Source organism: Cryptomeria japonica, chromosome 1 (assembly GCF_030272615.1).
Source record: "Cryptomeria japonica chromosome 1, Sugi_1.0, whole genome shotgun sequence".
NCBI classification, from domain to species: domain Eukaryota; kingdom Viridiplantae; phylum Streptophyta; class Pinopsida; order Cupressales; family Cupressaceae; genus Cryptomeria; species Cryptomeria japonica.
The window spans coordinates 677248632-677392810 of record NC_081405.1 but is presented as its reverse complement, the minus strand read 5'-3'; the positions used below and the strand labels follow the sequence as shown (position 1 = coordinate 677392810).

At 36.6% G+C, this 144179-nt stretch overlaps 1 protein-coding gene across 8 annotated transcripts; it reads left to right on the top strand.

Annotated features, from left to right (window-relative positions):
• Positions 1-45503: 45503 nt before the first annotated feature.
• LOC131030333 (3-hydroxyisobutyryl-CoA hydrolase-like protein 5) lies at positions 45504-121519 on the top strand. 8 transcript variants are annotated; one of them, XM_057961079.2, is made up of 16 exons: positions 45504-45992; positions 46383-46467; positions 72041-72124; positions 72222-72290; positions 72398-72458; positions 73311-73384; positions 73690-73773; positions 114048-114132; positions 114341-114426; positions 114774-114895; positions 115057-115117; positions 119314-119412; positions 120418-120519; positions 120628-120669; positions 120840-120949; positions 121230-121519. In XM_057961079.2, the coding sequence occupies exons 2-16, from the start codon at positions 46420-46422 to the stop codon at positions 121270-121272; spliced, it is 1170 nt and encodes a 389-aa protein (XP_057817062.1). In that variant the 5' UTR covers positions 45504-45992; positions 46383-46419; the 3' UTR covers positions 121273-121519. The 8 variants fall into 8 exon arrangements, with proteins under 8 accessions (XP_057817062.1, XP_057817057.1, XP_057817058.1 ...); XM_057961074.2 differs by having other exon boundaries at positions 72038-72124; XM_057961075.2 differs by lacking the exon at positions 45504-45992 and adding an exon at positions 46052-46202 and having other exon boundaries at positions 72038-72124.
• Positions 121520-144179: the final 22660 nt, after the last annotated feature.

The following is a 144179-nucleotide window of genomic DNA, read 5'->3' as shown; positions in this document are numbered from 1 at the left end:
ACTATTTATAGTAAGTTTCCATTTGAGCACGAAATGGTACAAAATTCTCCTGGAAGCTTCTGGTTGGCTAGATAAGCATTCTAGTAAAGTTACGTCGCAGGATCACAACTAGTTTTGAAGATATTAAATTTTTTCATTTTGGAGGGGTCCAATGAAAGGTTTAAATTTGATTTTGAGGACTTTAGAGACCTCGAAATACCCTGAAAAGTGGGTATAAATAGAATAGCAATTCTATGAGGCAATAGAGCACTTTGCGAGCTATCTGGCACTTCAAACAGTTTGTCAATAGGACACACAGTTCTCAAGTTATGGCCTTTGAAAGTTTGTACTCCTGAAATAGGAAATATAAAATACATCAGACACATAAATGAGCTGTAAAAAGGGAGGGACACGTCATAGGGCATCTAGAAGGGAGATAAGGTCGACTACACCTTATTAGGTGATTTTAGCCCATGTTTTTGTAATACCATTTGACGGTTTCTTGTATTGTATCTTCCGGAAAGAATGTTGCTTTATTCTTTCTCTGGATCCTCTGGCAACTCCATACCGGGCGGGGGTGAGTAATGAGCTTCAACTCCATGATATTGTTATTGCCCATAGAATAGTAGGGCATCCGGCCAATCTTAATTGACTATATATGAGGTGCATGAGATAGAGGTTGTGTGTAAGAGTTTTATAGCTATTGAGTTATGTTTGAATCTCTAATTAGTGGTACTCCTGCAAAGAGCTTGCTCTGCAAGTATATTGTAATATGTTTTGATTACGGAATAATATATTGGGTGGATTTTGGTTTGTGGGGGTTTTCTCCGGAAAGGGTTTTCCCCACGTAAATCACTATGTTATGGTTTGAATGTTATTATATCTATTGCTATTTTTTGTAATTGTTGTAACGATCTGTAGAAAATTTTGCATTGCCCTCCTCTCAAGGTTAGTGTAGGAAGTTGTTTCGCTACTTAACTTCCTTACAAGTGGTATCAAATCTTGATCACCTTTGGTTTCAGTTGTGGGTTGTTGGGTTTTTTGAACTGATCCATATTTGAGTGGGACCTTTTGTAGAAGACACTTTTTGATCTTGTTGCAGGAATTTTCAGATGGCAAGTTCGTCAGGGAAAATAGAGGTGGAGAAATTTAATGGAACGAATTTTGAGATGTGGAAGCTAAATATCTGGTAATAGATCAAGATCTATGGGATGTTGTTGATGCGAATATCCAAAGGCCCTTATATCCTACCGCGACAGCTTAGTATGATGTTATGGACCGAAAAGCCAAGGGTCTAATCAGACTGTGTCCGACAGACTCTGTTCTGATCAATGTCCATGAAGAAAACACTGCAAAGAAGCTATGGACTAAGCTTGGTGAAATGTATCAAGCGAAATATTTAATAAATCAGATTTTCTTGAGGAAGAAATTACATTCCTTGAAGATGGAAGAGGGTGGATGAATTGCAGACCACCTGGAAACATTCAATATGTTTGTGGCTCAATTAGTATCTATCGATGTTAAGATGAACGAAGAGCGGAAATGCCAGATCTTGCTTTGTTCTTTCCCTGATTCATGGGATTCTCTTATTATGGCGATCGATAGTAATTTTGTTGTTTTGAAGTCTGAAGATGTGGTGGGTGCACTACTTGGTGAAGAGATGCGGAGGAAGGTATCCCATAGTTCAAATGAAGCCCTAACTGTTCATGGAAGACCTAAGGAGAAAGGCAAGAAGAATGAGAAGCATGATAAGTCCAAATTGAGAGGGAGATCAAAATATCCTGGAAAGTCCAAAGTCATTTGCTGGAATTGTGGTAAACTAAGTCACATTTGTAAGGACTGCAAAGACTAAAAGAAGAAGAAAAAGAAGAAGATTGATTCTGATTTTGAGTCCAAGAAGGAAGATGGTGTTGCATTTTTTACAGTTTTGGTGACTCGTGCAGGTAATGATGTTTCGTTAATTGATTCAGGTGCATCTTTTCATATGACTACAAATCAAGATTGGTTTTATGAATATGAAGAATTTAATGGAGGTAAGGTGTACTTGGGTGATGATTCACATTTAGAGATTGTTGGTCAAGGTAAAGTTAGAATCAAGTTTTCTGATGGTAGAATAAAAATGATTAATGGTGTGTTGCATATCCCTGGTTTAAAATAAAATCTGTTATCTATGAGAAAATTGATAGATGCGGGTGTGTAGCCAGTTTTTTCTGAAGCAGGATGTAAGATGATTAAGGGTGCTATGGTAATTTCTAGAGGTGTCAGGTTCGACACTTTTTATAAGCTAGACGCATACATTGTTGAGTCTAATAGCACTTTTGTAAAAAGTAAATCTATGAAAGACTTGAGGGTTTCGCCTTTAGTAGATGGAAATGGCTTTTGGGTACCTAAGGGTTCTCTTTGTTTCGAAGCAAAGTTACATGCGAAGAAGACTATGTTATGGCACCAGAGGCTTGGCCACATTGGAAAAAAGGGTCTAAGGACCTTGAAAAATAAAAACCTTGACGAAGATTTGAATGATTTTAATCTTGACTTTGATTTTTATGAGCATTGCATTTATGACAAATAAAACCGCGTCCAGTTTTACTCGAGTTCTCATAAAACTTATGGTGTTTTGGATCTTATTCACTCTGATGTGTTTGGTCCTGCAAATGTTCCTTCGATTGGAAAATCCACATATTATGTTTCATTTATCGATGATTTTAGTAGAAGGACATGGGTATATTTTCTAAAGAGTAAATCTGAAATTTTTTAGTCGATTTAAAGAATTTAAAGTAATGGTTGAGTTGCAGATTGGAAAGAAAATTAAAAGTTTGAGGACTAATAATAGCAGTGAATTTTGCTCGAATGATTTTGATAGATTCTGTAAAGACTGTGCCATTAAGAAATATAAGACAACTTCATATTCTCCATAGCAAAATGGAGTTGCAAAAAGAATGAATGGGACACTGATGGAGAAGGCTAGGAGTATGTTGAGTGGTGCTAGTCTAGAATAAAAAATTTGGGTTGAAGTTGTTGTCACTGCTTGGTACCTAATTAACAGGTCTCCTACATCAACCCTTGTTGATAAAATGCTTATGAAAGCATGATCGAGTCACAAGACTTCATTGAGACATCTTAGAGTTTTTGGTTGCGAGGAATATGCACATGTGCCAAAGGAGAAGTGAACAAAGCTGGAGAACAAGGCTGTGAAATGTATCTTCATCGAGTACAATTATGGTGTGAAAGGATACAAGCTTTGGGACTTTGTTGCACAAAAGGTAATTCATAGAAGAAGTGCTATTTTTAGAGAAATTAAGTCTCCTTCTATTACATTGCATCTAGAATAGACTAAAAGGGAAGATGTGATTCTATTTCCTTCTACACCTAAAAGAGTTGAATCGAGACCCCTAGATAGGCAAGAAGTTTAGGAGAGCTCGTCTAACTCTAAATCTTCAAAAGAGGAGGAAGAACCTCCAACTCAGCTTGTTTGAAGGTCTACAGGACATAGACAACCACCTAAAAGGTATTCACCTGATGATTGGAGATGTATTTTTGCTTTGAAATATACTAACGTGGATGAACCAAAATCTGTAGAAGAGACATTAGGTATGAATGATGCAGAATCCTGGAAGATTGCTATGGAACAAGAAATGACAACTTTGAAAAAGAATGATACATGGGATCTTGTACCATTGCTTGAAGGACGAAAACCTCTTAGTTATAAATGGGTGTTCAAGAAAAAGATTGGTTAGATGGAAGCATTGAGAAGTATAAAGAAAGGTTGGTTGCAAAAGGCTACTCTCAAGTTGAGGGAGTTGATTATGGTTAGATATTTTCTCCTGTTGCAAAAATGACATCTATTAGATTTTTGTTTTCTATTGATGTTGCTTATGATTTTGAGGTTGAGAAAATGGATGTGAATTAAAACTACTTTCCTTCATGGTGATTTGGAGGAGGATATTTATATGACACAGCTGGAGCACTATGTGGTGAAAGGTAAAAGTAATTTGGTCTGTAAATTAAAGAAATCCCTGTATGGCCTCAAACAGAGTCTTAGGATGTGGTACCAAAATTTTGATACATATGTGTTGAGTTTGGGATTTGATCGTTCTAAATCAGATCACTATGTTTATTATAAATCTAATGGTGATTATTTCCTGTACATTGCATTGTATGTTATTCATTGGTAAAGGGAAAGGTATGATTTCAAAACTAAAGTCTTAGCTTGCTACTAAATTTGAAATGAAAGATCTTGATGCAGTGAAACATATTCTTGGGATGGAAATTAGAAGAGATAGAGTGAACAAAAAGCTATGGCTAGGCCAGAGTAGGTATGTGAATTTAGTGTTACAGAGGTTCAACATACATGATTGTAGACCATTGTGTGCTCCTTTTATAGTTGGAACGAAATTATATGTTGTCGATTGTCCTATATCCCCATCAGAGATGGAAGACATGAGCATAGTGCCTTACCAAAGTGCATTTGGAAGTTGGATGTATGCTATGGTTTGTACTAGACTAGACATTGCCCAAGCAATGTGAGTTTTGTCCAGATATATGTCTAATCCTGGTAGAGTTGATTAGGATATAGTCAAAAGAGTCTTCAGATATTTGGAAAGTACCTCAGATTATTCTTTGTGTTATCATGGTAATTCAGTTGGAGACATGATTTCCCTTGATATTCATGGTTATGTGGATTCAGACTAGGCAGGTGACATTGATAACAGAAGATCCACCAGTGCTTATGTGTTTACTTTATTTGGTGGTGTGATTAGTTGGATGAGTAAGCAACAGGTTGTGGTTGCTTTGTCCACTACTGAAGCAAAGTATATGGCAGCTACTCATGCTTGTAAAGAGGCCATTTGGCTAGACTATGTTCAGACATTGGTATAAAACAAGGAGTCGTGATAGTTTATTGTGACAGTCAGAGTGTGATTTGTCGAGCTAAGAACCCGACATTTCATGCTCGTACCAAGCAAATTGATGTTCAGTATCATTTTGTTAGAAATATGGTCGAAGATGGCAGGGCGAAGTTGGTTAAGGTAGAAAATTTGATGAATGTTGCAAATTCTTTAACTAAGGTTGTGAGCACAAAGAAGTTCAGATGGTGCTCAGAGTCTATGGGCCTCATGGCCCCTAGCAATTGATTCACTGTGTTGATACTCCCTTTGCTCTTGCAAGGTGTTCAATAAGTGGGAGATTTGTTGGGAAAATGGTGTCTCAACCTTGCATTTACATGAGGTTATTATTTATAGTAAGTTTTCATTTGAGCATGAAAATGGTGCAAAATTCTCCCCGAAGCTTCTGGCTGGCTAGATAAGCATTCTGGTAAAGTTACGTCATAAGATCATAGCTAGTTTTAAATTTTTATTTATTTTTTTTCCATTTTGGAGGGGTCCAATGAAAGGTTTAAATTTGATTTTGAGGACTTTAGAGGCCCCAAAACGCCCTTAAAAGTGGGTGTAAATGGCATAGCATTTTATGACACAATAGAGCAGTTGACAAGCTTTCTAGCACTTCAAACAATTCGTCAATAGGACACAGTTCTCAGGTTATGGCCTCTAGAGTTCGTACTCCTGAAATAGGAAATATAAAATACATCGAACACATAAATGAGTTGTAAAAAGGGAGGGACACGTCATAGGGCATCTAGAAGGGAGATAAGGTCGACACACCTTATTAGGTGGTTTTAGCCCATGGTTTTGTAATACCGTTTGATGGTTTCTTGTATTGTATCTCCTATATATGAGGTGCGTGCGATAGAGGTTGTCTATAAGAGTCTTATAGCTATTGAGTTACCTCTGAATCTGTGATTAGTGGTACTCCTGCAAAGAGCTTGCTTTGCAAGTATATTGTAATTTGTTTTGATTGCGGAATAATATTGGGTGACTTTTGGAGTGTGGGGTTTTTCTCCCAACAAGGTTTTCCCCACGTAAATCATTGTGTTATGGTTTGAATGTTATTATATCTATTTCTGTTTTCTGTAACTGTTGTAATGATCTATAAAATATTTTGCATTACCCTCCTCTCAAGGTTAGTGTAGGAAGTTGTTCCGTTACTTGACTTGCTTACAGGTTGTACATGGAGGTGGAAACATTAAAGTGGGTGTTTGACTATGGAAAACCTCTAAGCATGGCCACCCCAACATTTTGTCATTGGTAATATGTTTGTAGGTTTAGTAGGGAAGAACATGACATATTTTGGAAACTTTTTTGGTAGACGTTTTGTAAGTATTCCTTCACCTTCTTTGTATTTTTATTAGTCTATTTTTTTCGTTGTTATTCTATACCTTCATCTTTTATAACATTTAAATCCTAGAACAAGAGTTTTGGTTATCCTATTCTTTTTAGTATAGACTTTTATACCTCGTCCATATAGGACATTTGTGTGTTGTGTTGTCATCTGACCCATGTGCACGTCTTGTATAGTGAGCATACAGAGTTTACTGGATGGTCTTGGTGACTAGTACTTTTAGATTCTAAAATACTTTTATCTTTCAAAATTGAATAGTTTTTTACACTTCATCATCTTAGTGAGATAATTTAGAGGTTATGGAACCCCGAAGGTTTACCTAGAGTGGAGAGAAGGATACTGATTCCTCGTCGAGTTTAACCATCCTTTGCAATGGTTTAGTTTTCCTCCTCTAATTATTATAATTGATCTTTTCAAAACTTCTTGATAACCTTCCAATTCCTTTTAATAGTAGACTCATTTTCTTTGGGGTCTTCCCCTTCCTCTTTCTACTTTCTTTTCCTCTTTTTTTAACAACATCCACATTGGCGTATTCAGTAGCACCTCAATTACTCTCTCTAAACTATACCTTGTTATCATTTTCATCCTTCTTTGATGCCTTTCTTCTTTCTCAATCATTTGTCTCTATCTTCTCTCTTCTTTGTTTTGATTGCTCATTCCTCCTTTTCTTTCAAGGCCAATTTCTCTTTGATCTCTCTTTAATTCCTCTTATCTCCTTTGGCCATGGGTCTATTTTATTTTGGATTGCATTACTCCTTTATTATTCCCCATGGTTGTTATTTTGTAATTTCCTTAATAGTCACTTCTCTTCATTGGTCTCTCTACACCTCTTCCCCTTTTGTATTTCCCATCCCCTTGGCACCTAACCCCCTCTCATAAGGTTGACATCGAGACGACAAAATTATAATTTATCATATATCCTTAATCATCTCTTTTCCTTCCCTATCATATATAAGATTTTGAATTTTTTTTTTTTTCATGTAAACCTTGATAAAACCTAACCAAGGTCCCAACAATAGAATTAGTGTTAGTAAGAAATTTGAGGGATATAGAGTAGAGTTTTGTACCTGAAGAATTTTTTGTGTTGTAGTCTTCTTACCCTAGACTCAATCCTAATAAGGCAACAAGGGATTGTATTCAGACCAAATATTAGTTGTAAATCCAAATAAGAATATCATGCACACATAATATGATGCAAGAGCATCCAGGGTGTAAGAGCAATCTTGCACCACCCAAAACAAAATATTGAATATTTCTTTTCTTTTGTGGTTTTTCTTTAGTTTTCTTGGATCCCATTATGATGGCTACAATATATAAGACGTATAGAAGCTTAAAATAGCATAAAAATGGTCACACACTATTTTCAAGCCTTTGGCTCTTTTTTGGTCATATGGACATGAAAATTTGTCCCAATGAGCAAAATTGAAAAATAAGATGATTGGTGAAAGAATCATCTCAATATCTTGAACAGTTTGAAAGATATCAAAGTTTTCATCCCAAGCAAAGTCTCCAATGAAGCTTAAAATTCAAAATTGAAAACCTTAGAGGCCTAAAAAAGGTTTGAAACCAATTTGTCATTGTGGATTTCTTCGTGAACTTTCCAACGATATGTTATAATAGCGAATTGGACACCTGAGTCAAAAGTTGTGCCACCAAAACTCAAGCTTCAATGAAATTCCACCTAGACAAGAAAAAATGAACCGATTGACCATTGGGTGCCAAAAGAGGAAAAGTTACACTTTCCAAAACATTCTAAGGCAATTATAGGTGCTATATTAAGGGGTGAACAAGGATTACATAAGACAGTTCTAGTAGTGCAGATTGTGGCTCTGGCTTGTAGATTATTGTAATGAGAATGCACATGTGGTTGTAGCATATTATTTTCTGAATGTTGTAATTTCATTTCATTGAAATAAAAGAAAGAATGTGTTTCTTTCTTGCATTTTCTAGTTATTTCTCTATTGTTGTTCTATGGATGAGTTTATTAAGGGGAGCACCCCTCATCATAATAGATCAAGGCTCAAAAGTATTTATATTTGTTATATTCATTTGGCATCCATTACATATCCTTATAAATTCTTATATTCATATATCATCGTTATCTTCACTATTCTATGTTCCCACTTATTCACCTTGTTATATTTACTTTGATGTTAGTGAATGGATCTTAAAACATACTTATGTTTATAATATGAGAGATGGCCTCTAGTTAATATACCTAGATTACATTCTATACTCTGAATCTCTATTCCAAGGACTTCTTGTGGTGAGATATGACAACTTCTCCATTTGTCTCTACATCCTATTTTACTACCAATAACTTTGATTATATCTTACCTTTAAAGGTGGAAATTCCATCTTTGTGAATTCCCCTTAAAAGACTTATTATTTGATGATACTTACCATGAAGAATGTATGTACATTAGCCTAAATTGCTCGATGATAGACATCTAAATACTCTCAAGTGCCTTCAAGAATATACATATTTTTTTATCTCATTAATACAATCAAAATATTCTCTCAATCTTTCAAGGAAGATGATTTGATTCTCTACGAGAATCAACACAATATAAAAGCACCTCTAGATGCTAAAGGGAAATTTAGTCTTAACTAGTTGGGTCCTTATATTGTCACCTTTGTTTATGGTTCTAGAGCTTATGGCCTATCTATAATGGATGGTAAGCCCGTTTAGGAAGCCATAAACACTATCCATCTTTATCATTTTTATCCATAATTGTTTTATATGTCTTCATATAAAAATGAATCCTCCAAGGATTAATATTTTTTATCTTGTGTCATACAATAAAAAACACAAATTATGTTTGTTATGATGTACATGTGCATTGTATATTCAATATTAATATATTATTTGCATTCACAAAACACAATACATTCAATATTATCCATTTTCAAATCATTTCTAAATACTTCTCACTTTCATTAAATTGAATTGTATAGTGCATTCCATTTATTCAAAAAATAAATCTTCAAATATTTTGTGGCATTATAGGTTGTTTGCTTAAATGAATCAATGTTTATCATTTATTAGTGTTTATGATGAAAAAGAGATGGACATATCTAGCTATCAATTCAACTATAACTAAACCCTCTTTCATTAAGCATTGGAATACGAACCATAAATATGTGTTTATGCTTGAATAAATCTCACTGAAAGAGGGTCAAGCTACCCCTGGACTCTATTCTTTTGCTGCATTAAATATTGCTTGATTAATGTATGTGTGAAATAATTGGGTCTTAAAACATGCACAAGTGAACATTCAAACAAATAAATCAGAGCTCAAAATGCTTTGTCACTATTACTAGGTTCCCTAGTCCTAACTAGTGCTTGGTGAAAGTGGCTATCAAATGTATCCTCAAGAGCTCCTAAACTACCTTCCCTCTGAATTTTAGACTAAACTGGGAGGTCATTGGAACTAGGCACCCTTGACTAGAACTTTTTCGATGAAAAATCTAGGAACCTTTGTCTTTCTTTGCACTGTACTCTCGTGTCTACAATCCAAGTTGGAACCTGTATATGAATTTGCAAACACACAAAAGAGAAGGAAAATGTTGTTGTGGCTATATAGCTCCCACTTTGGTGATATTCACCTACATGGATAACCAAGTTGGCTTTGAAACAAAAGTGTGTGCTTTGAACCTTAAGTGTGTCTATGATTGTGATGAGCAAACAAGGGCATAAAACATAAACAAGATCCCTACACAAGTGTCCCTACACAAGTGTCCCTACACAAGTGTGTTGGAGTAAAACCCCGAATGAGACATTAAAAGGTGACACATATATCAACTCAAGAGTACATGAATCACTTAAATGAATATAGATCAATAAAACAACTTAGATCCAAAGCTAAAATGTAAAAATGCAAGGATAATAGGAAATCATACCAAACCCTAAGGGAGAGGTACAAGCAAATCGTCAATTCGTGATTCCATACCATCCTACCATGATGAAGAAATGTTGATGAAGATTTGATGTTGTTGATTATTCCTTAAATTTGGAAACTTGTAGACTCACTTTTGATAGTAATTTCACACCATAAGGATATCATACGTGATAGATAGTAGATATCATAAATGAGAAAAGTAACTTGCATATATATGAGTTACAAACTTTAATTTGATAAAAGACCAACTTACAACAATTATTTCACAAATCGAGACCAGATTCTGTAATGTTAAGGCCAACACATTAATCTACCAAAATTTCAACCACAAAGTGTCAATCATTGTTTAGTTTTGACCAACGACTTGGCAAAATAGGTCTTGCTTTTGTGTGAAGCAAGATTTTAGGGCCCTAATATTGGATGTTGAAATGTCTTTCATATTAACAACAAATAAGTGAGGATAAAGTGTGTTGAAATTTTAAAATAGGATAGGATCCATTCGCTTGAGTTGAAGGTTAAATTCAAGGTTGGAAATGGTCCTAAAATTCTTAGGGGAATGAAAAACTAAAGCAAATGCTAGAAGAGTGTGAAATTGGACTCTTAATCAAAGGAGTACAATCTATGACACTATAATTAATTAATTTGTTTCATTTAATTCTAGCACTATTAGTTAAAATCATTTAGTATTATATAATTAAATATCATTTTTATATTAATAGTTAATCAATTGTTATAGTACAATTATTTTATTTGTTATCTATTCTTTAGTTAGATCATCATAACATTAATTAACAAAAAAATATTCTTGATTATTTTATTAGATAATGCTTGTATTTATTTGAGCATTTGTGTCACAACACATACATATAAACATCAAAACATGTGTATAATAATCATGACAATTTCTCACATATATAAAAATATATAATGTTTGATATATGCAAATTTCATCACAAAGCTATAATAAAATATGGTGCATCTACATCAAAACAATACCATAATATAATAATTTTCATTATGGAGCAAGTGTTTCAGACTCCTCGAGTAGTGCAGATTCATTTGACTAGGGTGTTGGTTGTCTGATTGAGGCTATCAATCAAGAGAGTGTCCTAGACATACTTTCAATGCAATTCACATACCCCTGAGCTCATCCCTCATTCCAGATATCTCTTCTTTGAGTGTGGTCTCTCATTCTCTCATCACCACCACCTCATCCATTAGTTGGCATCCTCTCAAATTAGCTACATAAATAGGAGCAATAATCTTTGCTCTTTGGAGGTCCCCTTGGAGTTGCTCACCATGGATTTAAAGAGTGTCATGTGCTCTCTCGATACTCTTAAACTCTTGTCATTGCTTGGTCTCACTGCCCTGTGAGTGCTATGACATCAACTAATATTTTATCTCTCTTTAATAAGTAATTGAATCTCTATTGCTCACTAGTCTTAATCACACATAAGACTCCTCATATACCCTCTAACTTGCATAGTGGGCTAAAAAATCTCTAGGTGTTAGCCAACAATTTGATATGATCTATAACAACATCAAATTATACCCTCTAATTGTATGGGAGGGACCATCTCAACTATGAATCAAATAATAAAGTTGATCCACTTTTGCATGAGTACTACAAAAATAAAAATAGTCTATATTAATAACTCATCATAAATCAACAAATAAACTTGTATTATTGGAAAATTCATCATAAACGGGATAATTAGAATAAGGGAAATCACGAAAACCCAACTAATTAACTGAATTCCACAATGGCAATGAAATAGAAAGGAAATCAACAAAACATAAGATAACTAATCTAAAACTCCCTTTTGTCGACTTGATTCATGGCTTCCATTTCTCTTCTACTTCTCATGGTATGATGGCTCTTAGCATCACGCTAGTAACTTGCAATGTAAAACAAGAATTCAAAGTTCATGATTATTCGTGATCATTCAAAATAAGATATGGATGCTCAATTTATAGATTTTGGGAGGAGATTGATTGAGAGGTGGAACTGAAGTGAGCCAAAAAGCTTATTGATAGTTGAACTAAATTGATTGAGAGATAAACTCATTTGATTGATGAGTTAAGTGAATAGATTGATCAGATGACTAGATAGATTGATTAGTTAACTAAGTTGACTGATGAGTTAACTAATTTGATTGCCCTGTTAGAAAAAGATAATTTGGAGTTAGAAAAGGTGATTGAGGAGTTGATTAAGTTAACTGGCGAGATGATTGAATTGATTGCCCAATCAGGGTTTTGACATGTGTTGTAGGAAATTTGATTTGAAATTGTATTTGATTTGGATTTTCGAAAACATGAAATGAAATGTACATCTATTGAAATTGGATGGAATTAGAATTTGGGGATTTTGAATTCGAAAAGAATAAATTAGATAATTAAATATCTTAAAGAAATCATTTAATTATTAGAAATTAAATTTAATCAAATTAGAAAGATTATTCAATTAAAGGTATTAATTTGCAATTAATTAAATACTAAGAAAGGGGAGATCAAATGATTAAATTAATTAAGATAGAAATAGAATAATCAGTAACGATGAAAATGTGATGATTAAATTACTTTAGTAGAATAAAATTAGATTAACTAAATAATTACAGAATTATTTAATTAGTAAAGAGGAATAATTAGTGTGTTAGTGATGAGACATTTTTAGGTGTCTACATTTGCCCTCTTTGAGACAATGTTGGAACAACATTGTTTTAAAAAAAATGGAAGATTTTTCTACCCCAATGTGCCCCAACGATAGCTGGGTGTAATTATGTCCCTTGAAAAATTGGTCGAAAATTTATGATAGTGAAACCAAATTAATGATATCATGCCGATGAGTTATAGTTTTCAATTCACGAATTTTCAAATCCATTTGACTGACGTACAATTTCTTTGAAGTTTATGAGGTCCATGACTATTATGGAGGGGGGAAAACCCCTAATTTTGGCCTACAAATATAAAATCCATGCCTCATTGAGTACATAGCATTTAGAGCACTTTTTGAGCTTTTTGCAAGCATTATGAGCGTATGGCAGGCATTGGAGCATGACAACACTTATCTGAGCAAGTCCAATATTATTATCATCTAGCCAACACAAGAGGCATGGTGATTATCTCCAAAATTTTGATCGATTTTTGCCTGATTTTAAATTTTTTTCCAATTTTGTCAGAACTCTCAAAATTTTCCTTTTCGCATGCATAGTTTGAAATTTTTGCATTAGTTGTAAATATTTCAAGAGAGTAATGCTTGTGTCGCATTTGTTATCTTGTCCGCATAGGAGTTAAGTTTGTCACATAAGACTGGAAATTTGCACATACATTCATAGATTGTCACAAAAAGTGTTATGTATTATGCATTTGTTATTTCAATTTTGCATGAGATTTTGTTGTTTCGCATTAGACTTATCTTTTTCGCATTCATTCAGCAATGCAAAATTTCATTGTTTTAGTTCCAAATTAATGTCGATATTGGTCATTTTGATTAATGCTCTAATTTGTTTGTCATGTAGGAGATTCTCGGTGTCCTAGGCACTTGATAGAATAAGCCCAATGGACTTGCATTGCAGACTCAGTTACTTCCCGAGGACATTTCTTTAATTCATCACGTTGGTTTATTCCATGGTTTGCATTTGATGTTACGACCAATATGCATCTAATCACTGCATTAGTTGAGAGGTGGCATTCAGAGATGTGCAATTTTTATTTGCCAACCATGGTGGCTTCTATCACTTCGAAGGACGTATTGAGGATTATTCACATTCCCATCCATGGGGAGAGAGTTGTGTACAATCATAGGGTAGGGGCTATAGCACTCTGCGAGGTATTTGAGTGTGGATATTAGAACTTGGGCATGGTTTGAGACTATGAGATTAACTAGGATTACTTCAATGTAGATTATGATGATCTCATGATAGTATTATGAAGTATCATAGTAGAACCTTTGGTTCCAGACAGTCGATGCCATGGATCTCCTATAGGATGGGGTCGAGTTCTAACAGGTAAGATTGTGGATCGATGAGTTTATGCATGGGGTCCGTGTGTATTAGCCATGTTATATTATCATATGCATGCAATGGTATACTTGAGGTACAGATCTATTAGTTGCGACATCATGCTTCTACAAGTTTGGGCTTGGGATCATATTGCCATTTTTTGTCCTATTATTCATGTTCAGTTACAAGTCAAGGAGCCTTTTGCATATAGATATATAGGTGTGGTCAGACATAGGGGTATAGGTAATACCCTATATTGGCAGCATGCTATTGATATGATACAACATTTTATTTGGAGGCCATGCATAGATTGCCCTAGTTGGGCAGATGATGCACAACATCTTCTATTTTATAGACAACAGAGATCTCTTATTGGTAGGACAGTTCTTACTCAACAAATTATAGGTGTTCATCTCCCAGACTAGGTTTTGAGACAATTTGGTGAGGTCCAAGGTGTGTCGGATGTGATTGCATGTTTTGCTTAGCTTGCTTGAGAGGTCTCAAATTGGGGGGCTTGTATAGAGGTGCATTTTGCTTTTGTAGATTTTGATTTATTGAGGCCAGTGCAGTGGGGTTGGGGTGTCGGGTAGTAGATCATGGTACTACACCATAATATGATGCATGGTGGGAGAGACATCGACCTATTCCTTTGATTGATCCTATAGTGCCCATTACACCACAGATGGGAAAATGACCTAGACAACATAGAGGAGGGGATGGAGATGGAGATGGTGCAGTGTTAGCCATTGCTACAACTAGAGAGGGAGGGGAGGGTGGAGAGGATATTGAGGTAGATACCAGTGAAGACACTGAATCAGCAGGTGATGATGATAATTCCTCATTAGAATCTTTGAGTCAAGAGGGCGGTGAGGATAGCATAGATGATATTGACATGCCCTAGTTGGAGGATATGCCTGTCGGACAAGATATTGCTTAGGGAAAGGATACACAGGTAACGAGAGCCCAGATCAAGAGTTTACATGATGCCTTGGTCACAGAGCAACAATGCATGAGGGATGATTAGTCTCCATTCTGCTAGTAGCAGGAGGATTGGATACAAGAGTAAGATACACTAATGGTCGAGCATGATAGTTTATGGGTAGCTTAAGGCTTAGCTATAGCAGAGCGGGATCTCTTTCGTAGTGAGTGAGATGATGTTGTTCATCGAGCTCAATTAGTTCGAGATGCATATGATCAATATATTGCTCCTGATACTAACACACACTCACATGACGATAGGCTTTTCCATGTTGTATAAGAGGCTATGTATTGGTGCCAACATTACGATTTGGTCATTCCTGAGGGTTAGAGAGTACACAATTATCGCACTTGTAGGTCTGGGAGTAGGTCTAGCTGGCCTACAACTCGATATATGAGCAATGGGGGTGTGATGGGACCACCTCATCCACCAACAAGTCATCATGGGGTAGAACTGAGTGGATAGGCACCTGGATAGGCTCTCGATAGGGGGAGAGTGGTGCATGAGCACCCAAAGACACAAAGGAAGACACAAATGAAGTCTAAAAGAGCCTAATATCACCCATGAGGTGAAAATGATCATCTATAATAGGTTGATAGTTTTGTGAGTCAATAAGACCCAATTGATGTAAGGCATTGTCATGGTTGCATTTTATAAGCCACCATGGATAAATGACCATGTGGTTCAGTAGGAGTCTAGGCATGAGCTAGGAAAATAAATATTGGTCTTAGAAACATCAAACAAATCCTTGGAGTCACCAAATTCAAAAAGTGCAAGTTGACAACTTTTGTTGTCATTGTAAAATGTTGTAAAAAGGGATAACTAATCCTCCAATGGTTCCAACGTTTGAAAAGTGGTTGAAAATCATTAGGGAGGATATATTATGCCCACTTGGATTGATTCCAAGTTTTTGTTGGCATAGTTGTTGGAGTTGATGAAATTTGATGATGTTTTGGAGTTTAGAGCAATACAATATACTTGGAGTTTTATGAAATTTTGCATTTTTGTTGTTCATTTATGATCAGTACGAATTGGTGGATGCCTGAAACCAATTGGATGAGTTAGTTAAGTCTCTTACCTTTCATTTGAATCAAGTTTGATATCTTGTAACAATCGGGTTGTAGGGATCCATCCAAATCTAACCAGACTGGTCACAAACCCTGTCGATAGCTAAGGTTTCACTATAAAGATGGCCTTAATCTAACATTTTCACTAGAGGACAAAAAAACCTGTGGTAAAAATGTTAGAAGGGACATTGTATCATAAGATTTTGGTGTTGGTTTGCAGGGAGGCTCCAAGCTCGAAGAGATTGAATTGACCCTAGGCGGGCATCTCTATGTGACAGCCTGAACTTTAGAAGTGGAAAACACTTACAGAAGAAAAAGAAGATGGGATGAAGTCTTCTAACCTTGGATTTGGTGGTTTGACACCTTACCCCACCTTGAAAAATTGTTGTTTTAGTTGGGGGAATAATAAAGGGGTACTTGCTTTGTAAATTAGGCGTAATTGGCTTAATTAGGTTTGGAAGGACAATAAGGGTACAAACCTTTCAACTCATGGTTACAGTCTAAGCCTTTGGGGAATTGTGTAACTAGATAAAGGGTATGTGAATATACCTTTAGTTTGTCTTGTCCTTTGGAATTTTTTTAAGTTGTGCTTGGAGAACTCAACCGATAGGGCTACTAGACAATAGGATAGTTGTGAGACAAGTATTCCCTAACACATCTAATAGCCAGATCTTATGGGTGTTTTGTGTTTGTTGGACCACCAATAGACAAAATCCAATAGGTTTCTATCCCACCAGTACCGGAAGATTATCTGCCATTCACATAAGGGTAGAGTGTTTTCATCATACCAGTATTGGAAGATACTAAACCAGTATGGATCTAGTCACACACATTGTTGTGTGAGTTGAGTATTTGGTAGGTGTGTTGTTCACACCTTGAATAAACAAAATAACTTATTTTGGACATAGTAGTTGTAGGTGAGAGAAGGTTTTCACGTAGTTTGTTGTCTGGCTCTACATCAGAGAGTCTATTGACACATTTAGTTAGACATGTTATTGAGCCTTTGGGCCTTTTATGATATTATATTCTGACACGTTATTTTTTAGATCTATATGAGATATGTAGTTTTGATGGCTTTCTATATGCATGCTTATGTATTTTCGTATACGATTCTATGATGCATATGATTATGATGAGGATGATGCAGTTTAGTCTATGATGTTCTATATGCCTTCCATGATGCATTTTATAATGATGTGATGCTATCTTATTGATGCACTCTCTAAACATTGTTTATGATATGATGATGATGCAATTATAATGATATGATCTATGATTATGCTTATAATGGTATCTTTAAAAATGATCTAATGAGTAATGAACTTAAGATGTGTTAATTATGAGACTAAATAACTGTCACATAATGCAAATATGATAATGAAACCAACCTAATGCAACTAAGATTATGAATGCAACCTAATGCAACTATTTTAATGAATGCAACCTTATGATGCTTTTAATTTTTTTTCAATGTGTTTGAACATCTTTTTACCTTTTGCCCCAATTCTTTCAGAAGAATTATTAGTAAGTTAAAGATAGAAATGGTTGATGGGAAATGATTTTGAGATAGATATAAGAGAGAAATTATAATTTGAATTAAATATTGGAAATGATAGATCGACAAATTCTTGTGCCTTTATTTTTAGCGCAACATATTCATCATTGAGCCTTGTTATGTTTCAATGGAGTTTGGTACACCAATGTATAAGGAACCAAGGTGTAAATGATATCCTATTGCATAAATAAGCACATGGAAGACAAGGAGTGAACCCCTCCATTCTGTGTGTAGTGCTAAGGGTTGAGGTATTTAGATAGTCACAAGCATAGTTATCCTTGACTTCATTTTTGCATAGGATACTTGCCTAATGAACGTACCAACACAAACACCCAAAGTACCATTGCCTTGGAACTTCATTGGTTCACACCACAAACAACAAACAAAGAAAAATATCATGAACCATCCTGGATCTTTTAGTCACTCATGGACATCCTTGAGTAGTATAGGAACATGACCTATTTCCAATTGATAAAAGATAAAGACTGATTAGGACCAAAAATCCAGCAGCCATTCTGATATGTGCCTTTACTTTGATTGTTAGATGTGATGGTTGATGTCTAATCTTAGAGATTGAATACCCCTTTTAAGACTGGTCTATTTGATTTCAAGTGTAACCTTCCCTATTTAAGACAAGATGATAATTGATTGATATTGTTGGTTAATACAATTGATATGACAGTTTGATCGGTTTGGTTGCAGATTTTGATTAGTTGGTTTTAGCCTTTATTGACTTCGTGTGAAGCGTTTACTGGATATCTTCTGACGTGTTTGATCTCTGCGAGACGTTTTATTGCAATATTTCATTGTTTGGTTTTTTATTTGTAGTGTTTTTTAGGAGTTTTTTCATGATCTTATGTGAATGTTTTTGATGATTTCTCAATGTTTATGATTATTTCGAGACATTTTGCAAATATTTTTGGATTTTGTTCTTTTTCGATGTTTTTGGTTTTGATTGTTTTTCGATGTTTAGGGTTGTTTAAGGACTTTATCCAATTCTTGGGGTTTTTAGGACTTTTTTATTTTTAGGGTTTTTTTAGGACTTTTTTTATTTTTAGGATTTTTAAAGGCTTGCCCCCAGTTTGCAGTCTCAAGCGATGCAATCAAAAAACTATAACTATTTTTACATATAGATGAGGTATTTGACATCATGATGACTGACACAACATGAATGCTTGTAATGTAAAAAGTAGAATGATCAAAGAAATGCAATCTTTTATTTGAACAAGAACACTCATGTGACTTGGTCATTTTGTTACACATTGATAGCTTTGAGTGTGTAGAACATTTTAGAGAGAACGACCCATTCCATTTTGAGCAACCTTTAGATGACTCAACTTAGAACACCAGGTGATTATGATTTATAAATGGAGACACGAAAAACTCCTCCATTGCCTCTTGAGACTTTTCTATGCAATTGCCTATGTATGTACACTTGAATTTATTCCAACTCTTATGACCATTGACGACCCTTAGAATCTTACGTAACTAGCTACGTGAGTTATCTTGACTCCAAAATCATCCTGGATAGAGCCTCGCTGCCAACAGACATCTATATCCCTGACAAGGTTATCACTGTAATCTCTTGAATATTGCTCCATTTCCAACAGACGTCTATAGTCCAAATGGAGTTACTCGTATGTTTCCATTGCAAAGCTTTTGATATTCAAAGCAGTTATTTGATTGATATTTCTTTTCTTACTCAATATTTTTGCCTTGATCTTTTGATATATTGTTAGGTATCTTTTATTTTGTCCTTGCATTGTATTATAAGTAATGAAACTTACATGGTTGTGATAATTACAACGATGCTGAAGTAGGATTTTAGATTTTTCACTAGTCACGCCATCAACCAGGTATCTACAATGATTTAGAGCAACTTATTAATGTGTGTAAGATATAACAATTGATAGATTTTGGTAACAATGACAACAATGAGGTCTTTACCCAACCAAGGACAAATCCTAATCACAAGTGAATATGTAAGAAATGAGATTCACTTTGACTTTATCAAATGTAAACAAGTGACCAATTAACACAATCATCTTTGTTTTATTGATGCAACTATATGCAAATGCAATGCAATATGAGATATACTCGAAAGAAACTAAATGTTGATGTAATACAAGATGAAATACAACTAAATTTAAACTATCCATCCACTAGACAATACTTTTTGAGGTGCATGTTGTTGATGGGTTCATATAGTGAATCACCCTCCATTGTTGCCAAATGATACGCACCATTTCCAATTATTGTGGTTATCACATAAGGGCCCAACCAGTTAGGTTTGAACTTGCTTGGCCATTCTCGATCTACCAGATTTCTCTTATTTTCATTTAGGACTAAATCTCCTACTTCAAAGAGCCTTACTCTTACTCTCTTATTGTAGCTTCTTCGTGGCCTATTTTGATATCCTTGCAAGTGGTTTAGTGCACTTTATCATTTTTCATCCAACATTTCTAGATCTTGTAGCCTAGCCACTCTGTAATCCTCATCTAATATGATATGTTTCAAGGAAACCCTCAAAGATGGCAATTCTACCTCAATAGACAAAATTTATTATGATCCATAGACCAAAGAGTGTGTAGTAGCACCTATAGCTTTGCAAACACTTATTATGTAATCCCAAAGCACGAGATTGAACTGGAGATTCTAATCTCTTCCAACTTTATTAATAACTTTCTTGAGGATTTTGAGAACGGTCTTATTTGTCGCCTCTACTTGGTTGTTACTCTAAGGATAGTATGGGGTTGCGAAGCGATGTTGGATATGGAATTTATCACATAACTCTTGTACTTCCTATTTCTTAAAAGAATGCCCATTGTTTGTCACTATACACATAGAGACTCCATATCGATAGTGATGTAATTGAGTGTAAACTTTTCTATCTGCTTGTTGGTTGTGTAAGTGAGAGGGATTGCCTCAACCCACTTGGTAAAATACTTTGTGGCTCTCAAAATGAACTTGTGCCCATTAGAGGAAGTAGAATTTATTTCCCCTACTAGGTCAAGTTCCATTTGTGAAAATAGCCATGGTGATGTGATAGGTTGGAGATCTTGAGCAAGTGCAAGAATTGGGTCTCCATATATTTGGCACTATCTGCATTTTTATACATATTTGTACGCATCTTTCTCCATAGTTGGCCAATAGTAACCTGTGCATAAGAGTTTCTTTGCTAGGGCAAGGCAACTAGAATTTGCACCAAAAATTCCATCATGGACTTCTTCCACGGGCAATCGTGCTTCTTCAAAATCCAGACATCGAAGAAGTGTGTCATCTAGACTTTTTCTATACAAGGTATTTGCTATGATGACATGTCTAGATGCTTGACGCATGAGAGTCTTGTGTTGATTGCATGAGAGATTAAGAGATATGTATTTCTCATGAAGATATAGATATATTGCATTATACCACAATGACTCAAGACCAACTATCATGCATACATATTCTAAAGAGGGGATATCATATGTTGGTACCATCAATCTCTCAACCATGAACTCGAACTGCATTACATCACTCGACATGTCAAGGAGAGATCCTATAATTGCCATCACATATGTTACTCTGTTTCGTAATCTAGGGATTTGCTCGAAGATAATATGACTAAAATGTTTTTTGAATTCATCCACCATACTTTTATAAGGCATTAGCTTGTCATCTTTGGTGGTATATTCATCATTAACTTTGTTAACCATGAGTTGTGAATCTCCATAGACATGTAGGTTTGTTATTCTCCATTGTACAACAATGCGAAGTCCTGTGACCAGGGCTTCATATTCAGCCATGTTATTAGTACATGGGAAACTTGTTCTATATGATTTTGGGATTGAATCACCTTGGGGAGTGAGAAAAATAATCTCATCTCCTGCTCTATGGTTGGTATAGGATCCATCAAAATATAACTTCTATCTTATGGAAGCTACCAATGTAAATACTACCTCATTAGGGAAATTTGTGAGCAAGGGATGATTATCTTGTGTAGGTGCTTCTACCAATTGATTGGCTATTATCTGGCCCCTGATGGCTTTGAGATCAACATACTCAATGTCAAATTCACTTAGGATCATGACCCATTTAGCCAGTCGAATTGTTAGCACAACATTTCTAAGGAGGTATTTGAGTGGGTCACATCTTGTAATAAGTTGCACCTTGTGGCTAAGCATGCAATGTTTGAGTTTCTGTGATGCAAAAATTACTACTAAACATGCTCTCTCTGTGGAGGTATAATTGAGCTCATATCCCACCAATGTTATATTGATGTGGTAGATATCCCTTTCTTTGCCTTGGTCATCGTGTTGTGCCAAGAGTGATCCTAAGGATGAGTCAGTTTTTGATATATACAATAAGAATGTCTTGCCTCGTGTTGGAGGCACTAGGACTGGTGTTGACAAAAGATAATCCTATAGTGCTTGAAATGCTTGTTGACATTGGTTTGTCCATTTAAAAGTTACATATTTCTAAAGAAGGTGTTGACATAGTTGGCACTTATCTCCCAATTGTGTTATGAAGCGCATGATGGATTGTAACCTTCCTTGTAGAGACCTCAATTCTTTTAGAGTAGATGGTGGAGGCATTTTCATAATAGCTCTTACTTTAGTGGGGTCTACTTCAATTCCCCTATTTGAGACTATGAAACCCAAGAGTTTTCTAGTTATTACTCCAAATACACACTTTTATGGGTTTAGTTGGACATTGTATTTCTCAAGCCTGTCAAAAATCCTAGCAGACATCAAGGTGGTTATCTCTGGTTGTGGATTTTGCCAACAAATTATCAACATAGTCCTCCATGATATTGTGTATCATGTCATAGAACAAATTTGTCATAGCTCTTTGGTAAGTGGCACCAACATTGTGTAGCCCAAACGACATCACATTCCAGTAGTATGTTCCCCAAGGACAAGTGAATGTTGTTTTATGTTGATCCTTTGGTGCAATTCTAATTTGGTTGTACCCAAAGAAACCATCCATCAGTGATATAATTTTATTCCCTGCAGTTAAATACACTATCATATCAATGTTGAGGACTAGAAAGTCATCTTTTGGGAATGCTTTGTTTACATCTCTAAATTATGCACGTGGATCCAAATGCCCCCAATGGGTTTAGTTACTAGTACCAAATTAGATATCCATTCTGCATAGTCAATTACCTTGATGAAACCACATCTAGCAGCTTTTGTAATTCCACTTTTAGTAGTAGAGCTATTTGTGGATGCATTTTTCAGAGTTTTTTCTTGTATGGTTTTGTTCTTGGAACTAATAGAAAATGATGTAGAATGAGCTCTGGATCTAACCCTCGCATGTCAGCAGATAACCAGGAAAAATTTATCAGTCTTTTCTTAAAGAATTGAATAAATTTCTCTATTTCTTATAGGTTCAAAGATTTTGCTAAGTGGATTTTATGTATGGTTTCAACATCACCGATATTGACCTCTTCTATTTTCTCTACCAGCAGTGCTGACCTTTCATGATCAATTGAAACAAATCTTCTAGTTTGTCTTTGTTTGTGTCTTCGTCTTCTTCAAGGTTTTTTGGGCTAGAGGAGGAGCTTGCCTCTCCAAAATATGTCATTCTATCTAAGTAAATTGAAAAGTCTACCTTGTGGTATCCATATGGAAGTCCCTCATGTGCTCCAATTAATTCTTCTATGACTTCGTCATTATCCAACCAATCCAAGTGTGGTTTTTCATATTGCCCCCAGTCTATCAAATATGGATACATGAGACAAAGGTCATTGTCCTCATCCAAGTGGGTTGTTGCCATTATTGTGCATGTTCTAGTGTCAAAATCACGTCTCCAGGATCTTGGATCTATCTCCTTATCTTCATAAGTAATGTCATCATCAATGGGTGGTTGATGATCATAAGCTCTATCTACTACATATGTACTGCTTCTACGAAGGGATAACCATTCATATTCATGGTAATATGTTTCCATTTCAATATATGTCTCTTCATCTGACTCATATTCATATATCTCTTCAATTTCTTCAATTGTGGAAAGAGAAGTCCCAACAATGTTTATGACAAGTGGGATGTATCCACAACTTGTTGACCCTTGTTCCATCATTTAGGCTATGCCAATTTATTGAATAAGCAATTATGGTCTACGGATGTTTGATTCATTGGCAAGTGCAACACCAATCTCCACTGATATGTTGGGTCTCTCTGTTTCCAATGAGATAACAACCATTTCATGAATAAGGGATTCAGTTCTCATGACACTTGATTCATTGGCAAGCTCTATCTTAGTTTTTGTTGATGCATTTGTTTGAGATGATGGTACAAAAACCATCATTGATAAGATAATTTGATTCAAAGATTATGGATCAATGATTATGCCAATAGAATGTGGTGTTTATAGAGTAGGCATGTTCAATATAACTAAGGTGTGTTGTCTATCCCTTGGTTTTTGTGCCACATTCCTATATCCCAGACCTTGATTTCTTGGGTTCTTTGAAGGTAAAATTAGTTCTACGATCCCTTAACCTTGTGCCCCCAAACTTGTTGTGTCATCATAAGCATGCCTTTGCAACATCTTTAAACCTTTTCCATATTGAGCCAACGGGATTTTGATTTATGAATTTTCTTCCTCATCTCTGTACAACCATTTATTTACATCTTTGTCTAAGGAATCTTCATTTAGGTCTCCCCATCTAATAAAGGAACAAAAAGAGGAATATTATACCACTTCCTTTCCTTTGTTCTGACTTGCAAGATTGGGTAATGGTTTCCCAAAATATCTCAGGGATAGAGATAATTGTCCAACAGACAGTGTGCCCGAATAGGAATATTCACCACATCCCTCTTTGATTTGTACTGGTGGTGTAGTAGGTGTATAAGATGAAGATGCTTGTTTATTTGTAATTGTCATGGATTCCAATTGCGAGGTGAGAGAAGTTGCTTGATTGATAGGGACCTGGTTATCAGTGCTTGCTCTTAAGTAGTTGCAATGCTAAAATGGGTTTGGGTCACCTTGTATTGTGATCTCAATACCGTTATATGGAAACTTTATGCATTGATGAAAAGTTGATGGCACAGCCTGCATTGTATGTATCCATGGGCAACCCAATAACATGTTATATCCCAATTCTTTATCCAACACTTGGAATGTGACATCGGTAGTGACAGGTCCTACTTGCATAGGTAGAGTAATCACCCCTTTTGATGGGCATTCTTCATCGGCGTAGGCTTTAATATTTATCCTTTTTGTTGGATCAATATGAATATGCATATAAACCAATGCTTTAATAAAATTGAGAGTGCATATATGTTCAAACCAACTCCACCATATATCAACACTCTCCTAACTTTTCTCTTATGAACAAAAATGTCCAAATGTAGTGGGTTGTTATGCAAAGCTCTATCTGCTAGGACATCCTGCTTTGTGAAGGTGACATAGGGAGCGACAACTATATTTCCAACCATGGATTAGAAAGTATTTTCATCTATATCTCTAGCGGCAACATATTCCTTAAGAGCTTTATCTAGGATTGCTCTATGATTTAGAGAGATGAGGAGTAACTCAAAGAGTGATATTTGTGCTTGAGTTTTCTTCAATTTGTCCACAACATTGTAGGTCCTCGTTGGTGGTGGAGGATTAGAAGGGACTCCTTGCAGTGTGACTTCTGACTGGTGGGTGATGATTGCACAATCCCAATCCCTTGGGTTGAAAATAATTATAGTCACTATCTCATCACTTGGGGTGAGAGTATTGATTGCATAATCATAGGAAACCTTAGTGTAGTTGGCCTGGTTGTCCTGTGAACCTGAGCTTGAATCTTTTCCTTTTTCATGTTTGACAAATGAGTCTTTGAAAATGGTATGATCTATATTGGTAGATCCTTTATTGTTATCCACAATGATATCTCCTTGATCTATAAGGTCTCGAATCAAGTTCTTGAGTTTATAGTAGCTCTATGTATTATGGCCTTTGGTGTGATGGTAATCACAAAAATCATTATCATTCCACTAGGTAATTGGTTTGAAGGGATCTAGTTTGTATGGCCAAACCTCTGGTAGAGTTATGATATTTGTTTGTATCAGTTTCTTGAGGGTCGACTCAATTAGTTCTCCAAGTGATGTATAATTTCTTCTTGATGTATTAGTGCTTGGAGGTCTAGAACTTCTAGATTGTACTGCATTAGCATTTGTTGAAATTGTATGGTTATCCTGAGATTTTTTTTTGTTTGGCACAAAAGAGTTGACAGGTCCTTGTAGTGAAACTACAGGCTAAATTATGTTTACCACGCGGGCATCTACAACCTCATCACTTGTCACATTTTTATTTTTTGACCAAAATTTTGACTTCTCATTATTTGTATTGTTGGTCGACCCACTTTCCTTGTTGTTCTTCAAAATTCCCTATTCAACAAGACCCTTTTCACACTTTAAGCCTTTCTCTATGATTTGTTTGAATATATTGAGATATTGCATTTGTAGTGGGTATTTGACTTGAGGAATTAAATTTTCTATGAAAATGTCCACGTGTTCAACTTCAGGAATGTGACATGGACATCTACAAGCAAGGGATGTCCAATGTTGTAAGAATGAGGCAAAATATTCCCCATCTCTCTGCCTAGCGGTACATAGATCCATTAGAGTCATGGGGTTGTATGTTTATAAGATAAATTCATGGGGAATAGCTCAGCTAATTCACCCCATGATCTTATCTTTGGTGGTAAATGAGAAAACCATTCCAAGGCCTAACTACCAAGACTCCTAGGGAATAAGCGCATTAAATATGTATCTTCATCAGCTACCTCGATGCAAGTCGTAAAGAATTCCCTAATTTGATCTGTTGGGTCACCTTTTCCTTTGTAATTATTAAATTTTGGCGTTTCAAAATGTGGTGGGAAAGGTGGCATGTACATTGTCTGATCAAACAAATACGGATGAAGATCTTCCATGGTATAACTTTTCTTCTCCTTCCTTGATTGAATATTGGTCATTTATCTTTGAAGATTTTGAACTTTTTGGAGGAGAAAATTTGTTTGAGCTATTGGCACATTTGGTGTGTATGTGTTTCCCACAAAAGGGTTAGTGTTGTTGTATACTGGAGTTTGTTGGAACATTGATTGATTGTGAATTTGTGAGCTATGAGTTCCATAAGGTGCAGTAAAATAAGTAAACTACATGCTGACATTTGGTTGGGTTGCACCAACTGGATTATCGGGTCCTTGACTCGAACTTTGGTTGTTGTAAGTTGATCTCATAGAGACTGACACCGTTGGTTGAGATGTACTAATTGGAATCAAAACGTGGGAAGTACTTATCTGACTTTGAATTGGGATATTTGGAGTGGTTTGTGAAGTAATATTGGCATGTGTTTGGGATGTGATGTTTGTGGTTGAGGATACCATGCCAGATTGTGAACCCTGGTTTGAAGCTATGGTAGCTTGGGTTGATGATGTTTGTATGATTTGAGTTGTTCCTTGAGTAGATCTTGAGGATACAGTTTGTGTTTGAAACAAGTTTGGTACTTTATTCACGTTTTGGTTTAATGTTACCTTGACTGGTAAGATTGTTGTCATATCAAAGTTTGGGGGTAACTAGGCACCATTTCATAATAGCAAGGAGAAATATATATCTCTATCATGATTAAGGAGAGAATTGAGGATAATAAGGACTTGTAGATCTTGTTGCACGACCTCAAGCTCTTATGTTGTCAAATTATGTTGTATTTCCTCTATTGAGGGTATGTTGTTCAAGTTTGTTGGTAAGGTTGTCCCTCCTAGGGGTTTCCCATGTGAATAACGTGGCCAATTCATTGTTCTAGTTGGGTTAAACAAAGGGTCATTGTTTGGATCCATCTTATTTTTAGCCTTTTGCGATCTAGTGACGAGTATGAAGGGCTCTTAGGATGAATTGAAATGCAAGACTTAGGACGAATTATGACACTAAGGATCTAAATGCAAGACTTGAGACTGAGGGTGAAATATGTATGCAAATGAGGATGGACTAAGTATGCAACCTAACTTGACGCTCTATTGAGGATTAGAATGACATTGTTATTGTTGTTGTTGTTGTAGCCTGAGTCTATTGAGCCTCTAATGAATGATTTCTCTTTCAACTTCGGCCTCGATGCGACGTTCATATTTCATCCTCTATGACAAATGTGACTCCCATATACAGGGGAGCATTCCTTCTTGCCCTCCAAGCAAGGTTATTCATATCATCAATGATTTCCTCCTGATCATCATTTGGTCCTAGATCAGGTTGCAGAAATGGGAAGAAACTGTCCCCTGGCAACACCATTTCGACGCATGCTATGAGACTCTTCTAAATGGGGGGTGATTCCTAAAATGAAAATGCAACCACTAAAGCAAAATCAAATGATCAAATTGGTGACACTAGTCAAAAGTAGTGAGGATTACTCTTGACCCAGGTTGAGTTTTGATAGACGATACCCTATACTGGACTAGTGAGTACAGGCACCTAGGCTGATTTGAGGCTGATTGGATAAAAGAGGGTCTTTTGAATTCACCACTTTTTAAGCAAATGTTTTAGACTTTATCTTAAGATAATGCAAGTGTGAGATGAGGACTATGCAACATATAAGACATATGGGTTTGATGACTTCTAAATCACAACTTGGGCTTGATCTTAAGACAATGCAGGTTTGAAATAAGGACTATGAAAATCGAACCCAGGAACCTATGGATTTGGATAGACTTTTGATCGCAAAGACATGAATGAGAGAGTGAAAAGTTTGAGTTTGATAAGTGTTTTTGTTGTGAGAACTTTGTCTGCAATTTTTGTTGTTGACCAGGTTTGTTGTTTTGTGACCTTGTTGAAAATCTTTGTCTTAAGAGATTTGAAAAGCATATAATACAGATTGTTTGCTTGATTCCTTGAAAAAAATAAAACCATTCAATTAAAATTCTTAGGATGGTAAGGACAGTATCTGTAGGATTCCTACTATAGAAATAAATTTGAGCCACACTTATCAAGAGCGGAAAAAATTAGAAGTTTGGCAGCATTGGCTCCTGTCCACGACACACGCTTCTTGGGCATGCCAAACTTCAAATTCCAAGAGACCCAAAGGTCTAAAGAAACTTTCTATCTCTACTTAGGACTATGAGTACATGGGACAGCTTCAGAGGTCTGACCTCTTGCGCTAACAAATATAAGGTTTTTGGCTTGCTAAATAAAGTTCTTAGTAAGGACATTCGTTCAGGTGGCCATACATGTGATGTTATGCTCAAATTAATGAGGCCTCCCAGCCCTTGAGGATTTTGCACACCACTATGGGTACTTGAGGAGACAGATGTCAGTATGATGCATCGACAATCGATACTTTGCAATTTTAATCACAAGCACATTTATTTATAGTGGCTTGGAAGGGCTTATCCTTAGACTCGTTACCACTTTAGGTTGTTCCCTCCTAGAGAGCCAGCGGGGCATCTCAGAAGGCAGGCCCTCTAGAAAAGAAAATTGAGCATCACTAACACTTTTCTCTTGCACTCAAGTCCAAAAAAACCAAGGGAGAGGATAGTGTGTATTAGCAGTAGGTCCACTCACGAGAGCAACTGTGCCAGACACAAAAGACAATGATTGATTTTAAGCACCGATTGAAAAGTGTGAGTTGTCATAGTTTGGCAATACACTAAGATGTTATTTTTATTGCAACACATCAAAATATGAATGACACCCAGATGTCCTTGTTATTGCACCAAATCAAAATGTGAATTGCACCCAGATGTCCTTTTTATTGCACCAAATCAAAATGCGAATTTGCTAAAAAGAAAACAAACACATCCTGCAAGAACACGAATTAGTAGTTTGATTTAAGTCTTTGGCCAATTGAAATGTCTCTATTGTCCTTGTCACATTTTGCAGACAAACCATTACTAGCTCCAAAAAAGAATGAAATCGGAGATTAAACATAGAGACTAAATGAAATCAAATTTATCAGTCTCATGCGACACATAAACTAAACAAATGCAACACAGTAAATGAACACATGTGACATACTATTTGAATGCTTGCAAAATACTATTTGAATGAATGCGAAACACCAACTGAATGTACATGAAATACTGCTTGAATGGATGTGAAACATCAACTGAACGTATGCAAAGCAATTTTTTGTGCAAAAACTGAAAACTAGATCTTGCAAAACAGAGGGTTAATTTGATTCACATATCCACATTAAAATATTTTGTATCATTTTGTATTTATGAATGTAACCTAGGACATGTTTTTGATACTCAAAATACATGATCTACAATTCTAGTTCAATTAGCAATTGTTCTGCTTTCAGGATTTTCTGGTAACGTCTATGTTGTCTTTTGCGTTTAGCTTGCTATCTAGATCTTGCAATCTTGATTTTTACTCTACGTGCCATGGGGTTAGAGACATTGCAAAACTAACATCTATTATACTTAATGAGGTTTCACAAAACAAGAATTTGAAAGGCAACATGATAACTTTGAAAGCCAATTAGATTATCTTGCTGCACCTTTACCTTGGACGAATGCGAAATACTATTTTAATGAATGTGAAACGCCATCTATACTTACACCAAATTCAGTTGATACCGCTGCACAATCCTGGGGACACATGTGAATTTTCATACTACGTATCTGCAAAACAAAGAAAATAAAAAGAAAATCAGCATGTTGTAGGTTCACGTTGGGTTCACTAGATGTATTACAGGAAAATTCATCATAAACGAGATAATTAGAATAAGGAAAATCACAAAAACCCTACTAATAAAACTACATTCCATAATGACAATGAAATAGAAAGGAAATCAATAAAACATAAGATAATTAATCTAAAACCCTCTTTTGTCGATTCGATTCATAGCTTCCATTGCTCTTCTACTTCTCGTGGTATGATGGCTCTAAATATCATGCTACTAACCTGCAATGTGACAAAAGAATTCAAAGTTCATGATTGTTCAAAATGAAATATGGATGCTCACTTTATAGATTTTGGGAGGAGATTGATTGGGAGGTGGAACTAAAGTTAGCGAAAAAGCTGATCGATAGTTGAACTGATTTGATTGAGAGATAAAACCATTTGATTGATGAGTTAAGTGAATAGATTGATTAGATGAGTAGATAGATTGATTAGTTAACTAAGTTTATTGATGAGTTAACTAATTTGATTGCCTAGTTAGAAAAAGTTGATTTGGAGTTAGAAAAGGTGATTGACTCGTTAACTATATTAACTAGTGAGATGACTGAATTGATTGCCCAGTCAAGATTTTGACATGTGTTGTAGGAAATTTGATTTGAAATTGCATTTGATTTGGATTTTATTTAAATTTGAATTTTTGAAAATATGAAATGAAATGCACATTTACTAAAATTGGATGAAATTAGAATTTGGGGATTTTGAATTAGAAAAGAATAAATTAGATAATTAAATAACTTAAAGAAATTATTTAATTATTAGAAATTGAATTTAATTAAATAATAGAGATTATTTAAGTAAAGGTATTAATTCACAATTAATTAAACAATAAGAAAGGGAGATCAAATGATTAAATTGATTAAGATAGAAATATAATAATCAGTAATGATGAAAATGTGGTGATTAAATTAGTTTAGTAGAATAAAATTAGATTACCTAAATAATTAAAGAATTTTTTAATTAATAAAGAGGAATAATTAGTGTGTTAGTGATGAGGCATTTTTAGGTGTCTACAAAACCATCAATTAAACTATATTCTTACTAATGTTATAAATACACATGTATGTAAAGATAAACAACAAAAATATAATATAACATAGGTATCTGATCTACTGGTGTGGATCATGGGCAACAAGCACGCTTCCAAGAGCTCCACTCAAAGTCATAGATGCCATCAAGGTCAATATTACAAAATAGCACCACTCAACTCCCCTATCTCTATTTGACTTAATACGTCAGTTACAATGGGTAGCCACAATAATCATCGCCACACTCAAGGCCTCTCCCCTATCTCTCTCCTTCACTAGGCTTTTGTCCTCATTGCCACTTTGCTCATCATTTGACACTTATATATCAAGATCTATCCCAAGATAATCCTCTATAAAAAATGGGTTCAATCAAGCAGTTTACCACCACCTAATGAAGCCTTATGTAACTTGTACGTCATCCACCTCCAAAACTAGGGAATCATCCTCTCCCTCACTATCCAAGTCACTCAATGTAATGTCAATAGTTATGGGTTGAGGAAAATATCTTGCTCTAACCATATTGTAGTGTGAGTGCACATAAGTTATAGGAACTTATTGCATCTAACCAAACTACCTCGTCACCTATCGATAATAGAATGGTATGATAATATAATCATACCTACCTACAAAAAGTCTATTCCTTTGCATCTCGGTCATCTATCTAACAAAACATGACCATACTTTCATATCTTTATACAATCATTACACAATATTTGTATTATGACCCCTATAAAAACTCTTTCTCTGAAAGAGTAAATCATTGAATCTCTAGTATTGGTGTAGTGGGTAAGCTTGAGCATGAGGCACATTTGAAAAAATCCAGCCTAAGGAATTGGTTCGTCTTGTACAGGTGATCTACTGAAATTATTACATATGTAATAATGCACATGTCATTAAACTAAGGCCGTCATGGTATACAAAGTATTTGAGGTCATAGTGCAGGTATGCAAGTATGCTCTACCCCCATGAGAATACTATCTAATGCTCCTCCATGGCTTGAATGGCGTGAATAAGGCATTTGTGAAGGTGTGGGTTATGTTTGTCTATCACCACCCACATGGTTATGGTAGTAATCAAAATATATCTTACTAAGGGTCAGGTATTAATCGTTAATATAGCCATCATGCATAAATGTGCTTCACAGTGTCATTGGGCACACCTTGTTTGATAGTATAGCACTAACTCTCCTATATTGTGGCCAATGATCACTTCTTGATCATAACCCTCTAACATTAGATCAAAAGCCTCTAGATTTGATAAATATTCTCTAATGTAGTGACTGCCATCTCCTTTATGAAGAGAAAGAATATGGACATATTTGCATCCCATCTCTTAATCAATGCTATCAACATGTTAATGTGGAAGCATAAATGTCTAGTAGATCCCCACATGCTGGAGCAGTGAAATCTCATTATTGATAGAGTTGATAATAACCTTTGAAGAAGTGAAATCAATACTCCTCTTACACACTCTTGCATCATAGGTAGGGGTTGCCAATTATTTAATGAATTTTGCATTGCGCTATAAATTTATCCAACTATAAAACTATATTATAAGTGAAAACTCAAAAAAAAACTTTTACCTAGATGCTAGTGATCGAAATGGATGATGTCTCTTCCTCTAGATTGCAATGCACTTGAACTAGATGCTTGCATATCCCTTGATTGATTGTGTACTTGTTAGACTCTAGTATGACCAACGCATACTAGTGCACATGTGGGGTCCATTGGGGAAAAAAAATATTAAAAGAAACGATAAAAAAAAAAAAATCATCATGTGAGGGATCACTTCCTACTCAACTCCCTATTAGAGATCATCTAGATTAGGTCATCAAAAATCTCATCTACATGACATTTCATTGGAGAATCACTAGAAACTTTATGAAACTACTGAGGTGAATAGTTAAAAGTTGTTTTTTTCATTTTTGACCCTACTCATCAACAAAAACATGAGGGGGCACATATTCACCTTTTTTTAAAAAATTGTTCTTTCTTCGCTACAACATTTCTCTTTGCATTAGCTTCCTCTATTTTTTGGAAACTAATATATTTCATCTGTAGGTTGTGTGAATTTTTATTTTAACAATTAAACCCTATATTTTTTAATGTCTAATATTGTGTAATTTTGTTGGACTTGAATATGGGGCCATCACTAGTGTGCTTAGCAAGATTTTGGGTACTTTATAATATCCTTTTTTGAGGTATCCTTATTTTCATGTTTTATATATTTTACACTTAGTTTATTGTAGGTCACTTTTTAGTGCAATCAACTTCCTTAAGTGGGGGCAAAATGTAGTGTAAAAATTGCATACTTAGATAATTTCATATTATGTTTTGATCTAGAATTAGTTCATGCTTCAATGATAAAAATTTAATATTTATATAAGAAGGATTTTATCTTGCATTCTTAGTTACTAGTTTGCATGCTTAATTTCAAAAAATTCTCGTCAACAAGAGCGTGATGTAGAAACATAGATGCATAACACACTAGCATATAATAGATTTTCAAAATTTTAAAGGAAAATTTATATGTGGCTCATTTACAATGTGTATTGTAATGCTTGACCAAGAAATTAATGCCTCTTCCCTCTCATTTGAGAAAACAAACTCTTCTTTACCATTTTCAATGACTTCAAAATAAGTTTTCAAGACAACTCTCAATTCTTCTTGTTATCACACAAGCTTGCACCCTTCACTGAGTTATTAACTTAGCAACCTTGTGACACATGGAAACACTCTTGGAGTTGTGGGTTGCTCGAAGGTCAGAGTGAATCTCCAGAGAAGGATGGTTCCTGTTATTACTTCACCTAATCTACTGTTTGTTGGGAAAAGGAATAGAAATAATTTGAAAACTAACTTAGAACTACCTAGGAGATGCACCAAAATTGGCATTTCAAACCTCTTCTTTGTTATTTTGAACATACAATCACTCAGTGATTTAGTTGTTCATGTACAACTCGAGATTTAGCATACTCATGTATTATTATTTCATAGAAAGGTTAAGTTTTTAGAGTCTTAAAAAGGAAGGCGAATGAAAAATTCTTCACAAAATAGAAGTTGTTTGAACATTAACATGTACTAAAACATATACAACATATGCCTTTTATGTTCAAAGGTACATGGATAAGACATTTACTTGAGGACTCGTAAAATGAAATCACATAAATAACATCAATTATCAAGTTGTACACAATAGAAGATGTTAATGAAGGGCATAATGCTTAATTTTATTGTCTAGAAGGTGTTGTAGCAACAAATACAAGTCTCAAAACTACTTTGATAGTACAAAAATACATGCTACTTTAGTAGAAAAATAACTAGTTGAGAGTTACAAAACAATATTCTACTGAGAAAGAGCTTCAAAACAAGTACACTTGGCCAAAAAAATTGTGAGAACCCCCTAAAATGAGCCTAAGCCCATTTATTTCACAACCCAACCCATCTATTTCACCACCCAACATTGGAGAGAAAAAGGGTCAAACAATGAGTTTAAATAACATGTGTTTGCTTGACTTGGTAACTGACCCCCACTTGGAATTGGAAAGAGTTATCTTTTTATTTGACAATTGGAAGTGCTCCTAAATTTGTTCTTCAACCTCTTGGATACCAACAACTGCTTCAATGACTTAGTCAAACTACCCTTAGATAACTAGATAAAACTTCAATGTTGTCATGAATGTCTTCAAACTGCTTCAAATCACTCTCTTAACCACCCCCTAAGCCCTCTATGACTACGAGGAAAAGTCATTAACCTCTCCTAACTTCTCTGCTTGATTACTGCAACTCTTTTCCACAAACATAGGGCATGTTGAAAACAAATTTCAAGTGATAAAAAGCCTCCTAGGCATGGGGAAACTTTTATGACAAGGTTTTAAAATGTGTCATACACTTAGTGTTTGGTTTATGCTCATTTGATGGTCAACATTATCGAAAATATCTTAACTTTCCCAACTAGTTCTACTATGATTGTCATTCATAACACTATTACATATTCCCGATCTTATCATTATAGGTTACCTTCATAGTGTTGCAAATCTGATTTTGATGATTATGATTCGTTGTCATTGATGTCAACATAATGGTTGTCATTGATGTCTCTGATATTCTTGGTGTTGGTGATCCAGAATATGTATTTCAATATAGATCACTTGAGTTAATGGTGATCCGAATAATTTTATGTCTATCGGATATGGTGTTGATTGATTGCATTCATATGTATTTTGGTTCAATTCTTATTTTTGGTGTATTGGGCAATAATTTTTGGGTCTAGAATAAGTTCAAAATTCAAGGACGTGTTGCAACTTTGGTATAACATGTGAGTCGTGATTTGAATTTGGAATTTGTAATGGTTGTAATGTGTTGATCTGATTGTTGATGTGCATTGTGGTATGGTCTATTTCTCATTCCTTCCCACCACCAGAATGTTTAGTGTTGACCTATTTTAGATCTTTGTCTTGGCTGGCCTAGAAGGTTATGTTTCCTAGAGATAGTACATATATGAGGATGATTTGGATAAGTTAGTATGAAAATAAGTGACATTGTTATTGAAGATATGCGAGATTGAGAAGGAAGGATCTGATTATTGATGTTGTGCGAAGTATGTTGGTGTTGAGGCATCGATTTCAGTCCAATTTTTGCAGTGTGTATTATAGTGGCGAATTAGCTTTCTTTCTTTCTTTCTTCGTCAGCCAGCCTTTTCTAGGCAGTGAGCCCTCCTACAGTGAGCATTCTGGTAGTGAGCCACCCTTTGTAAAAATCACCTTAACCAATGTCACCTTAATCAATGTTTTATATTGAGAACTAACATTCTTCGTGGTTTTTCCCTTCTTGGGTTTTCCACGTCATATCTAGTGTTCATTGTGTGATACGTTGTATGTTTATGTTTCGTATCATATCAATCTTAATTAAGTTTATTGGTTACTCTAGATGTGCAAAGAGATAGAAGAAATTGATTTAAGTTATCAATCGATTCACCCCCCCTCTTAGGTGCCAAGATATTCAACAATTGGTATTAGATCTTGGTTCCTTCGAGAAGAGCTTAACCACTTGAGGTAGATCCTGATCCGATGGCACATAAACTATCTATTCCTATCTTTAAAGGATCCGACTATAGTTTCTAGAAAGTGAAGATGATAGGCTACCTGATCTCTTTGGGACACAACACTTGGAAAGCAGTGGAAACTAAGTATGTTCAATTGACAAATGGTCTTACCACTCTAGATGAGATTCATGATTATGAAGAGAATGAAAAGGAAAGGTATGCTATCTTTAGTTCTTTTTCAAAGACTGAATTCACAAAGGTTATTTCATTGAATACTACTTATGAGGTTTGGGAAAAGTTGAGAGATATCTACGAAGGAAATGACAGAGTTAAATTATCAAAGAAGGTAATAGCTAAGTGCAAATATGAGTATTTGAAAATAGAAGGAGAAGATATAATGAGCTATTTTCAAAAGGTTGATAGTGTGGTAAATAAAATTAGAGAACTTGGTGGCACCTTGATAGATGAAGACATAATCGAGAAGATTCTAATGTCCCTACCGGAAAGCTACAGTGACAAGATCTTAGCTATTGAAGAAACCTATGATCCGAAGAAGTTCACTAGGGAACCACTTTATGATACTCTGTCAACATTTGAGATAAGGAAGTTTGGAAAAGACAAAGCTAAGACTGAGTCTACCTTTAAATCCTCTGAGGAAGATCCAAAAGATGTAAGTTCAAATGAGAAGGAAACAAACTTTGTAAGGAAATTGAAAGGCACCGACAAGTACAAAGGTATGTTACTCCTTAAATGCTTTAGATGTGGAAAGATTGGTCATATTGCTACTAGGTGTCCAAAAAAAGGTTTAAGAAAAAAATATAGAGAAGGTAAAGGAAAATTTAATAAGAGAGCCTATTATGTCAAATGTTGGTATTTCATATGATGAATCGGATTATGAAGATGGTGATTGTTTATTTTTTGTAGAAAGAGATGTACCTAAGATTGATATTCCTAAGACTGTTGCTACTATTTTACATGCTAGAAGAGATATAAATGAATGGTTGATTGATGTAGATATTCAAATCATATGATTCATGACAAAAGTAAGTTTGTGAAACTTGAAAAGTATGATGGTGGTTTTGTTAGGTTCGGTGATGATCAAAAAGCACAAATTGTGGGAATTGGTTCTATTTCTTTTGATGGAAAACATGATACTAACAATGTTTACTATGTGAAGGGTTTGCATCATAATCTTTTGAGTTTTGGATAGATGTACAAAAATAGTTACAATGTCGTCTTTTAGGATGATGATTGTGAGATCCAAAAGGGATCCGAAATTGTTATTGCAATAGGGAAAAGGAATGGTAGAAACATGTATCTGCTAAAAAGAGCTACGAAACATTGTTTTTTTAATCTCAGATTAATGATAGTTGGCTTTGGAATCATAGGATGTGTCATATAAATTTTGACAACTCAATGAAGATCGACTCATCATGTGCAATGAGAGATCTGCTTAGACTGACCAAACCAAATAACAACATTTGCAGAGAATGTCAAGTTGGAAAGTAGACGGAAGGAACATACAGAGGAAATGAGCACTCGTCCACCAGATTGTTGGATGTAGTGCACACAGACCTATGCGGTCCTACAAAAATAAGAATTATACAAAGTGAGAAGTATTTCATGTTGTTGATTGATGATTATTCTATAATGTCATGGGTTGCATTTCTAAGAGAGAAGTCATAAGCATTAGAGAAATTCAAAATATTCAAGGCTAAAGTTGAAAATGAAGTTGACAAAAAGATTAAGTGCTTGAGGTCTGACAGAGGAGGAGAATTTACTTTTGATGAGTTTAACAAATTTTGTGACAAATATGGTATTAGAAGATAATTATCTGCCCCGAGAACACCTTAGCAACATGGTGTAGTGGAAATAATGAACCAAACAATTCTAGAGGCAGCCAAAACAATGATCAAAGGAGAAGAACTCCTGGAAGTCTATTGGAGATAAGTAATTCATACTTCAGTCTACACTCTTAACAAATTTCTATAGTAGAAAAGAAATGGGAAGACATCTTATGAGCTATGGCATGGTAGAACTCTAACAGTGAAATATTTTATGGTACTTAGAAACAAGTGCTATATCTGAAGAGATGAGGAAACTCTTGGAAAATTCAATAGTCGAGCCGATGAAGACATATTCTTAAGAAACTCTACAAGGAGCAAGGCATATCGGTGTTACAACAAAAGGCTAAACAAGATTGTTGAAAGTGCAAATGTGAAGGTTGATGAAGACATTTCTAAAAAGTCTGACAAATTGGTAGGATATAAGTTTGATGAATTGTCTGATAGAAAAAGGGAAGAGAAAATTAGAGAAGGAGAAGAAGAAAATGAAGCTCAAGAAGCTCCAAAATCTACATCTAAGACCCCAAGATATGCTTAGAAGAATCATTCACTAGATCAAATTATTGGAGATAAGAACAAATGAATCATCACAAGAATCAAAGCAACTCAAGAACAAGTCTTGTTATATTTACTTTTAGTGATTGAACCAAAAATAGTAAAAGAAGCTTTCAATGATTAGAATTGGATAAAGGCAATGAAAGAAGAGTTGGATCAAATTGAGAAGAATTAGACATGGGAATTAGTTAGTAGATTGATAGATAAGAATGTGATTGGAACAAAATGGGTATTTCAAAACAAGCTGGATGAAGATGGAAAGGTTATGAGAAATAAAGCAAGGTTGGTTTGCAAAGGATATACACAAATTGAAGGCATTGATTTCGAGGAGACATATGCCCTAGTTGCTTGGATGGAGGCAATCATAATGTTTCTTGCTTTTGGAGCTAATTAGGATTTTAAGGTTTATTAGATGATGTGAAATCAACATTTTTGAATGGAGAGTTGAAAGAAGTTTACATTGAACAACCAAAAGGATTTAAATTGAAAGATGATCCGAACATTGTTTGCAGATTGAAGAAGGCTCTGTATGGATTGAAATAAGCCCCTAGAGCTTGGTATGGAAGGCTAGATAAGTACATGATTGATCAAGATTTTCAGAAGGGTTCGACTGACAACAATTTATATTCCAAAACCGATTTAGGTAAAATCTTAATTGTTGTAGTGTATGATGATGACATAATTTTTGGAGGAAATGAAGGTATGTGTAGAAAATTTTCTAATGAGATGCAAAAGGAATTTGAGATGTTTATGAGTAGCGAGTTCAATTTCTTTCTTGGTTTGCAAGTAAATCAAAATGATAAAGGAATTTTCATTTCTCAATATAAATAAATTAATGAATTGTTGAAGAAGTTTGAGTTGGAGAACTCCAAACCAGTGTGTACACCTATGACCACTAAATGCAAATTGATAAAAGATGACAAGTCCCCTAAAGTAGATGCAAGTCAGTATAGATCAATGATTGGAGGGCTATTATATTTGACTGCTACCAGATCGGATATCATGTATGCAGTCTGTTTGGTGGCTAGATTTTAGCAAGAACCAAATGAGTCACATGTTGTGGTAGTGAAAAGAATTTTCAGATATCTAAAAGGAACATAATAGTTTGGTTTGTGGTACCCTAGAAATTCAAATTTCACTCTGACAACTTATACTGATGTAAATTGGGCCAAAAGTTTTAATGATAGAAAAAGTACAGGTGGTGGAGCATTCTTTCTTGGCTCCCGATTAGTTGCTTGGTCAAGAAAGAAGTAGGATTATGTCTCTTTATCCACAACTAAAGCAGGGTACATTGAAGCATCTTCACGTTGCACACAGATTCTAGGGATGAAGCAAACTTTGAAGGATATTGGTGTAATATTCAATGAACCTGTCTCTATTATGTGTGATAACACTAGTGCAATAAATATTTCTAATAATCCAGTACAACATTCCAGAGAAAAACACATCCATTTGGTATCACTTTTTAAGGGAAAAAGTGTTGGATAATGAAGTAAAGCTTGAGTATGTACCTATAAAAGAGCAGATTGTAGATATCTTCATGAAGGTATTGTGTAAAAATACTTTTGAGTATCTTTAACATAAGTTAGGGGTATTACCCCTTCCTAGTTTGAACTGATATACATTTGGTTGTGCACTGGTCCAATTGACAACTTGCATATTTTTATCTGGACCGATGCTTGGGTGCTTCCTCATAGGGGGAGTAGGAGTGAGTTTCTTAGGGGGAGTTATGCCCACCTTCGTCCTTGATGTCAAAGGGGGATAGATTTTAAGAGATTCAAATAGTTGGTAAGTTGATGCAGAGTTGTGCAGAGAGTGTCATGTTTTTGTTGTTGATGGATGTTGCCATCAATGACAAAGGGGGAGATTGTTGCAAATGTGATGTTGATGATTATAATTGGTCGTCATTGATGTCAACATAATGGTTGTCATTGATGTCTCTGATATTCCTAGTGTTGGCACGATTCAGAAGATGTGTTTCAGCATGGATTACTTGAGTTGATGGTGATCCGGATAGTTCTATCTATCAAATATGGTGTTGATCGATTGCATTCATGTGTATCTTGGTTCCATTCTTATTTTTGGTGTATGGGTAAATGATTTTGGGGTCTAGATTAAGTCCAAAAATTGAGGATGTGTAGAAACTTTCATATAGCATGCGAGTCATGATTTGAATCCATAATTTGTAATGGTTGTAACGTGTTGATTTGACCATTGATGTTCATTGTGGTATGCTCTACTTCTCATTCCTTCCCACCACCCAAATGTTTAGTGTTGACCTATTTTAGATCTTTGTCTTGGCTGACCTAGAAGATTATGTTTCCCAGAGACAATATATATATGAGGATGATCCAAATAAGTTAGTATGAAAAAGTGCGACATTGTTATTGAAGATTTGCGAGGTTGAGAAGGAAGGATTCGATTATTGATGTTGTGAGAACCCTATTGGTGTTGAGGCATCATTTCCAGTTTGATTTTTGCCGTGTGTATTACAGTGGTGGATTACCTTTCTTTCTTTCTTCAACAATGAGTCTTTTTCTAAGCAGCGAGCCCTTTGTAGTGAGCATTCTGACAGTGAGCCACCCTTTGCAAAAATCACCTCAACTAGTGTCACCTTAACCGATGTTTTATATTGAGAACTAACATTCTCTGTGGTTTTTCCCTTCTTGGGTTTTCCACATCATATCTAGTGTTCATTGTGTGATATGTTGCATGTTTATGCTTCATACTATATATGTCTTAATTAAGTTTATTGGTTACTCCAGATGTGCAAAGGGATAGAAGAAATTGGTGTAAGTTATCAACTAATTCACCCCCCTCTCAGTTGCCTAGATATCCAACACAGAGCATTGTCATTTTGTTCACTTTCCCTATGCACTTATCTTGGACTATTTTCATTGACTAAACAAAAACTAGCTCTAGCATGTTTCTCTTCATTATCATGCACTCTTCTTCAATACTCTGCTCACTATGTAAGGACTGATTCCATTTTATAATCAACAGATTACATGGTGATGCTATTTCCTTTAAGGACTAGGAGAATCGTTCTTCTTGTTAATAGGCTAAACTCTATACATGCTCAACAATGTCTTTTTTTGTTCGTTCTATCTCTAAGCCTTCCAACATATTGTGTTCTACTCTCAGTGAGATATGAATACCAAACCATCAACGTAGTCCATCTTGACCATCATTGTTTCAAATACAATTACATTACTCTATTTTGCATTGTCTAACCTTCCTGTCCATGACAACCCTTCAAACTTTCCTTTATGATAGTCCTCATTTGCACCATCAAGGATAAACTTGTACTTATATTGACACTAATTTCAATGAGCCTATGCTATCCTTGATGTCATTTCACTTAACCATGCTTAGTCTATAAGAACTCTTCACAATTCACTGTAATGTCATATGCCAATGCTCACTTCTTCCCTTCGGTCTCTTTATGGACTCCTATATCCTCAACATACTGTCAACCTAATCAATGATACTAATGTTATCATTGTTAAAGATTTGTGAATCTCCATATTCACTATTATAAGCAACACTCTATCACTTTGACAATATCTTCTCCTTAAAATTTAAAAGTATTATCATGACTGTCTTTCACGGTTTTGAAGCTCTGTCTTTCCTTTCAATAACATATAGAATTGCTGTTTCACCATGATGACATTCTATGAGTGTTATCACCTTATCATTTGTGCTTGTTTATCTTGTCACATTGGACTGTCCACTATTCCACTGCTGTCTCTGTATATTGTAGCTCTTTGTTCTTCTTTCATTCCTTACTATCCTTTAGAGCTGATGACCATGTAATGCCATTGCTCTTTTTATGCTTATTGTCACAACTTTTATGCATATGACTATCTTTTTACTTGCATTCTTGTACAAGAAACATTAATAAACCACCCTTGAAATTCAAGGAGATTAACAATCAATAGGATAAGAGGTATTTGCCTTCATTTCTTTTGAACTCTTATAGTTAATGACTTCAAAATAATACTGCTCCTTTTTACTGTCACGAAAAGTGGTGATTGTCTCCTACATAGTGGTTGTGCCTTTCTTCTCTCCGTTTTTTCCTCCATTATAGTAGATACAAATCTACTCTAGACTATCATAGCCTCAAAGATACTTCAAGGGTGTTGAGGATCTCATTCACTAATGTTTGATTCATTGAAAAAAAACACCACTGATTTGAAAGTGTCTTCTCGACAATGATGACAATGACATCTACTCATATGCCTTATATGTATTGTGCTTCTATTCTCTTTCATTATGTCCATGGATACATCTCACTAAATGGACTGTCTTTCTACGTCTTTTGTTTTCACTTTGATAATCCCTTATGATCATGACTGTACCCTACGACGTTGCTCCTTTCTTGATATCATCACTTTCAATTTGCTACCATTCCCCTAACACATTAGTGTCTTTCAACATCATTGTAACCTTGTTTTCTAGTAACCTTATGGTTTGAGTGTAGATATAGGGCTTAATAAAAATTTATATAAAACCCTCTTACAAAGCTATAAAACCCTTATTATTGTCCATACTTTGTATGGTCAACATAATGACTTCAAACACTTTTTGACACTTTACTAGTCTTTGTTTATAATCTCCTTTTTAGTGATTAGAGTCCCCATACACCCTTGATTGTATTTTGTGATTCAACCACTTGTATCATAATCACATAACCTTTATTTCCATAGTAGAAGATTTAAGTGTTCTTTACAACTTGAAAAATAGTGTTGCACGCCTCAGATGTCTCCTATGTTTCCTTGTGAATGCATGAGAGACCCTCTAATAAGTCCTCATGATAGCCATGTTCATAACAACCCTTTGTTTAGTGTGATAGGCTTATCTCCACCTTGGCCACCGTTGTTATCATTCCTCTACCACCTCTGAGAGAAACCATCCCATCTCAGACCAATGATTAACATGTTCCATAATGCCTCTTACCATATCAGAACTTTTAGTTACCTCATCTTCAATGGAGAGGATTTGAGGAGTAGCAAAGGTCTCTTAACGCATGAATTGTCATGCCCATTTTTTGACATGGACACAACATATATATCACCTAATTTTTTTCTTCTAAAATACTATATTTTACATTAAGATACCATAACATAAGGCATGGGATAAGCTTTCGACCATTAAGTCTCTACTATTGTTCCAAGAACTTAATCAATGACAACCCTTTTAAAATTAGTTTCTAGTAAATGATAACTCAATTCATAAATAAAGTAGTTTAACACTTCTAGTTATAACAACCCCAAAATTTAAAATGACTTCCTTTCATTACAACTGGTATAAATGACATCTTTAATACTACCCTATGCAGGATGAATTATACATAATACCCATTTTGATATAATGGAATCTAATTTTCTTAAATCTACTACACTTAATAATTAACTAATGTCCACATTCGTCATTTAATATTCTATTATCCCAAAGGCATGACCACCAAGTATCTAATTAACACACCTTATTAAGATATTTTTGATGAACATACTTTGAATGAAAACCCTTAGGGAATATTTCAACATAAGGGACTCAATTGTAGATTTCTTAGTTTAGTTATCAATGGTGGGTGAGACAACGTCAAATACACTACCTTTGGAGCATGACACAACAAAAACGAGACAGACTAAATTGGGATGCCAATAGGGTCAACACAAATGTATTAACTAAAATCTCACATGAAGTGAACAAAGGGTGAGTGTATACATAAACAGACAAAAGATGATACAATTTAATAGATATAGATGTAACTCCAACTATCCCCAAATAAGTAGGAGTTATATTCATAGAAGATGCTCTCTACTTTCATTAATAACCTATCTTATCTATTTAAGCAAGCTAAACTAAACATGTAGGAAAATACATAATATCCAAGTAAGGAAAATGAAAAAAACCCGCATCAATAGTAATCACTTGCAAATACTTTCTCAATAGATGTACCTATTATGTATTTACTCTCCAGTACTTGTAAATAGAAAGAATCTACAAAAGAAAATGTTAAATGAGAGTTTGCCTTAATTAAGCTCTTTGTGAGTTTTTCTAAAAAAATATCATATTGTCAAAAAGAAATCAAATGTATGTAAACTAATATATATCAACAACAAATCTAGAACATAAATTATGAAAAAAATTAAAAATCTAAATATCAAAATTTTGTTAATGTTGAGTGGAAAACAAAGTGACAATACTAGAAAAAGATAGAAGATTTAAATTGATATGAAAAGATTTAAATTGATATGAAAAGATGTACTTAGACTAAGAAAGAGAAAACACCAACTAAAAAGTTATATGAACAAGAAGAGGAAGGAACACAGCAAGAAGAGGAAGGAACACAGCTATAAGAAGAAATAAGCAAAAAAAATTCTAAAAACTTCAAGCATTTGATTATCCAAGCTTAAAAGTTCTCTTACAAGAAAATTGAAAGCAAAATGAAAGCAAAAGCATAAGATTGCATTCATATGGACGATGAAATGAAAGGACAAAGGGTATATTTTTTTTTTGGGGTTTTATGACCTTTTCAAGCGACTGCCTAATACAAGAAACTTAGTAGACGAATGATGAATTAATTGACACCAAAATTTGAAAGGCTTCCTTTAAGGGGTGCCTAGGTAGCACACACATCTCACATGGGCATTAATGCTGGGCTACCAAATCTACGTAGAAGATGCATGGGCAATTGGTGGTGGTATTCCAAATCAAGAAGAAAGCATTTGTAGTGGTTGTAGGGTTCACCAACAAGTGCCGGGTAGAAAAGACGATTGAGTTTTAGAAGCCCTAAATGCAGATCTAAAATAGGGATATGTTTTATATTTGGTGTAAAATTGTCCCTCCTTAGGAGTGGTAAGGAGGCGGAACTGAATTTTAAAAACTTCCCTGTTTGTTTTATCGAGGCTATGTAACCAGGAAAGACCGTTTATAGAATATATTCTATTTGGTAAAGAATTGAAGTAATGGTTATTTATTCCTAAGACTTTTTTTCTACCTTCCCTTCGTCACTTAACTGCCTCACCTGCCAAATTCATGTTCCCACCTAACCAAGGACACGATAATGCTGAAAAGTACAAGGACAATGCAAATTAAATACACACCACTGAAATCTGTTCAATGCGAGCCAATTCTGTGTGTCTTCAACAATTGCAGGTGGTCTCCATCTCTTGTTAAATGCTTTCCTTGCAATAAACATTAGTTTATTTTAAATTAAACATTAGTTTCTATTGCAATACCCATTTGTTTATGTTGCTGTTAATCGTTATTATACAGCTTTACTCTTTGGCAATACCCATTAGTCGCGGCTAGGACCAGTTTTTTTTTTTCTGTCCTCCAGCTTCAATTTTGCTGCAATAACTATCAGTATATGTGACTATTTGTATAATTTTTCAGCTTCAATTTTATTGCAATACCCATTAGTCTCCTATACAGTTTATTTATTTCTTGGCTTTTTCAGTTATCATCTTTGTTTGGGTATATGTTATCTGTAATTGGATTTCAGTGATAAGTTGTTGAATAACTTATATGGAAGAACAAATGCAGGTTGGTCTTTGGAATTTGTGTTGTTTGAAAAGCTTACATGGCACCTACAAGTGGAGAAAACACTTCTGATTACGCTAAGGAACAGGTCATATTTCTTTCACCTAGGAGCATAGACATGTACATTACGTTTCCTTTTTGAACTGAAAGCTTATTATGGCTATGAATTATTAATGTATGGACATGCTCTTGGAATTGACAATCAAACACACTGAATAGATAGAATTAGAATAAATAAATCTGCTATGGTAATACACATGAGAAGATGGGTTTGATAACTCGTATTCCCAAGGAAGCTCTCTGTTTAGGGACTAGGATCACGTCTCAGAATCTGAACACAAATTCCCTGGGGATTATGCTTAAATTAATGTAGAGGTGCGGTTATACATATATTTCCATAATTAAGTTCCATCACCTTACTCGTATCTCAGCTCTCTGGATGACTATGACTTAGTTACATGGGGTAGAGAACAGATGTCAACCGAGGGGCCACAAACCCAACTTGAGTAGAATGATCACGCGAATAAATATTTAGTAGCTGTGAGTCGTATAGGATGTTTATCTGGCCATGGAGACTTCCCATGACATCAGGGATGGATTCATTTGCTCACAGGTTCTGTTGGTACATTCTCGTTGTGGGATAACCTTCCAGTTGGATACCACAACTGAAGGACGGGTATGCCTCCTGTTAAAGTTGTGTGGGACTTGCATCCACCTTGCCTGTTGGATTATGCTGCACCTGAAGTTGGATGTGGCATTTTACCAAAGTTTAATACTTAACATGACTCTCATAGACTTCAACCCAGAGCCATGTACTGCATATTTATAATAACTTAAATCCTGATGGTAATTTTCTGCTTTGTGCAAATATACTATCACTTATCAGGTATTGACCTTTCTCCTGGTCGTTGAGTACCTTAAATTAAGATCATCAGCAGGGTCATTACAGATTTTTTGAATCTGTGGGCCTTAGGCATGCTGCATTTTTTTCAAAAAGCTTTGCTGACTCCACTTGTGATCATTCTTTGAAGGCAGGTCAATAATTTGGAGAAAGGGGTATGCATAGAAAGTGGCAGTATCTCTGCATGAAGCAGAATTCATTACCTGGTTTAACATGATAATAAACTAAGCATTATAGACCCCACTGGAAAGCCATGCTAATTTACCACTCACACGCATCTCATTTGATATTGTGTACAGATAAAATTGTTACATCTCAGGGATAGAAGAAGTTTTTCTTGTCATTTGTACTGCATGGCAACTGGATAGGACTCTTTACCGTGACCAGGGACTTGATTCTATCCATAAGGGCAACGACCATCCCAACTCCTTATTTTGGTGTGTTTGGGTCCCTAGATTCTCTTGAAAATTCTAGAGATTAAATCCACTCTCTGGCAAATCCCAAAGCTACAAAGGGCCATTGGCTTACTGATAGAGCATCCAACGCCGCTGATGAGTGCTAGGTTCAAAACTTATCTGGTCCATGTCTTTCAACAGACAGATGATGCAAAAGGGTGAGGGCTCTCAATTTTTTGGAGGTCAGATGCTTGACAATCCACGTGACTGGAAGTCTGGTGCATTCTAGTACACCAATTACCCTATTTAAGGGACAATTTTGTCTCTTTGGGTGAAGATTGAAGCTCATCTTTTGGTACCTCTAAGTTTAAGCTATGCTAGTTATGTATGGCATACTTTTTTGTGTCCTGACATGACTGAAATCCTTCCCTGCTCTTTGATCTAATGAACGCTGATGTACCTTATGGGAAAACTAGCTGGGAAGCTGCAGGGACCACTAGCCTTGTGACTATCAACAGCTGTCTCTTTCTGCATCAACGAATTGTAGTTATATTGTAATTTGGGATGCTAATGCTGGCCATACCTTGCCATGGCATACCAATGTGTTGCAAGTTTTCTTTGGTTTATTTTCAAGGTAAACAATGAACTACGCTTGGTGGAATTAGGTGTAAAGGCAACTGTTGGCTTGATAAGTCAAGGGAACCCTGGACGTGGAAACTATGATGTGTTTTTTTCTAGTGATAAGGCCAAGTCAGCTACAACAATCAAGACAGCACTACCGGTGGAGCTATACATTTTACATATAATATAAATGCCAACATTAACAATGGAGGTTTATCCTATCTTAATCCTGGCATGGGTAGCCTCTTTGAACAGGGTTCTTTAATCGTTTTCCACTGTAGTTTCCTTACATTTTCCTACAAGAGCCAAGTGGGTATGTATAATCTAAAATACTATGTCACAATTACAAGCGACAGCCAAAGAAAGTTCATGCACCACAACTTCCCACTCCATTCATTAATAGTTTTGGATCCCATGAAGAAGGATCAACCCATAACAAATTTACCGCTCACATCCCTAATCACCAACCTAGCCCCTATCTGATCCAGGTAGTCACTGTAAGCCCCATCAAAATTCAATTTGAAAAACCCAGAGAGTGAGGTCCATTTAACTTCCATATGGGCATCTAGTGCAGTCACGGTGGGAGAGTACTCAAAGAGAACAGTCCAGACCGTGCAACAAGAGTTACACAGCAGAAATAACTTAATGTGATGGAGGCAATGCAGAAACAAACTATATTATATCATGAAAATCAGTTACAAACTGCCGGCAACATGCGGGCTCACAAGATTCGGCTCACAGGCCTGAGTACAAAACATGTGTGTTATGCAACATTCGGGCTCAAGCAAGAATGCGAGCCAATTCCGGACCTCCTAACCTCAGGATTATTCTTCTATGTTCTAGTCACTCAATTACATTGATTTATATTATCAAGAATGATCCACGTCAGCCCAAGATGGAACAAATGCCGATGAATAGAATGAAACGTGTAGAACAACAAGGTCGGCCTCCGCCAAAGAGATCCTTCCGGAAAATTCATCGAAATGAAGTGCGGACCTAAGGGAAGGTCACCCACATGCCAAGGAATGTTGGAAACAATCGAACCAAAGCTCCGCAAGCTACGAAAGTGATCCACAAGATCCACCAATAGCCAAATAGGATCAAGTGGTTTTGGTGTTCTAAGCCAGGAAATTATCTTAGACTCCGGAAGCGATAACTTGCCGGAAAAAAGATCCAAACATCCCGCGGACTTAGGATAAGGTAAATGAACATGTCCACACACCAAAATCCAGCTCCGCAAGATCCGGTGAGCAAATGCCAAGAAACTCAGAATGAAATGCTGAAGTTGCAAAATAGAGACAAACTGAAAGAAAATGTTTTTGGTTGATGCAAGATTGTCAAGAACCAGGGATGCTCCTGCATCAGCATCCTTGGTTATGACTTCATTAATGCAGGAAGTTTGTTCTATCTTTAATTACAATGTAGTTTTCCTTTATCTAAAATACTTGACATTTGTTAAATTTAAAATAACCATCAAATAACATGTTTTAGATTTTAAATATAAAAAAATTATTAAGTTAAGATTGCACATGTTCATTTTTAGCCAAAGTATGGAAAAAGAGTAGGGAAAAGAGAAATCATGCCTGTTTTGACAGTTGGAGTAAAACTGCAGTAGGTGGAATTAGGGTTAGAAGGTGATTCTAATTCTTGTTTGTCAGATCTGGATTATGAATTCTTTGTTTTACGATAGTCTGCTTGAGGATGTAGCACACATGACCATGTCTTAATTGGTGTGGTCCTATCCTCTTCCAATCGCTGGTATCTCTTCTAGCACACTAGTGTTTTTCTTTGTGCGGTCACGTCCTTAGCAACTGCTGGAGCTGAACCTACAACTTGCAACTAAGGGGAAAAGGGGTGCCTAAAGATTGTGTTGGAGAGAAGACTCCAATGCGAGGAACACAAACAACGAATTCACCTTCACACAAAGAGAACAATATTTCACCAGAAAGATGACTAACATTGAGATGAATAATTATGTACAAGAGCCTTGCTTAAATAGGCAAGAGTGAGAGAGATGAGAGCATGCAATAATGACATGTGGCTCAATGAGATGCAAAGGTTAGGTAGGGATTAGGTAAAACTCAACCAGCCAACACAAATATTAATGTAACCTAGGAAATAATTATACCTAAGTTAACTTAAACATATGTGTAACAAGCTACTTCTATAGCAAGTGAATAATGCAAATTAACTTAATAAAACTTAACAAAAATAGCTACAACTTTTTTTTTGCAATTCATAAGGAAATGAAATTTTACTTTTCTTCAAGAAAGTAATATCTTCAACTATCCATGAATAATTTCATATGCTTAAAAACAAATTAAGAACTAATCTATCAATAACAACATTATAAAATGGTACAAGAGTAGTTTAGGGATTATTGATTTTAGACTTCATTCTGAATCTCTAAGAATCACAACATTCTGAAAAAGAGGGAAAGTATCATTAGGGTGATTCTCCGTCCAACCATAGACTTGATGGTCCCCCATGTCTCTTCCAGCTGGAAGGGCCCAACCCTTCGCTAGGTATAAATAGATGATAGATCTAATGCCATTTGAGATTGGCCCTACACAAACTCTAGTCACTCACACACCATAGGTAACTCCTAACTAGTATGACCTTTGACTGGGTAGTGTATTTGGACCATGTGAACTGATTGATGCTTGCTTAGCATAGCGTCACCTTTGCCAAAGGTTTTCATGTTTGCAATACGTTTAAACGTATAGTCATTGCTCACCACCCTACTTGGCTAGAATCAATATTGGTGCTAGTTTTACAGACCTTAAGAAGTCCTTCATGCTAACTGCATACTTTCTTAAACCTGAGACTAAGTCAATCTAGAAGCAGACTTTGTTATTATAAGTTCATTGTCATCTACTATTCACAATGAGATACCATTACATTTATTTAATCATTTGCTGTTATATACTACTGGCATCATACTCGTGCACACGAGCTTGCAAACCTGCTCTCTCATGTTCAAAAGTATGTGTCTCCAGTCTAAAACTTCACTGAAGTTATCTTTCCATCTGTATGCTATTCCAAGATTCTCATTAGGATAGAATGCATACTTGTTTGCAACAGCCATAGGAACTTTGTGCCATTTCGTTTTAAGATCTTAGAACTGAATTCTGATTTTTGTTAGTTAAATCTATTCTTCTCTTAAATGAGCCAATTCAGGTATGTTTATTTCTTGGTTCTAACCTTAGTTACACCTTCCCAGGTTTATCTTTTTTTTTTGATTTCTCTGTCTTCCAGTGAGCCACAGTTTTTCATCACAGCATAGAGTTGTTGAAAAATACTGATTGCATTCCATATTTCCTTTCCTTAGGAAATTCTGAGTTTAAAAATGTGTTCAATACAACAATTTGGGAAAAGATTATAATTATTCATGGCAATTTACTTCTTTCTAAATTTCTCTGTAAACTTATTATAGTATTTATTAAGGTATGTTTTCCTAATCGTAGCTTATAGCTAAATATCAAAGTTTTGGTTTTGCTCAGGTAACATCTTATGCAGATAAGAGTAATCAATGTGAGCTTAGAAGCAATTACTGCCTTTGTGTATTGATGCATTTCTTTAAGATGCCATTCAACAAAAAATAATTTCTTTCAATTTTCAAAAGTAAATAATAGAAATAATGATTTGTAACCTGGTAAAAGTATTTGGCCTTCCTAGCCTTGGATGCAATGAATACACTATCCAAACCTTGAGCTTTTTTTTCCTAGCAAGTCTCTATTTCCTTCTGGTGTCTATCTCTTAAGCTTCCTTTCTTGTGAGTATTAAGAAGAGCCAGTTTTATTTTTCATAAGCCATGAATAATAACAAAGCTTTCTTTCTCCGTATATATCTTACGGATTCCAAACTTTCAATATTTCAATTTAAAGCAAACTGTTATATTTATTTCGATGTAATTCCAAGATATCTCATTTCCTAGTATTTCAATCTTTAACATCCGATTCTTTATCCTCATAATGAGTTAAACCAATTCCACAATATTAGGGAGATGATGACTTCCACTTAAATTAATTGTATGCTGCTTGAATTCATGCATCGACTTCATTGCCAGCAGCGCACCACATGAATTTGGTGCTTTAATAAAATGATTACTCATTCACATAGTTATTTGGCCTACGACACTTAGAATAAGTTATATCTTTCATACTTAAACATGATCCACTCGATATATATATATATATATATATATATATATATATTCTCATGTTCTATTTATACATAATCATTTATGTATTGTTTTTCATGGTAAAAAGAATAAATAGAGATTTATAATCATTTATTTGAGTAATTTATAATTATTAAGAAGCTTGAGTCCAAGACAAGAGTTCTATAAAAACCCTAACAACTAGACCAACTATCTAGGGTACTTAGTTTACATCACCACACCCTAAACCCTAACTCAACATAACAAAACTATAACTTATAGGCTTAGGATTTCATATAGCATTAGATCCTTCATCTTCTCGATGAGACTTTCCCTCCCTTCTCAGAGGATAGTGAATTCTCTGCATCCACTAGGTCAAAACAATGTAGTTAGTTTGGAATCTCATCATTAAATCTAACATGTTTAAACATGATTAAATAGCTCATTTAAACTTAAAAGATTTTAAACAAAATCATTCACATACACAGTATGAATCATTGTTCAATAGTATAGAACATCATATATCAGTGATTTAAAACATATCAAAATATTAGGGCACAAGAGGGATGTAACAATATGAGTAAATATTGATTTACTCCAACACCCCCCCTTAAGTGCATCTTAGGGAGAAGATTATAATGCAATATGAGCAAGATGCAAGATGGGTCTCGGCAACTAGGCCATGTTAGATACCCATGTACAATGCAAATAGAAATGTCTCACAAAGTGGAGAAAAGGAGAACCCCACATGGGAGAAAAATCCTCTCCGAAAGAGAGAAAAGAAACAAGATGCATGGATGGATGGAGGACTCAATCATAGATTGTCTAGGGAATCTACCTCAATTAGATGCTTGAGTTGAGTTAATAGGATGCATTTGGGGTGTGTGAAATCTATGTACTTGAAAAGAAATGTTTGCAGCAATGGAGGTGTGTCAAGGGAACTCTAATGGAGGCCTAGTAGGTATACATGTCCATGGAAACCCTAGTTAGTATGTTGGATGCTTGGTTGGGCTTGTGCTCCTTGGGGTCAAGGTTTGTGAGATGGAAGAAACAAGTGCCTGAATGGGGAAGTGATATCTTGAATGTGGAAAATGCTACTGTGTGTGGTCTTGTCTAGTAAGATAGGAATGCAGCTTGCTAGTGTCCAGGATGGGTGAATGACTAAGAATGGGGCATTGAAAGGTGCAAAAGTGACATGGGCTCAGTTTTGGGATGTGAGGGAAAGGTTCAAGAGAAAATTGATGCTATAAATGGTTGGAAATAGTCCTGACTTGTGTTTGTAAAGGAGGGTACTAAATTGGGTGCAAAACAAGGGGGACAAATGCATAGTACACACTTTTTTTCTCTACACTCTCTTCTCCCATTTAATTAAATTTTGACAATTTGCACCCGACTTCTCTTATTAGGATGTAATTCAACCTTTTGTTTCTCCAATATCTAATCAAGACCCTTGTAAAAGAAAAGTGGGTTTCCTTAATCCATTTGATTCGTCGATGGGTATGATTGATGACATTTTTTGTCATTTAGAAAGAGTGAAGTAGTCTTTGGACATCATAATAGCACCCTTCCTTGATCTTCTTAACCCCAAAGCTATTGGAGTGTTGAGTCTTTGTCATGGATTTTCTTTCCTCTTGTATCTGCAATCTGCATACAAATGAAATAAATTTACAACTATCATGGAGAATGATCAATTATAATCCCATTTGTAAATATCCTTTGATGTTCACTACTATTAGGCTTGGTGATTTGGGACTTAAATTAACTCATTTTTCCTACCTGTCCTTCTTTGACCTATGGAAATGTTATCAAAAAAGATTATATGTCAGCAGAAGCTAACATGGCTCTTTGAGTAAATAGAGTAAAAACACTGATCTTGCTTGCCTGGCAATTATGGTAGAGAGCCATCAGCTGAAACTTACGTGGCCTACCAGGAATATGTATTAAAGAACTATCAGCAAATACTTTCTTTCCTCACTGAGCAAACACAACAAAGAGCCTGTTGACGATTTTTCTTGCTACCTTCAATCATAAGAGAAATTATAAAACTTAGACTGTGGGATTGAGAATCTAGACCACACATTCAGCTCTATCTACAGATAGAAGACAAGAAAACACAACATAACAAGGCTTATACGAGCCTTTTTCACTTCGAGCTCCACAAAACTCAGGAGGGTATTCCTTCACATAGCCCTGAAAATCCGATAAAACCTAATTGTGGCAACAAACTAAAAACCTATACAATGTGGATTGTTCTTCGACTTATGGGTAATGGGTGTTTTATATCTCATCAATTTAAGCATCATCCCATTTTATTGAGTATCTTTGAAAACATATAATTTACACATCTCCACTTCTTTATCCTTTGAATACCATGGAGATACTAGAACAGAAATAACTTAAACAGAAAACGAAGAACACAAAGGAAAAGAGACCTGAGAGATGAAAATTGTTTTCGAAGATGCATCAATATCTGTAATAGACCAGCACCTACTTTTTGCCTACAGAGTCAAGCACAGAGGTGCAATAGATTCTTACAAACAATCTCATGCATACCAAGGGATTTCATAGCTGTCAATACCTTATATTAATAGACCCACTTATGTTGTCATGAAACCATACTTACAGATCCATACCAAATATTCAATATTACAGTTATATGTTTAAAGCCGTTTAATTCTCTCCTTGAAAGAAATGCAAGGAACACATAACACAAGATCAGGGAAGCTGAAATGACAAACTCAAAATACCTTATAAATTGAGTTCATATAAAACTAAATATATGACAATGGAGACAGTTTCATGACTCCTAATTTTCACTACAAATTGATATCATCTGCCTATAAGAAAACCCATTACAATCTGAAAGCTATTATCCATAGCTTGAAATCAACATTGCTCTGTTCTATCTTTTCTTGATACAAAATTTTCATAACCCTTAACCCACGGCCATGATATTCCTTTTATAATCTCAAGGAATGCAACAAGCTATTGGCCGTTTACAAGTGGCATTTTTTCATTTGCCATTCATCCACTCCAAAAAGAATATTCCCCTAGTAAAAAACTCATGACGTACACTTTGTCCTCGAGCCAAACTGCCATGCCACGATGGAAAGATACACGAAATTGTTGCTGCAGAAGCCAAAATGCTGTTGGAGAAGCAAACTAACCTTTTGAGCCATGCCACTATCACACACTTGTGGCACTGAGTGTGGAGAGTCTCCATGATGCAGGATTCTCACTGCATCTTCTGGTAGGGGAGAACTTTGAGAGTTGTGATCAGGTAGGCATGCCTGGCTCAAAATTCACACTCTTTGTGTTCTCACCCCACTCTCTCTCCATACCCCAGCCTTCATGAGGGGAAGATGATGGTTGGCGGCCAGAGAGAGACTATTTGCAACAACTTAAGCTTGTAGTTGCACTCAAGCCTTTTGATATCCCTTTGGCTACCTTTGATAATTTTGATACCCCTCTAGATACAAAATAAGCTGTTTGTCTGCTCCATATTAAATCTTCTGCAAATCTTCTGCAACATGATTCTTCTAATATCATTAAACCGCCTTTCCTTAGACAAAAATTCTTCTTCATCCTTTGTGCACTTCATCTTATAACCTCTATAGATAGATGCAATAAAGTTACTCAATTGAAGTGATTTGTATCTGAAGACACACTCATTCCTCAAGATTTGTTGGTGTAAACTATGCATAATATAGCCGCCTCGTTGGTGAATAATGACTAGACGTGATTGATTTGCCATCTTATTTAATTTTCTTCCCTTTCAAATTTCAAAGTGACAACAATCAACTATCAAATCTACATATTATTATAACTATGGTTCATCCAAATACTGCATCAATTCATGTGAGTTGTACTTCTCTACTATTTCCGAATATAGAATGCCTCAAAAGGCATGTTTTCATACTCATATGGGCAACCACAATTTTGACATATGTACATCATTCATCAATTCTCAAATTTCTTGCGCTGACATTCTTGGGCTACTGAAGATTTATTGAGATACTCTTAGATTTTGGCCATAGGGCTAATGATCCTAGCTCATTGTCGATTATTGAAACCCTATGCAATGTTGATAACTCCTCATTGACTGCTAATTACATATTGCCCCGTATATTGTCTTTGAGCTAGCTGATTCATTATCCTTCCATTGTGTCACAAACCCATCAGCTATATCTTCCAACTTTCGAGTATTCACTGAAACCTCCTAGAAATCCTCAACGAGCACCGAGTATCCTCCAACTATTTGCTTTTTACCGGGAACTTGTTGAAGAAAAAATGAGCTCCCAACGAGTGTCGAGTTGACATGTTGGATCCCTTTCATTCGTGGACAAAGCACATATCATCTCTCACTCGAGAACTTGCTTAGGGGAAAGAAAGATCTTCAATGAGTGCCAAGCTACTCCATATGTCACCTTCAATTGCAGCCCCTCGGACGCTCGCCAAGGAAGAAGAAAGCTTTTAGCAAGCTCCGAGTGCATTAACCCCTATATTCTTCGAAAGGACTCGGGACTTGGTAAGAGCCATGAAACAACTCTCCGAGTGCTTGAATTACAAATGCTCGGAACCTTTGCGGCAGATAACACTACTTGGAGCTCAGTGAAATACTTAAAAGGATATCACCAAGTCCCGAGCTACCCTTTGGGATACCACCAAGCTGCCACATCAGACAGAACTCGAAAGCTCGGCAAGGCGTACAAAACATCTCAATGCGTGCAGAGGGCTAAGGCCAACTTAAAAATAACTTGAAGTTCGTGCACTTAAGTTATGTCCCTAGGACACCATGGGGGGGGGGGGAACATTTAGGCTCATAAAATTAAAACAAGAGGAGTGTGATAAACCTGGGACTATTGTGGGTTATAAATACTAGCTAAGAAGAACACACTAGGACATGGGGCCAGTTTCGAATGACAGAAAACCCATTAGAAAATCACTTAAGCTAGAGGTGATCGGGGAAACAAGTTACCGAGCAAAAAGAAAACCTGCCAAAAGGATTCTAAAATGCATTTCAAAGCCAAGGCAAAACAAAAACCATAACCCTAGGATATTTGCAAATACAGTCCTAACAGAGCCATTAGTGAACATTGATGTGGCCTATTAGGTATTGGAGTAGATTTAAAGATTCCAAAATAAAACATTAAATATATAAACTAGAAATTTAGAAATATGCCTAGAGTTATTTTGTCCTTAAAAGCTGAGGACCATGAAATATAAACTGATGATTAAGTCAATAAAATGTCATGATCATATGTTATTCAGAACTAAATGACTTTATATAGGTATTAATATTATTTGTGGATGGCTCACAACCCTTATAACTATAATAATTGCTATCATTACTCTAGATCTTGAAGTAACAAAATTGAAGATCTAGCCTCGTCACACATGGCAAACTTAGTGTCTCATTTTTTTGCAGCCAAGCTTGGACGCTTTGTGGGTGTATGAGATCCTCCTTTTGTAAGGAGAAATGTTTGCCATACATTGTAACTTTATTCTTGTAACAATTGTTTCTCAAGTTTCAACATTGTGACCAAGTTGGGGAATATGCTAAACCTAGCCAAAGCTAAGCAATGCAGACAAGCCAACCTTCCAATAGCTTTGAAAAATTATTCTCTAAACTGTTATCAGGTTGCAACTTAAAGTATCAAGTCTTGATTAGAAATCTTGGAAGTGGAGTAATGGGAAACTAATTATAGCAATGATAATTAAAACTTACATGATAAAGTGAGGTACACTTTGCTGTTGCATAACAGTTGAATGTGTAATAGTGATGCACAAACCTGAAGAATGATGGAAAACGTGCTCCTAATCTGTTTAGAAATCAACTTTTTCTATTAAGCACAAAGTATTGTGGGGTTGTTAGTATTTCATTGTAACGTCCCCTTTTTGGATATACCTAATTTTGCCCAAAAGAATGACAAATCCAAAAAATACAACTTATTTACAAGAGTATTCTTTCACTAAATTACACAATAAAAATTGAATTTAGGAGAATAATCAATTAATCATTAAACAAATGATAATGAAGATTCCTTTTTGTAAACATGCACACTATGGCTTCAATCATATTAGAAACTTGAGGGGAAAACGCCATAGGATGCCGGGAGACTATCCACCACAATTAAGCCCAAGAGTGTCGAATAAGCAACCAACTCAATCCGAACCCTTGGATCACAAGCAACCAACTCAATATTTGTCCACAAGTAACCAACTCAATGGGCCTCCACTTAATGGATAGGACCTTGTTGTCACGTTTTCACACATCGCCCCATTGCAAATGGGGACCCCCACTTTTTGCTTTCTCGGGTTAGCCCTTTTGGTTTTGTTGTTAGTCGTTTTAGTGTCTTAGCCTTTGCATTGAAGGGATTGAGTCAGGTGGATCTCCTCAAGAGGTCAGGTCAATTGAGTGATTAGGGGTTATTTAAATCATTCCTAGGGTGTTTTTTGTGTACTATTCGATCTCACTTCAAGTTGCTAAATCAAACCTTGGTTGAATGCATAATGTCCTCCTAGGTCCCATCCCTTACATCAAGGATAGAGCGAATTTGCCTTAAGAAGTCTGGAATGTCATCCATATATGAATCCTGACGGAGAGACTAACATGTCAAATTTCGCTCCTGACCCTTCCAAAGGGTCCAGAGCGAATTTCCTTATATCTCCCTTCTTGGTCCTAATTTGCCTCATAAACCTTATCCCTATGGCGTGGTTGAGAGAGTATTGATGTGTGAAACAAAGTGAAGTGATGAAAAGTGAAGGATTTGAGCATAATTGCAAATTTTGCTCTTGACCCTTCCAAAGAGTCCAGAGCTAAATCCTCCAAATGACTTATTTCTTCACTAGGGACATCAGATGGTGGACATACATGGCAAGGAAGGGATTCAAAAAAGACAAGTCTAAAGCAAGCTAAGTGAATAAGGATGAGAATTGAGTCTAAAACATCAATTTCGCTCCTGACCCTTCCAAAGGGTCTAGAGCGAAATTTTTCTAAGAACCTGACCCTTCTAAAGGGTCCAGAGTGAAATCCTTAGGAAGACTTTCAATTTCACCTAGTGCACTGAATGAACCTTGTTTTGATAGCAAATTGACTTGATGGTGATGGGAGGAGGTGTAGTAAGTTAAATTCAAGACAAAGAAAGGATGAATGGATGAAGAAATTGGGCCTACGAAGAATTCCGCTCTCGACCCTTCCAAAGGGTCCAAAGCGAAATTTCCTAAAACCTCTATTTTTGCTCATTGTTGAGACTAAGATCTTGGTTCCTATAGTGTAGTTGAGGGAAGATTGATGTATTCTTGCCTTGAGAAGTGATTTGAGGCAAAGAGATGATGAAATTTGAGCTAAAATGCAAATTTCGCTCTTGACCCTTCCAAAGGGTTCAGAGCGAATTTTTCTTTAGGCCTGTACCTTGCCCAAGGTCCAAAGCGAAATCCTTCTTTTAGGCCATTTTGGGGGTCAAATAAGTGATGTCTTCATGAGAGAGCGATCGAAAGGTGAAAATCAATGCAAATTGAAGTGAAAGGAGGAAATTCGCTCCTGACCCTTCCAAAGGGTCCAAAGCGAATCTCATTATAGGGCCTGTCCTTGGAGACGGTCTTGAGCGAAATTCATCTCAATGCCTTCTTGTTGATGATTTAAGGTGAGAAATATCATGTTAGAATGAATATATCATGTATTCTTAATCATCTCTTGTTTGTTTTGTAGGTCAGCAAAATCAAGATGGAGGAAGATCAGGCCAAGACAAGGGCGACCTCTTCAAGTTTCATCATCATCAAGGACACTTCAAATGCATGAGAGAGGACTCAAAGTACTTCCAAGTTGAAGGACTTAAAGTGTTCAAGAAATTGCACGTAATGGACCAAGCTATCCTCAAGGACCTCATTCTATCACATGAAGAAATCACAAGATGGCAGAAAAGAAGAAATTGCTTGACCGTGAAGAAGCTTCATCAAACACATGAGAGTCAAGGAGGTACATCATTCATCGAGTACACCAACGACAAAGGAGGATCAACCAAAGTCAGTGCAAGGGTATGTTGAAGAAGCAGATAGTTTCAAAATAGTTAATCAAAGTTAGCTTCTAAGCATCACCAAATTGAGTATCAAAAGAGATACGAGCAAGTGCCAGACAAGGTGGCATCCCAGTCACTGTTCCTCCAGTTAGATAAGTCCACATCAGCATGTCCAGATTCAATGTACCTGACTCACCAGTGATGGCACAAACTTCGAGGCACCTTCCCCTGCTTCCTATTGGTTCTCAAATTTTGAATGTAATTTTCTCATTGGCTAAGGGAGTTTGTTGTAACAAACCCTAATTAGGGTTTTCATCTTGTAATCCTAGCCATTGATTGTAAATCAATCAGAGCCATCGATTGTAAAGAGCTCCTTATATAAAGCTCTGGCTCTTCATTTGCAAAGGTTAATAGTTGGTTAATAGTCAATAGTGAATAGTTTGTGAATAGGATAGAAGAATAGAAGCTTAGATAGCAATTAGAATAGAGTAGGAGGAGAAGGTAAGAGATTGTTGTCCAAAATTGTAAATAAACCTCATTTTTTCATTCAAGTTATGGTGAAATGTGTTGTTTTTTGCAATATCCATGGTTTCTTGTTGGATCTTCATGTTAGATGGTAAATAATTAGATTGAATGGAGGAATTTGTTGAATGTACTCGTGTGGAATCCACCCAGTCCATACCACTAGCCTCTTGCTGATTGTAAGTGCACCTTGCGTGGTCAAGTGGCATTAAAGAGCTTAATTTCAAATTGCTATACGTCCATTGTTCATACATTAACTTGGATGCTGATCAGTGTTTGATAGAAATGATTTGAACATATCTAAAACGTCCCTTAGAAGATTGCACTGAGCTGGTGTCGAATTGTTTAGTCTGATGGTGAGACCTAGCCCAGTAGGACTCTACCTAGTCGTTCATCTATATTCTTACATTCTAGGTCCTAGAATAGATTCTCTAAACCCTATGCTTTTGATATTTCTTTATCTCCCAATGAGTAGATAGGACTCAAGTTCCAACAAATTAAGCGTTCAGGCAATCAAACGTAAGTCCCCTTGTGATTCCAGCATAATCACATCAAACCGATGAGCTTATCCACACATAGAGACCCTACATATAAGAACCTTGGAGTTATTTCGATTGATCCTTAGGCAAATCTTCAGCATTCGAATAACTTTGTTCAAGAGAGGATAAGATACCTTGGTATTTTATTTTGTGTTTGCATGTGCATAAAAAACACATCAACAGACCCATACTCCTACATCCCTATCGTGTTCCTTGCCTGTTTTCAATAAGATTGTTTTGTTAAATTTGATGAATGATTTTTTTTTTTGATAGGTAATAGGCCGAAGCCGTGATATTTTGAATTATTATTATTATTATTATTATTATGTTTGATTAGATTGACCCATGACCTTCCCCATTATGGAAGGCCAAGAGTCGCAGCTTAGAATTCCACTTTAGATGTCCCTATTGGGAATTGAACTTGGGTCTCCACAATGAGAACCCAGTGTTTTAACCAGTTAAGCTCAACCCCTTGGACTTTTTTTTTAATTTTTAATTTTTTATTTATTTGGTAAATTAATAGTTGGTAGGGCTAGCACCCATTATATTGATCTTTCAAAACATTGTTTACATATTTAGATTTCCATATTGACCCAAAACCAACTTCGGACAAGACAAGAAAGCATATCCAGACCTACATATGTTGATGCTTCAAAATATGCCATCAATATAACAAAAATTGGCAACCTCATAGCAGCTATCACGACATACATTTTAACATTCTATCTTCTACCCTATACACCCATATCTATATATTGACCTTCCTATGGCATATTTCATAGCCATGACACTACTATGATAAAATATTAAAAAACACACATTAACAAACTTTTGCCTTTATGCTTGTATGGCAACTTGGACCACGTTTCAGGCTTGCTTCGTCCTCGCCATCTACCATAGCGTCCTTTGCCTTTTGTCTCTTTTTGGCGCCCTTTGTTGCTTCATCTTCTAAATCCTTTGCCCCATCCTTCTCCGACCTCTGAATCCTCTTGACCTCTACGGCCTTTGCCAGTAGACACTTTGGGCTGCAAGCATCATGGGCTGATCTCCTCGCAATTTCTTCTATGTCCGGACCGTCATCTTCAACCCATTCTTCTCCTTGCACAAAGGGTCCCAATTCTACTTCGCTCGACTCACCTTCGCCCTTTTCTACTTCTTCTAGCATCCCTTCCTCTTGCATATACTCCATTACCCAACCTTCACTCGGGGGTTCCAATATCCTTGTCAGCTGCTGTAGGAAAACAATGCTTTGCTCAATATCATTCCACCTTGCTTCGAGCATTTTTGGCTCCAAAGTTTGCACGTTAGCAAATTTCTTGACTTCCCCTTCTTGGCTTCTCGACATGTTGTAGTTTTGTGGTAGAGGGAAGACCAATTTTTTTTCCACATTATCCAAAGCCAGATCAATCTCCCTAAGAAGTAGTGCTTAAGTATCATTTGGCAAAGCTTTTTAGCTCTGGCCTTGGACACACCCATATACAACACCATAGCCAAAAACATTGTTGTGAGGTACGGTATGCCATGAGAAATTCCCGATCCAACACAATTTTTATAGCATAGGTGACCAGAGGATGACTCATCGTGAGCATGGCCGCCAGTCGCTTGTTTGAAACTCCTCCAATAAACGACATTTGCCTCTTTGTGGACTCTAGCAACAAAGGTGTGTCCATCATAGATTTCGTTTTTCAGGGAAGGTTTTACATAATAGAATGAGTCACACTGTGCCACCAAGGTCTATATCTATTAATTCGCCGCACGTCCTTGTCATTACTCCCCAGACACCTCTAATTAATATTGATGCGGCTGGACATTGCTAAATCTAGCTTTTAGATTTTTCTTTATTCTCCCTAAGAGATTGTAAATTCCAATGTACAACGCATTCAACAAAGCATTGCCACTCCGCCTCCAAATCGAATTGTGCCATCGCTTGAAGGCGTGCGTCAACTGCCCTTTAAGCGTCACTCACACCATCCTTGTTCTAATGCCAAATGTCCTCACACATTCACTCCTACACATGCGATCTCTCCTCACATTTTAATGATTGTAAGATAGAACTCATTTTGGCTGTACTCTCTTTAGCCGTCATTCGAGGTATCCATACGACAAAGCTTGCCCTCCAACAACTCCTGACTTGACTTATTTTTCCTCATGCCTCGACCCCAATATCACCATCGCGTGATTGTTATCTCTCACTAAGTGTCCTTGTCAGGTATGCAAATCCCCTGCCAAGGTGTCATCTCCACCTTCTGCATCAGTTGCCAATTTAGCAAGTCTGTTTGCCTCATTGTTGCCCTCCTTGTAAATGTGTGAAATTCTAAATTCTCCTAATTTCATAACCATCTCCCTAATTGGTCGAAGCCAGTGAGTCAACTTCCAATTGGGTGTGTTGTTCCCCTTTTAGGTAAATCCCTCTAGCATCCAATTCCATCCCCAATTGCAACCCAGACAAGGCTGCCCTAAATTCGGCTATATTATTTGTGGCCTCACCAATATGAATAGATTTCTTTGCAATAATTTTGTCCAAGTATAGCCAAACTTTATCCCCAACTTGAAAAGTATGAGGGACACGATGACAATCCATAAGTTTTTTTTGCTTTTCTTGAGTCTTTTGAAGAATTTGAACTACTTTGGATTGAAGATTCTGCAAATGTTGAATGAAGGCTTGCGCCTTATCTTGCTCTTTATGAATATGCATAGTGGCTAGAGATGGCAAGGATAAGGGCAACTCATACGGAGCCAAAGGCTGAAAACCAAGATATACCTCAAAAGGCGAGTGACCTATAGATGAGTGAATTGCTCGGTTGTATGCATGCTTTATGTGGGTTAGGCTCAAATCCCACTTGACAGGAGAGCTATGGTGATAAATCCTCAAACTTTGTATAAGAGTTCCGTTCACAACTTCAGTCTGACCGTTTGATTGATGATGAAAAGCAGTGGAGAAGTTAAGGGAAACTCCCAAAATTTTCCGCAAAGATTGCTAGAAATGGCCCACAAAACGTGAGTCACGATTAGAAACAATGCTAGTTGGTAAACCAAAAGATCTCCAAACAGAGTCAAAGAAGAGTTGGGCTAAGTCATGTGCAAAACTTGTCTTGCGGCATGGAATGAACTTAGCCATCTTGCTAAATTGATCAACAACCACAAAAACACAATAATGATGACGAACAGTCAATGGAAAGCCACTAATCAAATCCATGGAAATGCTCTCCTAGGGACGAGAAGGAATAGGCAAAGGAATACTCAAGCCCATCTTTCTGTTGGTTGGTTTGGAGTGGCAATAGATTGCATGTCGCTTGAGGAAATGGAGAACATCTCATTGCATATGAGACCAATAGAAGAATCCCTGCAAAGGATGAAGTCTTTTTTGTTTGCCAAAATGACCACCATAAAGAGTAGAGTGTGCCTCCTTGAGAAGTGAAGCTCAATGATCTTGAGGAACACAAAGTTTATCCAACTTGTAGAGTAACCCTTCCTTGATATGGAAATCTTGAAAAGGTGTTAAATTGGAAGTTGAAGGATTCTAAAGACTTGTGTATGTCATGCCAAAATCAGGATTTTGTGCATACTGAGAAGACCATGTCTGAAATCCCAAATGAGAAGTGGACACAACAGTTAAAACATGTGCTGTAGGAGGATGACTTAAACAATCTGCAACATTGTTGGTGCTTCCCTTCTTATATACTTAATGACCAATTGAAACTGTTGTAAATATGAAGCCCACTTCATATGCCTTGCTTCTTCAATTTTATTTTGAGATTGAAGAAATTGTACATGCAAGTGATCAATGTGAACAATAGTTTCTTTCCCCAAAAGATAATGCCTCCAATACTTGATGGCTTGAACCAATGCATATAATTCTTTATCATATGTGGAGTAGTTCCTTCTAGCAGTAGAAACAGTTTCTGAATGATAAGCCACTGGATGATCATTTTGCTTCAAAACAGCTCCAAGTGCATACTGTGAAGCATCTGTCTCAATCTCAAAAGGTTGTGAGAGACCTGGTAGAACAAGAATAGGTGCTGAACATCATTTTTCTTTCAATGTGTTGAAAGCATGAGAGTGAATTTCTATCCACTTGAATGCAACACTGGTCTTTGTCAATTGGTGCAAAGGTGTGGCAATGTCTGAGTAATATAGAATAAACTTGCAGTAGAAGTTGGCAAGACCAAGAAAACTCCTCAATTCAGTGATATTTGGAGTAGGCCACTTGAGAAGAACTTCCACTTTCATAGGATCCACTTGAACACCACGTGCATCAATGATATACCCAAGATAGGAGATGGATGTTTGACCAAAAGAACACTTGGAAAAGTTGGCATACAAACTATTCTGCTAAGAGTGCGAAGAACATGTTCCAAATACTGAAGATGCACTTTCCAAGTTTTAGAAAATATGAGAATATCATCTAAATAGATGATAGCAAATTTGTCCAAATAATCACGAAACACCTCATGTATGAATCGCATGAAAGTGGCAGAAGCATTGGTGAGACCAAATGGCATCACAAGCCACTCAAAAAGTCCCATTTTGGTTTTGAAAGCCATATTCCATGTGTCCTCTGCTTGAACTCTAACTTGGTGATACCCACTTTTCAAATCAATCTTAGAGAAGAATTTTGCACCTTGAAGTTGATCCAAAAGGTCATCAATGTGTGGAAGTGGATATCGATTTTTGATGGTGATCTTATTTAATGCCCAAAAATCAATACAAAGACGCCAAGTTCCATCTTTCTTGAGCACCAATAAAATTGGTGAAGCACAAGGGGATGTACTTGGTTTAATGAAACCTTTAGACAATAAATCTTGAATTTGTCTTTGTATCTCATCACTTTGAAGAATTGATTGTCGATACATTGGGGCATCAGGAAGAGATGCAATAGGGACAAGATCAATAGAGTGATTGATCACTCTTTCTAGGGGAACTGTTTTAGGCTCTTGAAATACATGTGAATATTCTTGCAACAATTTTTCTAGTGTATCATGTGGCCTAGACATAATGGTTTTTGCTTCAAAATTTTCAGATTGTGGCCTTATTAAAATTAATGCAAGTTCTTGTGCCTGATTGACAACTTTTTTGACTTGTCTACAACTAAGTACTAGATTTTTAGTGCTCTTAGTACATTTTATTAGGTACATCTTATTATTTTGTTGCAGTGTGTAGGTGTTATTAAAGGCATCATAATGAGCTTTCCTATCATACTGATAGGGTTTTCCAAGCAACAAACCACAACAATCCATGGTGGTCACATCACAGGGGATCTTATCAATAAACTTGGGACCAAAGGCAAAAGAGACAGTGCAAGTGTGTGTGATCTGTGAGGATGAATTGTTATCCTTCCATCCAAGTGAATATGGATGAGGATGTGGATCCATCGGCAAATGAAGTTTGTCGACAATGGACCTCGCAATCAAATTTTTCTGTGAGCCATTGTCAATGATACAATCCACAAAAAAATTATGCATTAAATGAGCACGAGTGACAAACAAATTGTTATGCCCCTTTGAAGTAGAATGATGGTTCATTAAGGTGACCTTGTTGAGTCTACCTTTCAACTCATCATAATTCCTATCATCACCGAAAACCTCGATGGGAATGTTTTTCCTTGCCTCATCATGAGACTGTACAACTATATTCTTCTTCAACTTAAAGCATTCGGACTTTTCATGTCCCTTCTTTTTAAAATAAGTACAAACCTTAGATTTCTTAGTATCAAAAGGAGATTGGAAAGAAGAGGAAGGAGAAGAACTTTAATATTTGGAAAAACTTGTGGGGGCCAAGAACTCGAAGCTTTTGGAGGACCTGCAGAAAATGAAGGTCGAGAGGCACGAGATTGGGCAGCTAGCTTTTCCTTCGCCAATTGTGCTTGGTTGAATGCAGATTCCAGAGTAGTATATTTCAACTCCCTAAACAAATGTTCTTGTAAGCCGCTCTTGAACTTTAAGATTAGAGCAACAACTGGTTCTTGCACGTGAAGTAGTATTCTTAATCAATTGAACTGGTAGATATAATCTTGCACTGACATTTGTCATCCTTGTCGTAGGCGAAGCCATTTGATGTGCTATTCTTGCTCATAGTTTGAAGGATAGAATGTATCCTTTAAGGCTGTGACAAGTTGATTCCATGTGGTGATAGGGTCTTGAGCATATTGCCGCTTAGTGACCAAAACCTTAGCGACACTAGAGAGCTTCAATTTGGCAAAAGGAACCTTGTCAACATCGGCAGTCTCATTATAGGCGAACCATGTCTCCCTGTCAAGGATCCAAGTTTGGAGCACATTAGGATCTCGGGATCCATCATAGATTTTGACTTCACATTTAGTTGAAGGTTGATGGCTTTCAGGACCAGGAAGCTGCTGAATTGCAATATCATTGACTTTATCAGTCAATGTGGTTATCACATTCACAAGTTTAACAATTCACTCAACCAAATTAGCAGCCATATTATTGCGAGTTAAAGCCAGTGATATGTTTTACACCTCCCAACAAAAAAAATGGACCAACAATGAGGTTCAACACTCTACTAGACTTGGGTTTGACAAAAACAAATCAAGAAATCCTTTAGAGCTTTAAGTGAAACCTCTTTAGAGGGATGCTTGGGACTCCTCCAAACATAATCTGGCAAACTTTGAAATTAAAATTACAAGTAGATCACAATCTACAAATTAATACTCTCCAACAAATTTGAGATATTCATATTTTTTAAATCGGTTGAGAGCACCATGCACAACTTTAATTAAATAAAGAATATAAACTCTTTATTTTTCAAAGAAAAACGATGAAAAAGGAGCAAAACCACGTTTTTGCACCCAAAATCAAGTTAGAGCAGCAATCTTAAAACTGTGATAACTTTCTCGTTTCTTAACGAAATTCAGAACCATAAAATGTTCCAGAAAGCTAAGAACAAGCTCTTATCCACCCAAAAAATCATTTTCAAAATAATTTGTGTAAAAAGCTGTTAATGTAAGAACAACACTGTTTTCAAAGCAAAAAAACACAAAAATATGAAAGTGAAGTGCTAACTTTTTCAAACAAACACCTCCAGTCGCTTTTGGATGGATAATTCTCCTCATATGAATGCAAAAGCTTAAAAAATCTTCTCATTTTGTTGAGAGATTCAAAACTGTTTTTTTTTTTTGATAAAATGGATTTGGATGATAATCTCACACCCAAGGATCAAAGAGTGCTCTGATACCAACTGATATGGAAAAAGGCAAGCTAACCAGCAGTCAGAGATGAAATTTGCAGACAAAATACCAAAGATCTCTGCAAAACAAAATTGACAATAATCTCTGCAAAATAATACACTTTTAAACTTGCATTCCAATGCCCCCCTACGTGAGGAGAAAATACAATTATATAGGCATATAATATGCCATGTTTGGGTGAGTTGGAATATCTTCCAGATCTCACGTGAATAACAAAACAAAAACCAATTAACAAATAAAATAACAAAATACTAACTTATGCTAATCTGCTAACAACTAGGAACTAACATTGACTTTTATATAGGATAAAACGCTAATAAAATACTACAATAGTTTATTCTATAGACCTATGCTAATAACTTTTATATATATATATCCTATGCATACCCTATGAATCGTCATCACCATTGCACCCGCTCTCTCGGATTGAAATGAAGATCAGCCTTCCGAATCCCATTAATGGGGGCAGCTTTGAGCTGTTGAGAGGCTTTCATCAATTCATCATCCCAGCTTGTATAAGTGTTATGTTTCAGTTTCTTGATTCTGGTTGTATTATTTACCGAATCCATGATCATCTCCTCCATTTTCCGACACAAATCTGATGAATAATTATTAGTTCTAACTCCTTGGTGGATTGTCAAGCTAATCAAATAAGTAAATCAATGATTCACATAAGAGATTAGATAATAGACTTAATCATGTTGCATACCAATTATTCTGCTAAATATAATTGGCTGCTTTATTTCTGAATGCAATTTATATCTAAAGGTCTGTGATCTGATTGATGAGCGACTATGTAATGAATGTTAGTTTGATATAATGGTGGATGATGATTGAATAAATGTTGATTTGATAGAGTGATGCTTGATTGCTGAATTGTTTCTTTTCTTGATACCAAAATGGTGATAATTGATGTGGGTTTGATGATTGTTTGCTTGATCTTGCTGATTGATTGTTTGCTTGAGTTCTTGAGGATTTAATGATTGATAGATGAATGAAGTATTTGTTTTGATGGATTCATGAGTGATGATTGATAAGTGATCTTTCAATGCTTGGAATGAATTGTCCATTATACGTTATTGGTGAAAGGGTCACCACCTCTCATAAAATTTGAGTCACCACTTTTCATTGTTGCCTTTGAGAATAATACATTATTCCCCAATTTCATCTCCCTTGGATGTCCTCCTCAAATGAAACCTTCTCGCCTTTATATCTTCCAATGTGAGGGAGATTCAGACCTCTTCATCATGTCTGCCCTTTGCAATGCTCATAACCTTTCGCATTTACCACCCTTCAAAAGAGTTACAACCCTTCATCATTTCTGCCCCTTGAGAGGGAGACAACCTTTTACAATTACCACCCTTCGAAAGAGCCAGAACCCTTCATTGTTTCTACCCTTTGAGAGTCTCAACCTTTCACAACTACCACCCTTCGAAAGAGTCACAACCCTTCATCATTTCTGCCCTTTGAGAGAGTTGCAACCTTCCACAATTACCGCAGAGTACAACTCTTCAACCCTTGTAAGAGTCACAACCTTTCACAATTATCACCTTTTTGAAAGAGTCACAACCCTTGATAATTTTTTCCTTTTGAAGGAGTCACTTCCTTATTCTCTTCCTATTCCTTTCTTCTTCCATTAATCCTTTCTTAATTTCTATGCTTCATTCTTCCTTCGTCCATATCCCCTTTCAAATGAATTCTTCTCCCTTTTATATCTCACGTTTGAGGGAGTCACAACTCTTATTGCATGCCTCCTGACCTTTCATTGAACTTGATTAAGTTTTAATTATATTATATTTATTTATATTTTAATTTTATTTTCACTTATTATTAAATCCTATTTTAGGAAGGGGCCATTAGATTCAAGCAAGTAAAGACTCAATGATGCTGTCCAATCAAATCCTTGATTTATTACATATCAAAGGGAGGACTTAGTTGGAAATGTACATAGGCAAGGACTTTTTGGGCATAAATGAGGCTTAATTCTACTGTTTATTTATTCTTGTCTCTCTTTATCGGGTCCTCCTTTAGGGGATATCTAGATGATCAAAGGAAGTTGCAGAAAATCTTTTGCATGCAATATAATTGTCATTCATTGCTTATTGTGAAGGCAAGATGCAAGGAAAGCTTTCATCAGGACAATTTCATGGGCAGATTAGGAGAGTTGAGGATTTTAAAGCACTATTTGGTTATGCTTGTGAAAGTTAAAACTTTAGTGCTTTCCTAGTGATGTAGATTCTTTCTGCCGGGCTATAGGCATGGATGCCAGTTTTTTTTAGTCTCAATAGAGTGAGATATTCATTTTACAGTGTACTTGTGTTGCTCAGCTGATGCGATTTTCTTGTTCTTTGGTATTATATAAGATGCATTTTCAAAAAATGAAATTGTATTTAAATGTTTCAATGAATTTCTAATTGAGGGAACATTTCCAGTGTTGAAGAAAAGACTTATGGGGAGTTCTTTGTGACTTAGCCCGCTGCATACATGAATTATGGCATTTCACATTCCCATTTGCTTGATTGTACCAAGTCTTTCTGATTTTTTTTATGGTTGCAAGTTGCCCCATTTTCTTTCCACTCTAGAAAATTGTAGAATGGTTCAAGCAATCTTGTATTTGATACTTAATATTTCCTGTTACTTTTTGTTACATGACTAACATGTTCTATTATCACCCTTGATCTATAAGTGTGTTTTGTACTAAGGATATAATCTGAGATGTGTTCTCTGCCATTTGCTTGACCTACATTCAAGAAATCATTTTGGCTGCATTCACTGTTTGCTTACTGAAAATTAGTCAGTTACAAATTTTGTTGGGCAACTGGAAAGTGTGGACCAGCTTGGACCTTGAACCTAGGACCTCCATTGGCATGCTTGGCACTATTCACTAAGCTACTGGCCCCTCAGATTCCATTTTTCTAGAATGTGGCTCAAACAAATGTTACTCCTCGTCAATCCACATCTTGAGCTCAACTAACCAATCTTGATACAATGTTGAAAAGCATGGACTGGTTATAGGATTCCTATTGGCATGCCAGGGCACTCTAGCACTAAACTACCATCTTCTGACAGATTTTGTTTATTCTGGAGTGTTGATGGACCTTCCAACATCAGACATATTAGATCAGTTTGTAATGCATAATTATGTCAAAAGTTGACTCTTATTGTTATATCCAGTGTGGGAAATGTTTTTCAACGTTGAGCTAGAAAATATAGGTTTTTGCACTCTAATACTATTCTTGAATCCTAGCTGATGAGTTTGCTGATTAATTGTCCAAAATGGAAATATTGTATTTTAGCAGGCTGTATTGGATGAAGAGATAGGCCATGTAAGACTTATCACTCTCAATAATCCAAGTAAACTGAACATTATCACTCCGGAAGTGGTAAGATAATCTTCGTTATCTTATTTTTATAGGTAGGAAGAAGGCAAATAAATAGAGTTCCTTCTTGTTTTATTAAATTATTTAATGGGATGATCAGGTAAAGCGATTAGCTGTGCTCTATGAAAAGTGGGAAAAAGCGGATGATGTTGAGATTATAATTATCAAGGTAAAAACACTTCACTCTTCTGTTTTCTACATTGTGTTTTCAAAGGTAAACATGATTTTGCAATTGATATTTCCAAATTTTTGCTGATTTCTGATTGTCTCCTGAAGGGGGTTGGCCGAGCATTTTGTGCTGGAGGAGACTTGAGGATGTTTTATCATGGAAAGGCAGGTGGGTATACAATACTTTGACACTAGCTGTTAGATGCATTTGTTGAATTAGAGATTGTGTTGAAGAGTATCGTTTCACCAAATTCACCTTGGACTTGCACTGGCCTCTGCTGTTGTCAATCATTAGGTATTTAGTTAAGGACACAACATAGGCCTTCCTCTCTGATGGTTCAGTCAAACTACTGGAATGTACATAGGCCTTCCTCTAGGCACACTGAGGTTTGAAGCTTGGTTTGTGTTTCAACACGATGTCTCAATTGCACAACCACTGTCTGCTGGAGACAATGGCTAGAGTTTTGCAAGCGATAAATTATGAGCTTTAATCATAGTTATCAGGTTTGAAAAATTTGATTCGTTTGGAGAGATGAAAGAAATTTGGAAATCTGGAATTTTCAATGAACTATGGTAAAACTTCTATACCAATTAAAAAGTCTGGACCACATTTGACAAATCTGGCTGATCCAAAAAATCTGGACTGAACTAAATTTGAATCAAATCCTGTCATATTTGGTAACTATGGATATAAGTATAACTGATGGACCATCTGGTTAGCTAGTTTCTTATGTATCATATGGTGGCTATTCTAGTTCCTGTTTATGTTTATGCACTAAGAACATCTATGTGATAAATGCATGTAAACAATATGGTCATATGGCAGTCTTTTCTTATTATTCTGTCCCATGACTGTTTTCTAGAAGCTTGGCTTTATGGTTTTAAACTGGGTTATTCTAGCATATTGTGTTGCTCATGTCTTGCTTTTCATTTGTAACTCATAGTGTTTGTTCATGTGTATGAAAGAGAGAGAGGAATAGGGAGAGTAAGTGGGATAATGATTTGTTGAATATTTTTGCAGAGAAACATGTTATTGAGGCTGTTTACAAAATGTATTGGCTCGAATATCACATCCACACATACAAGAAATTACTGGTAAGCACCCAAAATACATCTTTTGAACATCATTTTTATTCATGGGAGAAGAGTAATTAGTTCCTACTGGGATTCTTTCCATGTGATTGTGTTTGAACTTTGTATGCTTTTCTTATCATGTGCACTTAGAAGCTAGAACAATTCATGGTTTCTCTACTGCCTAGTTATCTGAAACTTTACTCAACTTTGCCAATTACCTTCCCTCTTAGCTAATCTCAAAAAAGGAGATGGAACTTATCAATTCTATTAATTTTCACATTTCAGAGTAATTATTTTTTTGATTCAATATTGTTTATTTGTCTTAGGTGGCAATTGTCCATGCAACTGCAATGGGGGGAGGTGCAAGTCTAACAGTTCCATCTACGTTTACAGTTGTCACAGAGAAAACTGTCAGTTTTTTTTGTCCTCAATGCAACTTTTACTTTTAATTTTCTGCGAAAATGAATGCTTTAAGTACACTACCAATATTAAACAGGTTTCATGTAAAGGTGCACAGTCAATTGAATTCTTTGAGATTTGTGGTATGCAGATATAGACATTTTGGAAACAATGACCTCAGTATTTTCATCTCTTTAATTTAGGTTCCAATCTAATGAATTGTATAAAAGGGAAAAATCACAAGATATTATAAACTAATTGTGGCTTGAAAAATAGAATGTAAATTTGTAAGGAATGCAAATAACACTCCAAGCTTGTGCCTGAAACTTTGCAGATGAAAAGATGCATGACTTACTGCATATGTAACCAAAACTTACATAGGAAAGACATAAAACTCTGAAACATCTCAATACATGGCAAAAGTTGCTTGTAGATAATTTACAAAGAATACTTGATACGTTATTCCTGTCATCAAAAAATATGTTAAACACTATTGTATGACTCCCCATGATGTTGAATTGTTTTTTCTTACTTCAAGAAGCCCTCTAAATTGTGACTACATCCACAAGTTGGTCTGTTGTGTAATGTCCCCATATAGGATTTTTTCCTATTTAATCTTGAGATATCAATACTAACTTAAAATGAGAGATGTAATCATATTAATAAATACAATTTTATCAAAAATTGAATACTTCTCATTATAACAGTGAACTTGAAATTCTAAGAGAACGTTAAGGAGATGGGACTTATCTTAATAGTTTTCTTTCTGATTTGTGTAATGCCCTCAAAAGAACACACCCTAGGATTTTCAAATGTTTTTTAGGTTTTTTAGGTTTGGGCCCCCTTCTAGTTGTAGGTTTAGGGTAGAAATTATATTAGCATTTTGTGGTTTTCGTTTTTTACTACATTTAAAATGTTTTTTTTTTTTCATGTCAAGGATGCCCAAAGAGTCATTGGACGATAGAGAGATGTCTGGTCATTACCCTGGCCAGCATTCTTGGGCGCCCCTTATTGGGGCTTGGGCTCTGAGAATAGTGGGAGAGACACTTTGTTAATGGCCCCTTTCAAGGAGACAATTCTTGGGGGTTTGTTGAAATGTTCCCATCTTTTTTGATGAGATCCTTAGGGTTCAAGTCTTTCTAGTTCTTAAGGGTTTTCCTTTATATCTTTTACTGAAACTCTAATCCTTATGAGTTATGGTTCTTTGTGTTGGTTGCTGCTGTATTCTTCTATTTAATGTCGAGTGCTTTCTCAAGTTTGTTCACTTAAGTTTACAGCCTAATTCCTTTGAATATTGTCATACTTAATCCCTAACTTTCCCTTTTTGGTAATTGCTTGCACTTCTTTTATTCTTTATATTATTCAATCATGGCCACATTGCAATTTAATTCCCCACTAGCATTCCATATGTCAATTTCCTTTTGCATCACAAGGGTCCTTCACATCATGGTTTACTTTTGAAGTCTTTTGGTAAAATTGCAAGTTAGCAAGATCATTCCATGTGTCCTTGAGTGTGGAATTATATTCACCAATCCATACAATATTGTGTTGTTCCCACACCGAGTTGATGGATTTTGATTGGCCCATTAATGTTTGTGTTTGTTTCATGAAGTAATTACGAAAGTCTAGTCAACTTGTGACAATTGGCAATATTCCATTGCATCACACAACTCCACATCGTAATTATGAAGGTGCACCCCACTTTCACTCTCTTGATGCACAATGGGTCTATTTGTCCCAAGGCAATGCTAATATGATTTCTAGTTGGCAGCATTCAATTGCATCTCGTAGCTACATCACATAGTTGTTTTGAGTGAGGGCACCAACTTCATGCTTGCAATGCACAATAGATTTGTCTCCTCTAGAGAGAAATGTTAATTTGGTTTCTTGTGTAGCAATATCATATGCAACAACAAATAAATGGCAAATTGCTATTTCATTGCAAAGGCTCTTTGCATTGCAGTTTTGAATGTGGGTCCCACTTTCATCTACATGATGCATAATGGGAATAAAAGCTGAAATGTTACCACATATAGTGGTTTAGTTGTCAATGCATGTGCCAAAATATTGTGATATTATTGGGCCATGCATTAATCACCCCAACAATTGCAATGCTTCCGTTGGTGAAAGTGTACAACATCTCTCTAGTGGTACTGAGTGTAAAAGTGGGAGCAAGCACGTGGTATATCCATTGTGCCATCAGTATTTTGGATTATATTTTCAAAGAAAGCTCATGATGTGTTGTAGGAGCACAATGATTTATAAAATGGAATTCCACGTGTTGAAATGATATAGTCTAAGGTGCATCTAACTTTAAGGTATATTCTCAAAGAAAGCTCATAATGTTTTGAAATGATGAAAGGGGCATCTAACTTTAATCTTAATTTCCACGTGTTGTTTAAAGTGCCAAATGAAATTAGTTACCATTCCAACTCATGGAGGAGGTGTCCAAGATAAGCATTATTCTCATCCATGTCAAAGTTGCAAATTGAGTTACTCATTGTGCCATCATCGTTTGGATAAAGTTTTCTCAACCAAAGCCACAATGTGATGATAGTGAGTGATGCAATCAAAAGATGACAAGTGGATAGGAAGTTTTTAAATGTTTGAACATTAATGAAGGCCGATTATTGAAATTGCAGCAATAATAAACTAGTGCCTTCACTTTCCCACATCTGCGTATGAATGCAACACTTGGCATGAGTAAAAATGCCATTGCAAACAAGAAGAATATGCAACCATGAAAGGAACACATTCTATAAAGGAGAAAAACATCCCAATCCAAGAAATATATTAAACACCCAACAAAAATGGAAAATGGGCCATGTAATCATGAATGTAGTGGTTGAAAGTTGAAACTATAATTTTCAATTTTTCCTTGGCTATTGGTGCAAAAGGTTACCAATTTCGAGTGGTTAATCTTGTTACAAGTGTCACCCATTCGTGGGAACCCTCTAAATTCTTTTCTATATATAAGTTACTGGTTTGTTGGGAAATACCCTTGGGTTTGGGTCCAATCCAGCCCAGATATGGGTCTAGTTTGGATCCAATCTACCTTGAGGGCCACCCAAGCTTACATATTTCGCCTATAGGTTTGTTCGGGACGAACCTGATCCTACCTGCAACAAATTTGGTGGGGACTGATTGGTGCAGGGCACCTAGCACTCTAAGAATGAAATCTTTGATTTCTTTTAAGTTTGTGTGTTAATTTGTGATGTAATAATGGACCAACCATTGAGGACTCAATAGAGCCATGGTTGAGATGTCCAAATTTTGGTTTGAGTCAATTGTGCTCAGGATGTTGTTAGCCTAAGAAGTGAGATGCTCAAGTAGTTCACAGGCAAAATACTCCAGATGAATGTATTCATGTATTAGGAGTCAATTGAGTTATGTTTAGGTCTTCTAGGGTGTTTGAGGACCTTTAAGAGCCTTAGAATGCATTAGAATGAAAAAATTGCATCTTGGAGTAAAAGTTGTCAAAAGTTGCTGAGCAACATTTTGCAATTTCTTGCAAAAGTTGCATTTTTGGTTATAGGCGTTAGGAAGTTGGTTGAACCGATTGAAACAAGTGGATATAAGCCAAATTTCACTTCATTGTACAGGTTGGAGGATTGGAAATGCAAGAGCAAGTTTTTGGTTTGTGAAGCAACCTTGTTTCCATCGGTTTTTGACAGTTTTTGTCTTGTTTTTCTTTGTTTGTATGGTCCAGTACCGACTAGATGATGTAAACTCATTGCATCTTTGAGAGTTCATTGTATTTGCTTTCATTAAGGTTGATTTACAGGTTTGATTGTTCTAGGTTGTAGAGATTTCTTTCATTCTTTGCAACTAGGAGCAAAACCCTTGCAAGTAGGGTTTAAGAGCAAGAAATGGCTCTAACCTAGGCATTCTTTGATGGCAGCTGTTGAAATCACTAAGAATGCTAGGTTAGGGTCGTACATAGCTTAGGAATAGGGTGTGTGATGTTGCAGGTCTAGGAGGAGGAGAAACAATGAAGCCCTAGGCTCACCGTTGGGAGTAGGTGAGTTAGGACAGCAAGAAAAGTGCGATTTGTGAGCACATGGAGATTGGTGCAAGTCCAAGTGGCATATGAATGGAAAGCCCGCAGAGTTCCCTTGAAGGTTCCCAAATTGTTTGGAGCAAGAGATTTGACTGTGAAGAGTTTTAGACCCATCTTGCCAAGTCACGAATAGGCCTAAAACCCTTCAAAATAGTGTAGCATTGGAAACCCCACTTGTACGGATAACCCAGATGCACTTTTCCAGTACTATCTGTAACTTCCAAAAGGGTACTCAAATCCATGATTTATTTCTAGGCTTGTTTGGGATTTTTACAAATTAAACCCCTAAAACCGCCTAGGGAGGGCTAATGCAATTAGGCCTATTTAGGTGCCGGTAGAGACCTAGAAGGGTGAAGAAGTCAAGGCGATGGATTTGTTGAATCTTAAACCTCAAAATACATTGAAGACACCTTGTTGATGCATTGGGAAACCACAGGAAGAGATTGTGTGTTAAGATCCTTGCAGGAGTGGTTGGAGCCCAGGAGAGGAGTGTGTGAGTATGTAATGTCCCTACTATTTAGAGATCATTAACCTGCAAAACAGATTGTTAGAACATAACAAACATATATATATATAGATATAAGTAATCTAAATTGCAATCTAACTTCAATGCTTAATTAACATAATCATAATTTTCATCTAATAAAAAGGATACAGTGCCATACGTAAGTATGTTCTTAGGTGGCCGTGCGGCTCGCCTTCTTGGAACCCCTTGGTCCCAAGCCCTCCAGGAATTCGAAGATGAATTCGAATCCTGTCTTGGGTGTAACCTCTTACACCCAAGCCCTCCAAGGAAGACCCTTGTCTATTCCTTGTCTTGGGTGATGCCTTCATCATCCAAGCCCTCAAAGAGGATCGACCCGACCTTTGAGTCCTGTCTCGGGTATAACCTCTTATACCCAAGCCAGCCAAGGAAGACCCTTGCCTTTTCCTTGTCTTGGGTGATGCCTCGATCCTCCAAGTCCTCAAAAGGAATTGACCAGATCCTTCTCTTCTTGGTTGAGTTTAGTCAACCAAGCCATACATTTGCATAACAGTTTTAGCTCATAAACTATCCCTTGTGTTAACATGAATTCTTAATATATTCTTAAATTAATATATATATCAATATGATTTTCCATCTTTTACATATGCATTACATTTCTTAGAATACCTTTGTATTCATAATCCTTCTTAATATACAAACTTATGTATACAACAATTAACAGATTATATCTTTTACCTATTTTAATGACTAGTGAATATTATACATTAATATATGTATAAATATCCACTAGACTACAATTAACATCACCTATTAATGAACCTTATTCATTATCCATTACTCATTAACTAATATTAATGAACCTTTATAATTAACATCACCTATTAATATTAGTAAGAATGACATTTCATATCCTATGCTTATATTGTTTAATATAAGTGGGAACTCGGTTTCTTACCTCTCTTCCGTGGTCTACTCTTCCTTACCTTTTTCCGCAGCCTGCTCCCTACCTTCTCCCTTCCTTTAAGTCTTACTGCTGCCTCCTTTATAACCCGTGAGGGATTGTGCCCCTCCACGGGCCCCTTCCGCATGAAGGGGTGCGGGGGTAATCGCAGCCTAGGTTGCGGTTACCCACGCACCACTTCATGTGGAGGTAACCCAGCCCCATGCGGGATTATCTTTAACTATGTTTTATATATAATATATTAAATATTATATCTTGCTTCCTTTTTAGTATATTAAATATTAATTATGTTTCATTTTAAATATATTAAATACTATATATTATTTCCTTTTAATATATTAAATATTAATTATATTTCATTTTAAATATATATATATTATTTCTTTTTAAATATAATAAATATTACATAACGTTTATATTACATAACATTTCATTAAATATATTCAATATTACACATCAAAATATATTTAAATATCTTTCCATTTAAATATATATTAATTATTTAAATAACATTTCCTTTAAAACAATTAAATATATTTCCTTTAATTTTCATAGATTACTTAGATTATTATTTTAATTTATTCATTTACAATATCCTTATCCACGCAAGTGATTTTACATCTCGTGATACCGTAGGGGTTATCATAGAGTAACTGAGGTGGCAACCTGTTGACGTGTATTTTATACACAATCATACACAGAATAAAATACCTAAAGGCATCTTATCCTCTCTTGAGAAAATAGTCTCTAACTGCTGAAGATTCGCGTAAAGGATCAGTTAGGTAGACTCCAAGGTTCTTTTAGTGGGGTCTCCACGTGTGGACAAGCTTTTTTAGTGGTATGATGTGATTTGCTGTTTCCTCCAAGGGGTCTTACGCATTCTAAAGCTCGAAGATTTTACTAAACTAAAGGAACTTTCAAAAAAAAAAAAAAAAAGCAAAAGGATAGGGTTTAAGAGGTCTAATCTAGCCTAACCCTATGAATGACTTAGCATGGACGAGATTTGGCAAGACTCAACCAACTTCAATTTTGCCATAAGACAACAACTTAATTGAAATTAGTGTGATCTTCTAAGGTAATATAATGATGTTCAATGCATCAAAGACCAAGGACACTACTACGAAGGTACATATCCAAGACACAATGATAATTGAAGATTAAGGACTCAAAGTGTTCTCCAGTCGACCACGCAAGGCGTTCCTACAATCAGCAAGAAGCTAGTGGTTTGGATTGCGAATCCTACCAAATATCAAATCTCACATTTAGTCTTTCAAATTAACAAACTACTTCGATTGAGCACGATTCAAGTGTATCAAACAACCATGAAGATAACTCAAGAAATTTGCAACAAAACACCATAACTTCAATATTTTATAGATTTCCAAGTCATCATGTACAACAATTGCTTGGAGTTCTCTATTCAAGACTCAATCTTGCTACAAAATAAAATTGCTTCTAGCTTTAATCTCTCTTCTCTATTACATCAACTATATTCTTTTAATGAAATGAAAAATGGGGGTATATATAGCATCCCTAGTTACAATGAAAGGTCCAGATTGAAAGTAAATCAACGGACAAGATCATGACACCTAAACCCTAATTAGGGTTTGTTACAAATGACCTCCTTTTTACTGAACAATATTAAATGCATAGCCAAATATTAAATTCGGCACAAAAACCTAGGAGGTATCAACCAATGAGAAATAATATGTCATGTCATCTGTAACAACCTTTCATCTAGAATCTTATTCCCTTTCCAATTCTCTTTCTTAGCATATGCAATGAATTTTGTCACGATTCCTTCGATTTCTGTGATTGGAATCTCGGGAAGATTCTTGATACTCTCTTCTAAGTGGATGACCTGATCGAATGCATCTAGAAGAGCCGCGTCCCAAGTAGATTCAAGTTCCTTCGTTCTATCAATCAGGAGCATGGTGGCATACATCTGATCATACTGCTCATCTGTAACATCTGCGTCCTTGCAAAAGATGATCTTGATTCTATCCTCAAATTCCTGCATATCCACATCTGTCTCGACCTCGATCCTTCTGCCAAGAATGGTACGAAGTACCTCAAATACTCTGTCCTGGATCGGATTGATCACCTCCTCAACTTGACCACATCTAACACTGATGTCCTCGAAGAGAACACTCTTTATATGGAGTAAGGTTGACCACTGGAATAAACTGTGAGAATCACCTTCCAAGATCCTCTCCTGCGCTAAAATTCTTCTGGATGTATGTCTTATTACTTTCAAGACAGGGATGACAACGTCCTTGGTATGAGCAAATGCAGCTACTGTTGCCATCAATCTGTGGATAATCTCAAGAACTTGGATAGCCTGATGAATGATCTTCGTCATCCTTGTAACAAACTCTATGGCCACTGTATGAGATCTATCCATCCAACTACATGTACGCTGGACCAGGTTCCTGAATCTTTCTGCTTCATTGATCGATTGAAGGGGCAATGCCTGCACTGGTGATCTAACTGGATCCTGACGTCCCAAAGGCTCGTTGATGTGACTGAAATATGTCCTCCATGCACCTCTCTCTCTCTCAAGCTTTCTATTCTTTTCCACTTCTTCTCTAAGCTTGTCCTTCAATGCCTCAAATGTGTCGGTGGCATCCTCTAAAGTCTGCTCTGCTGTGGATGGTCCTAATTCAATAGTCTGTATATCATAATCCTCTGCTAGGATCTCACCCTCGTATTTATCTGCTGCCGGTGTAGCTATCTGCAGTTTTCTAGATCCAGTCTCATCTCGAATCATCTTGGACATCTTTGTAGCCTTCTTCTTCTCTGTTATCACATGTGAACGTCCAACAAGGCTCTCTAAATCAATTGCATTGTCCTCGTCCTCTACTACGATCACCTTAGTCAATCTTTCCTTCAACCAATCTGGGATATTCGATCTTGTCTCTTGAACTTGAATTTCTTTATGTACTATTTCTTCTTGTCTGGGAGGAGATGTTATTTCATTATCTTCTTCTAAATCATAGTCTTGGAGAGATCCATCTGAAGAAACATGCTGTGCCTGTCCTTCCTCCTGCCTGTCATTCTGTACCATCGACTCCATGGACTCTTCCACTCGAATTGTTCTATCCTCTGGTCTGGAAGAAGTACCTGGTGTTTGATCTTTGTTGGCACCTTGCTTTTTCTTGGAAGGCTCTTTCTTTTCTGATCTTTCCTTTCTCTTCGAACCTCTCGGATGGAGATTGCCCTCACTGGCGCATCGAAGGTTACCTTCACCTGAATTCCTAGGATTAGGATTGCCTTCACTCACGCTTGCTCCACCTTCGGCTGGTTTCTCTTCCAAAGTAAAAGACATAGCTATGCCTTGTTCTCTCAACTTCTGATGCTGAACGTCTACCCATCTGCGAGTACAAGACAAAACTGGTGCCATCAAATCATCTAAATCCACGGCCTCGGGCTCATTCCAATCCAACCTTATTGTTTTGCTTTCTCTATCATAGGAAGACTGGATGTGCCTGCCATTGTCCTGAGCTTGGTCGGCCACTCTGTAAATCCTGCATTTCCTGATGAAATCCAAAGGTAATCTAGAATGTATCTTTCGTTTCACTTCAAGATCATCTAGGAGGTTCATCATAAAATCTTCAATTTGGTGCTCATGTTTAAATCTTCTACCGACTGTCTCCTCTAAATGTCCATGTGGATCAAAACTATTTCTCCAAGCAAAAGATGAAAAAGAATACAAGGCTAACTCCTTCTCTGCGTCATCCATGGCTAAGACATTAGGACATACCTCAACTGAATTACCCAAAATAATAGGTACCTGAACTCCATTCTGATGTCTGTGTCTGAATGCCTTCACATACGCTGCCAACTGCCTTGTTACCTCAAGTAACACAATTCTGTCTGTCGGATACCTCGGCAACATGTATGGAGGTAAAGGACATCCATGCACTCTAATGTAAGTGAACTTGGGAAACTGAATGAACCAAGCACCGTACCTCTTGATGAATTCCTGGGCATCCTGAGATAACCTGTTGTGAATCCCTCCTTGCAACGTCCTTGTGATGTTCATCGTGAAGGTATCATTAACTAACTTGTAGTTTTTCCCTGGCGGATGATGCAAGTAGGCATAGGAATCACAAGCTCTGACCTCGCCGGGTCCTCTTCCAATCATTCCTCTGTGAGGTAGTCCTGCGTACTCAACACTCCTGATCAAAGCATAGATGACGTATGAACTCATGTGGAAGGACTTAGTAGCCCTGAGTCTCGTTAACTGTACGTCTAAGTAATGGCTAATTATCCTAGCCCAATGTATCGTACCCTTTCCTTGAACAATCACCTGGATGAAGTAAAACATCCACTTCTCAAAATAGAAGGCATGAGGTGCTCCTGTAACTCTGTTGAGCATAGTAATCAAATCTCTGTACTCCTCCTGGAAATCAATCCTGTGTGGTGTGTTCGGTACCTTGCTTAGACGGGGACGACTCTTGAGTAGCCAGTTCTTATTGATTATGCTTAAGCAAGCATCTGGATCATCATCGTACACTGATCTGGCTCCTTCAATGCTCTTGTATATCATGTCCCTGTGCTCTGGAAGATGGAAAGCTTCACTTATAGCTTCCTCTGAAAGGTACGCCAAAGTGTTTCCCTCATTGGACACAATTGTCCTGGACTGTGGATTGTAGTGACGGGCACACTCGATCATCAACTCGTGGCACTGAATAGCTGGAGGAAAACCGGCCGCCTTAATGATGCCACTCTCTATTATTCTCCGGGCGACAGGTGATGGCTTGCCAATGTAAGGGACCTCTCGAAACTTCTTCGTGCTAAAGTTCCCCAAGTTTGTATCTCCAATGTTGCTCCACTTCGACACGATCTTGGTCTCCACCTCTTCGGTCTTCTGATCTTCTTTCATGAGAGCTGAGCGGCTGGTGGATGCTCCCGCCTTCGGGGTCGCCATACCTACACAACATTTCAATATAAGGACTAGATTTTGCAATGAATAACGTTGATTAGAGAGAGAATTTTTTTTAGGAAACGTCATGATAAGTCTCTAGAGTTATCATTTCCTAAAAAGCAACGATTGAGCTTAGAAATTCAAAAATTCAAAATTCCAAAACTTAAAATATGACGACGAATGAATAAAACAATAAAATCAAATCGCCATACCTCAATAGAGAGCTAACTCTAGAATGCAAAAAGGAAAAGATCGCCTAGGCAAAATTGAGGTATAAATAGTCTTCAATGTTATCTCCTCAAGAAAATCCACTTCGCCACCCTTGGATTAAACGCGATCCTCAATTGCACCTTTGACAATTCGCTCAAATGGACCTTCAAGTTTGCCCAAACAAATCTTCCAAGTCTCGCCCCTTTGACGTGGTCTTCGATCCTTGGCAAATTCGCTCCAATGAAGTCTTCAAATATCGCACCACCCTTTGATAGACTAGCGCCACCTTTGGATTAAATTCGCACCACACATGAAATACTTCGCACTATCTTCGCTTCTCCTTAATTCGCATGAAGGATAAAAATAATGATATGACAATAATAGTTCTCACCCTCCATATATAGCGCTTACATTGCATTCATCCCTTAGGCCGACTTGAGGATATAAAACAATTTTTTAATGATTTTAAATGAAATAACAAGGCCGACCTCCCTTAAATGAGCGCTCCATGCGATTTTTTTATTAATTAATTAATTAATTATTAAATGCCTTACGTTTTTTTAATTTGCAAATTTCGATTCTAATAAAGGCAAAATAATTAATAAATGTTCAACGCCGTATTAAATGCCAAATTAAATAGGATTTTCAATTTTTTATCGATTTTAGCATTTAAGGAAATTCGAATTGTCTATTTGGCGCCAAAATTATGAAAATGAAAGGGACGTACCTCATCGCCCTGGTCCCTTGGAGAGGGACAGGAGCGATCCATGATTTGGTCGTGATTTTTGCATTTTTTTACGTTCAACTCCTTCATCTCCACGTTCAATATCGATCATTTTAATGGGTCCTCCGAATTAGATCATCTTGCATTCATTCATGGGTGCCTTTTGGATGTTTATCGCCCTGGTCCCTTGGAGAGGGACAGGAGCGATCTCCATATTTTCACGTTCACTATGCATCTTCGACCTTTGATCTTTCATCTTAGGGCGAATAACTTCATTGCTTGTTCCTTCTACGCTTGTTCAACTTGTTTGTATGAGGTGTTTGGACGTTTAAAGGGATCATCGCCCTTGTCCCTTGGAGAGGGACAGGAGCGATCCATGTCTTTCTCTCTAATCTTGGCAACTTTTAACTTCAATCTTCGTTGTGATGTCTTCCGAACGCCGTCCCTTGCCTTGCTTATCCTCGCCTTGCCTCGTTTTGAAGGAACATGAGTGCCTTTGATGGGATCGCCTTGGTCCTTGTCCAAAGGACAGGAGCGATGTGAGTCTTTTAGCCTGACTAGCAACGTTTGGACGTTCAAAACTCTTGCATATTATCTTCAAAGAACGCCTTGGACCTTGTATAACCTTGTGAAGTCTTAACTTAGTTTGAACTTGAAGCAAAATAAAGAGTCCAAAGCAAATCGCCCTGGTCCCTTGGAGAGGGACAGGAGCGATATGGTCTCCATGTTCAAAATGATGATCATTTTACGTTCAAAATCTCTATATACCATCTTCAAAAGGCACCATGGACCTTCTAAGACCCTGCAAAATCTTGTCCTTACGTAAAACTTGCATGAAGTGGCCAATATATCCAACATCGCCCTGGTCCCTTCCTGAGGGACAGGAGCGATCTAGGTCTTAGAGTGCAAATCTCTCCATCATAACGACCTTCGAGTGCCTGTGCTTGATGAAGACGCCTTGAAATGTCCTTTGCCACCTTGTCTTGACTTGGATCGGCTTCAAACTTGAGTGAAAAGCAATATATTCACTATATCGCCCTGGTCCCTTGGAGAGGGACAGGAGCGATCCTCCTTTTGTGGCTCTTATCTCACTTTGTCAGGTTCTAAATTTATATTCAACGGACTCGTCATACTCCACTCCATTCGTCCATGCCTTAACATTGCTTGTAACTTAGCCAGAAAATCATTTATACCAAAAATCGCTCTGGTCCCTTCCTGAGGGATAGGAGCGAACTAGGCCTTTTGGGACCCCTGTGGACGTTTTAAAATCTTCAATTTGTATTCAATGAGTTCATCTCATGCTTTCTCTTGCTTTTGAACGTAAACTTGCCTTGGTTTTTGCCTGGATTTTGCCTAATGAAGGACATCGCTCTGGTCCCTTGGAGAGGGACAGGAGCTATAAGGTACTTCGCCCTGGTCCCTTCCTTAGGGACAGGAGCGAACTTTGCATTGTGGACCATTCTCCTCCATTTTTGCATCTCAAATTATATTCATTTGGTAAAGCATCTCCCTTTGAACGTCTTCAAATCATCGAGTCGTCGAAATCTCGCAAGGACAAGGCAAAATTTGATTTGTAGCTCCGGTCCTTCACTGAGGGACAGGAGCGATTTTCCTCCTGGAGGCATTTCTGTGCTCATGAAAATCTTCAATTTATATTCAATGGGAAGATCTCGTTGTTCTCCATCACTTCCAACTCGAAACTTGTCTGGGCCCTGCAGGAATAATGAGATATTTGAAAACGAGCTCCCGTCCTTCATTGAGGGACAGGAGCGATTTTGCTCCTACAGGCCAAAATATCATGATTTTTCACATTTTAACACTTCACAAGGCAAAAACAAATCAATTCCAATGCCCAGGATCAAAAATCAAAAAGGTCAAAAATTTGGTCAAAATATTCAATCGGACAAAAATTCACATTTGGCTCTCAACACTTAGACAAATTTAAGCTCTGCATCAACATTCCAATTGAACATTAGACCATTCTGGCGAATTCATTGCATTCAAAATTTGCATCCTAGAAAAGGAAGCTCCAAAAGCTCTCAAAAACGACTGGATTTTGGCCTGAAAAGACAAAATAAAAACCCTAAGGCTTGACCCTAAATCCAGACAACTAATTGACTAACAAAATCCTAAAAACGAAAGCAAAAACGAACGAAAACAAGCGAAAAGAGGGGGTCCCCATTTGCGATGGGGCGATGTGTGAAATGGTCACAACACAACCTCAAGTGGAGGAGTTGATTGACCTAAAACCATGGTTATACCTAGGAGGCAAGTCAAGAAGGTTCAAACCTTGGAGGTCCCATTAGCATAGCCCCTGCCAAGTGCCATTGAAAGGACTTGAGTAGGTCAAGTCACTCAAGAAGGTGTAACAAACAAATCTCCAAGACTCTCTGCATCACTGATGCCCAAGCAGCAAATTTCATGAGTTATTTATTTATTTTTTGACTTCTAATTTTGACCAAGAAGCCAAATTTGCCCCCCACAACCCTAAAAGGTGGTATCGAAGACATCTTAAAGTCAAAGACAAATCATTTCTCATAATTTGATTGAAAGACAAAAATATTATTCATCATTGCTGAACTTTCATCCTTGCTTGCCATTGCACGAGTAGAGTTGAAGATGGATTGGTGAATATTCCAAACTTGTTAGTTTGCTATTCCTACGCATTTGCAAGAGTTCATTTGCTGCTAAGGATACCATAGAGGAATTTTCTACAAAATAGGTAGGTTTGTTTTCAAGTTTTTTTTTCCTAGACTTTTTTCACAAATTCTCTTGTTTTGTTTTCATTCTTCTATGAATCTGTAACACATGCTTAATTTTTTAAAATGAATTAAGTTGTATATACATATATTTGTTTTCATTTGTTTCGATTCTTTGAATGTGTTGTTTATTACATAGTAGCATTAATCGTTTGGGGAATTAATCGACAAAACAGAAGTATAAGATTTTTTGAAAAAATCGAGAAAAAAAATCGGATTTACAAAAAAACGTAAAAAATTGTAGAAAAACAATAAAATACAACTTTTTATATATATTTAAGGGCATTTCCATAGCATAGAGATATTGTAGGCAAATAAAATAGACACTTCAACACATGACTTATAGAAAATAGATTTTCATTGTTTATATACATATCGCTGATTACATTTTACAAAACATACCATAACATAAATAATATCTAGATGGTGATAGATGTCAAAATGTTGATTACAATATAGTTTGTGACTTTGTACAAAGTCAACCTGTAAACTAAGTACAAATTTCTAAAGAAACAACTGTAGGCAATGACATACTAGAGGGCAGGAGGCCTTGATGACGAAGCTCTCGGGTGAGAGCCTGTCCTAGCTTGTTCAATCTATTCAAGATCCAAGTTGGCCATCCTTATGAGATCAAAATTGTCAGGCTCAAGCGGAGTATCATCATCATCATCATCAACAACGACAACAATCAACTCAGACTTTGGAATCTATCTCATCGAGGTCAATTGGCTCGTCTTCCTCAATAGTTCCTAATTTTGCCCATTTAGAAATTAGTCTTTGCCTTACAAGTGAGAAACACAATGAATAGTGAATACAATTTCAACTACTGCAACTATATAATAATATTCTTACCTTGAGCTTTTTTTAATCTTCAAGCGGAGGTTGTGGTGAACAAATACCAAGTCATTTGTCTGTTCTTGTGCTAGGCGGTTGCGTTTCTTGGAATGTATGTGTTAAAAAACACTCCAATTACACTCACAAGCTGATGAGCTGCATGGTTGGCTCAAAATGCGCATCGCCATCCACCTTAAATTTGGTAATTCGTCTCCAAAACAAGCCCACCATTGAGCTGAATAACACACTATATGGAGATGATATTGTAAGACTAAAAATATCTTAAAATATTAACAAACTCAATGACCATGTTGGCAAAATAAAGAGATTGTTAAAAGTTTATAGAGTCTACCTAGTTGGACTTTCTTTCTGCCTTGCATGGCAGCCCTAGGAGAGAGAAAGCCCTTAGCTTGCTTGTACATTTCCAACTCTAACATAGCTGCATCAAATTTATCCTGGTTTGGAAACATTTTGCCCATGCACTTGAAGAAGCCTTGTTTGATATCAACATCAATATCCATGAATGAAGTCTTGTAGAATAACGATGGATTGAGAAAGTATCCCGCATCATGGAGAGTAGTGTGCATCTATGCATCCCATCTCCTATCAATTATGTCCCAAAACGACATATACCTCTCCTTGTTATTTTCCAGCTTACTCCTTATCACCTCCTTGGCCCTATCCATGGCCTTATACACATATCCCATGGGGGGTTTCTCCCAATCCACTAGTCTCAAGACTTTTACTAGAGGCTCTGAAAATTCTACAATTTGTTCAATTGATTCCCAAAAGCTGGTAGAATACATGTACTTTGCCCCTGCTATGCCATTTGATTGATTTGTGAAGCTAGACTCCATCCACTGAGTTGAAACAAACATTCGCCTCAAATTACTTTTTTGTTCACATAGTTTCTATAATGCAAGAAGTGTGTTGCAAATCTCGTCACCCCTTGTCGAACTAGCTCCTTGCCTCCTGTGAAAGAGCGCATTATAGCTAAAATCCTCGTGTGATTATAAATAAATTTGGTAACCTTGTGAGCCTTTTGCAATGCCTCAACCCATTCAATTTTTCCAATGTCCTCTGGGGTTAGATCAAGGCAATGTGTTGTACATGGTGTAAAAAACACAGAGGGGTATTTATCTGTTGGAAGTCTTCCAGCAATAACATTGTCTGTGATAAATTGAACCACATTTTGTGGCCCTACATCCGTAACTACCATGTCATACATCTCAAACAATGTAGTTGTGGATTTCATTATATTAGATGCATCCACATATTTTAAAAAAATAGTGCCAATCTCACAAGAGACAGGGATGTTAATGAGAGTTTGGTTCCTTCTACTTGTCCAGCCATCTGACATAATGTTGCAACTAGTAATAACCCACTATAATTGATGCTCTTTAACAACATTTTCACCATCATGTGTTGCATCTTCGAGCATACCAACCCACAATGACTCATAAGATGGGGCTTGAAACCCAGGACCTACAGCTGCAATAACATCTACCATAGGTTACCAATATGGATTTCTAGAAGCATGGAATGCCAAACTAGAGTGTTAATTTTAAGATCAGATTTAGGGTAAGCAGATATAAGACAATTTAATCAAATCTGCACAACATATATCCTGGGAAAACCCTCCAACATAAGGGAGAAAACCCCAGCAACAAGTATCTCTTATTATTTATCAAATAGGAATGGCAAGATGCCTCTACAACAATCAATATGAATCGCTTCACTCCTTGAAGCTAGATAAGTGTGAATTGATCTGCACTTGAGGATCCACGATCTTCGCTTGACAATATACAATTTGATATTGATGTTTGAACTGCTGTGTAGTTATGCGATCTACTGTATGAAACTATGAATGCATGAAGTAGAAAGCGAATGTATTGTGAAATATTCGATACCAAAGATGAGGACTTCGACCTCATTATATACCTGATTGTCCTTTCTCATGAGTCAGCTCTCTTCACAAGAGGGATGACTCTTCATAAGGTGGCGACTATCCAAGGCGAAGAGATATGTCCCTTAGTTATGTCGGCCCCATAATAAATAAACCTTGGATGGTGATCAGCCCACATAGCAAATATAAAACATAACGTATTAATATCCTTGAGATGTCTCCCACCGCTAAACACATTAGCCGATAATACGTCAACACTCCCTCTTTAGCTAGGGAGACATCTTCTTAGGTACTCATGTCATGACACTCACAATGACTACACCCACTAGTGATAAGAGTTTATCATGGAGTTACTCAACGTGATATCATCATGGAGTCACTCAACATGATGTCCACCATGGCTACTCCCATGTGGAAAGAAACGTGTACTAGAGTCACTCAACGTGATGTCATCATGGAGTCTCTCAACATGATGTCCACCATGGCTACTCCCAGAGGGTGGATAAACACAAGTACAATGGAATCATCAGGGAGTCTCTCAACGTGATGTTGTCATGGAGTCTCCCAACATGACATCCACCATAGCTACTCCCAGAGGGTGGAAAGAACCACATTTCTGTCTCAGAGATGGACAAGGGCTTTCACCTCAAATTTCTCCATCTTAGAGAAAAATGTATTAACAAGCGCTTTCACCTCAAACTTCTCCGTCTCAGAGAAAAATGCATTAACAAGGGCTTTCACCTCAAATTTCTCCGTCTCAGAGAAAAATGCATTAACTCAAATTTTCATGATGATGTGACTCCCTCTGGAGCTCCACGTACTTGCATCAACCTTCTGACCTCCTCGTCCAAGGTTGCCTCTTGATGTTTTGTCAGACTCCCTTTGAATGTTAATTCCTCCTCTTCGAAGAAATTGATCGTAAAGACAATCTTTATAGGTTCTTCCTCTTCGAGAGATGTCTTCAGCCACTAACTAAGTCCCATGGCAGCAAGCTGTGTCTCCATTTTTTCAGCCTGTGTTTCTTCCTCACAGGATGCATCAAGCTCTTTCTCCATTGAATTCCATCTCTTATCATCCTTGTGCTCCTTGATCAGTCCTAGAAGCGTCTAATAGTTCATAGAATCAACCTATCTCGAAGAGAAACACCAATGCTAGAAGCATACATGATTCACTATTCAAATGTATGAATTAATAGCTACATAAAAGTTCATGAACATTAAGCATGAAATACTTATCTCTTTTAAATCAGAATCTCTTCAAGTGCTGCATTTAAGCGCTTTTGAGGTCTGCACCGGACCCAGCAAACCTTCACGAGATGAATTGAAATGCTCGATATAGTAGAGCCAAGTCCCCGACTATGGCGAATGAGAGTTGACTTTTGTAATCGCGTAATTACTATCACTTCCCTTTGTCCATGGTTCCTCTTAAGATCTCCCTTGTCATCAATGGATTCCAAATCCTCTCCACGTCACCCTGTATACTCCAGCATCCAATATGCAAGAAGCAGTAATACAGAGAATGAAAATATAAGATCAGAATAACTTGACACAATGCCCGTTGAAACACCGGCCTGTTTGACCGACTACTATTCGCCACAATCACGTTCAGGCAACAACACATATATGTAGATACCAACAACATAACAATAACTATATCCATAGAAATCTCAATGAATTGTTCATACACATCCACGGTATTGACACCAATCGAATGAGAAAGAAGATTGATGATATTGACAAATTTTGTTATCATGATATTACAGACACCAAACATTGGATGCCTTCAATAGTCGAGCAAGAGTATCCAATAATGAACGCGAATCTTAATTAGTGATCTGCATAAGCAAGACATCATACGAGAAGGAATGGGTGTTTTGAATTGCCTATAATAATTTTAATCCTCATTATGAGAAAGAAGATTGATGATATTGACAAATTTTGTTATCATGATATTACAGACACCAAACATTGGATGCCTTAAATAGTCGAGCAAGAGTATCCAATAATGAACGCGAATCTTAATTAGTGATCTGCATAAGCAAGACATCATACGAGAAGGAATGGGTGTTTTGAATTGCCTATAATAATTTTAATCCTCCGCAAATGCCTTGACCACACAAAACTCACACGATTCCAATATATAATATCGATCAGCATAAATGGGATGATACTTATTCAAATGCTCCCATAAAAAATGAGTTGGCCAGTATTTAACATTAATCCATATAATGGAATATCTCTGATCACTTGGCCAATATTAAGTGAACTCTTTTATTCGCTTCTGATAAAGAAGGAGACCTCGGTCTCCAATATTCTGAAACTTGATTCTTCATTGCTCTGTTTACAAACAATGTTCAAAGATATATTCAAATGTAATGATTGAGGTTTCGTCCTTCCATGAATGACGCCAAAGAAGATCCGACCTAGATGAAGAGTTGTCTTGACTGCTTGAACATATCTGATAGGATCTTTTCTTTAAACCTGCTTTGATACCATGTTAATTTTAAGATCAGATTTAGGGTAAGCAGATATAAGACAATTTAAACAAATTTGCATAGCATATACCCTGGGAAAACCCTCCAACATGAGGGAGAAAAACCCAGCAACAAGTATCTCTTATTATTTATCAAATAGGAATGGCAAGATGCCTTTACAATAATCAATATGAATCGCTTCACTCCTTGAAGCTAGATAAGTGTGAATTGATCTGCACTTGAGGATCCACGATCTTCCCTTGACAATATATGATCTGATATTGATGTTTGAACTGCTTTGTAGTTATGCGATCTGCTGTATAAAACTATGAATGCATGAAGTAGAAGTCGAATGTATTGATGAAAATTCAATACCAAAGATGAGGAATTCGACCTCATTATATACCCGATTGTCCTTTCTCATGAGTCGGCCCTCTTCACAAGAGGGATGACTCTTCATAAGGTGGCGACTATCCAAGGCGAAGAGATATGTCCCTTAGTTATGTCGTCCCCATAATAAATACAACTTGGATGGTGATCAACCCACATAGCAAATATAAAACATAGTGTATTAATATCTTTGAGATTTCTCCTGCCGCTAAACACATTAGCCAATAATACGTCAACATAGAGGAGTACCAAAAGTTACCAATTGCCTTCTTTGCTTGTTCAGTTACGTTTTTCCCCCATCCTGTACTCTCCAAAGTGGTTTGTGATCCTGGTGTAGTACGAGGTTGGAAGAAAGCATTGATGTTTCCTCCCCGTGTTTGGTCCACATGCTGTATAAGTAGGTGCTCACCCAGATTCCCTGAAACCCTCATCTTCACCATCCTTCTCACCCAAATGGTTCCTCCTGGCATTTGTAGAACTAGAACCTAGTTCGACCCCAATTCTCGCCTTTTTGGCCTTACTTTCAGCAATCCCTTCAAGAGATTGATTTGCCTAATACAAGACATCTGCAGGGCATTCTTTGCAAATCTCAGTATTATTTCCTAATGTCATTTGGAATGATAAATTCCACCACTGACTTCATTTAGACACCAATTGCATTTAACCTTCGTGCTACCATCAATTGATGTGCAATGTGTCCATGCAAAGTCTTTTTGACCTGGCATTGTGATCAAGAAGCAGTTCTGCGAGAACATTACATTCAGTGTTTAAATTTTGAGGGATCTAGAGTTGGGTTTGTGTACAATAATTGTATTTGAATTTCATTGAAATGGGAAATTGGAAGTGTTAATGTAATTGAATATCAAGTTTACAACAACGAAAGATATGGCAGAAAGTAGAAACACAAATCAGAAATTTCAACAATGGAGGGTAATCAAATCCCAAACTGAATTCAAAGAGATATAGCCATACGAAGGCAGAAAATGTTAACAATATAGCAGTAACTCTTTTCTAACTTGCTGACCTATAAGCATCCATATAAAGTGACAAAACTCTCCCAGCCAACAACATATAATCCAAGATGTCCAAAAATCCCTAACTAGCTTCAGAAAACAATACAATTAGATGTCCAATACAAAGCTAACTTCCAAAGGACAGAATCAATGTGGCATGACACATGTCACAGAGCTTGGCCAAGACTAAATCATAATAACTTAATTCAGAGTTCCCACCAACAGATTCAATCATCATGGTTTAGTACAGAGCTTATCCTCAAAGGGCTGAATCACAATAACTCAACTTGAAGCCTATCCCCAAATGAATGAATCATAATGACTCAATACCAATCTTGTGACCAAAGGAATGGAGTGCAGTGAAATTTGAAGAGAACCTTCAGCCTTCACCTAAAGCACTGAATCATAAAGGTTAAAGACACTACCTAGACAAAAATAAATAAATCATGATGACTCAATACACAACTTATCCCACAAAGACTGAATCGTAACAGCACAATGCAAGGCTTAGAGCCTAGCCATGAATGACTGAATCGTAAATGCACAATATAAAGCTTCACCCCAGAACAGCACAGTAGCAAATCATACATCATACAAAGAATATTATAACAGTACTTGTACTGATAAAACAGATCCCATAGTAAAAAATATATTAACATGGTAACAGGTCAACATGGTTAGCAAATGAATTATATGTTGAGGCCGAAATTGCTGTCAGGTCAACTTAGTCAGCAAAACATTAGTTTGAAAATTCATCCTAAACTATGAAAATCAGAGGATGAATTTTCAAATTAATGTTTTGCTGACTAAGTTGACCTGACAGCAATTTTGGCCTCAATACATAATTCATTTGCTGGTGTCATAAACGGTCATAAGTAACGGATCATATCATAATAATCTTTGATAATGCCAATGAGTCTTCCTTAGATCTTTTGTTGACTATGTCAGATATTTCATCTTGTATCTGCTTTTAAACAGTCTTCAGTTATCTACAAGATGAAATCAATTGCTTCTTCTCTCTCAAATAAAATACTTACATAAATTCATGTACTGTTAAATTTTTGTATATTACTGTTAAATATTTAACAGAAAATGAATTTGGTGTATCACAAATAAAATACTGTATTATCTAAAATAAAATGCATTCTATAATATATTACTCTATTTTATTTTAGATAATACAGAAGTTTGATACATCAAATATTATCATGACATATATTACAGAAAATGAATTTAGTCTATCACAAATAAAATATATTATTATAGATAATAGTCTTATCATATATTACAAAAAATGAATTTAGTTTATCACAAATAAAATACTGTATTATCTAAAAAATATATTAGTCTATCATAGGGTAACCCGGTAAATACCTGGCTCCAGCAAAATGCGGCTCTGCTCGGGAAATTTGAGAATTGTAGCTTGCGTCCTGCGTCAGCTCCGATAAATTCGTGAATCCTTGTGTCAGCTCACGAGATCAAGAAGGATGAATATGACTCCTATAACAACTCAGGAGATCAAGAAGGATGGATATAGAATTCCCTACCCATGTCGCACACTTATAATGTTTTTCCATAGACTTTCCTGCCTTTTTTATGCGCTTTTAGGGTTTTTTTGTTAGGGTTTATGTTCTGCCGATTAATCCCGTGATTTTTTCACGTTTTAATCGTGAAAAAATCGTTGAAAATCGGTCGATGATTGTTATAGGTGATTAGAGGGAATTAGTCGCCAACACTACCAATACTTGATTAATTGGGTATAATTGTTTTTTTTTGCCGACTATTGCTTCTATGGTTTATTAAACTTGTTGTCATAGGTATTACAATGGCATCTAGTTCTAGCTCAATGGGCCAACCCTACTGCAAAATAGACCCAAATTCTCCCCTTTGGAAATATGTTGAGATGGTACAACAACTTCTAGGTGGTGAGGTTTATGTTTGGATTTTTTATGGGTGTGATGTTAGACATTCAAGCTCATACAATCGAGTGCAAGGGTGCACCCATTTTAGAATCACAAGTCAAGTCATTGCATATATTTATGAGCAAGAAAACGTAGATCAAGCAACAACTTGTAAATCAAATTGGCCTTTTTAAAGAAAGGATCTCGACAAATGAAGCTCCCTCCACTGCCTTCTAATCTTCAATCTATAGAGAGCCACCCATATTGTTTGCACGTGAAGAACAACTTGTGGCCTTTAAAAATAAGAGATTAAAGGGACTGTTGGAAATGACATTTCAAAATGAGTTTTGAGAGATTCTCGATCAACATATAGTGAGATGTCTCTATGCAAATGGATTGACATTCAATGTTGTTCGCTCACCATATTGGCAACAAATTGTGAAAGCAATTAATGAGGCTCCAAAAGGGTACAAGGGATCAAGTCTTGAGGTAGGTAGCACCTTATGGAAAAGTTGAAGTTTGTAGAGGAGTCATTTATTACTAACAAGTAATTGGTAAAAATATGAATTGTATTTACAAAATGATCAATAGATCATTATAAAGAATTACAACGACGATGTTTCTAAAAAGAAACAGTCGTAAATAGAAACAAACTAATTCAAACTAATTATTTACAAAATATTACATAATTGACCATTAATTAATAATAAATAATATTATTCTAATACCCTCCCTTAATGGTCAATCTGTCAACAACACCAAGTTGCCCCCTAAATTTAGCAAACTTATTTGGACTATGAGACTTGGTGAGAATGTCTGTAGTCTGAGCTGTAGTCGGAACATACTGCAACTGAATTGAGCCGTCTTCAACAAGCTTTCGAATAAAATGACAATGAGTTTCCACATGCTTGGTTCTTTCATGGAAGACGAGATTCTTGGCAAGTTTGAGAACTCCCTGACTATCACAGAACAAGGGAGTCGGACCTGCTTGAGATATTTGCATATCTACAAGCATCCAACAAAGCCAAACTGCCTCACAAGCTGCCTTAACTGCTCCTCGATACTCTGCTTCTGTTTTAGGAGAGAGCTACTGCCTGCTGCTTTTTACGAGTCCATGTGATTGCACTAGATCCCAAACTGAACACATACCCAGATGTTGATTTCTTGTCATCAATCGAACCTGCCCAATCTGAATCTGTGAAACCATTGAGTCTAGGGTCGTGACTCCTAGTGTAAAGAAGTCCATAATTAGAGGTGCCCTTCACATAACACAGCACACACTTTGCTGCTACCCAATGATCAGCCTTGGGGGCTGTCATGAAGCGTGAAATGTAGCTCATTGCAAAACTGAGATCAGGTCTAGTGGAAGTGAGATAGATGAAACTGCCCACTAGTTGCTTGAATGTTGTTGCATCTACAGGAGGAGAATCAAACTTGGCTAACAACTTCAATCTTGTCTCCATAGGCGTGGAAGCAGGCTTACAATCTTGCATTCTAAACCTATCAAGCAAGTTCCTGGCATACTTAGACTGAGAAATAAAAATGCTACCATTAGTTTACCAAACCTCAGCACCTAAACAATAATGGAGAAGCCCCAAATCTATCATATCAAAAGCTTTGCATAGGTCTTGTTTGATTTCTGCGATCAAATGTGCTAACTGCCAGTAATAATCAAGTCATCAACATAGACAACAAGAAAAAAAACATCATCACGAGAGTGTTTGATATACAGATTACTGTCAAAAGGGCTACGTTGAAAACCGTGAGCAACGAAGTACTGATCAATCTTGATGTACCACGCTCGAGGAGCCTGTTTGAGTCTTGTTGATGTGTCTTTTGTACACGACCAAACACAGAATAAAATACCTAAAGGTACCTTATCCTCTCTTGAATAAAGTTCCTGAATGCTGAAGATATCGCAAAAAGGATCAATCGAAGAAAACCTAATTGATTTAGAATCAATGGCTAGGATTACAAGATAGAAACCCTAATTAGGGACAACAAACTTCCTTAGCCAATTAGAAAATTACATTCCAAGGGTGAGGACCAATAAGAAGCCGGGGTAGGTACATCGAAGTTTGTGCCGCCTCTAGTAAATTAGGTGCATTGAATCTGGTCATGCTGAGGTGGACCAATCCGACTCGAGGAGTGATGACTGGGATGCCACCTTGTTTGACACTTGTAACTTGGTTGATGTTCAATTTGATGATGCTAAGAAGCTAACCTTAATTAACTCTTCTAAAACTATCTGCCTCTTCAACGGACCCTTGCTTTGACCTCCTTTGTCTTTGATGTGCTGGATGGATGGTGTACCGTTCCTTGAAATGTTGGCAACGCCTTTCATTGTCATCTTGTGGTTCCTTAGTGTGGCAAAGTAAAGGTTCTGGAGGTAGCTGGTAATTCCTTGAACACCTTGAGTCTTCCCTTTTGCTTGTGGAACGTCCTTGACGATGATGGATTGGAAGTGGTTGTCCTTGATGATGCTGGACTGGAAGAGGTCGTCCTTGATGATGCTGGATTGGTTTCCTCCATTTGCAAAATAAACCAAAAGGTGATTAAGTACATATGACATGTTCATTTCAACAAAGCATTTTCCACCTTAAATCATCAACAAGAAGAAAAATAAAGCTCGCTCAAAATCCTTCCCAGGGACAGGCCCTATAAGAATTTCGCCTTGGACCCTTTGGAAGGGTCAGGAGCGAAATTTGCTATTTTGCCCAATTTAGACCTCTTTTCAACATTATCTCACAGCTAGCTCTCCGCCTGGCCCAAACAAGGTGAAAAATAGGAGTTTCCAAGGATTTTGCCCTGGACCCTTTAGAAGGGTCAGGAGCGATTTCCTTGATTTTGTCTTAATTGCCTCATTTTTTCACTCCAAAATCCTCTTAAAGGTGAACATATGGTAGTTTTAGTTCAACAAAGCCTAGGGATTCAATTCTTTAGCTTCTAACATGGGCAAATTAGGTGATGATGAGAATTTCACTCTGGACCCTTTGGAGGGGTCAGGAGCGAAATTCCTTCTTTAGGTCAAAACTCACCTTTGTTTTATTGACAATCTCTTCTAAGGCAATCTCTAAGGTCCATTCACCTTGATCACTGACTTGGCTCAACACCATCCTGGAGGAAAACATGACATTTTGTGAATTTCGCTCTGGACCCTTTGGAAGGGTCAGGAGCGAAATTCACCTTTTAGGCTTAATTCTCCATCTCCTTCACTTCAACTTATCTTGCAAAGCTTAAATAACCTCACTCCAATCTCAACCACACTCTAGGAATCAAAATCCTGACTTGACACAAGGAGGAAATAGTGGATTTGAAGAATTTCGCTTTGGACCCTTTGGAAGGGTCAAGAGTGAAAATTCACCTTTTGCTTGCTTATCCACACTCAATTCCATTCTCTTCACTTTGTTTTTTCTAGACTCCCTCATTTTGAATCCATTTCTCAACTTGGCAACATGTGCTTGATTCTCAAAAGGCTTAAAAAGGAAAATTCACTCAAAAACCTAGCCAGGGACAGGACCTATCCAGAATTTCACTCTGGACCCTTTGGAAGGGTCAAGAGCGAAATTCATGTTTAAGCTCAAAATTTGCATTTTTGGTGATCAAAAGTCTTTCCAAGGCAATCCAAATGGCTTCTCTCACCCTGGTCTAGGCTTGACTTCACTCAAATTTTGGAGAAAAAGATGGTTTTTTAGGGTTTTCGCTCTGGACCCTTTGGAAGGGTCAAGAGCGAAAATCTTGTTTTAGGCTTCTTCCTCCATCCTTTCAACTTGAATCAACTTCAAAAGGCAAGAAAACACTTCTTCACACTCATCCAAGCTACAAAAACCCAAAGTTTGACTTGTCTTGCAAGGAAAGTAGGTGATTGTAGAATTTTCGCTCTGGACCCTTTGGAAGGGTCAGGAGCGAAAATCTTGGTTTTGCTCAATTCCTTCAAACTCATGGATCACTAGCAACTTGAAGTCATTCCTAAGGACTTCTCTCATCACAATTCACCTTAGTCTGCACTAGGCTTGGCATATGATTGAGAAAAAAGGTGGTTCTAGTGAAATTTCGCCCTGGACCCTTTGGAAGGGTTAGGAGCGAATTTCCATTTCTAGGACAAAACCTCCACCCTTCATCGCTTTCAAACATTCCCAAAGGCAAAAACATGTCCATTCTTCCTTTCAACATGCCTTGAATATTAAAATTTGATCAATCAAGGAAGAAAATGAGGGCTAGGTAGATTTTCGCTCTGGACCCTTTGGAAGTGTCAAGAGCAAAAATCTTGGTTTAGGCTTGATCACTCATCTTTTCAATCCCAATCTTGATTGCAAGGTAAAAATCCATCACTCTTCACCTAAGGAACAAGGTTTGAAGCCCAAGCATGGAAGCAAATGAGGTTAATAAAGAATTTCGCTCTGGACCCTTTGGAAGGGTGAGGAGCGAAATTCATCTTTTAGGCAAAATCTTCATCTTTCAAAGCGTCCAACTACCTCTCAAGGCAAGAACATACCAATTCACCCTCCAACATGCCAACGCCTAGCCAAAACAAGGAAGAAAATAAGAGCTATAAGGATTTTTGCTCTGGACCCTTTGGAAGGGTCAGGGGCGAAAATCTTGATTTATCCAATTCTCTCTCAAACTTGATCAATTTCAAGGTCCTTTCAAACTCTATTCATCATTTTAGGCAAGATAGGTGGTCAAATGGAAGATTTCGCTCTGGACCCTTTGGAAGGGTCAGGAGCGAAATTTCCATTCTAGGTTGATTTTCACCATTTTGTAGTCTTAAACCTCCTCTCCAAGGCAAACATGCATCCAAGTCACCTCAACTATGCCTCAAAAATCCAAAACCTGGCCATATGAAAGAGCAAAATAGAGGAAAAGGTGAATTTCGCTCTGGACCCTTTGGAAGGGTCAGGAGCGAAATTCATGCTTTAGACAAAATCCATACTTTCAAACACCTCAAATTGCTTCCTAAGGCAAGAATATGTCAATTTGCCCTTACCATGCCCAAGGAATCAAGGTTTCCAGTGCAAACAAGGAGAAAAAAGGTGTCTAGGGAGAATTTCGCTCTGGACCCTTTGGAAGGGTCAGGAGCGAAATTCACATTTAGGCTCAAATCTTGATTTCATTTCTCACATTTCTTCATCCAAACAAGTGTTTTGCCCTCAATAATGCCTGGGAATGAGTTAGTTCTAAGTTTGGGTCAAACTAGAATGTCTTATGGAGAATTTTGCTATGGACCCTTTGGAAGGGTCAGGAGCGAAATTTGACATTTTGGTCTCTTCATCAGGATCCATGTATGGAATATAACATTTAAGTATAAGTGACATTTCCTTATACTTTAAGTTATATTCCATATATACTGTCAGGATGTTTGAGAGTGATTTCGGACCTCCAGGAGTTATAATGCAAAATCTAGTTTTTGGAGGATTCTTCAGTTTTCCAAATAGTCAAATTTCAGGATCAGGAAGACATTCCAGACTTAGCCAAATTTCAGGGCATTTGAAGATCAGGATGACATTCCAGACTTCATCACTCACCAACTTGACCTAGCTCAGACTATCAAGGATGATACTCACTCACCAAGCAAGACACAATTCATCAAAGCTAAGCCAAAAGAAGACCTTGAAGGAAACCCTATCATGGAGTATCCACTGACTCACCCTAACTCCAGCAAAGCCTGTTATCCAACAATTCCCTTGACAACACTCAAAATGCAAAGGTTAACAGACAAAACCCTGAAAAACCTAGAATAACAAACCCCAGAAAGCAAAAAGTAGGGGTCCCTATTTATAATGGGGCGATGTGTGAGTACGTCACAACAAGTCCACAGAGTGCTTTCATCTGTCTACATACTTGATGTTCTTTGCTAGCAACCTTGAAACCAAGAGGCTGCGTCATGTAGACTTCGTCCTGCAACTCACCGTTGAGGAAGGCACTCTTAAAATCCATTTGATGGACTTTCCATCCAAACCGAGTTGCAATAGCAAGAAGAAGATGAATGGTACTCATCTTGGTAGGAGGATCAAAAGTCTCCTCTTAATCAATGCCCTCCCACTTTGTGAATCCTCGAGCAACCAATTTGGCCTTGTATTTATCTAAGGTACCATCTGCATGATACTTGACCTTATACTCCCATTTGCAGTGAATGGGCTTCTTCCCTGGAGGAAGATTAGAGAGAACCCAAGTGTTGTTCTTCAGAAGGCTCTAGTATTTTGCGTCCATTGCCTGTTCCCACTCTGGAATCCCTTTTGCCTCTTCATATGTCTGAGGCTCATAAATACTATGAATGTTGGCCATGAGAGCAAAATTGACTGTAGACTGTTGTTTGCTCTTATTTCTAGAAGATCTACCCTCGATGAGCTCATCAGGATGAAGATCACTGATGGTCTTAGCCCACCATTTAGGCCGGAGAGTAGAGAAACCAACATCGAATGCAGGAGTAATAATTGGAATTGGAGGTGGAACAGGATTTGAAACATGATTTGAAACAGGTGGAAGATTAGCATCATCCAGAGGAAATTCAGGTAGTGTATCATCAAATTCAGAATCTGTATCATCCCTCCCATTAGGTGAACCAAATGGAAGATAGAAACCCAAATCAAAAGCCTTCAAAGGTTGATCCCCAGAATTCTGCTCAAACGAGGAAAGCTGAAATGGTCCTCATTCTTCATTAAACACAACATCATGACTGAAGATAAGACGATCAGTGTCTACATCAATCAGCCGGTAATGAACATAAGCTTCTAACCCTTGGATTCCAACTTGGAGCGCTTGTCATCTGGAATCCATACATATGCTAAAGAGCCAAAAAATTTCAGATGACTGATCTCGGGTTTGCGACTAGTCCAAGCTTCCTTGAGAGTCTTCCCCTTAACAACATGAGTGGGAGATCTATTAAGGAGATAGATCCTAGTAAACACGGCTTCTGCCCAATACCTCTTAGGAACATTCCTGTGTTCCAACATAGACCTAGCCATTTCTGTAATGGTGTGGTTGTGACGTTCTACAATGCCATTTTGTTGAGGGGTGAATGGTGTGGTTAACTGATGTTTTATGCCTTGTGTATCACAGAAAGTGGAGAAAGCAGTAGAGTAAAACTCCCCTCCATTATTAGACCTAAGAGTGATAATAGAACAATCAGACTCTTTTTCTACCAAGGCCTTAAATTTCTGAAATACAAGAAATACATCTGATTTCTGTCTAAGAAAGTACACCCACATTTTACGACTGAAATCATCAACAAAAAGCAAGAAATACTTGCACCCAGTAACAAAAGGTGTATTCATTGGACCACATACATCAGCCTGGAGCAACTGTAGTACCTTAGAGGCTTGCCATGAGTCACCATCCTTGAACTGTGTCTTGTGTTGCTTCCCAGCCTGACAAGCTTCACAAACTCGCTAATTCTGAGTTTGAATTTCAGGTAGGCCATGTACTAAATCTTCTCGAACAAGCTGAGCAAGATAGTGAATGTTCAAGTGACCATATCACTAATGCCAAAGATTGCTGATAGAGGATGATTTAGCTGTGAAGGCATGCTCAAGAGAATCACTCGTTTCCACAAGTCTGTATAGACCATGATCCTTGATGCCAACAACTACAGTAGTGCGTGTCGCATGATCAACAATTGAACATTTGTGGGAACTGAAAATCACATCAAGTTGAGGAGAATGCCGCATGATCTAACTCACCGAGAGTAGGTTTAGTTCCATGCTCAGAACATAGTATACATTGAGGAATATAAGATTCCTCCCACCAGACTGTATCTGAATGTTGCCCTTGCCGACAATGGTATACTCTTTACCTCCTCCAAATATGACTGAATCAGTATAGGGAGAAAATTCTATAAACCAATCACGCCTGTGAGTGAAATGCCGAGAAGCACCAGAATCTATATACTAGGCAGAAGACGTCACATGATCTGCAGGTCTTTTAGCCATAAAGGCGTAAAAGGCAAACTCTTTCTGCTCTGTGTGCTCAACGACATTGGCTTTAGGCTGAGACCCCCCCTTGCTCCCGTTGTTCAGAAGCTATCCAATTGCAACAATCCTTGATCATATGGCCATATTTATGACAGTAGTTGCACTGAACCTTCTTCTTCTTCGAACCATCCTGAGACTGGCTAGAGCGCTTCTGCTGAGATGATTGAGATTTGCCTTTATCCTCGTGAAAGGATTTGGCTGCAAAGGCTTGCTCTGGGGGGGACGAAGTGGCACTGCTACCAAATTGTTGTTTCCAATGGTCTTGTTGTAGAAGTTTGTTGCATAACTCTGGAAATTTCAGATCAACATTTGTAGACATAATGTTGAGAGTCTCTATGAAGTGCTCATAGGATTTAGGTAGACTTTTCAAGGTTATGACTACCGTATCCTCTTCCTCCATTTTTCGACCAATAGCTTTGAGCTGATCTCGAATGTCCTTAATCTTCGTGAGATGTTCCTGTAAGGAGATACGTTCATCCATCATGATGGAGAACAACTGGTTCTTCAGGAAGAACGCTCGACTTTTGTCGGATGTCTCATGCAATTCCTTCAGATGCTTCCAGATTTTTGATGCTGACTTGCCAGAGGGAATCTAAGGCAATTGGTCATCTGTGATAGAGAGCTTGAGGAGCATGACGACTTCTCGATTTCGATCATCAAACTTGTCTTGATTTGGTCCAACTGTGGTAGGACGAGACTCTTTTCCCAAAACAAGATCATCAAGGCGACGATATTAAAAAATTGTCAGCATATGTTGCTTCCAGGTGTTATAATTCTTACCATTGAAAGTCTAATTGCCTTCCAACATTAAGTTGGTCAATGATGCCATCTTGCACTCTTCCCAATGCATAGAAAACAAAAATCAAAGAAGAGGCGATAGCATAGAATTCGAGGCACAAATCCCAATGCAAAAAATGAAGGTAGATGCAGGTACAAACTTCAAAAAACAGATGAAGTACGACTGGCATGAATTTTGAGGTAAAATTTCAGGAGACCAAGAAAATTCTAACGAAGACCCAAAAAAATATGGGAAAAACCCACCAAGAATCTGGCCTTAAAATAATTTTTGGCTAAAAACAAAGGGTTTTCTGTAAAACCCTAGCCGTAGGTTGGAATATAGCAAAACCCCGATTTTTTTTTGAAATCATAGTATGCAGAAATCGCGCAAAACACCGTACGAAATCCTCAGAGAAAGTACCGCCAAACAAAAATGCAAAATCGCATCACAGGTCACAGAAATCTATCGCCAAACAAAGGAAAATCACAGAAAAATTTCCTCTGAAAATGCGACCCTCATCTCATAGAAAAAAATCGCGGAAATAAAAACTCACAAATCCGTGAAAAATCACAAATAGCAGACCAAGTAAATCCACTTGTTGCGATTGTAAAAATCGCGCGTGGAGTTGCAAAAATCTGGACGTGATAAACAAAAATCGCGCAGAGTCGGGCGGAAAACAATTTTCTTGAAAAAATGTGACGTGATTTAAAATCACACAAAGTCTGCATGAGGTCGTGGCAAAGAACAAGAAATTCCATTGTGAAAAATTGCGATTTTGAAAGATTTGCAGGGCACAAAAAGATTCATAGGTAACCTAGGTTGCGAACACCACCAAAAAAAATCCTGCCAAAAACTTGCAGAAAGTTATTTTTGAAATTGTGTGCTTTGAAAAAAAAACGTTTTCATAACTTTGAAAAATTTCTCAAAAGAAATCTTTAGAAAACCAAAATTTTCGTAATGCACTCTGATACCATATTTCTAACAAGTAATTGGTAAAAATATGAATTGTATTTACAGAATGATCAATAGATCATTATAAAGAATTACAACAACAATGTTTCTTTTTAGCTAAAAAGAAACAGTCTTAAATAGAAACAAACTAATTATTTACAAAATATTACATAATTGACCATTAATTAATAATAAATAATATTATTCTAATATCATTGAAGTTCATAAGGGATTCGTGGGCTGAAATAGTGGTGTTCATAGTTTTCAATAGATGGAAAGATGTGAAATTTGGCCATTGTTCAATGTTATTGCAATGACCCCTAAAGGGGAAATTTTTTTTGAGAGCAATGGATTGTGAAGGGGAGGTGAAGGATGGTGCATTTATTGCTGACAAGATGTGAAAAATTGGCCATTGTTCAATGTTATTGCAATGACCCCTAAAGGGGAAATTTTTTTGAGAGCAATGGATTGTGAAGGGGAGGTGAAGGATGGTGCATTTATTGCTGACATTCTTTTTCAAGCCATTAAGTAAGTGGGTAGTGCTCTGCAAGGATGCATCCCCCCCCCCCAAAAAAAGCTCATGTTTCCAAGATGTGAGGACTTGGGGGAAATGTTCCCTTGCTGCACCGCCACCTTTGTTGGAACTTTGAGAATGTTATTTGGACATTGGGGACAGTGGGGCATCTTTGAGATATCCGAGGGACTCCTAGGAGTCTACCAACCATTTTAGGAACGCCCAAGCGTCTCTCGTGGTCGGCAAGCCATAAAGTTGTTTAAAAAACATTTAAATCTTTTCTTTAAACCTGAGCCCAACACCAAACCCTAATGGCCATTGCATCCCATGGTTAAATGGTGTTTTGATTGCATATTTTTCTCATTTTCCTTAATTATATGTTTTTGAAGAGGAGTGCACCTTTAAGGAAGGTGAAAATCTTTGCCCATACATTTGCTACAAGATTTGTTGTTCTATTCAGTATTGGAGGATAAGAGAATAATGGAGACAAGATTATCATGGATGTAAAGGTAATCTTTGTTTGTTTTATGTCTTATTTACATTGCATGCTAGTTCTCTATCGAGTTTTGTTGAATTAGTTTGTAGATCTAGGGTTTGGATGGATCACAAGTACTCTTTCAAGGAGAGTGAGAAATCTTTCTAGAAAGCAAGTAGGGTTTGCAATATTGGTAAGGGATTATTAAGCGGAGTCTTGTAATCAAATTACATTTGCAGGTTCAAGTTATTGAGAGGCAATAAAATTCATTGCAAGGCAATGATACACATTGTGAACCACTAGAAACATTTTTGTAAATATAGAGTGGTGGCAAAACTTTGTGACTATAGTTTTGTGAATAGGCACTGATCAATCCATAGGAAATATGAAAATCATTAAATACTTAATTTATTTTGTAAATTATATTGTTCGCACTAGAGCATTAATTGTACAAGGAATATATATGAATGTGCAATATTTTAAGAATCGTTGCTACGTATGCATGACCATTTTATTTGCTAGTCGCTGTGATTAATGCTTACCAATGAGTGTTGATAGGGCTACCCCTTAGGTCCTACAAAGCCTAAAATGCAAGAGAGAATTGTTTGTTCTCTTGTTTGTTAGCCATCCTCCAACAACTTTGAGCATAGAAATTTGCAACTTCTTAGAATTTCATAGAAGCAGGTTGGAGAACCACTAGGGTTCACTGCTACGCACACAAGTAAATATGCTCAAGTGCACAAGCATCTTGTTGAATCCAAATTATAAGTCTTTTTATATCTTTACAAAAGTACCTAAAATGAGTTATATTGTTCAAATAGTATTGAGGTTTTATACCAGTCTATTTATTGCTCATCAGATGGCTACAAAGAAAATACTAAGATATGTTAACAAATCATCAATCTTGGTGTAGACTTGTAAATATTTAAAGATTTTAGTTGGCATGCATCATGGATTGGATTGGACTAGCACTTTGGGTGAGAGGAAGTTTCCCTCAAAATATGCAATCAACCTTGTTACTTGTTTGATTCCACTCTTGTTGTAACGTTTTTACACATCACCCCATTGCAAATGGGGACCCCCCACTTTTTTTTTCTCATAGGTTAGTTCTTTTGCTTAGTCGTCTAGCTTGGTAGTAGTTTTGGTGTCTTTAACCTCTTGCTTGTGAGGGAATGTAATGCCTTTGTTTAGGATGTGATCAAGTCAGGCAGTCTAGCAGCAGTCAGGTCCCCCTCTAGACTAGTTTGGAGTCTTTGCAGCTCCAAGTGCTTAAATGGTAGGTGAGAGTCAAGATAGTCTTTGGGTGATGCTTCACAATGCAACCTCTAGGTCAGGTTAGAGTGAGTCTCAAGTGTGATGAGCAGTCAAGCGGGCAAGTGGATGCCTTCAGGTTAGAACATAGAAGCGAGGAACAATCAAGAAGTGATGATCAAACAAATGAGATGAAGTGCTTGATGAAGATCGATCATGGTCTTGGTGATGTTGAAAGGAAAGAAAGTACCAAGTCAACCTTATGAGCAAGTGGTTCTACACTTGGTGATAGCAATGAAGTGATCAACTTGAAGTGGAAGTAAGGAACTTTTCCTTCACCTCCTTAATTTCATGGCCTTCCTTGCATTTTTCCCTCACCTCCCCAAATCCACGGCCAAGGTAGCATGAATTTCTTCACCCCTTCAAATCCTCGGCCTAGGATGCATTTCTTCTTGACTTTCCAAGATCCACGCCTTTGTGAAAGTCCAATGTTTGAAGAGCTTGAAAGCAATTATGCTATCTCAACTCCTTGTTGAGTGATGATGAAAATGCCTTGATGAATGATGATAAAATGCTTTGAAGTAAATTGAGTGAGGAGATCTTCCTTCACTGCCTCAAATCCACAGCCAAGAAAGAGTTCTTCCCTCACTGCCTCAAATCCACGACCAAGGAGGAGTTCTTCCCTCACTGCCTAAAATCCATGCCTCAAGCACGAAAGATAGCAAGATTGATGTTGGAAGTGGAGATGAGACATTGAACTCGCTCGACCCTTGCTTGGAGCAAATTGAAGGATGATCAACATCATATTGAAGGTTAAGTGAATTGATCAACTAAGTGCTTGAAGTCAGCAAGCTTGAACAACAAGGAAGATTTTATTCCTTTACTCACCCAAATCCACTGCCATCCTCAAGAACTTCTCACCCACCAAAATCCACGGCCATCTTCAAGAACTTCCCTCACTCCCCAAAATCCACGATCATCAGCAAGTACTTCCTTCACTGCCTCAAATCCATGACAGTCATTACAATCTTCCTTCATTTCCTCAAATCCATGGCAGTGAGGTGATTCTTTCCTTTACTTGCTAAAATCCACGGCTGGAAGGTGGAAGACTTACTTGTCCTTCAATTGCAAAGATCCATGACCTCTTGGTGAAGTGCAGCAATTTGGCCATCACTTAGTAGAATCCACGATCAGACTTCAAATGTCAAAGATCTCAGACCTAAAGCCCCAATCAGACCTGAAGTGAGTGAAATCAGACACGAGAGTAGAAGTTAGAACATCATTTCACCCCCATTAGGGATGCATATCAGATTAGTAAGTTTGCAAAATATGTGAAATGAGTAAATATCGGGTATATTTGATGGTATCTTGTCTGTTTTTGTAGGTGACTAAGGGAGAGAGTGAAGGAGCTGGCTGCAAGCAACATCAGGGTAGGGATGCACTTTGAGGGAAAGGCTTCACCAAAGCTCTCTCTACAGCACTTCAGCAAGAGAGAATGCATCTCAAAATCAGGCCACATGAGGACTCAACACCAACTTGAAAGTGGATATGAAAAAGACAACAAGGTGGAAGTGGATTATATTTATCCTTTAAAGAGGAAAGATCTGCCCGTCATCTAAGCATTCTAGAATACAAGAGGTGGTTGCAAGAATCAAGTTATACAAAGAGGATCAAGCATTCACAATGAGGAGGAAGTTGGACAATCTTGAATTTCCTCAAAAAATCCAAGAATTGTTGCCAGTAAAACAAGAGAGTAATCCAAGATGAAGGCTTCAAGTGAAGGGATTCAGGATCAAGGTTAGGTGAAGGTGATCAAATTAAATAAGATGATGCAATTTGGGAATATCTCCCACCATCATCTCATTCATCACGGGCTTGGAAATGTGGAGTATCAAGAGATATTGCCCGAATCACCAACTCTTCTTTGCGATGATCTACAAGATGAGCAAGCTGAGGTGGCGACAACTTACCTTCATCAACCCAATCACATCATTCCAAGTCAACATGTCCAAGTTTAATGTACCTAGTTCATTCAAAGGTGGAGCAAGTGACACATGGCAGTGCTTCGAAGTTTGTGCCATGTATCTAACCTCATCATTCATTATTCAACATTCAAAGAAGGACATGTGTCCTAAAAATGTAATTTTATCATTGGTCAAGCATTAAATATTATGTAATGGGTGTAACAAACCCTAATTAGTGTTTCTATCTTTCAATCTTGGGCATTGATGTGGATTTGATCCAGCGCATTCATTTGTAATGAGCTCTCTACAAAAGGATTGCTCTCCTCATTTGTAAGGTTAATAGTTGATCAATAGAGTTTAGATAGCAAGCAGTTAGTAGTAAGAAATAGAGTAGGAGGAGAAGGCAGAAATTGTTGCCAAGCATGTAAATAAACATACTTTTCATTGAATTTATGGTGAATGGTGGTGTTTCTTTTGCATATTGTATGGTTTCTTGTTGGATACTCATGTTAGATGAAGTCCATTGATTGTGATGGAGTAATATGTGGATGTTGATAATTCCTTTGGTTCATGCTATTTGTGGTTGAATGATTTTCAATTACAATGCATAGTTAGCCTGAACATTAAAATATGCCAAGTTCAATCGTGGATATGTTTATTCTAGTTATGCCAATGTATTGGGTATCTAGGATAGATTAGAAGAACAATATGGGAAAATCTACATTTATCAAGAGGAAGATCAATCATTATCGCCTTTGGCAACAATTTGGTATGATGTATCTCACTTGTTGCTAAGTGACTGTTTGCAATTATATGATATGGAACATTAAGAATAAAGAACAAATATATATAATATGAGTTCTATATTTATAAACGCCTACTAGGGAATATTGCCAATGATTTGCATTGGTAATAATAAGGAATTCAGATTTATACTTAATTTTTTGTGCATTCGTAATACTTGAAAGGCCAATATATTAAACGGTATAGTCCTTGATCTTCCACTAATGCCTTCATGAGGATAGGTTGGTTTGTGTAGGGAGAGGCAGAGTAATTCTTCACAAGATGGGTAAAGTCCCAAGATGGGGTATGGACAGGTGTTCCGGAAACGTTGAGGGAGAAGTTACAAGATGGAGTATGGACCTATGTTCTTGAAACCTTGAGGGCCTGTTTGTAGATTGGTTTCCAAGCACCCTAGCGCAGTAATTCACCTTCCTTTGTTAGGGTTAGGGAAATAATAAGGATAAAGCTTTAATATAATTGGTTATTGATTGTATTATGAAAAATTAGTTTTCTCTAATCTCAAATGCTTAATTTAAGGCATAACAATATTTTATGATATATGTTAATTATTGGTAAACTGGTAGCCTTCAAGTAGGGGACATTACAAATCCTATTTTTGTTCAACTTGAAAGAAGGTATCGATGATAACATTGTCCCACATGCTCCCATTTATGTGAACGAGTCGCCTTTGTGTTTTAATATTTTATGATTTCTAGTTTATTTTTTGTATTGAGGGCTGCTCCACCCTTTTTGATGCAATTTTGTCAGTTTTGGAGCTTGCATAGGCCATTCTAGTTATCTCGTCCTTAATTTGTTATCGCAATGCAGAATATGCCCATTGAAAGGACCCTTTTGGTTGCAATTCTCAAGAGAAATAAAACTTTTTTTTCTCTTGGGAATCGCAACTCTGTATGTGGCAGGTATAGGGCCTTTCTCATTTTAATCAGCACATTTAATTCTGTATGCGGCCATTGATAGGGCCTCTTTTGTACTCCTTTGCATACTACTTTCATTTCTCTTTAGAATTGCAACTCTGTATGTGGCAGCTATAGGGCCTTTCTCATTTTGGTTGGCACATGTAATTCTGTATTCGGCCATTGATAGGGCCTCTTTTGTACTCCTTTGCATACTGTTATATCTATTTCAAAATCTATGCTAAGTATAGCGAAACACTAGAGCTTGAAATCAAAGAAGTAATTGAAAACACAAAAGTGAGAGAGATTGTTTCAATTTTAGTGTTTGATGCATTTTTAGGGTTGCAAAAGGTTGAATGAAGCTAAGAGGTGGTCATTGGGGTGGGTTGTGAAAGCTTGAATGAAGTTGGGAGAAGGTCTTTGAGTCTCACAAAAGGTTTAAGGAATCTAGTAGATGTTGGTGTATGCTTTGAAACTTCAAGGGTTCATTCCTAAATGTGCATAATTTAGAAGATGCCTTACAATTGCATGCTACACTTGTTTGAAGTTGGAATAAGAATTAAAAATGGTTAGCTTTGTTTGGGCAACTACCTCAATTAGTTCCCTAGGAGGGCATGATTCAGCTTTAAAGTATTTGGTAAAATTGGGAGTGTGCGATCCTAGGTGAAGGTGTTTGTGTGTGTGATGGTTGCAACTACAAATCCTAAGAGGTCCTCTAAAACCCTAGTGCATGTAGCCTAATGAGGAGGAGACAAGGGAGGTGAAAATCTATCACTAATATACCAAGAGGGATCTCAAGAAGATGGGTTAAAGGTATTGGTTTACAACTAGGGAGGATGGAGGAATAGATTTCAAAGACTAGGGTTTTGTAGAGTAATGGATGAAAAACCTAATGATGATGTGAGCGAAGGGAAAATTAGAGTGAGGAGGATAATGGAGTCTAGAGGACCTGGAAGATGGTGGGATTTGCAATTGATTGTAGCCATGTAGAAGAGGACCACATTGATTGGATATAAGTGGGCTCGATTGATTGAACTCAAGGGTTACATGAATTTGGTAAAAGATAAATGGGGAGACTTTAGCATATGAGAACGAATTGTGATGGTCATATGGGCCTCCATCATTGATACACTGTGATGATTTGGCTTTTATCATATTTTTATGTTCCCTTTGTTGCCGAGAAGAACTGGACTACATAAAACTTCGTGCACTCTATCAAGAGGAAAATTCTCGGTTCTAGGAGAGCAGAGAAGATTGTGACTTTATATAGTGTCTTGCATATCATGGATTGCAAGATGATTTAGTAGAAGGAAAGCCTAGCAACATGTTGCAATGTAGATCCTGAGGAGCTAATGCAGATTGATGAGGATTAGGTTGGACAAAAAATGTTTATTCAGATTCCAATTGTAAGTGCTAGACAAGGTTAGCAGTTCCAGTGAGGACTGATGAGTATGCCACGACATCTGCAATGGATTATGAGTTAGCATTGTAGTATTGTACTTTGGATCTTGAACTTGATGAATACTGTAAATTTATACTACAGATGCTTGTCATTGATAACTGAATCAATTGGTTGTCAAATTGTCAAACTTTGTATAAACTTAGGTTTCTTTGATTCATATTGTTCACATAACTAAAAAATTGTGACTTCTTTTACCGTTTTTGTAATTAATTTTTCAAAAATATTTTTAAATAATAATTTTATAGTCATGCCTTTGCTATCCTGAAAATCTGAAAAAAAATTCTGTCCTTGAAACCTGTACCCACACCTTGAATCTTGGAGAAACACTGGTGTACAGGAATGGGTGTGTTTGGATCTTCAATACTCATAGTTATGGAAAATATATCCAATAACTTCCATACTCACCTTATCCTGCCGTGAATTTGTAACTAAAACTTGGACATATGATAAGACAGAAATGTCTCTCTTTATGACAAAATTTACATTTACTACTGTTAAAACCTCGATTTATGATACATTTTATTTGTCATCAAACACTAAATTAAGCATTAATCTAACATTAATGGATGCAACAGGTGTTGGCAGCACCTGAGGCTGGCCTGGGATTTCACACTGATGCTAGTCTCTCATACATTCTTTCACATCTTCCAGGACATCTCGGTATGGCTATATTGTTTTGACTAGATATATTTGATTGCGCAATTTTGAAGGTGAACTGTTAAGATATGATACAGACACGTGTTGTATGTAGTTTACTTTCTAGCCTTAACATATAAAGGATGTGAAAAAGTGATGGAATTTATTATTTTGACTATTTTTTTGTCGTGTTATCTTGATTGTTGCTCTGTTTTGGGTAATATAAATGCAGGGGAGTATCTAGCTTTAACAGGAGCACGAGTTGATGGTGCAGATATGCTATCAATTGGTCTTGGCACACATTATGTTCCATCCGAGGTGCTCAATCAATTTGTTAAAATATTCAACACAGAAAAGAGGTGTTTGATAGCCAGATTATTGGAAATCATTAGACTTAAATTTGTTGTTTGAAACGCATGGTCTTTAATGAGCATGGATCATTGTTAAAAGAAAATATCTACTACCGGCAGCCTTAAATTTAAGTTGTTATTAGGGTAGATCAAATCTTGATTTATTAGAGTCTGGTCCAATTTGTTTTCTCCGAAGTAATAATCCTCTTCTGTTCAGTTTGTTTGAAATTCTCTTTCAGTACAATGTGATGTTCAACATTGGAAGCTGTCCATTGTTCATTATGTGATGTTTTTACTTTTATGTTTCTATATTAGAAATTGCCAGAACTGGAGAAGTGTTTGGTCAATTTGAAATCTGGAGATAAAGGCATCGTCAGAGCAGCCATTGAAGAATTTTCAATTGAAGTCCAGCTTGGGGAGAAAAGCATTCTGCATAAGTAAGAAGATATTAAATCTCTTTTTTTAACTTAAAATACATTAAAAAGAAGGATTTTACTTTTGGTATGGGTGCAGAGAACTAATGGAACAGTTCTGTATCTTGTGTTTCATTTTACTTAACAATGACAGATATTTTGACATTAAGAGATATTGCTTGCAGTCGTTTGTTGATTGACAAGTGCTTTTCCAATGATACTGTGGAGGAGATCGTAGAGTCATTAGTAAGACTCTTCTACCCTTCTGTTGTACCAATTTTTAAGTTGTCATGCAACATCAGCTTTCTTATTTTGATTTATTCCGTTTGTATTATTTACAACTGGCTATACTGGTCAATTGTCTTTTGATGTACAAGTATTATTTTTTCTTTAGTCTCATGTTGTGAAATGCATCCTTCAATCCAAAGACTAAAGTGAATGGCAAAAAATGGCAAAATGACAGATGGCATGACAACTATGCAATACGTGTGTTTTCAGAGTGTTTACAATGTGTATTTGAAAATTCTTTGGAGTCTTGGACCATAAATTTTACATATTGAGCTTCAATCTATCAACTTGGATCTCTAGATATTTGAAAAAGAATATCCATTTTTTCTCACATGTTGTCTTAAGTTGTAAATTTAGTAGCTTAAAATCAAACTATCCTTTTTTCAATTTTGTCATTGGAATTCAGATGTTGTTGAACCTCAGTCTATGAACTTTGAAATCTAAATATTTGAAAAAAGGCATCCAATTTAATTGTATATGTAATGTCTCCTAATTAGTTATACTTAAAATTAACCTAAATTTGCCCAAATCTAAATAGGTAATTAAGTTTATGGGAGTACCTTTGTATACTGTTTTCCTGCAACACAAAATTAGAGAACATATATGAAGTAATACCTATAAACTGAAACATATGCTAATGAATTAGATTGAGTGATACAAATTTTTGATGTATTAATTACCATTAGTATTATATTTGTTAGATAAAATCAGATTGTAGGTTAGTTGCCATTCTTTATTATCCAATTTCTTAGTTCACTATGGTAGGTTAGCTGGATAGGGTGTCCAAGAGACCCTCCACCCTAGGCCCCAAGAGCAGATGCTACATCCCTCTTGGCTCCATGTTGCAGGTGTTAAGCATCCATCATGGAGTGGTGTACCCAGTGAGGTGTCCTATTGCCATTCCCCGTCATCACAACCACGTCCTCTCTTAAGCCCAAGAACAGATGCTACACTCCTCTTGGCCCCATGTGGCAGGGTTTAGGCATCCACTACGGAGTGGTGTACTTAAGAGAGGGTCTCTAATATACAATGAACCATTTGTGATATTGTTATTCAATTTATCTCATTATGATAATCAATTATACCTGACATAGTTATCACATTTTATTACAATAGTGCCTTATATTAGATTGTCATTAATGCTTTCCGTTAGTACTACTTTTTATCAGTATTAATCATTTATTATTACAATCATTACATTATTCCTTGTGTTATTAGCATTTCATGAATTTACAGTATTACAATAATTTGTGCAGACTGAATTTGATTGCCTTATGTGTCCTAGGATTCATGTACCAATATGTATATATGTTATGTGTAACAGTATTGTATTTTTAATGCTGTTTGAATGATTGTATGTTATTTGCCTTTTTAACTTTATATCCAATTAATGTTATCAATTTTATTAAAATTATCCACAATGGTTTATATTCAGTAATGTACACACAGAATATTAATATATAGATAAAGTACTGACTGTTATATTTAATACTGATTCAGAATACGTACCTGTCCTGCTCTTACTTTTTCCTTCCTATCTTGCTGGCAGTCTGGATGCTCCTCTATTGTTATTGCTTAGTCGTGTCAATCATTATTGGTTGTTTGTTTAATGATCCTATCACCAATTTAACTAATCATTCTTCTATCTGATTGTTCTTCCTTAAGGCAGTGATACCCTTAAGTGCAATCATTATTGGTTGCTCATAATAAAACGTGAATATATTCAAAATTCCTATAACCAGAATATTGGTGGGGGATACAACAGTATGAACATTATAAGTTTTCGTATTAAACATACATATTAAGCGCATTCCTATGCATACCACCAAGAACAAAGATGTTACTGCCTGTAACTTAATAACAGTTCTGATCTAAACTGATCGATGGTGATGTTACTGGATGCTTTGATTCCTTTCCTTTATATCTTTCAATGCGAGGGAGAGGTTACACCTCTTCATCATGTATGCCCTTTGGCAGGAGACACACTCTTTCACCATTAGCACTCTTTGAAAGAGTGCAACTCTTCATTATTTCTACCCTTTGAAAGGGTCACAACCTTTCACGATCAGATCTGCATTTCTTATTTAAGTCAGTTCTGCACTTCTGATTCCCCAAATTATTCCCTCAAATGAGGCTCTCTTCTCCCTTTTATACTTAATATTTGGGAGACCCGCAACTTATCATTTCATGCCTTTTGTCCATTCATTAACTTAATTAAATTTTTATTTTATTTAGTTATATTCTTTTATATTTTAATTTTAATTTTATTTTTATTCTTTTAAATTTTAATTTTATTATTAATATTTACCATTAAATTTCTATTTCAAAGTGGGGACATTACAGTATATACTGCCTTGAATTGTCAACTTAGTAGCTTAATCTTTAGATACAACTAACTTAAAGAGCTTTCTGTGACTGAATTGTGAATGATGCATCCAAGTCAAACTAACCAGGGAAATGCTGCCTATTCAGGCATCTTGGCTTTGAGTCCTTGAGATTATACTGGTTCTTGAATTGCAGCCTCCATATTGTTAGACACTATAATTGCCAACTCGTTATTATTGATCTGTAGTTGCTATGGCGAATGCTTTCAACTGAATGCAGTGGTTCTATCTTTGAATTATCTTATGAAAGTCTGACTGTCTATCGTGTTAGAATTGAATGTGCCTATTTTGAACTTTTAATGTTGGCGCTCAAAAGCATTGGTTTATGGATGACCAGGAGATGATAATAAGCACTTCAACCTGCTTTATTCTACTGAAATGAATTGATCACTACCTCTAAAAATTTGAAAGTGAGGGTTTTCTTCAAAATGAATGGTTTATGGATGACCATGAGATGATAATAATCACTTCAACCTGCTCTATTCTATTGAAACGAATTGGTTGTTACTTGAAAAATTTGAAAGTGATCTTTTGTTTCAAATACTCAGTTTGTAACAACTAAGATATATCATTTGATTTCACTTGGAAGCCTCATTTGTGCTTTTGCTTGGTCTTGATGTCTTTTGGTTTTTTGAAGTTATTAAACATTTAATTGTTACACTGGTTATGTTTTATATTCATGATAGAAACTTCCATCTGGTCTATTTATTTGATAGGAGAAATGACTTTGGAAGATTTTGTTGCATCAATTAATAGCAACTAACAATGTCGAGAAAGCTATTCGTAGATATCCTTTTCCTAGTGAAACGAGGTTCATTTTTTGAGATTTTGTTGCCAAGTTCCATTTTTTTAAACAAGGATTCAAGAATACGATCTACTATTATCTGCACAAAGAGGTGATGATAAAAGTGATGAATTCATAAAGGCAGCATGAATCAAAGTTCATTTTTTGAGATTTTGTTGCCAAGTTCCATTTTTTTAAACAAGGATTCAAGAATACAATCTACTATTATCTGCACAAAGAGGTGATGATAAAAGTGATGAATTCATAAAGGCAGCATGAATCAAAGTTCATTTTTTGAGATTTTGTTGCCAAGTTCCATTTTTTTAAACAAGGATTCAAGAATACGATCTACTATCATCTGCACAAAGAGGTGATGATAAAAGTGATGAATTCATAAAGGCAGCATGAATCAAAGTTCAGATCCCCACACTGCATTAAGGCAATCCACAACTCAATGGACACACGTGTAATTACTTTTTGAGGACTAGATTGTTCATCCTTAGAACTGCTCTGGGCCCAATGATTCTCCTAGTTATTCTTAACACTTTTTAACTAATATGTGCTATTATCTTGAGCATCTCTAACATTGTCACTTTTTAAAACATTCAAGGCATAGCCTTCCTAAAATTTGCCAAGTTTTGCATGGATGAGTCAGAAAATAGGATATGTTACTTCAAAATCTCCCACTGCATACCTTAAAAAATTGTATTGAAATTGTCGTTCAATAATGTATATCTAAATGCAATTTTGCATGTTGGAATATACAGTCATTTCATTAGTTAAAGTAACAACAAATCTTATGTTAGAAGGTGAAAGATATTTGGAAGGAATAATTATATGATAAATTACTTGTGAAATGCTATCTTATGTGTTTCAATTAATAAATATTGTTTATTTAGTGTTAATCTGTTAGACATTGTCAAAGTAGCGCACTTGTACATGTTATTTATTTCTGACTTAAACGAAGCTTACATGTATTTCATCAGATTGCAGAGGGCAATATAGAGGGAAATGATTGGATCCAAGGAATTATCAAGATTCTGAAAAGATCCTCCCCAACTGGCTTGAAGATGACTTTAAAATCAGTAATCTCTTGCTCTTATCAAAATCACACCTGCTGATCATTTGTATATTTTTCCTTTAATCACTTTCAAAGTTCCAAATTATTCAGAATTATTAGTTATATTTGTGTCACTCTAAGCAAATAGCATAGCTTAAAGCGCATGCCTTACTTATGGGGATGTCTTATGCCAAGTTGATCTCTTCAGCTTTTTATGCTTCAAATATGTGATGACTGCTTTCTTCAAATAGGTTTTTGCCCCACAAACATAAGTTGAATTCATTTCCCGAGTGCTGTCATAACACAAATAGAAAACAAAAGCCATGTGGTATCATAACAAATCACTGCCCATCTGGAAAATGAGTAATAAAATCTCTAGCACAAATATTTGATTATTTTCTCTGTGATTTAAATAGTTCATATGATACCAATTTTAAAAAATAGTAATATCATGGCTTGAAATTGTTTCTTATTTGTTGTATATCATGTATTTAGAAATTAGTTTTTACATCATGCAGTCATCCCCTGTATTTCTTCCCCAATATGCTGTGATAATTAATTTTTTTTAAAAAAAAGAAAAAAGCTCAACAGTATAGTAAATGCGTGTAGTAGAAGCAGAGGTAGTAAAATTATTATTAGCACGCTTCTTTTTGACCATAGCCATCCACTATGTCAGAAATTGGAAGTGTTTACAAACTGTAAAAAGTTTGTAATATCATAGTATCTTATTTATTTTAATTTTTTTTTTTAAAGTGGGTGTAAAAATTATAAAATTTGACTTTATAAATCAAAGCTAATAAGTAATTTTGGTTTTATCATAGAGTTATTATATTTAGTTTTCAATAATTATAAATTATTATTTTTATTTTTTAAAATGAATTTGATTATATCTTAGATTTGTTATATTTAGTTCAAAATTATTATGAATATTTTTTTTTAAATTGCATTTACCATATTTTTTCAGGACTTGGATATTTAGTTTATATGTTCTGAAAGTTTATTATACAAATCTTTGGTAACTGTTCAACAGGTTCGGCAAGCCCGTAATCAAACACTAGGTGAATGCCTTAAGAAAGAGTTCCGATTGACCCTAAACACTTTGAGAGGAGTGATATCCAATGATATGTATGAGGTAAGCTCTGCATGAAGCAATTTAAAACAAATTTCCTATCTCCAAATATTGCTTATTGGAAACGTAATTGACTTTGGCTTCTGTTTGTTTTCCATTATGTGGGTGAAGGGTATCCGAGCTCAAACTATTGATAAAGATTTCTCTCCCAAGGTTTGTGATATAGTTTTCCATTGAATAATTTTGGTATGCAATTCTGACTTTCTCAAAAATGGAGTTGTCTTTAACTGTCTTAGAAGCATCCAATAAACAAATTTAGCTGTGTTCTCATTGTACTTGTATATGCTTTAAATAACTTTCTTGTGTGTTCTCTATTCTGACAGTGGAATCCAACCTCTTTAAGTGAAATCACTGAAGAGAAGCTAGACTTGGTCTTCCAAGCATTTGATGAAGAATTTGAATTACAAATACCCCAAGAGGAGAAAATACCAAGGTTAAATCAAAATCACTTTTTTTTAAATGAATAATGCATAAATTACTAGTTAAAATATAATGTTACACATATTCACACCCTGCAAGTCTGAATGGGGCTACACAACTCCACATGCACTTGCCCATATATAGCAATGATATTATAATAGGGCCAACAGCTTGCTAGATTTGAGCTTGGGGAATTCTAGTTATAAGAACCCTCACTTACTAATAGGCCATAGCTTGGTATACAATTTAATGACATCCGTTGTATCTTATAAACGAGTGTCTTTCTTTTGCAGGTGGGAAGGCAAATTTGAGAGTTCAGGCTACAATGTGCAGTAGTCTCACTTCTTTTAACAGCATTTAAGGTTTACTATATGAAAGATCTATCAAATATTTTGAGGAAGTCTGGAGAAGGAAAATTCTATTCAAAAAATTCATTTCCATGAAAATACCAGATTTTACAAATCAGATTCAGGGAATAACTTTAATGCCTTATGTTTTGTGTTCCAACTCAAGCTGGTCTTTGGATTCACCCTTGAATGTTGTTAATTTTATTTATGTATACCTTCGCCACCTTTTTCTCTTACTTTCCTTTCAATCAGACATTATAATTAGCATCTAAAAAATGAACAAAGAACTAATAATCTACATCTTTTTTTTTCAGCTCTGAACTACTAATGACCCTTTTCGAATTTGTAAGTAATTTGGATGCTTACTCCTTATATGAGATGAACTTTCATTAGAGAAGATTCAGCCATGTTGAAGTTTTATTCCACATGTTTGTATGACTAAAAATGAAGACACGCAGCTCATTGTGCTCATAGATGAAGGACTAACCCCAATTTATAGATAGTAAGAAAGACAGCTAAACAGAGGAAGATGATTAGGCTGACCATATTTTTTTAATAGATAATCATTTACAGTCATGTAATTGTATCAATTATTCAATGTAGTTTAAATATAATTTGACAGGCAAAAATACAAAACACAAGCAGCAGATTAGCAGAAGGGCACATGTTGACGGCCTCAAATAGGAAAGCGTTACTTAGTATACATAGAATGACCTTATAATTAAATTGTATTGACCTTTTCGATCTCATCTCATCTAGTTTCTTGACTTAAATTACGTTTTCGTTGCTACCCATTATCATTTTAGTAGTGGACCTCATAGTTACTATAATGATCATTGACATTAGTGAAGGCAAATTTAAATTTCATATATAAACAAACTTGACACAAATTAAAATTATAATATTTATTGCTCGTCATTTATAAATTAGAGAGGCTATTCCTCACAAGTAGTCACTAACTTAATTTTTTTAATGAGGGTTAGGATATGAGAACAAATACATGATTGAATTCTAAATTCTAAAGAAGAATTGAATAAATAGTATGGAATTAAAAAAATTTATAGGCAATATTGATAACAAGAAGATGATAAGATAACATGGAGAAATCCCTTGTTAGCACTCCAAATTGGGGAGTTTCCATTTATCACCCTTATTAGATCTATTCAAGAGCTTTGAAAACCAACCCTTTCAGGACTAGTTGCAAAAAATTCTACAGACTCTTAGCCCTTTGCTACAAGACAAGCATACTTGTGAGTAACGAATACTCATAAATGCATTCAAATATAAGAGACATAAACTTCATATTATTGTTAATAGTCAATAACACAACTTGAACATTGTACTCGTAAATGTTCAAGGCATCTAGAGGTTGAAATAACCATCCAAAAAGAAGAGGAACTTGAAAAGTACAAGTTCTTAAATGTCAAAAGATAGTGATATAGGACAAGTGCAAGATGTTAAATGTCAAAAGAGTGGGATACAAGACAAGGTTATTGCTTTACTAGGCAACTCTTTCTTTACGTGTTTGAATGGTACAATATAGGAATGTGTAATAATCACCTTGGTTATGATTGATTGATTCCATTATTTCATTACACCTCAAGCACCATCTTAAATGACCAAACAACTTTTATACAATTTAAAAGTGTTTATATTCATAATATTACCAACCATACCATTACAACTTTATGCTAGTCTAAAAAAAAAAAAGTTTGTTTTTTATTTTTTTTGGTGACAGCGACTAGACCCCTTGATTTTTAGCAACATGGTTAGCTTCCAATGTTAGCCTAAACCCCTACCTTGAGGGCTTATACATAATGGTGCTATTTATATGTTTCTTTATGGGAATTAGATGCTCTATAGTTCACACACCAATAGAGAGACTTCATCCTCACATTTAAGATAAGATATCTAACACTTTTTCAAATTACAATTGTTGGTGAGGAAAAGGTAGAGCCAACACAGTCATGTATGTTAGGGTTTAGGCAAATCCGTAGCAAATACAAATTAACAATTATATGAAGATACAAACACAAAAGATGAAGAAAAATGCATAACACAAATAACACAGAGATTTAACGTGGTTCACCCAAAATGGGCTACATCAATAGAACACAACTGTCCAATCTTTTTTTATTATCCAGTAAATTAGTACAACACCATTACAATGTCTTTTTCATTCCAACCGTTTATAAAATGCAATTTTTAGGGTGACATGCAAAGTCGGCTATTTTAGGGTTTTTTCTATGTTGGTTTTGTACATTACTTGTATGATCAGTCACCACATATCAACAATCTCCCACTTGGAGACTGATTAGGCTCCACACCAAAGAATCTGCCACTTGGAGACTGATCCTGGACGACACTGTTGAACTTGCAGCTCCCACTGGATAAAACTCCTAGACACAATTGTTCCTTAATTCCACAATTTTCAGTCAAGAAGGCCGAGAGAAACTAAGGAGGAAATCGGCTTCTCCCGTGGGACCACTTTCGTGAACATATCGACAAGATTATCACTTGTGTGAATTTTCTCAAGCCGTAACTGGCCATCTTCCAAAATAGACCATATGAAGTGGTACTTGAGCTGAATGTGTTTTGTCCTTGAATGAATAGCAAAATTCTTTGCAAGATGAATGAAACTCTAGCTATCAGTATACAATGGGTTGTCCTCCTACATCTGACCCAGTTCCTCCAGAAAACGTTGTAACCAAATCAACTCCTTGCTAGCTTTAGTAGCAGCTACATACTCACCTTCAACGGTTGTGTTAGTTGCGTTTAGAGTCGCCATATTAATTCAAGGGTTCCCCCTTAAAAACCACACCTATCTTATTCGAGGTCTCCCCTGCATCATCTAAGTGTCTATCGTCCTTTGAAGAAGTTGGTCAAAGTCGCGAGCTTCCACGGTCATTCCTCCCCTCCCTTTTGAATCGCTTCGAATCATTTCGAACCTTGGTTCGAAGTAGTTCAAAGTGGTTCGACCAAATTTTTCATACTAATACTCTTTCTTTGGCAGGAAGTATCTTTTATCGCGGCGGTCTTCTTTGAAATACTTTGAACCGTTTTGAAGCTCGGTTCAAGCCTATTCAAAGTGGTTTTTGGCAAGTACTGACGGCGGGAGTTTATTTTTGGAGTACGATGCGCCGCTTTTCTCTCAAAGCAATCAATGGTCCCGTCAGCATGTCAAATCAAAAGATTTTATTTCTTTTTCAAGGAAAAGGGCATCATTGTTATGAGTGTGAGTAGACCTTCGTCTTATGAATGACTGGATATCGCATGAAATCAATTATTATTAACTCATGCGAAAGGGTAAATCATTAATCGAGGCATTTATGCATCGACGCCTCGAGCATGTCAATCCTGATGTGAGGTGATGAACTATCATTATCCGATCTTCCCATGTATAAAGTTCCCCTGTGATAAATTTTCATTCAGTTGCCTGGTAAGTTATCCAAAAACAAAGAAAAAGGATAAAGGAGAGGAGGTCTGATTTCGGAGAAAAGGAGCAGTTAGGGAAGCTAGAGGAGATTATTTGCTTTTCAATGGAAAACAGGTGAGCGTTTAGTAACCTTTGTTCTGTTCTGCAAAACTGTTATTTTCAAAGGTTTGTCTGAAAGAGGTCTTGCTTGTTTAAGTTGAGAATGAAGTCGGTTATGCATTTTCTCGGTAATGTTTCTAGCCTTGAATGTAAAAGACCAGTGATTTGTGATATCAATTTAGAAGGGGTAAATGTGGAAAGTCTTCAAGCAAATTTTCTTGCGAATACGGAAGAGGTTAAGGGATGTATGGAAATATTAACGAGCGGGTTAATTGAAGCTGCTGCGTTTCCCCCCGCCTTCGTAAACCCTGAACTCCTACAACTTTGCATTGACCATTATGATGTAAGAAGCAAGAGCATAGTAAGCAAAAATGGTAATGTCATACTTCCTGTCTCCAGGGAAACCATTTCCTCTGTTTTGAAATTAACAACAAGTACCTTCGCCGCTTTCTCACCCATTCAAGCTGAAGCTGAGTATCGGGAAAACCCTAGTGTGTACCGAAACACCCTTGCCAGGAAATGGACCAAGGTTAACTATGGAGGTGGTTCTAGGCTTCCGAAGGTCATTACTAGAAGCCACATGAAACCCCACATACACGACCTGGTGGTATTATTACACAGGGTGAAAGGTTCAGCCGATGTATGTTTGTTCGAAGAATGGATGTATAGGTACATTGAAATTATCTTAAAGGGTGAACAATGGATGGATTGGGCGGAGATTATTGCCACTTCCCTGAGAAGCCAGCTCAAACGCGCCAAAGAGTCTAGAGAAGATTTTCGTATGGCCTCATATTTGACTTATTGTATTGCCTGCACATGTGATCTCGCCGCTCTTCCGCATGAGGTATGGAATGAGGAAATGACCATCTTCCAATATTGTCCGTTGTTGCAAAAAGACAGAGTTCTGGAGGATTTCCGTAAAGTGCATGATATATTGTTTGAAAACATTTATTTGGCTCTAGAAGGTGTTCAGATGCCACGACTCTCTTCCGAATCACTGAGGCTGGTTCAACATTATGGGAGTTCTTTTATTCAGTTTCCTAGGTTCACATATTTGAGAGTCGGAGGATTTGAGGAAGAACCTGTGAGGTTGCCTCGATATGCCCTTGATTGTTTCATTTTAGCTGAATTGTGCAGGCAACTTTCTGCTATTATTAAGGATAACCTCCCTCAGGAGAAATGGGAGACGGCTTTCACTATCAAGCTGCACTCTTTGGTCTGTAATAACATGAATGACGCTTCCATCATCGGAAGCAATTTGCTGGGATTCAATCTTGGTTTCTACCGCAGCAGGAGAAACTTCGATAGTAAAGGATATGCAGCTCTGACCCTCGGCCTTGAAATCAACTCATCAGAAAAAGATTCTAAAGAGAAGAAAGAATTGAAAGCAATGGTGGTGACGATGGCCACATACATCAATTCGTTGATTAATTTAGGGCCTAACCCAATAATCCAGCTGCCTCAGCCATTCGATCCAAATTCCGCCGAAAGCCAACAATTGATGAAACAGATGCAGAGGGGAAAACTGCTGTCTGACGTTGTGGTTAGTTGGGTAAATAGCATATTAGAGCAAGGGAATAAATTTATTTCCGAAGTTACTAGTATCTATTCTGAGGGTGAGGTATTGCTCGGGGAGATTCAAACTTTGATACCAGTATGGGAGACAGAATTGTCACGGTGCCAAACCATAGTTTCCCGAGTAACTGAAGTTGAAAAGTTTGGAGTTCTCAAATTCTTAGGTGAAAACCCCATGAAAGCCGCGGACCCATGCACATTATTTATCCTGAAAAGTAATATGAGCTGGAAGGAGTCCATCTACAAAGAAGCCATCAAAGAGGTCCAAAGCGTCAAGAATCAAATCACAGACATGCATAAGGAACTGGTTAAAGACATGAAGACTGTCAACCCCACAGGCATCTTACAATTGGATGAAGGTAGCATGGACATGGAAGTGTTAACCAAGAGTTTCACCGAAGCAGTTGAACGGATTAGAGATAAAGAAACGCCCAAGGTTGATGATTTCACTTCGTTGGCAGGTATAGAATCCATGTTGCGCCTCAATGAGAAGCTGATGCCGTGTCAGAGCCTAAAGATGAAGGAGTACAGGTGGCAGAAAGATGCATATAGGGCCCAGCTGATGAGTTTAAAGAACCCGCACTCACAGGCCACGCAGGAATTCATGTCTACTTTCTAGAGCTAGAAGTTGGTACGACAAACCGTCGGAAATGAGGAGGAAGCCGGCGAATATAGTGGGAACTGAATCATCACCCACTGGCGTTCTATCTTTTTGATAACTGCTTTCTAGTTTCATAACGGTTTCTTGTATTAACCCGATAGGGCTGGGTTTTAAGGGAGGCCCTTCGGGATTTTAAAAAAAAGGACTATAAATGCTGGGGCATTAAACTGTTTAGGCGGGATTAGCAATAGAGGAGAAAAGAATAGCAAGTTAAATATAGTTTTAAGATAGATTTTTCTGAAGTACAATGATTAAGGATAGTATATGCATGTTTTAGCTTCCAAAGACTTTGTGCATTGAAGTTGGATATACATATATGAAAAATTTCGAGTTATACTTTGAAACTTTGCGTTCTGAGTGTTGAATTATTATCACTTTGCGGAGATAATTCGGCGATTCGAAATTTCCTTATTGCTGTTGGTTAGTCGTAAGTTCATCTATTTCCTGTTTTGATATATGTTGACAATCTAGCAGAAAATCCATTCTTTGAGATAGATTTTGCTGATTATATGTATGTGAATCTTTTCATTTGCGATCTGTATTTTGTAATTACCTCACTACCTAAGAGTAGTTGAGAGAACCTTATGCACTTTCAGGAAAAAGTGTAATTATAAAAGTTGAATTCATTAAGGGAGCTGTACCTGCAGAAAAAATTCAGAGAGGAAGTTAAAGTAGAATTAATACTTTCTCAACTATAGTGAATGGTTCTGTTCTCTTCATAACATTGGGCATAGAGTAAATTAAAAGAAAATGAAGTAAGAGGACAATCTGTTCACCAACAGATTTTTGGCGACTCTGCTGGGGAAATCGAGTCATTTTGAAGAAACCTTAATTTTTAAATGTAATGTATAACCATGGTTCTTCAACATAACGACGTCTTTCCTGTATTACAACCCAATCTTCGATTTGAAGATACTCAAGAAGACATAATTTCAGACTTAGCGGCAACTGCTTGGCGAGAATGTAGAAGTGGTCAACACTATCAGCAAATATTAGTGGTTCTGGAAATAGAGGAAGAAAGAGCCGAGTTCTTGAGAGGAGTGTCGGAGGTTCAGGAGGCTGCTGTTGTAAATAGACTAGCCCAGGCACCCGCAAGACCTTGAACGCATCAGTAGTTTAGAAACTGGCTACTCGTAGATACACAAGAGGGGAAAGAAAAAAGAGAATTCTTGATGAGAACTTTGAGCCTTTGAAAAACCTAAAACTCTTGCCAGATTTTAACGACCCTAAAAAGAAGCAGATTAAATCCCAAAGCAGGCCTAGCTCACCACCAAAGCCTTCTCCCTTCTCACCTCTGGTTCAATCCTTGCTTCCATTGAGTGCCCTTGTTCCAGCCTATATATCAATTCCACCCTTGCAAGTTGTACCACCCAACATGGCTGCTAATCAACCTTGGGGACAGAACATAGGTCCACTGAATTTAGGCGTGAACCCTGCACCACTTCCTAAAGGAGCTACTGAAGTTTTACCCAAGTTTAGTGGAGATGGCAAGGTCTCAACAGACGACCACTTAAGCGCTTTTCATTCTGCCTGTGCTGTTATAAGCGTCCCTACACAGGAAGTTGCTGTGAGATTGTTTGTGCGAACCTTGACTGATGCTGCTGCTGATTGGTTCAATCATTTGCCCCATCTTTCTATTACTAGTTGGGATGATATGAAAAGTGCCTTTGAAAATAGATTTAAAACCCCTGAAAATGAATGTTCTCTGTTTTCCCAACTCAGTCAAATGAAGAAAGATATGCATGAACCTATGAGAGAGTTTGTGGCCAAATTCAATAGATTGGTTCAAAGAATTCCCACGGCGTCAAGACCTAGTGAAGAAAATCAGAAATCATTTTTTATTAATGCCGTTCCAGCGGATATAAGTTTTCATCTTATTAAAGATGCTTGTGCTGATTTAGGCGCTGCTCAGAGGTTGGCTATTCAACTGGAGGATGCATTCATTAATGCCGGTAAGTGGAAAAGAGAGGTACATACTCCCGGGACTGTTTCATCTGCTACACCTACAGACCCAGTCTTACAAAAACTGATGAATGACATAGCAATGATGAAGAGGCAGCAGAATAAAACACATAATCAGTATCCTTCCCCTTATCAAGACATTCAAAGACGGCAGCAGTCTCAAAACTTTGGGAGAACTCCCCTATTAACCGCTCCTCAGCCGAGACTACAAATCGAAGAAGCCCCTAAAGAAACAATGTGTTCTTTCCACATGACTTCGGATCATGATGAACGAGAATGTCTTGACTGGCTAAATTGTATTCAGCTAGCAAAAAGTGCTCTTATGGCAGAAGCGATGATTGAAAAAAAAGATGTAGAAAAAGATGAGTCTGGTAGTTACTTCCTAGAATATGAATCTGATTCAGAGAGAGGAGGTGATGTTTTTACAACACTTCAAGAGCCTGCCTGCACAGTCATGACTAGAGGCCAACGGAATCAAAAATTCTATCCTGGAAACACCCCAAATGTATCAAATTCTAAAGGTAAGGAGCATGTTCAGGCTGATACTATGGAACCTAAGATTTTGTTCAGGGCTGAAACGAAAGCTAGTGCCTCAGCTTTTGACATTGTGGAATTCTGTAAAACTTCTTCTATATCCATTTCACCAGCTGAATATTTAAAGCTTAATCCTAAGGAGTTAGACAAGTTGATTCAATACGTGAAGGGAAGTTCAGTCACTAGTGCACATGTTACAGATAATGTTTCCGAGGATGTAGGAGCTGCTGATGAACCCACTTTTGTATCCGAGAGATGCTCAAAGAACATTGAAGCTACTGCTAATTCTGTTCAAAAAGAAACGGAGGAGAAAAAGCCTAATCCATTTTATATATCTTTGTTATTAAATGGTCAAAGGCTTAGTAATTGTATTATTGATTCCAGAGCATCAGATAATATTATGCCTCAGCCAGTTGCAAAAGCTCTTGGTTTGGAGCTCACAAAAACTTTTGGGTGTTGCTATGCTATGGATGGGAAGCAGGTACCCCTGGTTGGCCAAGTGAAAGATGTACAAGCTGTCCTTTACGCTTGCCCTGAAAAGAGAGTGAGGCTTACTATTCTGGTAGCTGATATTCCAGCCAGCTATGGGATGCTACTTAGCAGAACTTTCTGCAAGGATATAGGTGGAGAAATTAAAATGGACTGGTCCGAAGCATATATTCCTGTAGGAAAGAAGAAAATAAAGTTAGAACCTGAGCCGAAAAACAAATATACTGTGGTACCTTCTGACAATCCCAAAGCATAGATATTATATGAGGAGTGTCAATTCGGGAATTACATCATCTTACCCGAGAAGTCATGTGAAGAGAACACGGTAAGTGCTGAAGAAACCTTGTGGACTTTAGAATTTGATGGAAGTTGCTCGAACTCAGGCTCAGGTGCTGGTGTAGTACTCATATCACCTTCCGGGGAAATTTTCCCTTTCTCTTTTAAGCTGGATTTCCATAATACAAATAATACAGCAGAATACGAGGCGTTACTGCTAGGTCTACAAGAAGCAAAGGGAAAAGGGATAAGACAGTTAAAAGCAAAAGGGGATGCTGAACTCATTGTCAAGCAGGTGAGAAAACAATTCTCTGTAAAAAATGATCGACTGAGGCATTATAGAAATCTGGTTTGGGATGAAATTGAGTCATTTGAAGCTTTTTCTATTGAATTCGTCCCTCGTGCTCAAAATACCAAAGCTGATTCTTTAGCTGTCTCTGCATCTTTATTATTGCCCCATCCCGAATTCAAAAACAATACTTACAGGATTGAAGTGCTATACAGACCAAGAGTCCCAGATAATATTAATCATTGGCAGGTCTTTAATGATGACGAACAATTAAAAGAATTCATGGCATGCGTAGGAGATTTCGCTGAAATCCTTTTCGAAGGATCTGAATATGGGGTCAAGCCAATCGGTGAAGAATCAACGGAAACACGGGAAGTGATCCAACTTCAAGGAAACAGAATTCCCAAAGGCCTGGTTTCTTTAGAACATCTTTTTGGTAGAAAGGATGACAGTACTATAAAGAAAGATGCTGGTTCTAATGAAAATAAAGAGGAACATGACAAGATCAACATTGGAAGTGAAGAGGATCCTAAGTTGATCTCTATAGGCAAAACTTGTTCTGCAAGGGAAAAGAAGAACTTATCTGAGCTTTTAATCCAATATCAAGATGTTTTTGCATGGGGTTATGGTGACTTAAAAAATTTCAGAAATGGTGAATTCGTGCATCACATACCATTGAAACCAGGGGCCACCACCTTCAGACAAAAGCTTAGAAATTACAACCCCAAAGTTTCAGAAGCCATTTTTAGAGAGGTAGAAAAGATGTTAAAGGCCCGTATAATTTACCCAATACATCATTCAACATGGGTGGCAAATATTGTTCCAGTAAGGAAAAAGAACGGTGAAATAAGGATTTGTGTAGACTTTAGGAATCTGAATCAAGCAAGCCTTAAAGATAACTATGCGCTTCCTACTATGGATCATGTCTTGCAGTCAGTAGCTGGATCCGAAGTAATGTCGATGCTGGATGGTTACTCAGGATATAATCAGATTAGTGTCGCCCCAGAAGATCAACACAAAACAACCTTCATCACTCCCTGGGGTACTTTTGCCTACAACCGAATGCCTTTTGGTCTAATTAATGCCGGAGCTACTTTTCAGCGAGCGATGAATTCCTCTTTCAAAGACCTGCGAGATAAGATAATTGTTATATATCTTGATGATTTAACTGTCTATTCTAAAAGAAGGAAACATCATTTGAGGGACTTAGAGAAGGTGCTGGAAAGATGTAGACAGCATGGTATATCTTTGAATCCGAAGAAGTCTATTTTCTTCGTTGAAGAAGGTAAATTGCTCGGGCATATTGTTTCTAAAGAAGGTGATTTATTTTTTAGGAAATATACCTATATTTTCCTGCTTGCACCATCTATAAAAATAACATAATAACAAGAGCCACCAAGAGATGATACATGAGTCGGGCCCCATACATCTGAATGCACAAGCTCTAATTTCTCATTCTTCTTCTCTTTCCCAACCTTGAGAAATCTGACTCTTTTTTGTTTACCATAAACACAATTTTCACAAAATTCTAAATCAATCATCTTCAATCCTAGCAACAAATTTTTAGAGTGAAGGATGTTCATCCTTTTCTCACTCATGTGCCCAAGTTTATGGTGCCACAATTTTGAATTTTTCCTTGCAACATCTATTGTAGTTGTCCCTGCAACAACTTTTTCTGTAGTAGCTAAGGTAGAATAAGTATTACCAGTACACAAATACAATGTGCCTACCTTTGCACCTTTAGCTGCTACTAATGCACCTTTAGTGACCTTCCAGACATTGTCTATAAAGGTAACTATGCATCCTTCACTGCCTAGTTGTCCTGCAAAAATTAAATTTCTTCTTAAATTAGGAACATGTCTTACCTCCTACAACAACCAGTCATTTCCATTCTTCAACTTGATCTTTATCTTGCCTTTTCCAACAATCTGGCAGGGCTCATCATCACCCAAATATACCTGTCCAAAATCACCTTGAACATAATCTAGAAAATATTTTTTATAGTGTGTGGCATGAAATAAAGCCCCTGAATCTATTACCCAAGAATCACTAACATTATCTAAAAACAAAATCAAGGCATCTTGTAAAGTATTACTTGCAACATTAGCTTCCTTATCGTCATCTTCATTTCCATCTCCTTGTTTGTTTTTTTGAGGCTAGCAATCTTTCTTTAAATGTCCCGACTTTCCGCAGTACCAGCAATCATTTCTTCCTCTGGATTGAGAGCGTCCTTTCTTTGACTTCCCTCATGACTTTTCACGCCCAAGGCTTTTTTCTCTTTCCTTTGATCTTCCCTTGTTCTCTACATTCAAAATGGTACCTGATGATGTTGAAGTCTCACATGTGCTTTTCCATCGCATTTCCTCGCTTAGGATAACACCAACAACATCATCAACTTTCAAAGTGTTTGTACCAGAGACAAAGTTACTTACAACCATAACCAAGCTATTCCAACTTTCTGGCAAAGAACATAAAATTAAGAGAGCCCTAACCTCTTCATCAAAGTTAACTTTATAGAAGACATTTGGTTGGTAACTGTATTAAATTCATTTAAATGATTTGCTACAGATCCTCCCTCACTCATTTTCATATTAAACAAGCGCTTCATAAGAAATACCTTATTTGAAGCTGAGGATTTCTCATACAGTTTAGCCACTGTCGACATCAAATCTATAGTCGTTGTTGCTTTTGATATATTGAATGCTACAGACGATGCAAGGCACAATCAAATGGTTCCCAGTGCCTTTCTATCTAGAATATCCCAATCTTCATCTGAAATCACGGTCGGTTTCTTTGTCTTTCCTTTCAATGATCGCTACAGATTTTTTTGATATAACTAATCCTCCATCTGCATTTTCTATAACTGATAACTCTGGCCGTTGAACTTCTCGACCGTGAACTTGGTTTCTTCCATTGCTCCCACTCAAAATCTGAAAGTCCCTGCCAATATAAATAAATACACAGCTCTGATACCAATTGTTAGGGTTTAGGCAAATCTAGAGAAAATACAAATTAACAATTATATGCAGATACAAACACAAAAGATGAAGAAAAATGCATAACACAGATAACACATAGATTTAATGTGGTTCACCCAAGATGGGCTACATCCACAGAACACAATCGTCCAATATTTTCTTATTATCTAGTAAATCAATACAACACCATTACAATGCCTTTTTCATTCCAGCCGCTTATAACATGCAATTTTTAGGGCAACATACAAAGTTGGCTATTTTAGGGTTTTTTCAATGTCATTTTTTTTTTCAACAAAAAGCAGCAAATTTTTTTTCCTCGGGGGCTACGTCTTCGAACTCGCTTGGGGCCCGGCTCGGTCCCGAACCTCAGGAAGGATACATAACGAGTGTACAGTACTTGCATGATCAGTCGCCATATATCAACAATGTAGATCCTACCACAAACCACTTCAAGGAGGTTGTGGAGCTCCTAATTAGAAAGACATCATTCATAATAGTATTAGAATATAAAGGACGTAATATAAGGGACATGTCCCATCAACTAGATATTTGTATAGGAAAAGTTATAATGCAACATAGAGAGTATGTAGATGATAAGAAAGAATAGAAAAGAAAGATATAAGCATATTGAGAATATAGATAAATATTGTAAGAAGGCTAAAGCCTTAAACATATGTACATAGTAATACATATATATTGGGAGTTATATATATTATCTGTTATAGTTTATGGCAATTTGTTATGTTTATTTCAATCTATTAATTAGCTAATGCATAGTTTGGAATAACTCTTTACCCCTCTCATATGACCGAGTTTGGGGTATAAATACAATAGATAAATTACTTGGGGTTCAATAATTAAGCGTTAACATTGGTTCTATTGCTTGGACGAATTGTGGTTAGGTTGAGTAGAGGAAAGTAAGGAGAACAAGGAGTAATGTAATACCAAATCAAAAACACCCATGAAAAAGGAGATAAGAAGAAATCAAGAGAGATTAAGGAGGAAATTGAATTGACAAATGGTTAATAGGGCAAACCCAAATGGTGAGTAAAAGAGACTATGTCAAAACATTGTGAGGGAAGAAAAACATTGTAGACGATTGGAAAATGTGGAGAATAGAAGGATTGGGTGCGCCAATGTGGGTGTTGCTCATTGCTCTAAGAAAGGGCAAGATACACAAGGACTTGCAGACAAAAGCTCATTGCTCCAAGGCAAGATACAAAGACTTTATGACTAAAGATCACTTCTCCAGGGCAAGATACAATATCACATTTGAATCAACAAGATAAAGTCCTCTCCAGATATGAAGCTGCACTTGAACCACTGTCACAAGTAGCCAACTCTAACAATAATCACAACCACAATGTCACTGTATTTGTAGCACAAAACTCTACAAATGATATGATCATGAAAGTGCACCCTCACATATTCTTATTTACACATTCACATCAAAGTACCACACCTTACACCTCTAAATTGATTTTCTATATATACCATCTTCTTCATTGCAAACATTAATTAGGTTGGCCAAAACAAAGAATAAGCATAGGTCCTATTAAGTTGACCACCAAACATAGTTTTGGTGAATACGATTTGATCCAAGAGATAGAGAGGACCTAAAACATTATATTACACTTCTCTAAGTATATTCAAATAATATACACGTTGGCACACATCATCTAAGGATAAGAACAAGGTAACGTGTAAAAAAATAATATCACACATAACGAGTCAACCTAAAAAGATAGCATTTAAATGAATAACATAATGCAGATTCCCACATGCCAAGGGTAGGACCCAAGTACAACTTAACACACTCTCCAAAGTCGACATATATGATTAAGATCATAACATAAGTTGGAAAACAACATTTTTTTTGCCAAATCACACCAATTACCTAGACATGCAACATCAGACACAATGCGACACCAACCTGATCACCCAATACCATGCAACACACACAAGGAAATTCCTATAATATCCAACATCATTCCCAAATACTTCTTTCTGAGGATCACATCTATACATGCTTGCACAACATAAACAAAAACATATCACTATATTGCTCGAATGTTAGGTAACATAGTCCTAAACAAAACATCAATAAATCTTCTTGCAAAATGCCTCAAAACTTGAAACTAGAACTGAGACAATGCACAAACATTACAAGCATGCCCTCCTAATCACAACACCTGAAACATCAATGCGAAGAAATGTGGAGCATTTACCGAACTAATCAAATCCACTTCTGATAGACAGCTAGATTGTTAGTGAACAACAATCACTAACCACTTCAACTGCAACACCAAGAACCTAAAAAAATAGCAGTGCAATGTCAACAGAGCATAAACATCATGTCCAAATTCACAAGACCAAATTCTCAAATGCGGAGGAATGGAGCATTCTTCTAGCCACACTTTAAATATTATTTCTTGCATATCACATCTCCTCATATTGCAAACATTTCAGAAACAACATTACCCTAAACAAGAGTTCCAAAGACAAGTAAAACACATCCTAACCATCATCATCATGCTACAAATTTACAACTTATTACCATTAACACACCAACTGAATGTACACATCAGACAACAAGAAAGGTGGACATCCACACCCCAAAGCAACTGTAATCAATAATGACCATCTCCTCATATTTTACCAAAGTATATTTGACACCCAATACAAACAATAGGTTGACAACAAATGACAATATTGCCAACACTTTCCACTTGATAGTACAATACAATGACATTAATGACAACACATCAACTGCTCATTATCAAGAACACATCAAGGACAACACATATTGTTAGACATTAGGTTGACATTAATGACAACACATATTGCCAACACCTTTGACATATTGAAGTATTTGTAGTATAATTATACAATAGTTGTATCATAGTTGATTAATCTCACTTGCTAAAATAGAGCCGTCAAAAAGTTAATCAATTTGGTCCTTAAAATATTTAATTTTTAACTTTTATTTCCCAAAACAATGTCAACTTATCTTTAACCTCATCAACAACAATGAAAAGTAGAGCAATGAAACACAATGCACAAGAGAACATCGAATTTACATGGAAAACCCAAACATGGAAAAACCATGATGAGAGTCAACTCACAATATATGAAAAGATTATAAATTTGTTTAAGGCTCACTACCAAGGAAGCACACTGCCACCTAGAAGACTTGTAGATTGAGATGCACTATCTTAGGTCAAGATACACGAGGACTTGTAAGCTAAAGCTCATTGCTAAGGCAAGATACAAAGACTTTTTGATTGAAGATCACTTCTTTAGGACAAGATGGAATAACAAATTTGAATCAACAAGATAATGTTTTCTCCAAATTTGAAGTTGCACTTGAACCACTCTCACAAGTAGCCAACTCTAACAAGAATCACCACTACAATTTCACCGTCTTTGTATCACAAAACTCTACAAATGATATGATCATGAAAGTGCACTATTCTTATTTACACATTCACATCCCAGTGCCACACCTTACACCTCTAAATTGATCTTCTATATATATATATCATCTTCTTCATTGCAAACATCAATTAGGTTAGCCAAAACAAAGAATAAGCATAGGTCCTATTAAGTCGACCACCAAACATAGTTTTGGTGAATGCGATCCGATCCAAGAGATGGAGAGGACCTAAAACATCATATTACACTTCTCTATACATGTTGGAACACATCATCTATGGACAACAACAAGGTAACACGTAAAAAAATAATGTAGCACATAACGAGTCGACCCAAAAATAGCATTTAAATGAATAACATAATGCAGATTCCCATATGCCAAGGGTAGGACCCAAGTACAAATTAACAATCTCTCCAAAGTTGACATATCTCATTAAAAACATAGCACAAGTTGGAAAACAAGGCTTTGTTTGCTAGATCACACCAATTACCTAGACAAGCAACATCAAACAAAATCCAACACCAACCTAATCATCCAACACCATGCTGAGCACACAAGGACATTCCTATAATATCCAACCTCATTCCCAAATATTTCTTTCTCACAATCACATATATACATGCTAGAACAAAACAAACAAAAAACAAATCATTATATTTCCCAAATGCAAGGAAACATAGTCCTAAACAGAACATCAATAAATCTTCTTGCAGAACACCTCAAAACTTGAAACTAGAACTGAGGCAATGCAAAAACATTAAAAGCATGTCCTCCAAGTCACAACACGAGAAACATCAATGTGGAGAAATGTGGAGCATTTCCCAGACACATCAAACCCACTTCTGATAGATAGCTAGATTGTCAGTGAACAACAATCATTAACCACTTCAATTGCAACACCAAGAACCTAAAAAGATAGCAGTGCAATGTCAACAAAGCATAACATCATGTCCAAATTCACAAGACCAAATTCTCAAATTCGAAGGAATGGAGCATTCTCCTAACCGGACTTTAAATATTCTTTCTTGTATAGCACGTCTCCTCATACTGCAGACATTTTGGAAACAACATTAACCTGAACAAGATTGCCAAAGCCAAGTAAAACACATCCTAACCATCATCATCATACTACAAATTTACAACTTATTACCATTAACACACCATACTGAATGTAGACATCAGACACCAAGAAAGGTGGACATCCACACTCGAAAGCAACTATAATCAACAATGGCTATCTCCTCATATTTTACCAAAATATATTTGAAAACCCAATACAAACAATAGGTTGACAACAAATGACCGTACTGCCAACACTTTCCACTTGATAGTACAACACAACAACATTAGTGAAAACACATCAACTACTCATCATCAAGAAAACATAAAGGAAAACACATATTTTCAAGCACTAGGTTGATATTAATGACAATGCATATTGCTAACACCTTTGATATATTGAAGTATTTGTAGTATAGTTGTGCAATAGTTGTATCATAGTTGATTAATCTCAGTTGCTAAAATAGAGTCGTCGAAAAGTTAAACAAATATACATAGAAGGATGAGAAAATGATTACAACAATTAATGCATATCATTAGCTCTAACTCTATAAATATAGAGAGGATTCATCACAAAATACCACTTTATTTTTTCACACAAACTTGCTACTCCCACATTCTTTATGCTTCCTGTATGAAACCCTAGCAAACATGATATTGTCATAAACATTCGTAGTTGTAGCACAACAATGGCTGCTCAAGTTTCCATGTATATTTCTCAAAAGTCACATCCCAAGTACAAGAAATTTCCCTATAAAGCTATAGAGATAGGCCTAGTGGGGGCATTTTGTAAAGTTCCCGTAGATGTAATTTATATCGAAGATATAAGGAAGTATATCCATATGCCATTAACATAAATAGGCCATTCCAAGTTTGAAGCCCTAAGGCTCACTCTACTACAACCTAGCACACAAAACTATCTACCGTAGTATAGTCACATCACAAAAAAGAGGTTAGATGTTTGGAAGGAGTTCCCAAACTTTGCATGAGAAGAGGGGTGGATCCAAATCATGGTAAGTTGGATCTAGATGATTATTTGTACCTAGACTTCCCATACAAGGTAATTAAGGAATTCATTCAAGTGGTAATGGGTCTCTATGCACAAGAGGAGGTACCATCAAAGAAGCCAATAAAAAAATTGGATGTGACCAAGCTGATAGGGGCCACATATGACAACCAAAGTATATATGTGACAAAAATTACAAACTCTGCATTGAAGAATGCCACCATGAACATAGCTTATTATTACACAAATAGAGAAGGATATACAACCACAACTTCAATGGATGTGGAATGTCATATGGTGGCTGAGGGAAAATATATATATCTTTATGAAGTCTTGTGATAAGAGCTCTTGGAAAATGTGTAATGTGCTAAGTAATCACACTATTAGTTTTGATATGGCATCCTCATCATTTATTTGGCATTCAAGGAAGATTTGGGATACAACTAGACTGATAGCTACACAATTTAGGACCATTTAAAATATTTTCAAGATGTCACCTCCTACACATCTACATACAAGGCTTTCTTTACCGCCAAGATGCATAATAGAGTTTGGATCTCCTATGATATGGTTTGCAAATACATCAAAAATATTATCTTCTTAGTTGACAAGGATTTTATATTGATGGAGGCAATTCAACCCTAGACATCATGGATACCCAAATTGCCACATGAAGTCATGAACGTAGAGATTGACTCATATGTGACAACATTACTTAGCCTTTCCAAAGATCCATAAGTAGAGAGGTTGACGAATTATCAAGATTTTATGGATAACATTGCCAAGAAGAAGTCCGAGGGGCATCTAGACAAGAATTGGGAAAAACTCAAGGAAAAATGGGTTATCCTTAAGGAGTTACTAGAAGAACAAATCACATTCACTCTATGGAGGTCTGAGAGACTACATGTGGGAGCATCACCAACATAAATCTACTTAGTCTATGGGGAGCTTAAATAAAGAAAAAATAAAATTTCTAACACCACCACCACAAAGGGAACCATCGGTGGAAGAGGTCTTAGAGGCACTCCTACAAATGAGTGCAAAGAAGAATAAAAGAAGTAAATAAAAGGAACACATGGAAACCTCTCTCAATGAAGAAAAGAGTAAGGAAGAAGAACCACTAGAAAAAGAATAATTAGAATCATTGGTGAATGAATACCAACTATATAGTGGTCTATTTTGGAAGGAAGTCCCAGAGAAGACCTCAAATTTTATAACAATATGGAAACACCTACTAAGGTAACCACAAAAAGGGCACTAGTTAGCTATATTGTGGATCTGAAGGCAAATTATTGTCTCAATTAGCTACTACATTAAAGCTTAGAAGAGTAAAGGTTGCACTAGAAGAGGAGAAACTAAAAGAGGCAACCATTGGGAAGGTACTTCTGTCGACCACTTTGGCTCAAAAGGAGAAGAAAACACTAATACAAACAATGGAGTTTCTACCAAGACAAAGGTTAGGCAAGATAATGCTTGGGAAGCTGGAGATAACTAGACAAAATCATACAATGATCAAAGAGGCTATTGAAAATGCCTATGAGGAGATCCATGACGAAGAAGCAAAACATGAAGAGGTACCTTCTTTTGAAACATCCTTTAACCCAGCATGTACCCTCTCCTCCACATACCTTTGACACACCTTTATCCTCCACAACCTCCCCTATGCAATCCATTAATTGTTTTTCCAAATAGAAAAAATGCAATCAATAGTCTCTCTATAACTACTCCAAGTAACACTGGTTGGCTACCAAGTTGACCTTACAATTATCCCTTGTCTAGACAAATTTCAACTAGGGGACCTATTATACTAGACAATAAGGGAAGAGACTTTTAATAAATGTGTAGATAGTACTAAATAATTGGAAGATTTGTGAAGGATATCTAGGGTAAATTCCCTCACCTATAAGGGATTCTTCCCAACCCCTTGCAACACAAATTAAGTTATTCGTAGATGGGGTGCTTTTAGAGATATAATTGTAGAAGACAACCATGTGGCACAAAATAGTTGTAGAGCTACAAAAGATAAGAATAAATGAATAAGAAAGAAGTGTGTCATTTCCCATTCCACATTGGAAGTCCACATCAACACACTGAAAAACATTAAAGTAGACATTAATACTTGATAAAAAAATTGTTTATAGAGACCCAAGTGTTGTAACAACACAAATTAAGACTTGGATGGATCAAATTGAGTTGCACATCCTTCAGGTGGAAACATCTTATGATGTCCTACAAGATTTAGATGGGCAAATGAAAGTGCAAATAGAAGCCCTACATGTGCAGTTTCAACAATTACAGGTTCAAGGGGAACAAACAAGGCACACATTTCAACAACTCAAGGAAGTGGTGAATCTATGGCTAGCCCATATCACAATCCTCCTCAAATACACAAGAGGTTAGCAAAACAATATTAAATCTCCACTATTATTCCTAGAGAAAAATGTACTTTGATGCAAATTAATGTGCAAAATCAATTGTTGAAGTAACATAAGGTATAATGGGATAATTTTTTTTCTAATCTCAAGGAGATCTACAGATCCATTCTATGAACACAATATGAGTGGAGTTGTATTGAGGATAAGATAACATTTTGAAAGGGGGTGATGTTGGCAGGGAAAAGGCAGAGCCAACATAGTCAGACAAATACTATTGCAAATGACAAGGAGGTTACAAAACTTCGAATTGAAAAGGAATCATCCATAATATTATTAGAATGTAAGGGAGATGCCCCACTGACTAGATATTTGTATAGGAAAAGATATAATGTAATAGAGAGAGTATGTAGTTGGTAAGTGTTGTGACGTATTCACACATCGCCCCATTGCAAATGGGGACCCCTTCTTTTTGCTTTCTAGGGTTTGTTTTCTAAGTCTTTTAGGGTTTTGCCTTTGCATTTTGAGTGTCGCCGGGGGATCAATAGGATGGTCGGCTTTGCTTGAGCGAGGTGAGTCTTTCGGGCCCCAGAATTAGAGTTTCTTTGAGAGTCTTCTTTAGGGCCTGGTTTTGCTCTTGTTGCTAATTGGTCTTGCTTTGTGAGTGGGTATCATCCTTGAAGGTCTGAGTTAGGTCAAGTTGGTGAGTGATGAAGTATGGAATGTCATCCTGATCTTCAAATGCCCTGAAATTTGGCTGTCTGGAATGTCCTGATTCTGAAATTTGGCTAAGTTTGGAATGTCCTGATCCTAAAATTTGACTAAGTCTGGAAAATTGATGAATCCTCCAAAAACTAGATTTTGCAATATAACTCTTGGAGGTCCGAAACCACTCTCAAACATCATGTAAGTATATATGGAATATAACTTAAAGTATATATTCCATAAAATGATCTTGACGGAGAGTTCAAAAAGTCAAATTTCGCTCTTGACCCTTCCAAAGGGTCCAAAGCGAATTTCGCTCTTGACCCTTCCAAAGGGTCCAGAGCGAAATTCTCCATAAGACATTCTACTTTGACGAAAACCTAGAGCTAACACATTCCTAGGCTTGAATGAAGGAAAAAATGCTTGTTTGAATGAAGAAATGTGAATATGAAGTTAGGATCTTGGCCAAGATTAGGAATTTCGCTCCTGACCCTTCCAAAGGGTCCAGAGCGAAAATCTTTATAACTCTTGTTTTCCTCCTTATTTTGGCTAGGCCTTAGCTTGATGGGAGATGAATGAGTATGTTTTGCCTTGAGAGGGAGTTTGATTGATTTTGAAGAACAAGATTTTGGCCTAAAGGAGAATTTCGCTCCTGACCCTTCCAAAGGGTCCAGAGTGAAATTCATCATAAACTTCATTTGCTACCTTGTTTGACCTTGAAACCTTCTTCCTTGGGTGGAAAATGATTTAATATTGCCTCTTGAGGTGGTTTGAAGCTTGAAAACTGAGCAATTTGGCCTAGAATGGAGATTTCGCTCCTGACCCTTCCAAAGGGTCCAGAGCAAAAATCTTATTAGAGCGTATTTCTTCCTAACTTTGGCCAAGTTTTGATGTGCAGGGTCTCTTGGAATGAAGATTGGACTTTATTTGATACCTTTGAGGATTTGGAAGCATGTAAAAATGAAGAATTTTGGACAAGAGGGAAATTTCGCTCCTGACCCTTCCAGAGGGTCCAGAGCAAAATTCCCAAAAGCTCTTATTGTGTAGTGAAGAAGGTCAAGTTTTTGGCGTGAATGAAACAAGAACAGTGTGTTTTTTCCTTTTGAAGATGATTGAGGTTGAAAAGATGAAGCAATTGAGCCTAGAAGAGATTTTCGCTCCTGACCCTTCCAAAGGGTCCAGAGCAAAAATCCTCAAAGTCATCCTTTCTTCCAAATTTTGGACTAAACCAAGCTTAGACATGGGTGTGAGAAGGCATTTGGATTGCCTTAGAGTGGAAATGGATTGCCAAGAATGCAAGTTTTGAAGCCAAGAGAGAATTTTTCTCCTGACCCTTCCAAAGGGTCCAGAGTGAAATTTCCAAATTCTCCTTGTTCCTTGCAATTTAAGACAAGATTTTGAATTTCATGACTTGGATAGGAGTGAGGCAAGGTGTCTATGCCTGTAGCGATGATCTGAACATCATAAAGTTTTCCTCTGAAGATCGCACTAACCTTGTGGAGATGGTCCTGGGATGTCAAAACAAGACTTAGTTAGAACTTCGTCAAAGATCATTCATTGCTCCTACATTCTTAGTGTTAGAATTAGATCCTTTCCTCGCCCTCATCCTTTTCCTTTTTTTTCAAATTCTAGGCTAGTGAAATCCTGTGTTCCAGCAATATTCAAAGCAAATCAGACGTTCAATCATCAAGTGTAAGTCCCCTTGTGATTCCAACAAAAATCACATCATACCACAAAGAGCTTATCCACGAGTAGAGATCCTACAAAACAGAACCTTGGAACTTCTCCGATTGATCCTTCTGTGATATCTTCAGCATTCAGAAGCTTTACTCAAGAGAGGATAAGGTACCTTTAGGTATTTTATTTTGTGTTCGCATGTGCATAAAAAACACATCAACAGTAAGAAAGAATAGAAAAGGAAGTTATAAGGATATTGAGGAGATAGATAAATATTGTAAGAAAAGTAAATCCTTGAACACATTTACATGGATGACATACATTAATACATATATTTGGAGT

Coding starts and splice junctions, on each gene's coding strand:
- LOC131030333 (XM_057961074.2), top strand. CDS start 46,420: ATGGCACCTACAAGTGGAGAAAACACTTCTGATTACGCTAAGGAACAG. Junction 115,118..119,313: donor AGGAGATCGTAGAGTCATTA/GTAAGACTCTTC, acceptor GTATTTCATCAG/ATTGCAGAGGGCAATATAGA. Junction 119,413..120,417: donor TGAAGATGACTTTAAAATCA/GTAATCTCTTGC, acceptor ACTGTTCAACAG/GTTCGGCAAGCCCGTAATCA.